The sequence below is a fragment of the Phyllobates terribilis genome, unplaced genomic scaffold (assembly GCF_046119375.1).
Source record: "Phyllobates terribilis strain yellow unplaced genomic scaffold, ASM4611937v1 Scaffold_4__5_contigs__length_816908805, whole genome shotgun sequence".
NCBI classification, from domain to species: domain Eukaryota; kingdom Metazoa; phylum Chordata; class Amphibia; order Anura; family Dendrobatidae; genus Phyllobates; species Phyllobates terribilis.
This window is the reverse complement of record NW_027362764.1, coordinates 33,762,806-33,884,701: the sequence shown is the minus strand read 5'-3', so window position 1 is coordinate 33,884,701 and position 121,896 is coordinate 33,762,806. Positions and strand designations below refer to the sequence as shown.

Genomic DNA, 121,896 nt, shown 5'->3' with positions numbered 1-121,896 from the left:
GGAGTGCACAGGATGATCAGTGGGGGGTGTGTTGGGGTGCACAGGATGATCAGTGGGGGGGGTGTTGGGGTACAGAAGCTGATCAGTGGGGTGTGTTGGGGTGCAGAAGCTGATCCGTGGGGTGTGTTGGGGTGCAGAAGCTGATCAGTGGGGTGTGTTGGGGTGCAGAAGCTGATCAGTGGGGTGTGTTGGGGTGCAGAGGCTGATCAGTGGGGTGTGTTGGGGTGCAGAAGCTGATCAGTGGGGTGTGTTGGGGTGCAGAGGCTGATCAGTGGGGTGTCTTGGGGTGCAGAGGCTGATGAGTGGGGTGTGTTGGGGTGCAGAAGCTGATCAGTGGGGTGTGTTGGGGTGCAGAAGCTGATCAGTGGGGTGTGTTGGGGTGCAGAAGCTGATCCGTGGGGTGTGTTGGGGTGCAGAAGCTGATCAGTGGGGTGTGTTGGGGTGCAGAAGCTGATCAGTGGGGTGTGTTGGGGTGCAGAGGCTGATCAGTGGGGTGTGTTGGGGTGCAGAGGCTGATCAGTGGGGTGTGTTGGGGTGCAGAAGCTGATCAGTGGGGTGTGTTGGGGTGCAGAAGCTGATCAGTGGGGTGTGTTGGGGTGCAGAGGCTGATCAGTGGGGTGTGTTGGGGTGCAGAAGCTGATCAGTGGGGTGTGTTGGGATGCAGAAGCTGATCAGTGGGGTGTGTTGGGGTGCAGAAGCTGATCAGTGGGGTGTTTTGGGGTGCAGAGGCTGATCAGTGGGTTGTGTTGGGGTGCAGAGGCTGATCAGTGGGGTGTGTTGGGGTGCAGAGGCTGATCAGTGGGGTGTGTTGGGGTGCAGAAGCTGATCAGTGGGGTGTGTTGGGGTGTAGAAGCTGATCAGTGGGGTGCGTTGGGGTGCAGAAGCTGATCAGTGGGGTGCGTTGGGGTGCAGAGGCTGATCAGTGGGGTGCGTTGGGGTGCAGAAGCTGATCAGTGGGGTGTGTTGGGGTGCAGAGGCTGATCAGTGGGGTGTGTTGGGGTGCAGAGGCTGATCAGTGGGGTGTGTTGGGGTGCAGAAGCTGATCAGTGGGGTGTGTTGGGGTGCAGAAGCTGATCAGTGGGGTGTGTTGGGGTGCAGAGGCTGATCAGTGGGGTGTGTTGGGGTGCAAAGGCTGATCAGTGGGGTGTGTTGGGGTGCAGAAGCTGATCAGTGGGGTGTGTTGGGGTGCAGAGGCTGATCAGTGGGGTGTGTTGGGGTGCAGAAGCTGATCAGTGGGGTGTGTTGGGGTGCAGAAGCTGATCAGTGGGGTGTGTTGGGGTGCAGAGGCTGATCAGTGGGGTGTGTTGGGGTGCAGAGGCTGATCAGTGGGGTGTGTTGGGGTGCAGAAGCTGATCAGTGGGGTGTGTTGGGGTGCAGAGGCTGATCAGTGGGGTGTGTTGGGGTGCAGAGGCTGATCAGTGGGGTGTGTTGGGGTGCAGAGGCTGATCAGTGGGGTGTGTTGGGGTGCAGAAGCTGATCAGTGGGGTGTGTTGGGGTGCAGAAGCTGATCAGTGGGGTGTGTTGGGGTGCAGATGCTGTGGGTATACACTGCAGACATGGTGTGTTACTTTGTTACATTTGCAGGATCTCCAGTGTTGCTGATGCTGATACAATGTACCTATATGAAGCCCCGCCCCCTGCACTTTCTGTAGCTCCTCCCACTGGATGTGCTTCCTTTGTATCAGCTGCAGGAAGATCTGAGGGTTCCCGGATGATCGGTTCCTCGCTGTACAGGGATCTAATGCTCGGGCCCCCGGGAGGACTGGAGGAAGGGCCCCACCACAGATCACCTGCATCCTGCCGGACGCCCTCTCTTACATTTTCTGCATCCAGCACCTCCCTGCTCTGTCCCTGGGTGAGTCACTCTCCTGCAGGCAGCCCCCTCCCCCTCTATTAACCCTTCCATCAGAGAGCACAGAAGGACCAGTATGCACAGTGCATGTATATATATATATATATATATATATATAGTAATGATGCATCTGTAATAATCTGATAATATCAATAATAATATGAAGATATAAAATGTATTGCATGGGAAAGATAAAAATATCAAACAACCGCAACTGATTATCTAATAGCATCTGAATACTTTTTATTTTTTTCTCTATGAAGATTTTATCTATTATCTATCATCTATTATCTATCTATTATCTATTATCTATCTATTATCTATCTACTATCTATTATCTATCATCTGTCTATTATCTATCTATCTATTATCTATCTATTATCTATCATCTATCTATTATCTATCATCTATCTATCATTTATCTATCTATCTATCTATCATCTATTATCTATCTATCATCTATCTATTATCTATCTATTATCTATGTATTATCTATCATCTATCTATTATCTATCATCTATCTAATATCTATGTATTATCTATCATCTATTTATTATCTATCTATCTATCTACAGTATCTATTATCTATCTATTATCTATCATCTATCTATTATCTATCTATCTTTCTATCTATTATCTATCTTTCTATCTATCTATCTATTATCTATCTATCATCTATCTATTATCTATCTATTATCTATCATCTATCTATCTATCATCTATCTATTATCTATCTATTATCTATCTTTCTATCTATCTATCATCTATCTATCATCTATCTATTATCTATCTATTATCTATCTATCTATTATCTATCTATTATCTATCTATTATCTATCATCTATCTATTATCTATCTATTATCTATCTATCTATCATATATCTATTATCTATCTATTATCTATCTTTCTATCTATCTATCATCTATCTATCATCTATCTATTATCTATCTATTATCTATCTATCTATTATCTATCTATTATCTATCTATTATCTATCATCTATCTATTATCTATCTATTATCTATCATCTATCATCTATCTATCTTTCTATCTAGTATCTATCTTTCTATCTATCTATCATCTATCTATCATCTATTATCTATCTATTATCTATCTATTATCTATCATCTATCTATTATCTCATCTATCTATCATCTATCTGTCTATTATCTATCTATTATCTATCTATCTATCATCTATCTATTATCTATCTATTATCTATCTATTATCTATCATCTATTCTGTCTATTATCTATAATCTATCTATCATCTATCTATCATCTATCTGTCTATTATCTATCTATTATCTATCTATCTTTCTATCTAGTATCTATCTTTCTATCTATCTATTATCTATAATCTATCATCTATTATCTGTCTATTATCTATTATCTATCTATCATCTATCTATCATCTATCTATCGTATCTCCAGGACACTTATTTGTGGGTTCTGCTTATCTGTTTTCCTTTACAGTAAGAATTGCGGGTGATATCAGGATTTGGCCCCGTCTCTTTGTGGCCCCTGTAGGTTACACCCGTGGTAAGAGCTGATCCCCGCAGCCTTTGTGTCTCTACATTATATCTATATTCTTATTTTTCAGGCGGGCGACCATCATGCAGATGTTATCTCAGAAGTACTCGTATCTCAGCAGGATCAGGGGAGCGCAGGCCTTCATCAGCATGGACCCCAACCTGTTACGTGAGTGTACGGGCGCAGCACCAGTTCCTGCATATATACATGGTAGTAGTGTGAGCAGATGTAGCAGAGCTTGTAAATATCCACAAACTCTAATGTTTGTCTTGCTGAGCACAATATATGAGTTGTGGTATTTCAGTAATATCATTCTGTAATCATTCTAAGTGCTGTATGCAAATGACTCAAGAAGTGTCTGCTGGGTGGTCCTTCATCTATGAAGTGTCTGCTGGGTGGTCCTTCATCTATGAAGTGTCTGCTGGGTGGTCCTTCATCTGTGAAGTGTCTGTCTGCTGGGTGGTCCTTCATCTATGAAGTGTCTGCTGGGTGGTCCTTCATCTGTGAAGTGTCTGTCTGCTGGGTGGTCCTTCATCTGTGAAGTGTCTGTCTGCTGGGTGGTCCTTCATCTGTGAAGTGTCTGTCTGCTGGGTGGTCCTTCATCTGTGAAGTGTCTGTCTGCTGGGTGGTCCTTCATCTGTGAAGTGTCTGTCTGCTGGGTGATCCTTCATCTGTGAAGTGTCTGCTGGGTGGTCCTTCATCTGTGAAGTGTTTGTCTGCTGGGTGGTCCTTCATCTGTGAAGTGTCTGTCTGCTGGGTGGTCCTTCATCTGTGAAGTGTCTGCCTGCTGGGTGGTCCTTCATCTGTGAAGTGTCTGCTGGGCGGTCCTTCATCTGTGAAGTGTCTGTCTGCTGGGTGGTCCTTCATCTGTGAAGTGTCTGCTGGGTGGTCCTTCATCTATGAAGTGTCTGCTGGGTGGTCCTTCATCTATGAAGTGTCTGCTGGGTGGTCCTTCATCTATGAAGTATCTGCTGGGCGGTCCTTCATCTGTGAAGTGTCTGCTGGGCGGTCCTTCATCTGTGAAGTGTCTGTCTGCTGGGCGGTCCTTCATCTATGAAGTGTCTGCTAGGTGGTCCTTCATCTATGAAGTGTCTGCTGGGTGGTCCTTCATCTGTGAAGTGTCTGTCTGCTGGGTGGTCCTTCATCTATGAAGTGTCTGCTGGGTGGTCCTTCATCTATGAAGTGTCTGTCTCCTGGGTGGTCCTTCATCTGTGAAGTGTCTGTCTGCTGGGTGGTCCTTCATCTGTGAAGTGTCTGTCTGCTGGGTGGTCCTTCATCTGTGAAGTGTCTGTCTGCTGGGTGGTCCTTCATCTGTGAAGTGTCTGTCTGCTGGGTGGTCCTTCATCTGTGAAGTGTCTGTCTGCTGGGTGGTCCTTCATCTGTGAAGTGTCTGCTGGGTGGTCCTTCATCTGTGAAGTGTCTGCTGGGTGGTCCTTCATCTGTGAAGTGTTTGTCTGCTGGGTGGTCCTTCATCTGTGAAGTGTCTGTCTGCTGGGTGGTCCTTCATCTGTGAAGTGTCTGTCTGCTGGGTGGTCCTTCATCTGTGAAGTGTCTGTCTGCTGGGTGATCCTTCATCTGTGAAGTGTCTGCTGGGTGGTCCTTCATCTGTGAAGTGTTTGTCTGCTGGGTGGTCCTTCATCTGTGAAGTGTCTGTCTGCTGGGCGGTCCTTCATCTGTGAAGTGTCTGCCTGCTGGGTGGTCCTTCATCTGTGAAGTGTCTGCTGGGCGGTCCTTCATCTGTGAAGTGTCTGTCTGCTGGGTGGTCCTTCATCTGTGAAGTGTCTGCTGGGCGGTCCTTCATCTATGAAGTGTCTGCTGGGTGGTCCTTCATCTATGAAGTGTCTGCTGGGTGGTCCTTCATCTATGAAGTATCTGCTGGGCGGTCCTTCATCTGTGAAGTGTCTGCTGGGCGGTCCTTCATCTGTGAAGTGTCTGTCTGCTGGGCGGTCCTTCATCTATGAAGTGTCTGCTGGGTGGTCCTTCATCTATGAAGTGTCTGCTGGGTGGTCCTTCATCTGTGAAGTGTCTGTCTGCTGGGTGGTCCTTCATCTATGAAGTGTCTGCTGGGTGGTCCTTCATCTATGAAGTGTCTGTCTCCTGGGTGGTCCTTCATCTGTGAAGTGTCTGTCTGCTGGGTGGTCCTTCATCTGTGAAGTGTCTGTCTGCTGGGTGGTCCTTCATCTGTGAAGTGTCTGTCTGCTGGGTGGTCCTTCATCTGTGAAGTGTCTGTCTGCTGGGTGGTCCTTCATCTGTGAAGTGTCTGTCTGCTGGGTGGTCCTTCATCTGTGAAGTGTCTGCTGGGTGGTCCTTCATCTGTGAAGTGTTTGTCTGCTGGGTGGTCCTTCATCTGTGAAGTGTCTGTCTGCTGGGCGGTCCTTCATCTGTGAAGTGTCTGTCTGCTGGGCGGTCCTTCATCTGTGAAGTGTCTGCCTGCTGGGTGGTCCTTCATCTGTGAAGTGTCTGCTGGGCGGTCCTTCATCTATGAAGTGTCTGCTGGGTGGTCCTTCATCTGTGAAGTGTCTGCTGGGCGGTCCTTCATCTGTGAAGTGTCTGTCTGCTGGGCGGTCCTTCATCTGTGAAGTGTCTGTCTGCTGGGCGGTCCTTCATCTGTGAAGTGTCTGTCTGCTGGGCGGTCCTTCATCTGTGAAGTGTCTGCTGGGCGGTCCTTCATCTGTGAAGTGTCTGCTGGGCGGTCCTTCATCTGTGAAGTGTCTGTCTGCCGGGTGGTCCTTCATCTGTGAAGTGTCTGTCTGCTGGGCGGTCCTTCATCTGTGAAGTGTCTGTCTGCTGGGCGGTCCTTCATCTGTGAAGTGTCTGCTGGGCGGTCCTTCATCTGTGAAGTGTCTGCCTGCTGGGTGGTCCTTCATCTGTGAAGTGTCTGTCTGCTGGGCGGTCCTTCATCTGTGAAGTGTCTGCTGGGTGGTCCTTCATCTGTGAAGTGTCTGCTGGGCGGTCCTTCATCTGTGAAGTGTCTGTCTGCTGGGTGGTCCTTCATCTGTGAAGTGTCTGCTGGGCGGTCCTTCATCTATGAAGTATCTGCTGGGCGGTCCTTCATCTGTGAAGTGTCTGCTGGGCGGTCCTTCATCTGTGAAGTGTCTGTCTGCTGGGCGGTCCTTCATCTGTGAAGTGTCTGCTGGGCGGTCCTTCATCTGTGAAGTGTCTGCTGGGCGGTCCTTCATCTGTGAAGTGTCTGCTGGGCGGTCCTTCATCTGTGAAGTGTCTGTCTGCCGGGTGGTCCTTCATCTGTGAAGTGTCTGTCTGCTGGGCGGTCCTTCATCTGTGAAGTGTCTGTCTGCTGGGCGGTCCTTCATCTGTGAAGTGTCTGCTGGGTGGTCCTTCATCTGTGAAGTGTCTGTCTGCTGGGTGGTCCTTCATCTGTGAAGTGTCTGTCTGCTGGGTGGTCCTTCATCTGTGAAGTGTCTGTCTGCTGGGTGGTCCTTCATCTGTGAAGTGTCTGCTGGGTGGTCCTTCATCTGTGAAGTGTTTGTCTGCTGGGTGGTCCTTCATCTGTGAAGTGTCTGTCTGCTGGGTGGTCCTTCATCTGTGAAGTGTCTATCTGCTGGGCGGTCCTTCATCTGTGAAGTGTGTGTCTGCTGGGCGGTCCTTCATCTGTGAAGTGTCTGCCTGCTGGGTGGTCCTTCATCTGTGAAGTGTCTGCTGGGCGGTCCTTCATCTGTGAAGTGTCTGCTGGGCGGTCCTTCATCTGTGAAGTGTCTGTCTGCTGGGTGGTCCTTCATCTGTGAAGTGTCTGCTGGGCGGTCCTTCATCTATGAAGTGTCTGCTGGGTGGTCCTTCATCTGTGAAGTGTCTGCTGGGCGGTCCTTCATCTGTGAAGTGTCTGTCTGCTGGGCGGTCCTTCATCTGTGAAGTGTCTGTCTGCTGGGCGGTCCTTCATCTGTGAAGTGTCTGTCTGCTGGGCGGTCCTTCATCTGTGAAGTGTCTGTCTGCTGGGCGGTCCTTCATCTGTGAAGTGTCTGCTGGGCGGTCCTTCATCTGTGAAGTGTCTGCTGGGCGGTCCTTCATCTGTGAAGTGTCTGTCTGCCGGGTGGTCCTTCATCTGTGAAGTGTCTGTCTGCTGGGCGGTCCTTCATCTGTGAAGTGTCTGTCTGCTGGGCGGTCCTTCATCTGTGAAGTGTCTGTCTGCTGGGCGGTCCTTCATCTGTGAAGTGTCTGTCCATCTGGCGGTCCTTCATTTGTGAAGTGTCTGTCCATCTGGCGGTCCTTCATCTGTGAAGTGTCTGTCTGCCGGGTGGTCCTTCATCTGTGAAGTGTCTGTCAGCTGGGCGATCCTTCATCTGTGAAGTGTCTGTCTGCTGGGTGGTCCTTCATCTGTGAAGTGTCTGTCCATCTGGCGGTCCTTCATCTGTGAAGTGTCTGTCTGCCGGGTGGTCCTTCATCTGTGAAGTGTCTGCCTGCTGGGTGGTCCTTCATCTGTGAAGTGTTTGTCTGCTGGGTGGTCCTTCATCTGTGAAGTGTCTGTCTGCTGGGTGGTCCTTCATCTGTGAAGTGTCTGCCTGCTGGGTGGTCCTTCATCTGTGAAGTGTTTGTCTGCTGGGTGGTCCTTCATCTGTGAAGTGTCTGTCTACTAGGCGGTCCTTCATCTGTGAAGTGTCTGTCTGCTGGGCGGTCCTTCATCTGTGAAGTGTCTGTCTGCTGGGCGGTCCTTCATCTGTGAAGTGTCTGTCTGCTGGGTGGTCCTTCATCTGTGAAGTGTCTGTCTGCCGGGTGGTCCTTCATCTGTGAAGTGTCTGTCTGCTGGGTGGTCCTTCATCTGTGAAGTGTCTGTCCATTTGGCGATCCTTCATCTGTGAAGTGTCTGTCTGCTGGGTGGTCCTTCATCTGTGAAGTGTCTGTCCATCTGGCGATCCTTCATCTGTGAAGTGTCTGTCCATCTGGCGGTCCTTCATCTGCGAAGTGTCTGTCCATCTGGCGGTCCTTCATCTGTGAAGTGTCTGTCAGCTGGGCGATCCTTCATCTGTGAAGTGTCTGTCAGCTGGGCGATCCTTCATCTGTGAAGTGTCTGTCTGCTGGGTGGTCCTTCATCTGTGAAGTGTCTGTCAGCTGGGCGGTCCTTCATCTGTGAAGTGTCTGTCTGCTGGGCGGTCCTTCATCTGTGAAGTGTCTGCCTGCTGGGTGGTCCTTCATCTGTGAAGTGTTTGTCTGCTGGGTGGTCCTTCATCTGTGAAGTGTCTGCCTGCTGGGTGGTCCTTCATCTGTGAAGTGTCTGCCTGCTGGGTGGTCCCTCATCTGTGAAGTGTTTGTCTGCTGGGTGGTCCTTCATCTGTGAAGTGTCTGTCTGCTGGGTGGTCCTTCATCTGTGAAGTGTCTGTCCATCTGGCGATCCTTCATCTGTGAAGTGTCTGTCTGCTGGGTGGTCCTTCATCTGTGAAGTGTCTGTCAGCTGGGCGATCCTTCATCTGTGAAGTGTCTGTCTGCTGGGTGGTCCTTCATCTGCGAAGTGTCTGTCCATCTGGCGGTCCTTCATCTGCGAAGTGTCTGTCCATCTGGCGGTCCTTCATCTGTGAAGTGTCTGTCAGCTGGGCGATCCTTCATCTGTGAAGTGTCTGTCAGCTGGGCGATCCTTCATCTGTGAAGTGTCTGTCAGCTGGGCGATCCTTCATCTGTGAAGTGTCTGTCAGCTGGGCGATCCTTCATCTGTGAAGTGTCTGTCAGCTGGGCGATCCTTCATCTGTGAAGTGTCTGTCTGCTGGGTGGTCCTTCATCTGTGAAGTGTCTGTCTGCTGGGTGGTCCTTCATCTGTGAAGTGTCTGTCTGCTGGGCGGTCCTTCATCTGTGAAGTGTCTGTCTGCTGGGCGGTCCTTCATCTGTGAAGTGTCTGCCTGCTGGGTGGTCCTTCATCTGTGAAGTGTCTGCCTGCTGGGTGGTCCTTCATCTGTGAAGTGTCTGTCTGCTGGGTGGTCCTTCATCTGTGAAGTGTCTGCCTGCTGGGTGGTCCTTCATCTGTGAAGTGTTTGTCTGCTGGGTGGTCCCTCATCTGTGAAGTGTTTGTCTGCTGGGTTGTCCTTCATCTGTGAAGTGTCTGTCTGCTGGGTGGTCCTTCATCTGTGAAGTGTCTGTCTGCTGGGTGCTCCTTCATCTGTGAAGTGTCTGTCCATCTGGCGGTCCTTCATCTGTGAATTGTCTGTCTGCCGGGTGGTCCTTCATCTGTGAAGTGTCTGCCTGCTGGGTGCTCCTTCATCTGTGAAGTGTTTGTCTGCTGGGTGGTCCTTCATCTGTGAAGTGTCTGCCTGCTGGGTGGTCCCTCATCTGTGAAGTGTCTGCCTGCTGGGTGGTCCCTCATCTGTGAAGTGTTTGTCTGCTGGGTGGTCCTTCATCTGTGAAGTGTCTGTCTGCTGGGTGGTCCTTCATCTGTGAAGTGTCTGTCTGCTGGGCGGTTCTTCATCTATGAAGTGTCTGCTGGGTGGTCCTTCATCTGTGAAGTGTCTGCTGGGTGGTCCTTCATCTGTGAAGTGTCTGTCTGCTGGGTGGTCCTTCATCTGTGAAGTGTCTGCTGGGTGGTCCTTCATCTGTGAAGTGTCTGTCTGCTGGGTGGTCCTTCATCTGTGAAGTGTCTGTCTGCTGGGCGGTTCTTCATCTATGAAGTGTCTGCTGGGTGGTCCTTCATCTGTGAAGTGTCTGCTGGGTGGTCCTTCATCTGTGAAGTGTCTGCTGGGTGGTCCTTCATCTGTGAAGTGTCTGTCTGCTGGGTGGTCCTTCATCTGTGAAGTGTCTGCTGGGTGGTCCTTCATCTGTGAAGTGTCTGTCTGCTGGGCGATCCTTCATCTGTGAAATGTCTTTCTGCTGGGTGGTCCTTCATCTGTGAAGTGTCTGTTTGCTGGGCGGTCCTTCATCTGTGAAGTGTCTGCTGGGTTGTCCTTCATCTGTGAAGTGTCTGTCCATCTGGCGGTCCTTCATCTGTGAAGTGTCTGTCTCCTGGGTGGTCCTTCATCTGTGAAGTGTCTGTCCATCTGGCGGTCCTTCATCTGTGAAGTGTCTGTCCATCTGGCGGTCCTTCATCTGTGAAGTGTCTGCCTGCTGGGTGGTCCCTCATCTGTGAAGTGTCTGCCTGCTGGGTGGTCCCTCATCTGTGAAGTGTCTGTCTGCTGGGCGGTCCTTCATCTGTGAAGTGTCTGCCTGCTGGGTGGTCCTTCATCTGTGAAGTGTCTGTCTGCTGGGCGGTCCTTCATCTGTGAAGTGTCTGCCTGCTGGGTGGTCCTTCATCTGTGAAGTGTCTGTCTGCTGGGCGATCCTTCATCTGTGAAGTGTCTGTCTGCTGGGTGGTCCTTCATCTGCGAAGTGTCTGTCCATCTGGCGGTCCTTCATCTGCGAAGTGTCTGTCCATCTGGCGGTCCTTCATCTGTGAAGTGTCTGTCAGCTGGGCGATCCTTCATCTGTGAAGTGTCTGTCAGCTGGGCGATCCTTCATCTGTGAAGTGTCTGTCTGCTGGGCGGTCCTTCATCTGTGAAGTGTCTGTCTGCTGGGCGGTCCTTCATCTGTGAAGTGTCTGCCTGCTGGGTGGTCCTTCATCTGTGAAGTGTCTGTCTGCTGGGTGGTCCTTCATCTGTGAAGTGTCTGCCTGCTGGGTGGTCCTTCATCTGTGAAGTGTTTGTCTGCTGGGTGGTCCTTCATCTGTGAAGTGTTTATCTGCTGGGTGGTCCCTCATCTGTGAAGTGTTTGTCTGCTGGGTTGTCCTTCATCTGTGAAGTGTCTGTCTGCTGGGTGGTCCTTCATCTGTGAAGTGTCTGTCTGCTGGGTGCTCCTTCATCTGTGAAGTGTCTGTCCATCTGGCGGTCCTTCATCTGTGAATTGTCTGTCTGCCGGGTGGTCCTTCATCTGTGAAGTGTCTGCCTGCTGGGTGCTCCTTCATCTGTGAAGTGTTTGTCTGCTGGGTGGTCCTTCATCTGTGAAGTGTCTGCCTGCTGGGTGGTCCCTCATCTGTGAAGTGTCTGCCTGCTGGGTGGTCCCTCATCTGTGAAGTGTTTGTCTGCTGGGTGGTCCTTCATCTGTGAAGTGTCTGTCTGCTGGGTGGTCCTTCATCTGTGAAGTATCTGTCTGCTGGGCGGTTCTTCATCTATGAAGTGTCTGCTGGGTGGTCCTTCATCTGTGAAGTGTCTGCTGGGTGGTCCTTCATCTGTGAAGTGTCTGTCTGCTGGGTGGTCCTTCATCTGTGAAGTGTCTGCTGGGTGGTCCTTCATCTGTGAAGTGTCTGTCTGCTGGGCGATCCTTCATCTGTGAAATGTCTTTCTGCTGGGCGGTCCTTCATCTGTGAAGTGTCTGTTTGCTGGGCGGTCCTTCATCTGTGAAGTGTCTGTTTGCTGGGCGGTCCTTCATCTGTGAAGTGTCTGTCTGCTGGGCGATCCTTCATCTGTGAAGTGTCTGCTGGGTTGTCCTTCATCTGTGAAGTGTCTGTCCATCTGGCGGTCCTTCATCTGTGAAGTGTCTGTCTCCTGGGTGGTCCTTCATCTGTGAAGTGTCTGTCCATCTGGCGGTCCTTCATCTGTGAAGTGTCTGTTTGCTGGGTGGTCCTTCATCTGTGAAGTGTCTGTCTGCTGGGCGATCCTTCATCTGTGAAGTGTCTGCTGGGTTGTCCTTCATCTGTGAAGTGTCTGTCCATCTGGCGGTCCTTCATCTGTGAAGTGTCTGTCTCCTGGGTGGTCCTTCATCTGTGAAGTGTCTGTCCATCTGGCGGTCCTTCATCTGTGAAGTGTCTGTCCATCTGGCGGTCCTTCATCTGTGAAGTGTCTGTCTGCTGGGTGATCCTTCATCTGTGAAGTGTCTGCTGGGTGGTCCTTCATCTGTGAAGTGTCTGCTGGTTGTCCTTCATCTGTGAAGTGTCTGTCTGCTGGGTGGTCCTTCATCTGTCAGGTGTCCTTTCTTAGCAGCAGTAACCTCTTGATAAACCATCTTATGTGGTTGAAAATCTCCTGCAGAAGACATGTCATACAGAAGACGTGAGATGTGAGCAGAGGGGGGGGCTGCTGACGTTATCACAGGACTCTTAATAGTTGAAGGACCGCCCTCCGGACACTTCACCATCCCCTTGCATGCAGCCGTGGAATGCATACAGGTTACTTTTCTACGCTCTGTTAGTGATGGCGCACAGACCTATGCTGCTGCATGCTGATATGATTTATGATAACAGTTTGGGAGGAGAAATGATGACACTGTCCCCTTAAATGACACAGTCAGCTCTGCTTCATCTGCCTCTGTGTCTATTAAAGATCACAATTCACTGTTCTCATATTGTAGGAATCCCAGAGGTCGTATTGGAGAGGATTGAGGTCAAGATAGAGGACGACCCCCCGATAAAAACAGCAGGTGACTGACTGACCTGTAATATAGAGGGACTGATCTGTAATATGGAGGGAGTGGGACTGATCTGTAATATAGAGGGAGAGGGACTGATCTGTAATATAGAGGGAGAGGGACTGACCTGTAATATAGAGGGAGAGGGACTGATCTGTAATATAGAGGGAGAGGGACTGACCTGTGATATAGAGGGACTGATCTGTAATATGGGGGGAGTGGGACTGACCTGTAATATAGAGGGACTGATCTGTAATAAAGAGAGAGAGGGATTGATCTGTAATATAGAGGGAGAGGGACTGATCTGTAATATAGAGGGACTGATCTGTAATAAAGAGGGAGAGGGATTGATCTGTAATATAGAGGGAGAGGGACTGACCTGTAATATAGAGGGACTGATCTGTAATAAAGAGGGAGAGGGATTGATCTGTAATATAGAGGGAGAGGGACTGACCTGTAATATAGAGGGAGAGGGACTGACCTGTAATATAGAGGGACTGATCTGTAATATGGAGGGAGTGGGACTGATCTGTAATATAGAGGGAGAGGGACTGATCTGTAATATAGAGGGAGAGGGACTGACCTGTAATATAGAGGGAGAGGGACTGATCTGTAATATAGAGGGAGAGGGACTGACCTGTGATATAGAGGGACTGATCTGTAATATGGGGGGAGTGGGACTGACCTGTAATATAGAGGGACTGATCTGTAATAAAGAGAGAGAGGGATTGATCTGTAATATAGAGGGAGAGGGACTGATCTGTAATATAGAGGGACTGATCTGTAATAAAGAGGGAGAGGGATTGATCTGTAATATAGAGGGAGAGGGACTGATCTGTAATATAGAGGGACTGATCTGTAATAAAGAGGGAGAGGGATTGATCTGTAATATAGAGGGAGAGGGACTGACCTGTAATATAGAGGGAGAGGGACTGATCTGTAATATAGAGGGACTGATCTGTAATAAAGAGGGAGAGGGATTGATCTGTAATATAGAGGGACTGATCTGTAATATAGAGGGAGAGGGACTGACCTGTAATATAGAGGGAGAGGGACTGACCTGTAATATAGAGGGACAGGGACTGACCTGTAATATAGAGGGACTGATCTGTAATATAGAGGGAGAGGGACTGACCTGTAATATAGAGGGAGAGGGACTGACCTGTAATATAGAGGTACTGATCTGTAATATGGAGGGAGTGGGACTGATCTGTAATATAGAGGGAGTGGGACTGATCTGTAATATAGAGGGAGAGGGACTGATCTGTAATATAGAGGGAGAGGGACTGATCTGTAATATAGAGGGAGAGGGACTGACCTGTGATATAGAGGGACTGATCTGTAATATGGAGGGAATGGGACTGATCTGTAATATGGGGGGAGTGGGACTGATCTGTAATATAGAGGGAGAGGGACTGACCTGTAATATAGAGGGACTGATCTGTAATAAAGAGGGAGAGGGATTGATCTGTAATATAGAGGGACTGATCTGTAATTTAGAGGGAGAGGGACTGATCTGTAATATAGAGGGACTGATCTGTAATAAAGAGGGAGAGGGATTGATCTGTAATATAGAGGGACTGATCTGTAATATAGAGGGAGAGGGACTGACCTGTAATATAGAGGGAGAGGGACTGACCTGTAATATAGAGGGAGAGGGACTGACCTGTAATATAGAGGGAGAGGGACTGATCTGTAATATAGAGGGAGAGGGACTGACCTGTAATATAGAGGGAGAGAGACTGACCTGTAATATAGAGGGAGAGGGACTGACCTGTAATATAGAGGGAGAGGGACTGATCTGTAATATAGAGGGAGAGGGACTGATCTGTAATATAGAGGGACTGACCTGTAATATAGATGGAGAGGGACTGACCTGTAATATAGAGGGAGAGGGACTGACCTGTAATATAGAGGGAGAGGGACTGACCTGTAATATAGAGGGAGAGGGACTGATCTGTAATATAGAGGGACTGACCTGTAATATAGAGGGAAAGGGACTGACCTGTAATATAGAGGGAGAGGGACTGACCTGTAATATAGAGGGAGAGGGACTGACCTGTGATATAGAGGGAGAGGGACTGATCTGTAATATAGAGGGACTGACCTGTAATATAGAGGGAGAGGGACTGATCTGTAATATAGAGGGAGAGGGACTGACCTGTGATATAGAGGGAGAGGGACTGATCTGTAATATAGAGGGAGAGGGACTGACCTGTAATATAGAGGGAGAGGGACTGACCTGTAATATAGAGGGAGAGGGACTGACCTGTAATATAGAGGGAGAGGGACTGATCTGTAATATAGAGGGACTGACCTGTAATATAGAGGGAGAGGGACTGATCTGTAATATAGAGGGACAGGGACTGACCTGTGATATAGAGGGAGAGGGACTGATCTGTAATATAGAGGGACTGACCTGTAATATAGAGAGAGAGGGACTGACCTGTGATATAGAGGGAGAGGGACTGACCGTTCTCTACTTTCTTCTTCCAGCAGGAAAGGAGGCGCCAATTTTAGGGGATCCTCAGGTTAAATCTGAGAAGGAGTGGAGGACGGAGAAGTGTGAACCCCCGGAGGAGAGCGCCGCTGCTCCCTGCTACAGCCCGGGTGAGTGTCCTCTTATCATTATGTGGATAGGAAATAAATGACTGTCGCCCCGATTGCCCACAATGGCTGCTGCTCCAGTATCAGGGCGTTACCAGTCACTTACATCAGGTTTCTTACAATACGTCTTCTTAAAGGGACCGGTACAAGCCTCTTGTGTTATTGCTGTAGCCTATGTTCAGCAGATGCCGGACCTTTATATCCGGGTATCTGGTGTAATTCTCGCCCTGTGCACGTCTATTACTGTCACTGATTGTGAACCGGTCACCGCAGCAATCATATTGCAAACGGTCATTGAAAGTTTAGCTGCAGCTTTATCTACCTGTGACAGCCTGGACTGATACATTGTAGTAAAGGAACAGAAACTTGGCCTGAAGGGTTGAAGCTCAGGGAGGATTGTTAGATTGTATCAAAGCCTCAGCTATTGGAAGTATTAGGTCTGTCCACAACTTGATATTTTTTCTAAAAAGGCAAAGGAGGCAAAATAGAGGAGAACTCTGGGGCCCAGATAGATCGGGCGCCCTTTGCAGCCTCTTGGCTTCCGGTTGTTCTGGCAGGGCCCCGTGCAGCGCTCCGGACCCATAAACCCCAATACTGCTTTCTTGTATTTGGTAAATAACTATGCTTGTGTTTCATGTTTGCAATCTTAGCGTTGCAGAGTGCTACTTTATTTGTTAGCTAATAACTATGCTTGTGTTCCTCTTCTCTCCTCCACTGTTCCTGTGCGATTCCTGTGTGCATTTGCCGTGGACTCAGCTGGCACGGAGGGTGGGGCCGGGTACCCGGGGGCAGAAGACAGTACAGAATATAATCGGGAGACGGCACCCGCCAGGCCCAGAGGTAACGGGGAGCCGGGGAGAGCGACCTCCAGATCCGGGTGTAACGGACTCTCCAGGCAGATTGGGAGGAGCCCTGGATGGCGGAAGAGGGGCGGCTGGCGCCAGTATGTGTTTAGGGACCGGCAGCAATTTGACCGAAAGATGAAGATAGACAGTGCGGCCTATGTGGAGGAGGAGCGGCAGCGGGGACAGCGGTTCAGTGAGGAAGAGAACCAGGTGCTGGTAGAAAGCGTGCTCAGCCACTACAAGGAGCTGTGCGGGTACTCCGCCCTGAAAGGCAGCGCCACCCGGAAGAGACGTCTCTGGCAGGAAGTGGTTAATCAGGTCAACAGCATCGGGGCCACTTACAGGACTATCGAGGTGTGCAAGAAGCGCTACGGGGACTGCAAGCGAGCTGTGAAAGTCAAGATGGCGGCTCTGGAGCATCAGGCCATGGGCGGGATCGGCCCCCCGGAGCAGATCAGGTTCAATCACTGGGAGGAAAAACTACGGCAGAAGATCGTCTCTGTGACCATGAATGCTGCACAGCGAGTACTGGACACGTGTAAGCCCTCCAGCCTGGAGGTCCCCGGTGAGTGCAGCTCTGGGGGGACTAAGGGCAGCATGGGATGTAGGAAATAAGGCACGGAGCAAATCGTATGGTGGGGGCTCAGCATGGGATATAGGGAATAAGGCACAGCACAAATCGTATGGTGGAGCGCAGCATGGGATATAGGAAATAAGGCACGGCACAAATCATATGGTGGGGGCGCAGCATGGGATATAGGAAATAAGGCACGGAGCAAATCGTATGGTGGGGGCGCAGCATGGGATATAGGGAATAAGGCACGGAGCAAATCGTATGGTGGGGGCGCAGCATGGGATGTAGGAAATAAGGCACGGAGCAAATCGTATGGTGGGGGCGCAGCATGGGATGTAGGAAATAAGGCACGGAGCAAATCGTATGGTGGGGGCGCAGCATGGGATATAGGGAATAAGGCACAGCACAAATCATATGGTGGGGGCGCAGCATGGGATATAGGAAATAAGGCACGGAGCAAATCGTATGGTGGGGGCGCAGCATTGGATATAGGGAATAAGGCACAGTACAAATCGTATGGTGGGGGCGCAGCATGGGATATAGGGAATAAGGCACAGCGCAAATCGTATGGTGGGGCGCAGCATGGGATATAGGAAATAAGGCACGGCACAAATCATATGGTGGGGGCGCAGCATGGGATATAGGGAATAAGGCACAGCACAAATCATATGGTGGGGCGCAGCATGGGATATAGGGAATAAGGCACAGCACAAATCGTATGGTGGAGCGCAGCATGGGATATAGGAAATAAGGCACGGCACAAATCATATGGTGGGGCGCAGCATGGGATATAGGGAATAAGGCACAGCACAAATCGTATGGTGGAGCGCAGCATGGGATATAGGAAATAAGGCACAGCACAAATCGTATGGTGGGGGCGCAGCATGGGATATAGGGAATAAGGCACAGCACAAATCATATGGTGGGGGCGCAGCATGGGATATAGGAAATAAGGCACGGAGCAAATCGTATGGTGGGGGCGCAGCATGGGATATAGGGAATAAGGCACAGTACAAATCGTATGGTGGGGGCGCAGCATGGGATATAGGGAATAAGGCACGGAGCAAATCGTATGGTGGGGGCGCAGCATGGGATATAGGGAATAAGGCACAGTACAAATCATATGGTGGGGGCGCAGCATGGGATATAGGGAATAAGGCACAGCGCAAATCGTATGGTGGGGGCGCAGCATGGGATATAGGGAATAAGGCACAGCGCAAATCGTATGGTGGGGAACAGCATGGGATATAGGGAATAAGGCACAGCACAAATCATATGGTGGGGGCGCAGCATGGGATATAGGGAATAAGGCACAGCACAAATCGTATGGTGGGGGCGCAGCATGGGATATAGGGAATAAGGCACAGCGCAAATCGTATGGTGGGGCGCAGCATGGGATATAGGGAATAAGGCACAGCACAAATCGTATGGTGGGGGCGCAGCATGGGATATAGGAAATAAGGCACAGCACAAATCATATGGTGGGGGCGCAGCATGGGATATAGGAAATAAGGCACAGCACAAATCATATGGTGGGGCGCAGCATGGGATATAGGGAATAAGGCACAGCGCAAATCGTATGGTGGGGGCTCAGCATGGGATATAGGGAATAAGGCACAGCACAAATCATATGGTGGGGGCGCAGCATGGGATATAGGGAATAAGGCACGGCACAAATCGTATGGTGGGGGCGCAGCATGGGATATAGGGAATAAGGCACGGCACAAATCGTATGGTGGGGGCGCAGCATGGGATATAGGAAATAAGGCACGGCACAAATCGTATGGTGGGGGCGCAGCATGGGATATAGGGAATAAGGCACAGCACAAATCATATGGTGGGGCGCAGCATGGGATATAGGGAATAAGGCACAGCACAAATCGTATGGTGGAGCGCAGCATGGGATATAGGAAATAAGGCACGGCACAAATCATATGGTGGGGCGCAGCATGGGATATAGGGAATAAGGCACAGCACAAATCGTATGGTGGAGCGCAGCATGGGATATAGGAAATAAGGCACAGCACAAATCGTATGGTGGGGGCGCAGCATGGGATATAGGGAATAAGGCACAGCACAAATCATATGGTGGGGGCGCAGCATGGGATATAGGAAATAAGGCACGGAGCAAATCGTATGGTGGGGGCGCAGCATGGGATATAGGGAATAAGGCACAGTACAAATCGTATGGTGGGGCGCAGCATGGGATATAGGGAATAAGGCACAGCGCAAATCGTATGGTGGGGAACAGCATGGGATATAGGGAATAAGGCACAGCACAAATCATATGGTGGGGGCGCAGCATGGGATATAGGGAATAAGGCACAGCACAAATCGTATGGTGGGGGCGCAGCATGGGATATAGGGAATAAGGCACAGCGCAAATCGTATGGTGGGGCGCAGCATGGGATATAGGGAATAAGGCACAGCACAAATCGTATGGTGGGGGCGCAGCATGGGATATAGGGAATAAGGCACAGCGCAAATCGTATGGTGGGGGCTCAGCATGGGATATAGGGAATAAGGCACAGCACAAATCATATGGTGGGGGCGCAGCATGGGATATAGGGAATAAGGCACAGCGCAAATCGTATGGTGGGGGCGCAGCATGGGATATAGGGAATAAGGCACGGCACAAATCGTATGGTGGGGGCGCAGCATGGGATATAGGGAATAAGGCACGGCACAAATCGTATGGTGGGGGCGCAGCATGGGATATAGGAAATAAGGCACAGCACAAATCGTATGGTGGGGCACAGCATGGGATATAGGAAATAAGGCACAGCACAAATCATATGGTGGGGGCGCAGCATGGGATATAGGGAATAAGGCACGGCACAAATCATATGGTGGGGCGCAGCATGGGATATAGGAAATAAGGCACAGCACAAATCATATGGTGGGGGCGCAGCATGGGATATAGGAAATAAGGCACAGCACAAATCATATGGTGGGGCACAGCATGGGATATAGGAAATAAGGCACAGCACAAATCATATGGTGGGGGCGCAGCATGGGATATAGGAAATAAGGCACGGCACAAATCATATGGTGGGGCGCAGCATGGGATATAGGAAATAAGGCACAGCACAAATCATATGGTGGGGGCGCAGCATGGGATATAGGAAATAAGGCACAGCACAAATCATATGGTGGGGCACAGCATGGGATATAGGAAATAAGGCACAGCACAAATCATATGGTGGGGGAGCAGCATGGGATATAGGAAATAAGGCACAGCACAAATCATATGGTGGGGGCGCAGCATGGGATATAGGGAATAAGGCACAGCACAAATCATATGGTGGGGGCGCAGCATGGGATATAGGAAATAAGGCACGGCACAAATCATATGGTGGGGCGCAGCATGGGATATAGGAAATAAGGCACAGCACAAATCATATGGTGGGGGCGCAGCATGGGATATAGGAAATAAGGCACGGCACAAATCATATGGTGGGGGCGCAGCATGGGATATAGGGAATAAGTCACAGCACAAATCGTATGGTGGCGGCGCAGCATGGGATATAGGGAATAAGGCACAGCACAAATCGTATGGTGGGGGCGCAGCATGGGATATAGGAAATAAGGCACAGCACAAATCGTATGGTGGGGGCTCAGCATGGGATATAGGGAATAAGGCACAGCACAAATCGTATGGTGGGGCGCAGCATGGGATATAGGGAATAAGGCAGAGCACAAATCATATGGTGGGGCGCAGCATGGGATATAGGGAATAAGGCACAGCACAAATCATATGGTGGGGCCGCAGCATGGGATATAGGGAATAAGGCACAGTACAAATCATATGGTGGGAGCGCAGCATGGGATATAGGGAATAAGGCACAGCACAAATCATATGGTGGGGGCGCAGCATGGGATATAGGGAATAAGGCACAGTACAAATCATATGGTGGGGGCGCAGCATGGGATATAGGGAATAAGGCACAGTACAAATCATATGGTGGGGGCGCAGCATGGGATATAGGGAATAAGGCACAGCACAAATCATATGGTGGGGCGCAGCATGGGATATAGGGAATAAGGCACAGCAAAAATCGTATGGTGGGGCGCAGCATGGGATATAGGGAATAAGGCAGAGCACAAATCATATGGTGGGGCGCAGCATGGGATATAGGAAATAAGGCACAGCACAAATCATATGGTGGGGGCGCAGCATGGGATATAGGGAATAAGGCACAGTACAAATCATATGGTGGTTGCGCAGCATGGGATATAGGGAATAAGGCACAGCACAAATCATATGGTGGGGGCGCAGCATGGGATATAGGGAATAAGGCACAGCACAAATCATATGGTGGGGGCGCAGCATGGGATATAGGAAATAAGGCACGGCACAAATCATATGGTGGGGCGCAGCATGGGATATAGGGAATAAGGCACAGCACAAATCGTATGGTGGAGCGCAGCATGGGATATAGGAAATAAGGCACAGCACAAATCGTATGGTGGGGGCGCAGCATGGGATATAGGGAATAAGGCACAGCACAAATCATATGGTGGGGGCGCAGCATGGGATATAGGAAATAAGGCACGGAGCAAATCGTATGGTGGGGGCGCAGCATGGGATATAGGGAATAAGGCACAGTACAAATCGTATGGTGGGGCGCAGCATGGGATATAGGGAATAAGGCACAGCGCAAATCGTATGGTGGGGAACAGCATGGGATATAGGGAATAAGGCACAGCACAAATCATATGGTGGGGGCGCAGCATGGGATATAGGGAATAAGGCACAGCACAAATCGTATGGTGGGGGCGCAGCATGGGATATAGGGAATAAGGCACAGCGCAAATCGTATGGTGGGGCGCAGCATGGGATATAGGGAATAAGGCACAGCACAAATCGTATGGTGGGGGCGCAGCATGGGATATAGGGAATAAGGCACAGCGCAAATCGTATGGTGGGGGCTCAGCATGGGATATAGGGAATAAGGCACAGCACAAATCATATGGTGGGGGCGCAGCATGGGATATAGGGAATAAGGCACGGCACAAATCGTATGGTGGGGGCGCAGCATGGGATATAGGGAATAAGGCACGGCACAAATCGTATGGTGGGGGCGCAGCATGGGATATAGGAAATAAGGCACGGCACAAATCGTATGGTGGGGGCGCAGCATGGGATATAGGGAATAAGGCACAGCACAAATCATATGGTGGGGCGCAGCATGGGATATAGGGAATAAGGCACAGCACAAATCGTATGGTGGAGCGCAGCATGGGATATAGGAAATAAGGCACGGCACAAATCATATGGTGGGGCGCAGCATGGGATATAGGGAATAAGGCACAGCACAAATCGTATGGTGGAGCGCAGCATGGGATATAGGAAATAAGGCACAGCACAAATCGTATGGTGGGGGCGCAGCATGGGATATAGGGAATAAGGCACAGCACAAATCATATGGTGGGGGCGCAGCATGGGATATAGGAAATAAGGCACGGAGCAAATCGTATGGTGGGGGCGCAGCATGGGATATAGGGAATAAGGCACAGTACAAATCGTATGGTGGGGCGCAGCATGGGATATAGGGAATAAGGCACAGCGCAAATCGTATGGTGGGGAACAGCATGGGATATAGGGAATAAGGCACAGCACAAATCATATGGTGGGGGCGCAGCATGGGATATAGGGAATAAGGCACAGCACAAATCGTATGGTGGGGGCGCAGCATGGGATATAGGGAATAAGGCACAGCGCAAATCGTATGGTGGGGCGCAGCATGGGATATAGGGAATAAGGCACAGCACAAATCGTATGGTGGGGGCGCAGCATGGGATATAGGGAATAAGGCACAGCGCAAATCGTATGGTGGGGGCTCAGCATGGGATATAGGGAATAAGGCACAGCACAAATCATATGGTGGGGGCGCAGCATGGGATATAGGAAATAAGGCACAGCACAAATCATATGGTGGGGGCGCAGCATGGGATATAGGAAATAAGGCACGGCACAAATCATATGGTGGGGCGCAGCATGGGATATAGGAAATAAGGCACAGCACAAATCATATGGTGGGGGCGCAGCATGGGATATAGGAAATAAGGCACAGCACAAATCATATGGTGGGGCACAGCATGGGATATAGGAAATAAGGCACAGCACAAATCATATGGTGGGGGAGCAGCATGGGATATAGGGAATAAGGCACAGCACAAATCATATGGTGGGGGCGCAGCATGGGATATAGGAAATAAGGCACGGCACAAATCATATGGTGGGGCGCAGCATGGGATATAGGAAATAAGGCACAGCACAAATCATATGGTGGGGGCGCAGCATGGGATATAGGAAATAAGGCACGGCACAAATCATATGGTGGGGGCGCAGCATGGGATATAGGGAATAAGTCACAGCACAAATCGTATGGTGGCGGCGCAGCATGGGATATAGGGAATAAGGCACAGCACAAATCGTATGGTGGGGGCGCAGCATGGGATATAGGAAATAAGGCACAGCACAAATCGTATGGTGGGGGCTCAGCATGGGATATAGAGAATAAGGCACAGCACAAATCGTATGGTGGGGCGCAGCATGGGATATAGGGAATAAGGCAGAGCACAAATCATATGGTGGGGCGCAGCATGGGATATAGGGAATAAGGCACAGCACAAATCATATGGTGGGGCCGCAGCATGGGATATAGGGAATAAGGCACAGTACAAATCATATGGTGGGAGCGCAGCATGGGATATAGGGAATAAGGCACAGTACAAATCATATGGTGGGGGCGCAGCATGGGATATAGGGAATAAGGCACAGCACAAATCATATGGTGGGGGCGCAGCATGGGATATAGGGAATAAGGCACAGTACAAATCATATGGTGGGGGCGCAGCATGGGATATAGGGAATAAGGCACAGTACAAATCATATGGTGGGGGCGCAGCATGGGATATAGGGAATAAGGCACAGCACAAATCATATGGTGGGGCGCAGCATGGGATATAGGGAATAAGGCACAGCAAAAATCGTATGGTGGGGGCGCAGCATGGGATATAGGGAATAAGGCAGAGCACAAATCATATGGTGGGGCGCAGCATGGGATATAGGAAATAAGGCACAGCACAAATCATATGGTGGGGGCGCAGCATGGGATATAGGGAATAAGGCACAGTACAAATCATATGGTGGGGGCGCAGCATGGGATATAGGGAATAAGGCACAGCACAAATCATATGGTGGGGCGCAGCATGGGATATAGGGAATAAGGCACAGCAAAAATCGTATGGTGGGGGCGCAGCATGGGATATAGGGAATAAGGCAGAGCACAAATCATATGGTGGGGCGCAGCATGGGATATAGGGAATAAGGCAGAGCACAAATCATATGGTGGGGCGCAGCATGGGATATAGGAAATAAGGCACAGCACAAATCATATGGTGGGGGCGCAGCATGGGATATAGGGAATAAGGCACAGTACAAATCATATGGTGGTTGCGCAGCATGGGATATAGGGAATAAGGCACAGCACAAATCATATGGTGGGGGCGCAGCATGGGATATAGGGAATAAGGCACAGCACAAATCATATGGTGGGGGCGCAGCATGGGATATAGGGAATAAGGCACAGTACAAATCATATGGTGGGGGCGCAGCATGGGATATAGGGAATAAGGCACAGTACAAATCATATGGTGGGGGCGCAGCATGGGATATAGGGAATAAGGCACAGTACAAATCATATGGTGGGGGCGCAGCATGGGATATAGGAAATAAGGCACGGCACAAATCATATGGTGGGGCACAGCATGGGATATAGGGAATAAGGCACAGCACAAATCATATGGTGGGGCACAGCATGGGATATAGGGAATAAGGCACAGTACAAATCATATGGTGGGGCGCAGCATGGGATATAGGGAATAAGGCACAGTACAAATCATATGGTGGGGCGCAGCATGGGATATAGGAAATAAGGCACGGCACAAATCATATGGTGGGGCACAGCATGGGATATAGGGAATAAGGCACAGTACAAATCATATGGTGGGGGCGCAGCATGGGATAAAGGGAATAAGGCACAGCACAAATCATATGGTGGGGGCGCAGCATGGGATATAGGGAATAAGGCACAGCACAAATCATATGGTGGGGCGCAGCATGGGATATAGGAAATAAGGCACGGCACAAATCATATGGTGGGGGCGCAGCATGGGATATAGGGAATAAGGCACAGCACAAATCATATGGTGGGGGCGCAGCATGGGATATAGGGAATAAGGCACAGCACAAATCATATGGTGGGGCGCAGCATGGGATATAGGGAATAAGGCACAGCACAAATCATATGGTGGGGGCGCAGCATTGGATATAGGGAATAAGGCACAGCACAAATCATATGGTGGGGCGCAGCATGGGATATAGGAAATAAGGCACGGCACAAATCATATGGTGGGGCACAGCATGGGATATAGGGAATAAGGCACGGCACAAATCGTATGGTGGGGCGCAGCATGGGATATAGGGAATAAGGCACAGCACAAATCGTATGGTGGGGCGCAGCATGGGATATAGGGAATAAGGCACGGCACAAATCATATGGTGGGGGCGCAGCATGGGATATAGGAAATAAGGCAAAGCACAAATCATATGGTGGGGGCGCAGCATGGGATATAGGAAATAAGGCACAGCACAAATCGTATGGTGGGGGCGCAGCATGGGATATAGGAAATAAGGCACAGCACAAATCGTATGGTGGCGGCGCAGCATGGGATATAGGGAATAAGGCACAGCACAAATCGTATGGTGGGGGCGCAGCATGGGATATAGGAAATAAGGCACAGCACAAATCGTATGGTGGCGGCGCAGCATGGGATATAGGGAATAAGGCACAGCACAAATCGTATGGTGGGGGCGCAGCATGGGATATAGGAAATAAGGCACAGCACAAATCGTATGGTGGCGGCGCAGCATGGGATATAGGAAATAAGGCACAGCACAAATCGTATGGTGGGGGCGCAGCATGGGATATAGGAAATAAGGCACGGCACAAATCATATGGTGGGGGCGCAGCATGGGATATAGGGAATAAGGCACAGCACAAATCATATGGTGGGGGCGCAGCATGGGATATAGGGAATAAGGCACAGCACAAATCATATGGTGGGGCGCAGCATGGGATATAGGGAATAAGGCACAGCACAAATCATATGGTGGGGGCGCAGCATGGGATATAGGGAATAAGGCACAGCACAAATCATATGGTGGGGCGCAGCATGGGATATAGGAAATAAGGCACGGCACAAATCATATGGTGGGGCACAGCATGGGATATAGGGAATAAGGCACAGCACAAATCATATGGTGGGGGCGCAGCATGGGATATAGGGAATAAGGCACAGCACAAATCATATGGTGGGGCGCAGCATGGGATATAGGGAATAAGGCACAGCACAAATCATATGGTGGGGCGCAGCATGGGATATAGGAAATAAGGCACGGCACAAATCATATGGTGGGGCACAGCATGGGATATAGGGAATAAGGCACGGCACAAATCGTATGGTGGGGCGCAGCATGGGATATAGGGAATAAGGCACAGCACAAATCGTATGGTGGGGCGCAGCATGGGATATAGGGAATAAGGCACGGCACAAATCATATGGTGGGGGCGCAGCATGGGATATAGGAAATAAGGCAAAGCACAAATCATATGGTGGGGGCGCAGCATGGGATATAGGAAATAAGGCACAGCACAAATCGTATGGTGGGGGCGCAGCATGGGATATAGGAAATAAGGCACAGCACAAATCGTATGGTGGCGGCGCAGCATGGGATATAGGGAATAAGGCACAGCACAAATCGTATGGTGGGGGCGCAGCATGGGATATAGGAAATAAGGCACAGCACAAATCGTATGGTGGCGGCGCAGCATGGGATATAGGAAATAAGGCACAGCACAAATCGTATGGTGGGGGCGCAGCATGGGATATAGGAAATAAGGCACAGCACAAATCGTATGGTGGGGGCGCAGCATGGGATATAGGGAATAAGGCACAGCACAAATCGTATGGTGGGGGCGCAGCATGGGATATAGGAAATAAGGCACAGCACAAATCGTATGGTGGGGGCGCAGCATGGGATATAGGAAATAAGGCACAGCACAAATCATATGGTGGGGGCGCAGCATGGGATATAGGGAATCAGGCACAGCACAAATCATATGGTGGGGGCGCAGCATGGGATATAGGGAATAAGGCACAGCACAAATCGTATGGTGGGGGCGCAGCATGGGATATAGGAAATAAGGCACAGCACAAATCATATGGTGGGGGCGCAGCATGGAATATAGGAAATAAGGCACAACACAAATCTTATGGTGGGGGCGCAGCATGGGATATAGGGAATAAGGCACAGCACAAATCATATGGTGGGGGCGCAGCATGGGATATGGGGAATAAGGCACGGCACAAATCATATGGTGGGGGCGCAGCATGGGATATAGGAAATAAGGCACAGCACAAATCGTATGGTGGGGGCGCAGCATGGGATATGGGGAATAAGGCACGGCACAAATCATATGGTGGGGGCGCAGCATGGGATATAGTAAATAAGGCACAGCACAAATCATATGGTGGGGGCGCAGCATGAGATATGGGGAATAAGGCACAGCACAAATCGTATGGTGGGGGCGCAGCATGGGATATGGGGAATAAGGCACGGCACAAATCATATGGTGGGGCGCAGCATGGGATATAGGAAATAAGGCACAGCACAAATCATATGGTGGGGGCGCAGCATGGGATATAGGAAATAAGGCACAGCACAAATCGTATGGTGGGGGCGCAGCATGGGATATAGGGAATAAGGCACAGCACAAATCATATGGTGGGGCGCAGCATGGGATATAGGAAATAAGGCACGGCACAAATCTTATGGTGGGGGCGCAGCATGGGATATAGGGAATAAGGCACAGCACAAATCGTATGGTGGGGGCGCAGCATGGGATATAGGAAATAAGGCACAGCACAAATCGTATGGTGGGGCGCAGCATGGGATATAGGGAATAAGGCACAGCACAAATCGTATGGTGGGGGCGCAGCATGGGATATAGGGAATAAGGCACAGTACAAATCATATGGTGGGGCGCAGCATGGGATATAGGAAATAAGGCACAGCACAAATCATATGGTGGGGGAGCAGCATGGGATATACAGTCATATGAAAAAGTTTGGGCACCCCTATTAATCTTAAGCTTAATGTTTTATAAAAATTGGTGTTTTTGCAACAGCTATTTCAGTTTGATATATGTAATAACTGTTGGACACAGTAATGTTTCTGCCTTGAAATGAGGTTTATTGTACTAACAGAAAATGTGCAATCTGCATTCAAACAAAATTTGAAAGGTGCATAAGTATGGGCACCCTTATCATTTTCTTGTTTTAAATACTCCTACCTACTTTTTACTGACGTACTAAAGCACTTTTTTTGGTTTTGTAACCTCATGGAGCTTTGAACTTTATAGCCAGGTGTACGCAATCATGAGAAAAGCTACTTAAAGTGGCCACTTGCAAGTTGTTCTCCTGTTTGAATCTCCTCTGAAGAGTGGCATCATGGGCTCCTCAAAACAACTGTCAAATGATCTGAAAACAAAGATTATTCAACATAGTTGTTCAGGGGAAGCATACAAAAAGCTGTCTCAGAGATTTAACCTGTCCGTTTCCACTGTGAGGAACATAGTAAGGAAATGGAAGAACACAGGGACAGTTCTTGTTAAGGCCAGAAGTGGCAGGCCAAGAAAAACATCAGAAAGGCAGAGAAGAAGAATGGTGAGATCAGTCAAGGACAATCCTCAGACCACCTCCAGAGAGCTGCAGCATCAACTTGCTGCAGATGGTGTCACTGTGCATCGGTCAACTATACAAGGCACTTTGCACAAGGAGAAGCTGTATGGGAGAGCGATGCGAAAGAAGCCATTTCTGCAAGCACGCCACAAACAGAGTTGGCTGAGGTATGCAAAAGCACATTTGGAGAAGCCAATTTCTTTTTGGAAGAAGGTCCTGTGGACTGATGAAATCAAGATTGAGTTATTTGGTCATACAAAAAGGCGTTATGCATGGTGGCAAAAAAACACAGCATTCCAAGAAAAACACTTGCTACCCACAGTAAAATTTGGTGGAGGTTCCATCATGCTTTGGGGCTGTGTGGTCAATGCTGGCACTGGGAATCTTGTTAAAGTTGAGGGACGCATGGATTCCACTCAGTATCAGCAGATTCTTGGCAATAGTGTTCAAGAATCAGTGATAAAGTTGAAGTTGCGCAGGGGATGGATCTTTCAGCAAGACAATGATCCAAAACACCGCTCCAAATCTACTCAGGCATTCATGCAGAGGAACAATTACAATGTTCTGGAATGGCCATCCCAGTCCCCAGACCTGAATATCAATGAACACCTGTGGGATCATTTGAAGAGGGCTGTCCATGCTCGGCGACCATCAAACTTAACTGAACTGCAATTGTTTTGTAAAGAGGAATGGTCAAAAATACCTTCATCCAGGATCCAGGAACTCATTAAAAGCTACAGGAAGCGACTAGAGGCTGTGGTTTTTGCAAAAGGAGGATCTACTAAATATTAATGTCACTTTTCTGGTGAGGTGCCCATACTTATGCACCTGTCAAATTTTGTTTGAATGCAGATTGCACATTTTCTGTTAGTACAATAAACCTCATTTCAAGGCAGAAACATTACTGTGTCCAACAGTTATTACATATATCAAACTGAAATAGCTGTGGCAAAAACACCAATTTTTATAGAACATTAAGCTTAAGATTAATAGGGGTGCCCAAACTTTTTCATATGACTGTAGGAAATAAGGCACAGCACAAATCGTATGGTGGGGACGCAGCATGGGATATAGGAAATAAGGCACAGCACAAATCATATGGTGGGGGCGCAGCATGGGATATAGGAAATAAGGCACAGCACAAATCATATGGTGGGGGCGCAGCATGGGATATAGGAAATAAGGCACGGCACAAATCGTATGGTGGGGGCGCAGCATGGGATATAGGGAATAAGGCACAGCACAAATCATATGGTGGGGGCGCAGCATGGGATATAGGAAATAAGGCACAGCACAAATCATATGGTGGGGGCGCAGCATGGGATATAGGAAATAAGGCACAGTACAAATCGTATGGTGCGGGCGCAACATGGGATATAGGAAATAAGGCACAGCATAAATCGTATGGTGGGGGCGCAGCATGGGATATAGGGAATAAGGCACAGCACAAATCATATGGTGGGGGCGCAGCATGGGATATAGGAAATAAGGCACGGCACAAATCGTATGGTGGGGGCGCAGCATGGGATATAGGAAATAAGGCACGGCACAAATCGTATGGTGGGGGCGCAGCATGGGATATAGGGAATAAGGCACGGCACAAATCATATGGTGGGGGCGCAGTATGGGATATAGGGAATAAGGCACAGCACAAATCGTATGGTGCGGGCGCAACATGGGATATAGGAAATAAGGCACGGCACAAATCATATGGTGGGGGCGCAGTATGGGATATAGGGAATAAGGCACAGCACAAATCGTATGGTGCGGGCGCAACATGGGATATAGGAAATAAGGCACAGCATAAATCGTATGGTGGGGGCGCAGCATGGGATATAGGGAATAAGGCACAGCACAAATCATATGGTGGGGGCGCAGCATGGGATATAGGAAATAAGGCACGGCACAAATCGTATGGTGGGGGCGCAGCATGGGATATAGGAAATAAGGCACGGCACAAATCGTATGGTGGGGGCGCAGCATGGGATATAGGGAATAAGGCACGGCACAAATCATATGGTGGGGGCGCAGCATGGGATATAGGAAATAAGGCACGGCACAAATCATATGGTGGGGGCGCAGTATGGGATATAGGGAATAAGGCACAGCACAAATCGTATGGTGCGGGCGCAACATGGGATATAGGAAATAAGGCACAGCATAAATCGTATGGTGGGGGCGCAGCATGGGATATAGGGAATAAGGCACAGCACAAATCATATGGTGGGGGCGCAGCATGGGATATAGGAAATAAGGCACGGCACAAATCGTATGGTGGGGGCGCAGCATGGGATATAGGAAATAAGGCACGGCACAAATCGTATGGTGGGGGCGCAGCATGGGATATAGGGAATAAGGCACGGCACAGATCGTATGGTGGGGACGCAGCATGGGATATAGGAAATAAGGCACGGCACAAATCGTATGGTGGGGGCGCAGCATGGGATATAGGAAATAAGGCACAGCACAAATCGTATGGTGGGGCGCAGCATGGCATATAGGAATTAAGGCACAGCACAAATCGTATGGTGGGGCGCAGCATGGGATATAGGGAATAAGACACGGCACAAATCGTATGGTGGGGCGCAGCATGGGATATAGGAAATAAGGCACAGCACAAATCATATGGTGGGGGCGCAGCTTGGGATATAGGGAATAAGGCACAGCACAAATCGTATGGTGGGGGCGCAGCATGGGATATAGGGAATAAGGCACAGCACAAATCATATGGTGGGGGCGCAGCATGGGATATAGGAAATAAGGCACAGCACAAATCATATGGTGGGGGCGCAGCATGGGATATAGGGAATAAGGCACAGCACAAATCGTATGGTGGGGGCGCAGCATGGGATATAGGGAATAAGGCACAGCACAAATCATATGGTGGGGGCGCAGCATGGGATATAGGAAATAAGGCACAGCACAAATCATATGGTGGGGGCGCAGCATGGGATATAGGGAATAAGGCACAGCACAAATCGTATGGTGGGGGCGCAGCATGGGATATAGGAATTAAGGCACAGCACAAATCGTATGGTGGGGGCGCAGCATGGGATATAGGGAATAAGGCACGGCACAAATCGTATGGTGGGGGCGCAGCATGGGATATAGGAAATAAGGCACAGCACAAATCATATGGTGGGGGCGCAGCATGGGATATAGGGAATAAGGCACGGCACAAATCGTATGGTGGGGGCGCAGCATGGGATATAGGAATTAAGGCACAGCACAAATCGTATGGTGGGGGCGCAGCATGGGATATAGGGAATAAGGCACGGCACAAATCGTATGGTGGGGGCGCAGCATGGGATATAGGAATTAAGGCACAGCACAAATCGTATGGTGGGGCGCAGCATGGGATATAGGGAATAAGGCAGAGCACAAATCATATGGTGGGGCGCAGCATGGGATATAGGGAATAAGGCACGGCACAAATCGTATGGTGGGGGCGCAGCATGGGATATAGGAAATAAGGCACAGCACAAATCGTATGGTGGGGCGCAGCATGGGATATAGGGAATAAGGCACAGCACAAATCGTATGGTGGGGCGCAGCATGGGATATAGGGAATAAGGCAGAGCACAAATCGTATGGTGGGGCGCAGCATGGGATATAGGGAATAAGGCACGGCACAAATCGTATGGTGGGGGCGCAGCATGGGATATAGGAAATAAGGCACAGCACAAATCGTATGGTGGGGGCGCAGCATGGGATATAGGGAATAAGGCAGAGCACAAATCATATGGTGGGGGCGCAGCATGGGATACAGGGAATAAGGCAGAGCACAAATCATATGGTGGGGGCGCAGCATGGGATACAGGGAATAAGGCAGAGCACAAATCTTATGGTGGGGCGCAGCATGGGATATAGGGAATAAGGCAGAGCACAAATCATATGGTGGGGGCGCAGCATGGGATACAGGGAATAAGGCAGAGCACAAATCTTATGGTGGGGCGCAGCATGGGATATAGGGAATAAGGCAGAGCACAAATCATATGGTGGGGGCGCAGCATGGGATACAGGGAATAAGACACAGCACAAATCATATGGTGGGGCGCAGCATGGGATATAGGGAATAAGGCACAGCACAAATCGTATGGTGGGGGCGCAGCATGGGATATAGGGAATAAGGCACAGCACAAATCATATGGTGGGGCGCAGCATGGGATATAGGGAATAAGGCACAGCACAAATCATATGGTGGGGGCGCAGCATGGGATGTAGGGAATAAGGCAGCGCACAAATCGTATGGTGGGGGCGCAGCATGGGATATAGGGAATAAGGCACAGCACAAATCGTATGGTGGGGGCGCAGCATGGGATGTAGGGAATAAGGCAGCGCACAAATCGTATGGTGGGGGCGCAGCATGGGATATAGGAAATAAGGCACGGCACAAATCATATGGTGGGGGCGCAGCATGGGATATAGGGAATAAGGCACAGCACAAATCGTATGGTGGGGCGCAGCATGGGATATAGGGAATAAGGCACAGCACAAATCGTATGGTGGGGACGCAGCATGGGATATAGGAAATAAGGCACAGCACAAATCGTATGGTGGGGGCGCAGCATGGGATATAGGGAATAAGGCACAGCACAAATCGTATGGTGGGGCGCAGCATGGGATATAGGGAATAAGGCAGAGCACAAATCGTATGGTGGAGCGCAGCATAGGATATAGGGAATAAGGCACGGCACAAATCATATGGTGGGGCGCAGCATGGGATATAGGGAATAAGGCACAGCACAAATCGTATGGTGGGGGCACAGCATGGGATATAGGGAATAAGGCAGAGCACAAATCATATGGTGGGGGCGCAGCATGGGATATAGGAAATAAGGCACGGCACAAATCGTATGGTGGGGGCGCAGCATGGGATATAGGGAATAAGGCACAGTACAAATCATATGGTGGGGACGCAGCATGGGATATAGGAAATAAGGCACGGCACAAATCATATGGTGGGGCGCAGCATGGGATATGGGGAATAAGGCACAGCACAAATCGTATGGTGGGGCGCAGCATGGGATATGGGGAATAAGGCACAGTACAAATCATATGGTGGGGGCGCAGCATGGGATATAGGGAATAAGGCACAGCACAAATCATATGGTGGGGCGCAGCATGGGATATAGGAAATAAGGCACGGCACAAATCATATGGTGGGGCACAGCATGGGATATAGGGAATAAGGCACAGTACAAATCATATGGTGGGGCGCAGCATGGGATATAGGAAATAAGGCACGGCACAAATCATATGGTGGGGCGCAGCATGGGATATAGGGAAAAAGGCACAGCACAAATCGTATGGTGGGGCGCAGCATGGGATATAGGGAATAAGGCACGGCACAAATCATATGGTGGGGGCGCAGCATGGGATATAGGGAATAAGGCACAGCACAAATCATATGGTGGGGGCGCAGCATGGGATATAGGAAATAAGGCAAAGCACAAATCATATGGTGGGGCGCAGCATGGGATATAGGGAATAAGGCACAGCACAAATCGTATGGTGCGGGCGCAGCATGGGATATAGGAAATAAGGCACAGCACAAATCATATGGTGGGGGCGCAGCATGGGGTATAGGGAATAAGGCACAGCACAAATCATATGGTGGGGGCGCAGCATGGGATATAGGGAATAAGGCACAGCACAAATCGTATGGTGGGGGCGCAGCATGGGATATGGGGAATAAGGCACGGCACAAATCATATGGTGGGGGCGCAGCATGGGATATAGGAAATAAGGCACAGCACAAATCGTATGGTGGGGGCGCAGCATGGGATATAGGAAATAAGGCACAGCACAAATCGTATGGTGGGGGCGCAGCATGGGATATGGGGAATAAGGCACGGCACAAATCATATGGTGGGGGCGCAGCATGGGATATAGGAAATAAGGCACAGCACAAATCGTATGGTGGGGGCGCAGCATGGGATATGGGGAATAAGGCACGGCACAAATCATATGGTGGGGGCGCAGCATGGGATATAGGAAATAAGGCACAGCACAAATCATATGGTGGGGGCGCAGCATGGGATATGGGGAATAAGGCACAGCACAAATCGTATGGTGGGGGCGCAGCATGGGATATGGGGAATAAGGCACGGCACAAATCATATGGTGGGGCGCAGCATGGGATATAGGAAATAAGGCACAGCACAAATCATATGGTGGGGGCGCAGCATGGGATATAGGAAATAAGGCACAGCACAAATCATATGGTGGGGGAGCAGCATGGGATATACAGTCATATGAAAAAGTTTGGGCACCCCTATTAATCTTAAGCTTAATGTTTTATAAAAATTGGTGTTTTTGCAACAGCTATTTCAGTTTGATATATGTAATAACTGTTGGACACAGTAATGTTTCTGCCTTGAAATGAGGTTTATTGTACTAACAGAAAATGTGCAATCTGCATTCAAACAAAATTTGAAAGGTGCATAAGTATGGGCACCCTTATCATTTTCTTGTTTTAAATACTCCTACCTACTTTTTACTGACGTACTAAAGCACTTTTTTTGGTTTTGTAACCTCATGGAGCTTTGAACTTTATAGCCAGGTGTATGCAATCATGAGAAAAGCTACTTAAAGTGGCCACTTGCAAGTTGTTCTCCTGTTTGAATCTCGTCTGAAGAGTGGCATCATGGGCTCCTCAAAACAACTGTCAAATGATCTGAAAACAAAGATTATTCAACATAGTTGTTCAGGGGAAGCATACAAAAAGCTGTCTCAGAGATTTAACCTGTCAGTTTCCACTGTGAGGAACATAGTAAGGAAATGGAAGAACACAGGGACAGTTCTTGTTAAGGCCAGAAGTGGCAGGCCAAGAAAAACATCAGAAAGGCAGAGAAGAAGAATGGTGAGATCAGTCAAGGACAATCCTCAGACCACCTCCAGAGAGCTGCAGCATCAACTTGCTGCAGATGGTGTCACTGTGCATCTGTCAACTATACAAGGCACTTTGCACAAGGAGAAGCTGTATGGGAGAGCGATGCGAAAGAAGCCATTTCTGCAAGCACGCCACAAACAGAGTTGGCTGAGGTATGCAAAAGCACATTTGGAGAAGCCAATTTCTTTTTGGAAGAAGGTCCTGTGGACTGATGAAATCAAGATTGAGTTATTTGGTCATACAAAAAGGCGTTATGCATGGTGGCAAAAAAACACAGCATTCCAAGAAAAACACTTGCTACCCACAGTAAAATTTGGTGGAGGTTCCATCATGCTTTGGGGCTGTGTGGTCAATGCTGGCACTGGGAATCTTGTTAAAGTTGAGGGACGCATGGATTCCACTCAGTATCAGCAGATTCTTGACAATAATGTTCAAGAATCAGTGATAAATATGAAGTTACAAAGTGGATGGATCTTTCAGCAAGACAATGATCCAAAACACCGCTCCAAATCTACTCAGGCATTCATGCAGAGGAACAACTACAATGTTCTGGAATGGCCATCCCAGTCCCCAGACCTGAATATCATTGAACATCTGTGGGATCATTTGAAGAGGGCTGTCCATGCTCGGCGACCATCAAACTTAACTGAACTGGAATTGTTTTGTAAAGAGGAATGGTCAAAAATACCTTCATCCAGGAACTCATTAAAAGCTACAGGAAGCGACTAGAGGCTGTTATTTTTGCAAAAGGAGGATCTACTAGCTATTAATGTCACTTTTCTGGTGAGGTGCCCATACTTATGCACCTGTCAAATTTTGTTTGAATGCAGATTGCACATTTTCTGTTAGTACAATAAACCTCATTTCAAGGCAGAAACATTACTGTGTCCAACAGTTATTACATATATCAAACTGAAATAGCTGTTGCAAAAACACCAATTTTTATAGAACATTAAGCTTAAGATTAATAGGGGTGCCCAAACTTTTTCATATGACTGTAGGAAATAAGGCACAGCACAAATCGTATGGTGGGGACGCAGCATGGGATATAGGAAATAAGGCACAGCACAAATCATATGGTGGGGGCGCAGCATGGGATATAGGAAATAAGGCACAGCACAAATCGTATGGTGGGGGCGCAGCATGGGATATACGGAATAAGGCACGGCACAAATCATATGGTGGGGCGCAGCATGGGATATAGGGAATAATGCCCAGCACAAATCATATGGTGGGGCGCAGCATGGGATATAGGGAATAAGGCACAGCACAAATCATATGGTGGGGGAGCAGCATGGGATATAGGGAATAAGGCACGGCACAAATCATATGGTGGGGGCGCAGCATGGGATATAGGGAATAAGGCACGGCACAAATCGTATGGTGGGGGCGCAGCATGGGATATAGGAAATAAGGCACGGCACAAATCATATGGTGGGGGCGCAGCATGGGATATAGGGAATAAGGCACGGCACAAATCGTATGGTGGGGGCGCAGCATGGGATATAGGAAATAAGGCACAGCACAAATCATATGGTGGGGGCGCAGCATGGGATATAGGGAATAAGGCACGGCACAAATCATATGGTGGGGCGCAGCATGGGATATAGGAAATAAGGCACGGCACAAATCATATGGTGGGGGCGCAGCATGGGATATAGGGAATAAGGCACAGCATAAATCGTATGGTGGGGGCGCAGCATGTGATATAGGAAATAAGGCACAGCACAAATCATATGGTGGGGGCGCAGCATGGGATATAGGGAATAAGGCACAGCACAAATCGTATGGTGCGGGCGCAGCATGGGATATAGGAAATAAGGCACAGCATAAATCGTATGGTGGGGGCGCAGCATGGGATATAGGAAATAAGGCACGGCACAAATCGTATGGTGGGGGCGCAGCATGGGATATAGGAAATAAGGCACGGCACAAATCGTATGGTGGGGGCGCAGCATGGGATATACGGAATAAGGCACAGCACAAATCGTATGGTGGGGGCGCAGCATGGGATATAGGAAATAAGGCACGGCACAAATCGTATGGTGGGGGCGCAGCATGGGATATAGGGAATAAGGCACGGCACAGATCGTATGGTGGGGACGCAGCATGGGATATAGGAAATAAGGCACGGCACAGATCGTATGGTGGGGACGCAGCATGGGATATAGGAAATAAGGCACGGCACAAATCGTATGGTGGGGCGCAGCATGGGATATAGGGAATAAGGCACAGCACAAATCGTATGGTGGGGGCGCAGCATGGGATATAGGAAATAAGGCACGGCACAAATCGTATGGTGGGGGCGCAGCATGGGATATAGGAAATAAGGCACGGCACAAATCGTATGGTGGGGCGCAGCATGGCATATAGGAATTAAGGCACAGCACAAATCGTATGGTGGGGGCGCAGCATGGGATATAGGAAATAAGGCACAGCACAAATCGTATGGTGGGGGCGCAGCATGGGATATAGGGAATAAGACACGGCACAAATCATATGGTGGGGGCGCAGCATGGGATATAGGAAATAAGGCACAGCACAAATCATATGGTGGGGGCGCAGCATGGGATATAGGGAATAAGGGACAGCACAAGTCGTATGGTGGGGGCGCAGCATGGGATATAGGGAATAAGGCACAGCACAAATCATATGGTGGGGGTGCAGCATGGGATATAGGAAATAAGGCACAGCACAAATCATATGGTGGGGGCGCAGCATGGGATATAGGGAATAAGGCACGGCACAAATCGTATGGTGGGGGCGCAGCATGGGATATAGGAATTAAGGCACAGCACAAATCATATGGTGGGGGCGCAGCATGGGATATAGGAAATAAGGCACAGCACAAATCGTATGGTGGGGGCGCAGCATGGGATATAGGGAATAAGGCACGGCACAAATCGTATGGTGGGGGCGCAGCATGGGATATAGGAATTAAGGCACAGCACAAATCGTATGGTGGGGGCGCAGCATGGGATATAGGGAATAAGGCACGGCACAAATCGTATGGTGGGGGCGCAGCATGGGATATAGGAATTAAGGCACAGCACAAATCGTATGGTGGGGCGCAGCATGGGATATAGGGAATAAGGCAGAGCACAAATCATATGGTGGGGCGCAGCATGGGATATAGGGAATAAGGCACGGCACAAATCGTATGGTGGGGGCGCAGCATGGGATATAGGAAATAAGGCACAGCACAAATCGTATGGTGGGGGCGCAGCATGGGATATAGGGAATAAGGCAGAGCACAAATCATATGGTGGGGCGCAGCATGGGATACAGGGAATAAGACACAGCACAAATCATATGGTGGGGCGCAGCATGGGATATAGGGAATAAGGCACAGCACAAATCGTATGGTGGGGGCGCAGCATGGGATATAGGGAATAAGGCACAGTACAAATTGTATGGTGGGGGTGCAGCATGGGATATAGGGAATAAGGCACAGCACAAATCGTATGGTGGGGCGCAGCATGGGATATAGGGAATAAGGCACAGCACAAATCATATGGTGGGGGCGCAGCATGGGATATAGGGAATAAGGCAGCGCACAAATCGTATGGTGGGGGCGCAGCATGGGATATAGGAAATAAGGCACGGCACAAATCATATGGTGGGGGCGCAGCATGGGATATAGGGAATAAGGCAGCGCACAAATCGTATGGTGGGGGCGCAGCATGGGATGTAGGGAATAAGGCACAGCACAAATCATATGGTGGGGGCGCAGCATGGGATATAGGGAATAAGGCAGCGCACAAATCGTATGGTGGGGGCGCAGCATGGGATGTAGGGAATAAGGCAGCGCACAAATCGTATGGTGGGGGCGCAGCATGGGATATAGGAAATAAGGCACGGCACAAATCATATGGTGGGGGCGCAGCATGGGATATAGGGAATAAGGCACAGCACAAATCGTATGGTGGGGGCGCAGCATGGGATATAGGGAATAAGGCACAGTACAAATCATATGGTGGGGGCGCAGCATGGGATATAGGGATTAAGGCACAGCACAAATCGTATGGTGGGGACGCAGCATGGGATATAGGAAATAAGGCACAGCACAAATCGTATGGTGGGGGCGCAGCATGGGATATAGGAAATAAGGCACAGCACAAATCGTATGGTGGGGGCGCAGCATGGGATATAGGGAATAAGGCACAGCACAAATCATATGGTGGGGGCGCAGCATGGGATATAGGAAATAAGGCACAGCACAAATCGTATGGTGGGGGCGCAGCATGGGATATAGGAAATAAGGCACAGCACAAATCGTATGGTGGGGGCGCAGCATGGGATATAGGGAATAAGGCACAGCACAAATCGTATGGTGGGGGCGCAGCATGGGATTTAGGAAATAAGGCACAGCACAAATCGTATGGTGGGGGCACAGCATGGGATATAGGGAATAAGGCACAGCACAAATCGTTTGGTGGGGGCGCAGCATGGGATATAGGAAATAAGGCACAGCACAAATCGTATGGTGGGAGCGCAGCATGGGATATAGGGAATAAGGCACGTCACAAATCATATGGTGGGGGCGCAGCATGGGATATAGGGAATAAGGCACGGCACAAATCATATGGTGGGGCTCAGCATGGGATATAGGGAATAAGGCACGGCACAAATCGTATGGTGGGGGCTTAGCATGGGATATAGGAAATAAGGCACGGCACAAATCGTATGGTGGGGTCTCAGCATGGGATATAGGGAATAAGGCACAGCACAAATCGTATGGTGGGGGCTCAGCATGGGATATAGGAAATAAGGCACGGCACAAATCTTATGGTGGGGGAGCAGCATGGGATATAGGGAATAAGGCACGGCACAAATCATATGGTGGGGGCGCAGCATGGGATATAGGAAATAAGGCACAGCACAAATCATATGGTGGGGGAGCAGCATGGGATATAGGAAATAAGGCACAGCACAAATCATATGGTGGGGACGCAGCATGGGATATAGGGAATAAGTCACAGCATAAATCATATGGAGGGGACGCAGCATGGGATATAGGAAATAAGGCACGGCACAAATCATATGGAGGGGACGCAGCATGGGATATAGGGAATAAGGCACAGCACAAATCGTATGGTGGGGGCGCAGCATGGGATATAGGGAATAAGTCACAGCATAAATCATATGGAGGGGACGCAGCATGGGATATAGGAAATAAGGCACGGCACAAATCATATGGTGGGGGCGCAGCATGGGATATAGGGAATAAGGCACAGCACAAATCGTATGGTGGGGGCGCAGCATGGGATATAGGGAATAAGTCACAGCATAAATCATATGGTGGGGCGCAGCATGGGATATAGGAAATAAGGCACAGCACAAATCATGGTGGGGGCGCAGCATGGGATATAGGGAATAAGGCACAGCACAAATCGTATGGTGGGGGCGCAGCATGGGATATAGGGAATAAGTCACAGCATAAATCATATGGTGGGGGCTCAGCATGGGATATAGGGAATAAGGCACAGCACAAATCGTATGGTGGGGGCTCAGCATGGGATATAGGGAATAAGGCACAGCACAAATCGTATGGTGGGGTCGCAGCATGGGATATAGGAAATAAGGCACAGCACAAATCATGGTGGGGGCGCAGCATGGGATATAGGGAATAAGGCACAGCACAAATCATATGGTGGGGGCGCAGCATGGGATATAGCGAGTAAGGCACAGCACAAATCGTATGGTGGGGGCGCAGCATGGGATATAGGGAATAAGGCACAGCACAAATCGTATGGTGGGGGCGCAGCATGGGATATAGGGAATAAGGCACAGCACAAATCGTATGGTGGGGTCGCAGCATGGGATATAGGAAATAAGGCACAGCACAAATCATGGTGGGGGCGCAGCATGGGATATAGGGAATAAGGCACAGCACAAATCGTATGGTGGGGGCTCAGCATGGGATATAGGGAATAAGGCACAGCACAAATCGTATGGTGGGGTCGCAGCATGGGATATAGGAAATAAGGCACAGCACAAATCATGGTGGGGGCGCAGCATGGGATATAGGGAATAAGGCACAGCACAAATCATATGGTGGGGGCGCAGCATGGGATATACGGAATAAGGCACAGCACAAATCATATGGTGGGGGCGCAGCATGGGATATAGGAAATAAGGTACAGCACAAATCATATGGTGGGGGCGCAGCATGGGATATACGGAATAAGGCACAGCACAAATCATATGGTGGGGGCGCAGCATGGGATATAGGAAATAAGGCACAGCACAAATCATATGGTGGGGGCGCAGCATGGGATATACGGAATAAGGCACAGCACAAATCATATGGTGGGGGCGCAGCATGGGATATACGGAATAAGGCACAGCACAAATCATATGGTGGGGGCGCAGCATGGGATATACGGAATAAGGCACGGCACAAATCATATGGTGGGGGCGCAGCATGGGATATACGGAATAAGGCACAGCACAAATCATATGGTGGGGGAGCAGCATGGGATATACGGAATAAGGCACAGCACAAATCATATGGTGGGGGAGCAGCATGGGATATAGGGAATAAGGCACAGTACAAATCATATGGTGGGGCGCAGCATGGGATATAGGGAATAAGGCACAGTACAAATCATATGGTGGGGGCGCAGCATGGGATATAGGAAATAAGGCACAGCACAAATCATATGGTGGGGGAGCAGCATGGGATATAGGGAATAAGGCACAGTACAAATCATATGGTGGGGCGCAGCATGGGATATAGGGAATAAGGCACAGTACAAATCATATGGTGGGGGCGCAGCATGGGATATAGGGAATAAGGCACAGTACAAATCATATGGTGGGGCGCAGCATGGGATATAGGGAATAAGGCACAGTACAAATCGTATGGTGGGGCGCAGCATGGGATATAGGGAATAAGGCACAGCACAAATCGTATGGTGGGAGCGCAGCATGGGATATACGGAATAAGGCACAGCACAAATCATATGGTGGGGGCGCAGCATGGGATATAGGGAATAAGGCACAGCACAAATCGTATGGTGGGGGCGCAGCATGGGATATAGGAAATAAGGCACAGCACAAATCATATGGTGTGGCGCAGCATGGGATATAGGAAATAAGGCACAGCACAAATCATATGGTGGGGCGCAGCATGGGATATAGGAAATAAGGCACAGCACAAATCGTATGGTGGGGGCGCAGCATGGGATATAGGAAATAAGGCACAGCACAAATCATATGGTGGGGCGCAGCATGGGATATAGGAAATAAGGCACAGCACAAATCATATGGTGGGGCGCAGCATGGGATATAGGAAATAAGGCACAGCACAAATCATATGGTGTGGCGCAGCATGGGATATAGGAAATAAGGCACAGCACAAATCATATGGTGGGGCGCAGCATGGGATATAGGAAATAAGGCACAGCACAAATCATATAGTGGGGGCGCAGCATGGGATATACGGAATAAGGCACAGCACAAATCATATGGTGGGGGCGTAGCATGGGATATAGGGAATAAGGCACAGCACAAATCGTATGGTGGGGGCGCAGCATGGGATATACGGAATAAGGCACAGCACAAATCATATGGTGGGGCGCAGCATGGGATATAGGGAATAAGGCACAGCACAAATCATATGGTGGGGGCGCAGCATGGGATATAGGAAATAAGGCACAGCACAAATCATATGGTGGGGGCGCAGCATGGGATATAGGAAATAAGGCACAGCACAAATCATATGGTGGGGGCGCAGCATGGGATATAGGAAATAAGGCACGGCACAAATCGTATGGTGGGGGCGCAGCATGGGATATAGGAAATAAGGCACGGCACAAATCGTATGGTGGGGGCGCAGCATGGGATATAGGAAATAAGGCACAGCACAAATCATATGGTGGGGCGCAGCATGGGATATAGGAAATAAGGCACAGCACAAATCGTATGGTGGGGGCGCAGCATGGGATATAGGAAATAAGGCACGGCACAAATCGTATGGTGGGGACGCAGCATGGGATATAGGAAATAAGGCACAGCACAAATCGTATGGTGGGGGCGCAGCATGGGATATAGGAAATAAGGCACAGCACAAATCATATGGTGGGGGCGCAGCATGGGATATAGGAAATAAGGCACAGCACAAATCATATGGTGGGGCGCAGCATGGGATATAGGAAATAAGGCACAGGACAAATCATATGGTGGGGGCGCAGCATGGGATATACGGAATAAGGCACAGCACAAATCATATGGTGGGGGCGCAGCATGGGATATACGGAATAAGGCACAGCACAAATCGTATGGTGGGGACGCAGCATGGGATATAGGAAATAAGGCACAGCACAAATCGTATGGTGGGGGTGCAGCATGGGATATAGGGAATAAGGCACAGCACAAATCGTATGGTGGGGACGCAGCATGGGATATAGGGAATAAGGCACAGCACAAATCGTATGGTGGGGGCGCAGCATGGGATATAGGGAATAAGGCACAGCACAAATCGTATGGTGGGGGCGCAGCATGGGATATAGGGAATAAGGCACAGCACAAATCGTATGGTGGGGGTGCAGCATGGTATATAGGAAATAAGGCACGGCACAAATTATATGGTGGGGGCGCAGCATGGGATATAGGAAATAAGGCACGGCACAAATCGTATGGTGGGGGCGCAGCATGGGATATAGGGAATAAGGCACAGCACAAATCATATGGTGGGGGCGCAGCATGGGATATAGGAAATAAGGCACGGCACAAATCTTATGGTGGGGGCGCAGCATGGGATATAGGAAATAAGGCACGGCACAAATCATATGGTGGCGGCGCAGCATGGGATATAGGAAATAAGGCACAGCACAAATCTTATGGTGGGGGCGCAGCATGGGATATAGGAAATAAGGCACAGCACAAATCATATGGTGGGGGCGCAGCATGGGATATAGGAAATAAGGCACGGCACAAATCATATGGTGGCGGCGCAGCATGGGATATAGGAAATAAGGCACAGCACAAATCTTATGGTGGTGCGCAGCATGGGATATAGGAAATAAGGCACGGCACAAATCATATGGTGGGGGCGCAGCATGGGATATAGGGAATAAGGCACGGCACAAATCATATGGTGGGGGCGCAGCATGGGATATAGGAAATAAGGCACAGCACAAATCGTATGGTGGGGCGCAGCATGGGATATAGGGAATAAGGCACGGCACAAATCATATGGTGGGAGCGCAGCATGGGATATAGGAAATAAGGCACAGCACAAATCGTATGGTGGGGCGCAGCATGGGATATAGGGAATAAGGCACGGCACAAATCATATGGTGGGGGCGCAGCATGGGATATAGGAAATAAGGCACAGCACAAATCATATGGTGGGGACGCAGCATGGGATATAGGAAATAAGGCACAGCACAAATCATATGGTGGGAGCGCAGCATGGGATATAGGAAATAAGGCACAGCACAAATCGTATGGTGGGGCGCAGCATGGGATATAGGGAATAAGGCACGGCACAAATCTTATGGTGGGGGCGCAGCATTGTTCTACACAGCAAATCATTGCAATGTGCTTCCACCAGAAGTTTCAGCAGACCCCTCCTTACCGCATTAGTCACAGCAGACCCCTCCTTCCCTCATTATTTACAGCAGGCCCTCCTTCCCCCAGTAGTCACAGCAGACCTCTCCTTCCCCCAATTGTCACAGCAGACCCCTCCTTCCCCCATTAGTCACAGCAGATCCCTCCTTCCCCCAGTAGTCACAGCAGACCTCTCCTTCCCTCATTATTTACAGCAGGCCCTCCTTCCCCCAGTTGTCACATCAGACCACTCCTTCCCCCAATTGTCACAGCAGACCCCTCCTTCCCCCATTAGTCACAGCAGATCCCTCCTTCCCCCAGTAGTCACAGCAGATCCCTCCTTCCCCCAGTAGTCACAGCAGATCCCTCCTTCCCCCAGTAGTCACAGCAGATCCCTCCTTCTCCAGTAGTCACAGCAGAACCCTCCTTCCTCCAGTAGTCTCATCAGGCTTTTCCTATCCTTCCCCCAGTAGCCATAGCAGATCCTTCCTTACCTTTCCTCAGTAGCCCCAGCAAGCCCTTCTTCCTTCCCACATTTCTTAAAGCAGACCCCCTTTATTTCCTCTTGTAATGATAACAGGCCCTCCCTTTCCTTCCCCAGCACTCTGAACATGCGGAATCTTTCTTCCTCCCAGTAGTCACAGCAAGCCTCCTTTTTTACCCCAGTAGATACCGCAGTTCATTTTTTTCCTTCCCAGTTTTCACACCAGACGTTTCACTTACTACTCCCTGTAATTACCTCAGTCCCTCCCTTTCTTTTTCCCTAGTAGTCACAGCTGAACCCTGTCCATTCCCTATTCATCACAACGGCAAGCATTTCTTCAGTTTTCATCTTATACTTAGCCAGTAATCAGTGTCAGTCTCCTCTTGTACCAGTGACTTACTCCCTTATTGCCCTACTTCCCCCAGTATCCAGTGCAGTACCTCCCTCTCCCCTACTACCCCATCAAGGTCCCATACTTCTAGTAGTCACAGCAGACCCCTCGTGCCCCAGTAGTCACATCATGCCTTACTCGTGTCACATTAGTCCCCCAGTAGTTATAGCAGTGCTCCTTTTCCCCATGATGCTCAGCAATGTCCCGATTCTTCATGTAGTCACATTAAAGACCGCCCAGTGATCACAGCGGTGCATCGTTCTGTCACAGTTGTCACAGCCGGGCGTCACCCTAAAACTAAGGATTTCATTTTTTCAGATTCCATTGCTCAGTCAACACCTCAGCAGTGTTCGTCCTGGGCCCCCATCATCGATACCTCAGGTGAGACCCCCATCATAACATCATATGTTTTTAACGGATTCCGGAGGTAAAGCAATGTACAAAAGTCTTAGGCAGGAGTGGAAAATGCATAGAAATGTTAATAATTTATTTTTATTAATTAACAAAATGCAAAGTGAATGAAGAAAAGAGAAATGTAAATCCCATCAGTATCTAGTGAGCGCCCGTCGCCTCCTTCATCAGTATCTGGTGACCGCCCGTCGCCTCCTTCATCAGTATCTGGTGACCGCCCGTCGCCTCCTTCATCAGTATCTGGTGACCGTCCATCGCCTCCTTTATCAGTATCTGGTGAGTGCCCGTCGCCTCCTTCATCAGTATCTGGTGACCGCCCGTCGCCTCCTTCATCAGTATCTGGTGACCGTCCGTCGCCTCCTTTATCAGTATCTGGTGAGCTCCCGTCGCCTCCTTCATCAGTATCTGGTGACCGCCCGTCGCCTCCTTCATCAGTATTTGGTGACCGCCCTTTGCCTCCATCATCAGTATCTGGTGACCACCCGTCGCCTCCATAATCAGTATCTGGTTACTGCCCGTCGCCTCCATCAGCAGTATCTGGTGACCACCCGTCGCCTCCATCATCAGTATCTGGTGACCGCCCGTCGCCTCCAACATCAGTATCTGGTGATCATCTGTCTCCTCCATTATCAGTATTTGGTGACCGCCCGTTGCCTCCATCATCAGTATCTGGTGACTGCCCGTCGCCTCCATCATCAGTATCTGGTGACCGTCCGTCTCCTCCATCATCAGTATCTGGTGACCCCCCATCGCCTCCTTCATCAGTATCTGGTGACCGCCCATCGCCTCCTTCATCAGTATCTGGTGACCGCCCGTCGCCTCCTTCATCAGTATCTGGTGACCGTCCATCGCCTCCTTTATCAGTATCTGGTGAGTGCCCGTCGCCTCCTTCATCAGTATCTGGTGACCGCCCGTCGCCTCCTTCATCAGTATCTGGTGACCGTCCGTCGCCTCCTTTATCAGTATCTGGTGAGCTCCCGTCGCCTCCTTCATCAGTATCTGGTGACCGCCCGTCGCCTCCTTCATCAGTATTTGGTGACCGCCCTTTGCCTCCATCATCAGTATCTGGTGACCACCCGTCGCCTCCATAATCAGTATCTGGTTACTGCCCGTCGCCTCCATCAGCAGTATCTGGTGACCACCCGTCGCCTCCATCATCAGTATCTGGTGACCGCCCGTCGCCTCCAACATCAGTATCTGGTGATCATCTGTCTCCTCCATTATCAGTATTTGGTGACCGCCCGTTGCCTCCATCATCAGTATCTGGTGACTGCCCGTCGCCTCCATCATCAGTATCTGGTGACCGTCCGTCTCCTCCATCATCAGTATCTGGTGACCCCCCATCGCCTCCTTCATCAGTATCTGGTGACCGCCCATCGCCTCCTTCATCAGTATCTGGTGACCGCCCGTCGCCTCCTTCATCAGTATCTGGTGACCGCCCGTCGCCTCCTTCATCAGTATCTGGTGACCGCCCGTCGCCTCCATCTTCAGTATCTGGTGACCGCCTGTCGCCTCCTTTATCAGTATCTGGTGACCGCCCGTCGCCTCCTTCATCAGTATTTGGTGACCGCCCGTTGCCTCCATCATCAGTATCTGGTGACCGCCCGTCGCCTCCATAATCAGTATCTGGTTACTGCCCGTCGCCTCCATAATCAGTATCTGGTTACTGCCCGTCGCCTCCATCAGCAGTATCTGGTGACCACCCGTCGCCTCCATCATCAGTTTCTGGTGACTGCCCGTCGCCTCCATCATCAGTATCTGGTGACCGCCCGTCGCCTCCATCATCAGTATGTGGTGACACCTCAGTCCAGAGAACCTGCTGCCATCTTCTGCACCCCAGTGTGTGTGTTTTCGTGCATAGTTGAGTCTCCTGGCCTTGTCTCCCTGTGGAAGGTCTGGAATTTTGGCTCCATTTCTTCCATGAAGACCACTTCTGGCCAGACTTCAGACAAGCTGAGTACCATTGGTTGCTGCCATTTCTGAGTTGATGGCACTGCTGGACATCTTCTAATTTCAAAGGTTAGTAACATGATGTGTCTTTCAGCAGCAGAAGGGAAGGAAGGTAGACACAGACATTACAAGTGGGTAGGCGGAGCCCCACAGGATAGTTCACCTCAGATTAGAAAAAGTAACGGCCGGCCCCTCCAGCTTAGGCTCCTCCTACTCCCATGTCCTTCAGTTTTTTAATTTGAGGTCGCAGAGGATAGTCGCTGCCTTTGCAGCTCCTCAGAAGAATTTTTTATTTTACTCCGGAGACCTGGACCCCCCGTGGTCTAGAGGTCTCAGGGGGTCTCGGCGCTGCTGGAACCCCAGACCCTCCCCTGGCAGATCTGCGTACCCCTTAAGGAGGTCCCCGCAGAACCCTGCCGGCCCCGGGGGATACAGGGCGCTCCCTGGCGGAGACAACACCGCGTCTCTGGGGTCCCTGCACACTCCGCCGTGGGGGGGAGCGAAGGGCCATGGATCCACACATCCGTGGGGGTCCCTGTGGCACTCAGCTGGGTAAGTGCTCTCTATGGAGTGCTTCAGCGGCTGCAGTGGCAGCCGCTGTTACTGTCAAGTGGTGACTGCCTGTTTTTTTGTCCTTGCAGACAACGGTGTATTGACGAGGGATTCCACCGCTGCATTCACTGTTAGCAGGAGCAGGGACGGAGGAGCGCGGGCTCCGTTAGTATGCAGGGGGGCGTGGCTTTGCGTCTCTTGGCTTCCTGCCATCATAGCTCAGGCAGGAAGCGCCCGGGAAAGCGCGCGCTGGGCTGTCTCCGCCCCTTCTGCTTCTCTTCCGGGTCCTGCTAGCTAACGGCGTCCATTACCACGTGCACCTCCTGCTCTCTGCTTCCCGCTTACACACAGATTCAGGAGGAGCAGTCACCGCGGCCAGCTGGTGAGTCGCTTCTGCCTTTTCAGGCAGAAGATTCCTTTTTTCCTCACTTTTGCAGCGCAGAGCACCTTATGCTGGCCTGTTAAGGCAGACAAGGTGGGCTATTTCCAGCGCTGCTGTTTCTGGCTGAGGACGCTCTGGGACTCACACCTCTGTCCTCTTAAGGCAGGGGTGTATTGCGTGGTCAGTGGCATTAACCCCTTCTGACGGGGTCTGGCCTCATCAGGGCAGTTAACCCTTTCTGGATGTACGCGCTTCTGGGATAGGAGGGTGCATCATCCTAGTCGGTTAGGTTAACTTTTGCTCTGCAGGCAGCTGGGGTAGCTTTCCTCTCTCTAAGGAAGAGCTTTAACCCTTAAGTGCTTGGAATTTTTTTTGCGTGGGAACAGGCTGTGATAGCGGATTCGCACTTCCTCGGTTACTGTACCCACTGTAAGACGCTCGCAACTGCGTGGGGGCATGTCGGATCAGGGACCAGGGGGCGCGGACCTCTCTCCCGGTCCGCTTCAGGATCGGTCACGCGTATCTGATACGTCGGGTTCTTCGACGGCGTCAGGTTCGACACTGGTCGGGGGTCTCAGTGATGTTAAAGTGGAGGCGCTCTCTCGCTGCATTGACAGTCTGTCTGACCTCCTGGGTCATTGGATATCAGCTAAGTCCCAACCGACGTTACGAGGCAAGAAGCGCCACAGGCCTGTGGTGTCGCTGTCTCCTCCGCGCAGCGCATCGGAGGCTTCGGAATCACCGACAGACTCTGCTGGGAAGATCTCCGATTCTGATGAAGAGGATCGACAGAGCCGCTCTGCTTCGCTTTCGGGCTGCGTGGATGCTTTGATTGGAGCCATGCGGGAAGCGTTACAGCTGTCTGAAGAGGTGACGAGGCCTAGCCAGTCGGCCCGGCTGTATCAGGAGTCGCATCGGGTCCGTTCGACACTGCCGGCGCATGAGGAACTTAACGAGGCGGTGGAGAAAGAACGCCTGTGTCCGGATAAACTCTTCCAGGGGATGCGGTTTTTTGATGCCCTGTATCCCTGCTCCACGGAGACGATCGCTAATTGGGTCCCCTCTCCTGAAGTGGACGTGCCATTGTCTCAGCTGAGCAAATCTTCTTTGCTTCCTGTTAAAGGGAAGGCGAGTTTACAGGAGCCGCTGGACAGAAGAACGGAGTTAGCGGCGAAGTCCATCTACGAGGCAGTGGGTCATGGATTCCGAGCGACCTTGGGGGGCCATGTGGGCTGGTGAGGCTTCTCTGCGGTGGTTGGATCAGCTGCGGACGGCATGGCAAGATGGGTCTCCGCTGTCTCAGGTGGAAAGGCTCTTCCAGCTGTTGGAAGAGGCGGCCTGATATGGCAGGGACGCAGTACTGGATACTACTTCGGTTCTGTCCAGGGCTCAATCCTCGGCCGTCACAGTCAGGAGAGCACTGTGGCTTAAACATTGGACTGGGGACGCAGTATCCAAACAAGGTCTGCTGAGTCTGGCGTACAAGGGCGGTCAGCTTTTTGGTCAGGACCTTACGGAGCTGATTGCTAAGGCCAAGGATGCTGCCTTGCTGCAGCGGAAAGCAGCGGCTTCTACGTCTGGCAGGTCAAGTGCCGGTGGTGATCGTCAGTCCTTTCGGCCTAGGGGACGGTTCGGTCAGCCCTCTTGGAGATCGGGTCGTCCCTCGTCTTCCGGTAAAAAGACCACCCAGAAATCCCGTGCTCCCTGGAAACAACATTTCCGTCAGGACAAACGGGAGGTTGACAAAAAGCCAGCTAAGGCGGACTGACGCCAAGAACCCTCTCGAGGGCTCTCGGGTGGGTGGTCGTCTACTACAATTCGGGTCGGTTTGGGCATCCCGCGTATCGGACGCCTGGGTGACGCGGGTTATGTCGGCAGGCTATTTCATAGAGTTCCATTCTCGACCCCCGGACAGGTTTCGTCAGTCACGCATTCCGTCCGAGCCCAAGTTGGCTGCCGCACTGCTGAGGGAGGTCGACTCTCTTCTGCAGCAGGGCGTGGTGGTTCCGGTTCCGCCGGAGGAACGGGGAAGGGGGTTTTACTCTAACCTTTTTGTGGTCCCAAAAAAGGAGGACAAGTTTCTCCCCATTCTGGACCTCAAGGAATTGAATTTTCATGTCCGGACCCGGAAATTCCGTATGGAGTCTCTTCGCTCTGTCGTGGCGGCCCTGTCGCAGTACGATTTCTTGGTGTCGATCGACATCCGCGACGCCTATTTGCATGTCCCTATCGGCAGGGCTCACCAGCGCTTCCTGTGTTTCGCCATAGGTCAGGCCCATTACCAGTTTGTGGCCCTACCTTTCGGGTTGGCCTCGGCACCCAGGGTTTTTACAAAGATTCTGGCGCCGCTCATGGCGCTCCTTCGAAGGCAAGGAGTTACGATTCTCCCCTACCTGGACGACTTCTTAATTGTGTCGTCCACAGCGGAGGAGGCGGTGACAGCTCGCGATGTCTCCCTTCAGCACCTGGAGGACTTCGGGTGGCTGGTCAATTGGAAGAAGTCGTCATTGGAGCTGTCGCAGTCAATCCTGTTCTTGGGGATGCATTTCGACACGGTACGGGCGGTGGTGTCCCTACCTCCGGACAAACAAGCGAACCTTCGTCACCATGTCCAGGCTATGAGGTCGGCGATGGCAATGTCCCTTCGGAAGTGTATGCGCCTTCTGGGTCTGATGGTGGCCGCAATGGAAGCGGTACCGTTTGCACAATTTCATTCCCGGGATCTCCAAGATCTTATTCTGACCCATTGGGATCGATCGCCGGCTTCGCTGGATCGCTGTATTTGTATCTCCCGCAGGGTGCGAGAGTCTCTTGGATGGTGGTTACGTCCGGAGGCTTTATCCCTGGGGAAATCCTTCCTCCTCCCACGGTGGTCGGTCATTACCACCGATGCCAGCCTGACTGGCTGGGGGGGGGGTTTGGAACCATCTCTGGGTTCAGGGGGTCTGGTCGTCAGAGGAGTCTTCTCTGCCGATCAACATCCTGGAGTTGAGAGAGATTTTTCTCTGCCTCCGACATTGGACGGTTCCTTTGAGCGGTCTGCCGGTCCGGATTCAGACGGACAATGCGACAGCGGTCGCCTATATCAACCATCAGGGCGGGACGAGGAGTTCCAGACTCATGATGGAGGTCTCTCGGATTCTGGTATGGGCCGAGTCCAGGGTTCCAGCCATCTCCGCGATTCACATCCCAGGAGTGCTGAATACCACGGCGGACTTCCTCAGTCGCGAGCAGGTGGATCCCGGAGAATGGAGTCTTCATCCGGAAGTTTTTGCACTGCTGTGCTCCCGTTGGGGGACCCCCCAGGTGGACTTGATGGCTTCCAGGCTGAACGCCAGGATTTCGACGTTCATGTCCAGGTACAGGGACCCGGAGGCTGTGGCGGTAGATGCTCTAGTGGCCCCGTGGGACCAGTTCGAGCTGATCTATGTCTTTCCGCCGGTATCCTTACTTCCCCTGGTGATCCGGCGGATCAAACTCAAACAAATTCCGGCGATTTTGGTGGCGCCGGATTGGCCGCGGAGGGCGTGGTATTCAACTCTGGTGTCTCTTCTGGCGGCGCCCCCGTTTCCACTGCCTCTTCGCCCGGACCTGTTAACCCAAGGGCCCATTCGTCATCCGGACCTGAAGTCGCTTTGTTTGACGGCGTGGCACTTGAGACCGAGATCTTGACCCGTCGTGGGTTTTCGGCCGAGGTCATTGCCACCTTGCGGGCGGCCAGAGGTCCAGCTACGACTAGGATTTATCACAGAACTTGGGAGGCCTTCTATTCATAGTGTTCTGGATAGTCAAGGAACCCGAGGGTTTTTTCCATTCCCAACCTCTTGGCTTTTCTGGAATGTGGTTTGGCCAAGGGTCTGGCGGTTGGTACCTTGCGGGGTCAGGTATCTGCACTATCCGTGCTTTTTCGTAAGGCTATTGCCTCGCGCAGGGATGTGCGTTAGTTTTTTCGTGGGGTTGCACATCAGTTTCCGCCTCGGAGGGCGTTTGTGGCTCCTTGGCGGCCCAATCTAGTCTTGGAGGCTCTTCAGCATGGGTCGTTTGAGCCTATGGATTCAGCTACGCCTTACTTGCTTTCTTGGAAGGTGGCCTTCCTGGTGACGGTCACCTCTTTGAGAAGAGTTTCTGAGCTGGCGGCACTGTCTTGCTCGCCCCCTTTTCTGGAGTTCCACCCGGATCGCGTGGTGCTTCGTACCCGTGGCGAGTTTCTGCCTAAAGTGGTGTCGCGTTTCCACGTCAATCAGGACATCGTGTTGCCCTCCCTCTGTCTGAATCCGAAAAGTCCAAAGGAGCGAGCCTTGCACTCGTTGGATTTGGTGCAGGCTTTGAAGTTCTATCTTACAATCACGCAAGGTTTTCGGAAGTCTTACTCTCTTTTTGTGATTCCTGATGGTCGTCGGCGTGGTCAGCGGGCTTCCAAGGCTACTATAGCTCGGTAGATACATTCGGCTATCCTGGAGGCGTACCGGCTCAAGGGCGAGCCTTGTCCGGTTAAGTTTCGAGCTCATTCCACGAGAGCTGTTGGTTCGTTGTGGGCTTTTCATCAGGGGGCCTCGGCAGCGCAGCTGTGCCGGGCGGCTACCTGGCACTCCGTTCACACTTTTACTAAATTTTATAAAGTGGACGTGAGTGCTTCCGCCGATGCGGCCTTGGGACGCAGGGTCCTGCAGGCGGCGGTGGTTTAGGTTATCTCTTTATCTAATTTTGTCGCTTGTTGCGCACTTGACTATGTTGTTGGGGTGTTGGCGATTCTGCCACTGTTTCCCACCCTTGAGTTCTAGACTGCTTTGGGACGTCCCACTAGTAATGGATCTGTGTCTCCCTTCCTTCCCTTCTGCTGCTGAAAGACGGATTTTGGTAAGACTTTACCTGTAAAATCCTTTTCAGCGAAGGAAGGAAGGGAGACACAGCACCCTCCCATGGCAGAAGTGCATTATTGTTTTCCAGATGCGGCGCGACTCCTCTCTGATGGCGGTCATCTGGGCGGGGGTCGGCGCGCTAGGGCTCTGTTCCAGCATTGCCAGCTCATCGCATTTGTCAGGTCCAGTGAGTAGTGCCTGGGACTGTGTGTTTTTTCTGTTATATGCATAACCTGTTCTCTCGCATTTCTGAATTTTTCGGAAGGGGTTGTGTTGTTCCGCTGGTGTTGTCTGCTCTTCCTTAGCTTGTGTACGGTCTGAAGGACATGGGAGTAGGAGGAGCCTAAGCTGGAGGGGCCGGTCGTCACTTTTTTCTAATCTGAGGTGAACTATCCTGTGGGGCTCCGCCTACCCACTAGTAATGGATCTGTGTCTCCCTTCCTTCCTTCGCTGAAAAGGATTTTACAGGTAAGGTCTTACCAAAATCCGTCTTTCGTCTGCTGTACTAAGTTTCCTTGGCCGACCACTGCATTTATGGTCCTCATTGTTGCCCATTTCTTGGTGCTTCTTCAAAAGAGCTTGAACAGCACATTATGAAACCTTCGTCTGCTGTGAAATCTTTGCCTGGGAGACACCTTGCAGATGCAGTATAACTACCTGGTCTCTAATTGCTGTGCTCAGTCTTGCCGTGGTGTATGACCTGTGACAAGAAACTGTCTTTCACAACCTCACCTTTGTAGGAGAGATTTCCTGTTCCTCACCCAATTTTAAGCCTCTTACATAGCTGTTTCAGTTAATGACTGTTTCTACCTACATATGAAAGTGATGATCATTATCCCCTGTTTGGGTATAACTGGTTACTCATACACCGGATTATAATCCTACAAAATCCCAGACTTTGTGCAGAAGAGTTTTTGCTGTTTGTTACGCTCGCGCCCGGACTGACTGCGTGAGCGTGATTAGTGATCCCACTGTACCATGAACCGAGGAGTGCCTGGAGGGGCGTAACTAAGTATCAACCCGATCCGACCAAGGTCGCACGGAGGCTTAGTCGACTACGTGAACCAGGGAGGAACCGAGCAGAGGGACCAGGTGCTACTCCAGGTCAGACCCCGGTCACAGCTGTTGACCCACACTGGGGAATGCAGGAACAGGCAGGTTAGCTGGTATGCAGACAGGTGGGTACTGGCAGGCGCGGCTGGTATGACGGCAGGTGGGTACTTAGCAGGCACGGCTGTTATGTAGGCAGATGGGTACTGGCAGGCGCAGCTGGTATGCTGACAGGCGGGTGCTGACAGGCACGGCTGGAATGCAGACAGGAAGATACTGGCAGGTATGAACGCAGGCTGGATAGGGAGCAGTACAGACTGGGATACAGGAACAGAGCCGCAGGTGCGGTGGACTAGCAGAGCAAAACCGCAGGAGCGGTGAACAAGCAGAGCGGAGCAAAACCGCAGGTGCGGTGAACATGCAGAGCGGAGCAAAACCGCAGGTGCGGTGAACAAGCAGAGCTGAGCAAAAACGCAGGTGCGGTGAACAAGCAGAGCAAAACCGCAGGTGCGGTGAGCAAGCAGAGCGGAGCAAAACCGCAGGTGCGGTGAGCAAGCAGAGCGGAGCAAAACCGCAGGTGCGGTGAATAAGCAGAGCGGAGCAAAACCGCAGGTGCGGTGAACAAGCAGAGCGGAGCAAAACCGCAGGTGCGGTGAGCAAGCAGAGCAGAGCAAAACCGCAGGTGCGGTGAACAAGCAAAGCAGAGCAAAACCGCAGATGCGAAGAACAAGCAGAGCGGAGCAGAACTGCAGGTGTGGTAAACAAGCGAAGCAGAGTGGAACCGCCGGAGCGGTGAACAAGCAGAGCAGAACAGAACCGCAGGTGCAGTAAACAAGCGGAACAGAGCGGAACCACCGGAGCGGTGAACAAGCAGAGCAGAACAGAGCAGAAGGTGAAGGCTGACTGGACAGGGCTCTGTTCACATGGAACAGACTGGAAAATACAGGAAGATGGTTAGAACACAGGAGGTAGATACGGAGGCAGGGAAAGGGGACAAGCAGAACCAGATACACACAAGGTACTTACAATGACGTAGCGAGTGTACACAAAACTCACAAACAGAAGTACAGAGACAACGAGTTGGAGTTAGGTGCAGGTTCAGACACTGAAGGCTAAGGGAAGGTACGGACATAGAAAGAAACAAGTAACGGGCTAGGACACTGTTCAGACAGGAACTGAACCGGGAACAAGATACAGGAACGAGCCTGGGAACTCAGCCCCCAGAGTGGCGGAAACAGACTAGACGTCAGAGATACAGGTAGCGGCCCTGGGTACTCGGCCCCCAGGGTGGCGGAAACAGACTAGAAGACACAGGTACAGGAAAACGCCCTGGGTACTCAGCCCCCAGGGTGGCGGACAGACTAGAGTCAGGACAGGACCTGGCACCTCAGTTGCAAAAGACAAACTGAGTGAAAGTGTTGCTCAGGCACCTCCTACTGGGTGGAGGGGGTTTAAGTATCCAGTGACTCACAGCAATAGGCTGGGGACGCATTATTACTGTGCACACAGTAGCTATAAGAAACAAGCAGAAAGCCGCGCCGACGCCCTAAGCAATCAGACAAGAGACATGGACACAGTAGGTACTGGAGCAAAGAGTGCAGCATGGACTGACAGGTAAGATTGCGGTCTTGCATGGTGGGAGGTGGTGCTCCATGCAAGCAGGGCCGCCAGGGATGTTACACTGTTCTGAATTCAAATGGTGGTCACCAGATACTGATGATGGAGGAGACGGGCGGTCACCAGATACTGATGATGGAGGCGATTGGAGGTCACCAGATACTGATGATGGAGGTGACGGGCGGTCACCAGATACTGATGATGGAGGCGGCGGGCGGTCACCAGATACTGATGATGGAGGTGACGGGTGGTCACCAGATACTGATGATGGAGGTGACGAGCGGTCAACAGATACTGATGATGGAGGTGATGGACGGTCACCAGATACTGATGATGGAGACAATAGGCGGTCACCAGATACTGATGATGGAGATGGCAGATACTGATGAGATTTACATTTATCTTTACTTCATTCATTTAGGATTTTTTTAACCGATAAAAATAAATTATTAACATTTCTAGGTATGAGAACATTCTTATTGAGCAGTATTTTTTACACCCCTTATAACCTATAATCTAATAAAAATGTAGGATGTGATTGATAAAAAATAATTACTTTATTAATCATAAAATACAAAGAAAACCCCAATGCAGAACAAAAAAATATAAAAACAAAAAGAGGAAAAGCAGAGAATGACACAACCATGAGTACATAGAGCTGTGTCCACTAGAAATAGTTATCACATACAAACTAGTAATAATAAAGGAACATTATAGGGTTACTAGATGGTGGCCCGATTCTAACGCATCGGGTATTCTAGAATATGTATGCGGCCGACCGGGCGCAATCAGCAGAACGTTGTTTAAATTTGGCGCCAAAATCGCTGATTGGTCGCGGCCGGCCACCGCGACCAATCAGCACAGCTGTGTTTAAATTTGCCGCCCATCTCGCTCATTGGTCGTGGCCGGCCACCGCGACCAATCAGCGGAGCTGCGTTTAAATTTGCCGCCCATCTCGCTCATTGGTCGCGGTGGCCGGCCGCGATTAATCAGCAGAGCGGCGTTTAAATTTGCCGGCCATCTCGCTGATTGGTCGCGGCCGGCCACGGCGACCAATCAGCAAAGCGTCGTTTAAATTTGCCGCCCATCTCGCTGATTGGTTGCGGTGGTCGGCCACTACCAATCAGCAGAGCGGCGGTTAAATTTGCCGCCCATCTCGCTGATTGGTCGCGGCCGGCCACCGCGACTAATCAGCGTCGTATTAGTGTGGGCCCGGGAGCGGCGCTGCTTGTGCGGCCCCTTATTAGCGAGGACCGGGGAGCGGCGCTGCCTGTGCGGCTCCTTCTGCTGCGAGAAGCCGGGAGATGAGCGACTGCTCGCAGCAGAAGCATCCCGACCGGCGGCGCCGCTCCCCGGTCCTCCGTTCACACTTGCTGTCGGGAGATCAGCGGGCCAAGCCGCTGATCTTCCGACTTTAGCCGCATGGAGGTCAGCGGCGCCGGTCGGGGTAGTTGTGCTGCTAGCGCCGCTCATCTCCCCGCTGCATCGCCGCTGAGCTCCGTCCCGCAAATGAGCCGCTAACGGCCGCCATCTTTTTTCAGAAATCCCGTGGCGCTGATTGGCCGCTGCCGAACCAATGAGCGACGCGGGATTTCAAGAACAGACAGACAGACAGACGGGATAAGACAATTATATAGTAGATAATAACATGTTGTTATTTTTATTGTTTACACATCTGTTTAAAACTTTTGAGCAGAATTGTATATACTTAAAGGATATGGACACCTTCAAGCAAAGACTGTTCTTTCTACTTAAATTAATGTATTTTGGGCTAAAAATATTTTCAGCATCTGGGTTTCATTAATTATTTTGCCTTCTGTAGCCTCTTTGTTGCACTGTCTATCACTGGCGGCCGAGTTAACTGATAATCCATTAGTGAGCTCAGGCTAATGAAAAGTTTGTAACTCTTTTATCTGCCTTTTCCCTGAGCTCCTCTCATCTGATTTATGACCACATCAAAGGAAAATTCAACTTTCATGTGGTCATAAAGCCGCACAGAGGCGCTCAGTGAAAGACAGACAAAGGAGTTACAAAGTCTCCTTCAGAATGATCTCACTGACTGATTTTCAGACGACTCATTCTGCAGCTAGCAAGTATTAAAAAAAAAAAATGCCCCTGAAGGTTTCCAGAAATTAAAGGGGTTTCAATGAGAACTGAATTCACCCACATTTTGATGGTGGAGAAAAAAGTCTTATTGCATTATTATTTTATTGCATAGCAATTGCCGAATTTCAAGTGCCCCCTGGGGATCTCCCCCATATAAGACTCTTCCCTCGTAATAATTCCTAGAGGATATAGAATGGTCCTTATTATGGGATCCAGATAAATCCAAGATTAATAAATAGTAATGAAATAATTGATTTAAAGGGACAGAGATGAGACGACCTCACACCCCCACAGGCAATGCAGTAAGCTGCAGCCACCGATCATAGCTGTACCTTGTACCTACACCCTTGGAGATCCATTTTAATAGGTTGGGATCCACTTGGGTCAATCACCAAATAATGGGGGTAATCTGCATTTTGGGGGGACATTGATTTAATCAAATGTTTTCCTCGTCCTCTGCAGCTCCTCAGATGACCCGAGCCCTGACGTGTGAGCTTGTCTCTGACTATGACGAGATGTCCTCCCCGGCGGACATCCACCTCATCGGTGAATGGTCGGAGGAAGAAGCCCCTTGTACCCCAGCTGCCCATGAGGGAATGAATGGTGCTGAGCTGCAGCCCGAGTACAAATTACCTGCCCCCCTGGACATCACAAGCGGCCCTGAGCCATCAGTCGCTGACCAGGAGTATCGGCAGCTGCAGGACGAGCGTGCCCGCAGCCTCCACCACCTGCGAGAGGCCAGCAACGCAGAACTGCACAAGCTACGGGAGAACGTGGTGGAAGGAAACGCCAGGATGGTGCAGCAGCTGGAGGGGCTGGCCTCGGAGGTGCGAGAGTTAAATTCCCACGTGCAGCAGATACACATGAACCAAACACATTTCAATCACATGTTCCAGAACTACATGAGCGACACCAAACAGTTCTACGGGGCCATCGTGCAAGCCATTAAAGCCCTGCAGCCGGCTCCGACTGTAAGTCCTATGGCGTCACCCGCATCGTCGCCCAACCACCCGGCAGCCCAATCCAACCCCAGCCAAATATTGGATACGGCCGCCATGTTTGATTCCACATCAATGTCCCCAGCAGGTTCTGCAGAAGTCGCTTCTGCATCATCCACCGCCTCCGAGTTCAACCCAAGCAACCAAAGACGGAGAGCGGCCGCGGCCGTCCGATCCCGGCCTCGGATAACACATTGATCTGATGGTTACGGCAGCTCCTTGGTCTCCGTCCCTGGGGTGCAGTTGACGGTATTTTACAAACCATGCGCTGACGGGCTGAAAAAGCAGAGCTGCAGTGTAAAGTTTGTGTGCTGGACAATGCAGCAATCTGATCATGTGATGAAAACCGTGGTGGATTTCAGACTACCTCAGACTCCAGCAGGCAACGCAGCCGAGCCGGAGCCAGAAATGTCCAAATGTAGCAGAGCTGAAAGGACGCAAGACGACGCAGCAGACTGTCGATACCCAAAGGCGGCGTCACATCGGCGTCTTTATTTTCACTGTCCTGAGATTGTAATAAATCTGTAAAGTGTCTCCTCGAGGAGTCAAAGGAAGATATCGGATGTCGGTGCTGATATTTGACTCCTTATTTCCCTTTTCCTTGGATGTTTCTTGGGGAAGTTACTTTAATTTTTCCTCCTTTATGATATGGCATAGAGTAACACTGGTGGGAGTACACGAGCTTTAATCCCCCCCCCTTATCCCAGTTAAAAAGTAGAGAAAGTAAATTTGATATCTAATAAGCCCTGGCAGTGATTGCATCCAGGGAAAAATCATAATGTTACAGGTCTCAATGATGACGCAAACCGCTGATATCAGCCAGTATAATATGTATAAAAACGATACAAGCTTGGTTTCGCTGTACTTGCGCTGATGCGGAGAATCGCCTTACTGGGTCATTTTTACTGCACAAAGAACCGGACTTGGAATTTTTATCGTATTTTTCTGTACATTATATGGTTAAATAAACGGTGCTATACAAACCTGCAACTCGTTAGAACTCATACAGCTATGGGGACAGGAAAATAGAAAAGTCATGGAAAACGAAACTGAAAAATTGCCTGGTCAAGAAGGGGTTAAACCCTAGAGTTCCCACCTGCATCCTCACAGTCCATACAATACATATATACATATACAGCCTATAGAGCCCCCACACAGTCCATACAATGCATATATACATATACAGCCTATAGAGCCCCCACACAGTCCATACAATGCATATATACATATACAGCCTATAGAGCCCCCACACAGTCCATACAATGCATATATACATATACAGCCTATAGAGCCCCCACACAGTCCATACAATGCATATATACATATACAGCCTATAGAGTCTCCACACAGTCCATACAATGCATATATACATATACAGCCTATAGAGCCCCCACATGGTCCATACAATACATATATACGTATACAGCCTATAGAGCCCCCACACGGTCCATACAATGCATATATACATAGCCTATAGAGCCCCCACACAGTCCATACAATACATATACAGCCTATAGAGCCTCCTCATGCTCCATACAATGCATATATACATATACAGCCTATAGAGCCCCCACACGGTCCATACAATACATATACAGCCTATAGAGCCTCCTCATGGTCCATACAATGCATATATACATATACAGCCTATAGAGCCTCCACACGGTCCATACAATGCATATATACGTATACAGCCTATAGAGCCTCCACATGGTCCATACAATGCATATATACATATACAGCCTATAGAGTCTCCACACAATCCATACAATACATATATAGATATACAGCCTATAGAGCCTCCACATGGTCCATACAATGCATATATACATATACAGCCTATAGAGTCTCCACATGGTCCATACAATGCATATATACATATACAGCCTATAGAGCCCCCCACACAGTCCATACAATGCATATATAAATATATATATATATATATATATACAGCCTATAGAGCCCCCACACAGTCCATACAATGCATATACATATACAGACTATAGAGCCTCCACACAGTCAATACAATGCATATATGCATATACAGCCTATAGAGCCCCCACACAGTCCATACAATGCATATATACATATACAGCCTATAGAGTCTCCGCACAGTCCATACAATGCATATATACATATACAGCCTATAGAGCCCCCACACAGTCCATACAATGCATATATACATATACAACCTATAGAGCCCCCACACGGTCCATACAATGCATATAAACATATAGATCCAACACACAGTCCATACAATGCATATATACATATACAGCCTATAGAGCCCCCACAGGGTCCATACAATGCATATATACATATACAGCCTATAGAGTTTCCACACAGTCCATACAATCCATATATACATATACAGCCTATAGAGCCCCCACACGGTCCATACAATGCTTATATACATATACATCCTATAGAGCCCCCACACGGTCCATACAATGCATATATGCATATACAGCCTATAGAGCCCCCACATGGTCCATACAATGCATATATACATATACAGGCTATAGAGCCCCCACATGGTACATACAATGCATATATACATATACAGCCTATAGAGCCCTCACATGGTACATACAATGCATATATACATATACAGCCTATAGAGCCTCCACATGGTCCATGCAATGCATATATACATATACAGCCTATAGAGCCCCCCCACGGTCCATACAATGCATATATACATATATAGCCTATAGAGTCTCCACACGGTCCATACAATGCGGTCCATGCAATGCATATATACATATACAGCCTATAGAGCCTCCACATGGTCCATACAATGCATATATACATATACAGCCTATAGAGCCCCCACACAGTCCATACAATGCATATATACATATACAGCCTATAGAGCCTCCACACAGTCCATACAATGCATATATACATATAGAGCCTCCACACAGTCCATACAATGCATATATACATATACAGCCTATAGAGTCTCCACATGGTCCATACAATGCATATATACATATGCAGCCTATAGAGCCTCCACATCCACACGGTCCATACAATGCATATACAGCCTATAGAGCCCCAACATGGTACATACAATGCATATATACATATACAGCCTATAGAGCCCCCACATGGTCCATACAATGCATATATACATATGCAGCCTATAGAGCCTCCACATGGTCCATACAATACATATATACATATACAGCCTATAGAGCCCCCACACGGTCCATACAATGCATATATACATATGCAGCCTATAGAGCCCCCACACGGTCCATACAATGCATATACAGCCTATAGAGCCCCCACATGGTACATACAATGCATATATACATATACAGCCTATAGAGCCTCCACATGGTCCCTACAATGCATATATACATATACAGCCTATAGAGCCCCCACACGGTCCATACAATGCATATATACATATACAGCTTATAGAGCCTCCATACAGTCTATACAATACATATATACATATACAGCCTATAGAGCCCCCACACGGTCCATACAATTCATATATACATATACAGCCTATAGAGTCCCACACGGTCCATACAATGCATATATACATATACAGCCTATAGAGCCTCCACACAGTCCATACAATGCATATATACATATACAGCCTATAGAGTCTCCACACAGTCCACACAATGCATATATACATATACAGCCTATAGAGTCTCCACATGGTACATGCAATGCATATATACATATACATCCTATAGAGCCTCCACATGGTCCATACAATGCATATATACATATGCAGCCTATAGAGCCCCCACACGGTCCATACAATGCATATATACGTATACAGCCTATAGAGCCCCCACACAGTCCATACAATGCATATATACATATACAGCCTATAGAGTCTCCACACAGTCCATACAATGCATATATACATATACAGCCTATAGAGCCTAAACATGGTACATGCAATGCATATAAATATATACAGCCTATAGAGCCCCCACACGGTCCATACAATGCATATACAGCCTATAGAGCCCCCACATGGTCCATGCAATGAATATGTACATAAACAGCCTATAGAGCCCCCACACAGTCCATACAATGCATATATACATATACAGCCTATAGAGCCCCCACACAGTCCATACAATGCATATATACATAAAAAGCCTATAGAGCCTCCACACGGTCCATACAATGCATATATACATATACAGCCTATAGAGCCTCCACATGGTACATACAATGCATATATACATATACAGTCTATAGAGCCCCCACACGGTCCATACAATGCATATACAGCCTATAGAGCCCCCACATGGTCCATACAATGCATATATACATATACAGCCTATAGAGCCTCCACATGGTCCATACAATGCATATATACATATACAGCCTATAGAGCCCCCACACGGTCCATACAATGCATATATACATATACAGCCTATAGAGCCCCCACACGGTCCATACAATGCATATATACATATACAGCCTATAGAGCCCCCACACGGTCCATACAATGCATATATACATATACAGCCTATAGAGCCCCCACACAGTCCATACAATGCATATATACATATACAGCCTATAGAGCCCCCACACAGTCCATGAAATGCATATATACATTACAGCCTGTAGAGCCCCCACACAGTCCATACAATGCATATATACATATATAGCTTATAGAGCCTCCTCACGGTTCATACAATACATATACAGTCTATAGAGCCCCCACACGGTCCATACAATACATATATACATATACAGCCTATAGAGCCCCACACGGTCCATACAATGCATATATACATATACAGCCTATAGAGCCCCCACACGGTCCATACAATGCATATGTACGTTTACAGCCTATAGAGCCCCCACACAGTCCATATAATGCATATATACAGCCTATAGAGCCCCCACACAGTCCATACAATGCATATATACATATACAGCCTATAGAGCCTCCACACAGTCCATACAATGCATATATACATATACAGCCTATAGAGCCTCGACATGGTCCTTACAATACATATATACATATACAGCCTATAGAGCCCCACACGGTCCATACAATGCATATATACATATACAGCCTATAGAGCCCCCACACAGTCCATACAATGCATATATACATATACAGCCTATAGAGTCTCCACACAGTCCATACAATGCATATATACATATACAGCCTATAGAGCCCCCACACAGTCCATACAATGCATATATACATATACAGCCTATAGAGTCTCCACACAGTCCATACAATACATATATACATATACAGCCTATAGAGCCCCCACACAGTCCATACAATGCATATATACATATACAGCCTATAGAGTCTCCACACGGTCCATACAATACATATATACATATACAGCCTATAGAGCCCCCACACGGTCCATACAATACATATATACATATACAGCCTATAGAGCCTCCACACAGTCTATACAATACATATATACATATACAGCCTATAGAGCCCCCACACGGTCCATACAATATATATATATATACAGCCTATAGAGCCCCCAAACAATCCATACAATGCATATATACATATACAGCCTATAGACTCTCCACACAGTCCACACAATGCATATATACATATACAGCCTATAGAGCCCCCACACGGTCCATACAATGCATATATACATATACAGCCTATAGAGCCCCCACACAGTCCATACAATGCATATATACATATACAGCCTATACAGCCCCGACACTGTCCATACAATGCATATATATATATACAGCCCCCACACGGTCCATACAATGCATATATACATATACAGCCTATAGAGCCCCCACATGGTCCATACAATGCATATATACATATACAGCCTATCGAGCCCCCACATGGCCCATACAATGCATATATACATATACAGCCTATAGAGCCCCCACAAGGTCCATACAATGCATATATACATATACGGCCTATACAGCCCCCACATGGTCCATACAATGCATATATACATATACAGCCTATAGAGCCCCGACACAGTCCATACAATGCATATATACATATACAGCCTATAGAGTCTCCACACGGTCCATACAATGCATATGTACATATACAGCCTATAGAGCCCCCACACAGTCCATACAATGCATACATACATATACAGCCTATAGAGCCTCCACACAGTCTATACAATGCATATATACATATACAGCCTATAGAGTCTCCACACAGTCCATACAATGCATATATACATAGACAGCCTATAGAGCCCCCACACAGTCCGTACAATGCATATATACATATACAGCCTATAGAGCCTCCACACAGTCCATACAATGCATATATACATATAGAGCCCCCACACAGTCCATACATTGCATATATACATATACAGCCTATAGAGCCCCCACACAGTCCATACATTGCATATATACATATACAGCCTATAGAGCCCCCCACACAGTCCATATAATGCATATATATATATATATATATATATATATATATATACAGCCTATAGAGCCCCCACACAGTCCATACAATGCATATATACATATACAGCCTATAGAGCCCCCACACGGTCCATACAATACATATACAGCCTATAGAGCCTCCTCATGGTCCATACAATGCATATATACATATACAGCCTATAGAGCCTCCACACGGTCCATACAATGCATATATACGTATACAGCCTATAGAGCCTCCACACGGTCCATGCAATGCATATATACATATACAGCCTATAGAGCCTCCACACGGTCCATACAATGCATATATACGTATACAGCCTATAGAGCCTCCACATGGTCCATACAATGCATACAGTGCCTACAAGTAGTATTCAACCCCCTGCAGATTTAGCTGGTTGACACATGCGGAATTAACTTGGCATTGTGACATTTGTACTGTAGATCAGCCTGGAAGTGGGAAATGCACTGCAGCAAATTTTTTTTTTTTTTTTTTTTTTTTTTTTTTAAACGTTAAAAGTTAATTCAGAGTGTCATTTATTATTCAACCCCTCAAACCACAAGAATTCTGTTTGGTCCCCCTAAAGTATTAAGAAGTAGTTCAGGCACCAAGAATAATGAGCTTCACATGTGTGGATTAAAGATCTCTTTTGCCAGCCTTTTCTGACTATTTAAGACCCTCCCCAAACTTGTGAACAGCACTCAGACATGGTCAACATGGGAAAGACAAAGGAGCATTCCAAGGCCATCAGAGACAAGATCGTGGAGGGTCACAAGGCTGGCAAGGGGTACAAAACCCTTTCCAAGGAGTTGGGCCTACCTGTCTCCACTGTTGGGAGCATCATCCGTAAGTGGAAGGCTTATGGAACTACTGTTAGCCTTCCACGGCCAGGACAGCCTTTGAAAGTGTCCTCCCGTGCCGAGGCCAGGCTTGTCCGAAGAGTCAAGGCTAACCCAAGGACAACAAGGAAGGAGCTCCGGGAAGATCTCATGGCAGTGGGGACATTGGTTTCAGTCAATACCATAAGTAACGTACTCCACCGCAATGGTCTCCGTTCCAGACGAGCCCGTAAGGTACCTTTACTTTCAAAGCGTCATGTCAAGGCTCGTCTACAGTTTTGCTCATGATCACTTGGAGGACTCTGAGACAGACTGGTTCAAGGTTCTATGGTCTGGTGAGACCAAGATCGAGATGTTTGGTGCCAACCACACACGTGACGTTTGGAGACTGGATGGCACTGCATACGACCCCAAGAATACCATCCCTACAGTCAAGCATGGTGGTGGCAGCATCATGCTGTGGGGCTGTTTCTCTGCCAAGGGGCCTGGCCATCTGGTCCGCATCCATGGGAAGATGGATAGCACGGCCTACCTGAAGATTTTAGCCAAGAACCTCCGCTCCTCCATCAAGGATCTTAAGATGGGTCGTAATTTCATCTTCCAACAAGACAACGACCCAAAGCACACAGCCAAGAAAACCAAGGCCTGGTTCAAGAGGGAAAAAGTCAAGGTGTTGGAGTGGCCTAGTCAGTCTCCTGACCTTAACCCAATTGAAAACTTGTGGAAGGAGCTCAAGAATAAAGTCCACATGAGACACCCAAAGAACCTAGATAACTTGGAGAAGATCTGCATGGAGGAGTGGGCCAAGATAACTCCACAGACCTGTGCCGGCCTGATCAGGTCTTATAAAAGACGATTATTAGCTGTAATTGCAAACAAGGGTTATTCCACAAAATATTAAACATAGGGGTTGAATAATAATTGACCCACACTTTTATGTTTAAAATTTAATAAAATTCAACTGAGCAACATAACTTTTTGGTTTGTAAGATTTATGCTTCTGTTCATAAAACCTACTCTCGTTTGCAGTTTGAAGGCTCTAACTTATTTGCATCTTATCAAACCAGCTAAATCTGCAGGGGGTTGAATACTACTTGTAGGCACTGTATATACATATGCAGCCTATAGAGTCTCCACACAGTCCATACAATACATATATACATATACAGCCTATAGAGTCTCCACACAGTCCATACAATACATATATAGATATACAGCCTATAGAGCCTCCACATGGTCCATACAATGCATATATACATATACAGCCTATAGAGCCTCCACACAGTCCATACAATGCATATATACATATACAGCCTATAGAGTCTCCACACAGTCCATACAATACATATATAGATATACAGCCTATAGAGCCTCCACATGGTCCATACAATGCATATATACATATACAGCCTATAGAGCCTCCACACAGTCCATACAATGCATATATACATATACAGCCTATAGAGTCTCCACACAGTCCATACAATACATATATAGATATACAGCCTATAGAGCCTCCACACGGTCCATACAATGCATATATACATATACAGCCTATAGAGCCTCCACACAGTCCATACAATGCATATATACATATACAGCCTATAGAGTCTCCACACAGTCCATACAATACATATATAGATATACAGCCTATAGAGTCTCCACATGGTCCATACAATGCATATATACATATACAGCCTATAGAGCCCCCCACACAGTCCATACAATGCATATATATATATATATATATATATATATATATATATACATATACAGCCTATAGAGCCCCCACACAGTCCATACAATGCATATACATATACAGACTATAGAGCCTCCACACAGTCAATACAATGCATATATGCATATACAGCCTATAGAGCCCCCACACAGTCCATACAATGCATATATACATATACAGCCTATAGAGCCTCCACACGGTCCATACAATGCACATATACATATACAGCCTATAGAGCCCCCACACAGTCCATACAATGCATATATACATATACAGCCTATAGAGCCCCCACACGGTCCAAACAATGTATATATACATATACAGCCTATAGAGCCTCCACACAGTCCATACAATGCATATACATATACAGCCTATAGAGCCCCCACACGGTCCATACAATGTATATATACATATACAGCCTATAGAGCCCCCACACAGTCCATACAATGCATATACATATACAGACTATAGAGCCTCCACACAGTCAATACAATGCATATATGCATATACAGCCTATAGAGCCCCCACACAGTCCATACAATGCATATATACATATACAGCCTATAGAGCCTCCACACGGTCCATACAATGCATATATACATATACAGCCTATAGAGCCCCCACACAGTCCATACAATGCATATATACATATACAGCCTATAGAGCCCCCACACAGTCCATACAATGCATATATACATATACAGCCTATAGAGTCTCCGCACAGTCCATACAATGCATACATACATATACAGCCTATAGAGCCCCCACACAGTCCATACAATGCATATATACATATACAGCCTATAGAGCCCCCACATGGTCCATACAATGCATATATACATATAGATCCAACACACAGTCCATACAATGCATATATACATATACAGCCTATAGAGCCCCCACATGGTCCATACAATGCATATATACATATACGGCCTATACAGCCCCCACATGGTTCATACAATGCATATATACATATACAGCCTATAGAGCCCCCACAGGGTCCATACAATGCATATATACATATACAGCCTATAGAGTTTCCACACAGTCCATACAATCCATATATACATATACAGCCTATAGAGCCCCCACACGGTCCATACAATGCATATATACATATACATCCTATAGAGCCCCCACACGGTCCATACAATGCATATATGCATATACAGCCTATAGAGCCCCCACATGGTCCATACAATGCATATACAGCCTATAGAGCCCTCACACGGTCCATACAATGCATATATACATATACAGGCTATAGAGCCCCCACATGGTACATACAATGCATATATACATATACAGCCTATAGAGCCCTCACATGGTACATACAATGCATATATACATATACAGCCTATAGAGCCTCCACATGGTCCATGCAATGCATATATACATATACAGCCTATAGAGCCCCCCCACGGTCCATACAATGCATATATACATATATAGCCTATAGAGTCTCCACACGGTCCATACAATGCGGTCCATGCAATGCATATATACATATACAGCCTATAGAGCCTCCACATGGTCCATACAATGCATATATACATATACAGCCTATAGAGCCCCCACACAGTCCATACAATGCATATATACATATACAGCCTATAGAGCCTCCACACAGTCCATACAATGCATATATACATATACAGCCTATAGAGCCTCCACACAGTCCATACAATGCATATATACATATACAGCCTATAGAGTCTCCACACGGTCCATACAATGCATATATACATATGCAGCATATAGAGCCCCCACACGGTCCATACAATGCATATATAGATATGCAGCCTATAGAGCCCCCACACGGTCCATACAATGCATATAAAGTCTATAGAGCCCCCACATGGTACATACAATGCATATATACATATACAGCCTATAGAGCCTCCACATGGTCCATACAATGCATATATACATATACAGCCTATAGAGTCCCCACACGGTCCATACAATGAATATATACATATACAGCTTATAGAGCCTCCATACAGTCTATACAATACATATATACATATACAGCCTATAGAGCCCCCACACGGTCCATACAATTCATATATACATATACAGCCTATAGAGCCCCACACGGTCCATACAATGCATATATACATATACAGCCTATAGAGCCTCCACACAGTCCATACAATGCATATATACATATACAGCCTATAGAGTCTCCACACAGTCCACACAATGCATATATACATATACAGGCTATAGAGTCTCCACATGGTACATGCAATGCATATACATATACATCCTATAGAGCCTCCACATGGTCCATACAATGCATATATACATATACAGCCTATAGAGCCCCCACAGGGTCCATACAATGCATATATACGTATACAGCCTATAGAGCCCCCACACAGTCCATACAATGCATATATACATATACAGCCTATAGAGCCCCCACACGGTCCATACAATGCATATATACATATACAGCCTATAGAGCCTCCATACAGTCTATACAATACATATATACATATACAGCCTATAGAGGCCCACACGGTCCATACAATGCATATATACATATACAGCCTATAGAGCCCCCACACAGTCCATACAATGCATATATACATATGCAGCCTATAGAGTCTCCACACAGTCCATACAATGCATTTATACATATACAGCCTATAGAGTCTCCACATGGTACATGCAATGCATATATACATATACAGCCTATAGAGCCCCCACACGGTCCATACAATGCATATACACATATACAGCCTATAGAGTCTCCACATTGTACATGCAATGCATATATACATATACAGCCTATAGAGCCCCCACACGGTCCATACAATGCATATATACGTATACAGCCAATAGAGCCCCCACACAGTCCATACAATGCATATATACATATGCAGCCTATAGAGTCTCCACACAGTCCATACAATGCATATATACATATACAGCCTATAGAGTCTCCACACAGTCCATACAATGCATATATACATATACAGCCTATAGAGCCTCCACATGGTACATACAATGCATATATACATATACAGTCTATAGAGCCCCCACACGGTCCATACAATGCATATACAGCCTATAGAGCCCCCACATGGTCCATACAATGCATATATACATATACAGCCTATAGAGCCTCCCACACAGTCCATACAATGCATATATACATATACAGCCTATAGAGTCTCCACACGGTCCATACACTGCGGTCCATACAATGCATATATACATATACAGCCTATAGAGCCTCCACATGGTCCATACAATGCATATATACATATACAGCCTATAGAGCCTCCACACAGTCCATACAATGCATATATACATATACAGCCTTTAGAGCCTCCACACGGTCCATACAATGCATATATACATATACAGCCTATAGAGCCTCCACACAGTCCATACAATGCATATATGCATATACAGCCTATAGAGCCCCCACACAGTGCATACAATGCATATACACATATACAGCCTATAGAGTCTCCACACGGTCCATACAATGCATATATACAAATACAGCCTATAGAGCCTCCACATGGTCCATACAATGCATATATACATATGCAGCCTATAGAGCCCCCACACGGTCCATACAATGCATATATAGATATGCAGCCTATAGAGCCCCCACATGGTCCATACAATGCATATACAGCCTATAGAGCCCCCACATGGTACATACAATGCATATATACATATACAGCCTATAGAGCCTCCACATGGTCCATACAATGCATATATACATATACAGCCTATAGAGCCTCCATACAGTCTATACAATAAATATATACATATACAGCCTATAGAGCCCCCACACGGTCCATACAATGCATATATAGATATGCAGCCTATAGAGCCCCCACATGGTCCATACAATGCATATACAGCCTATAGAGCCCCCACATGGTACATACAATGCATATATACATATACAGCCTATAGAGCCCCCACACGGTCCATACAATGCATATATACATATACAGCCTATAGAGCCTCCATACAGTCTATACAATAAATATATACATATGCAGCCTATAGAGCCCCCACACGGTCCATACAATACATATATACATATACAGCCTATAGAGCCCCACACGGTCCATACAATGCATATATACATATACAGCCTATAGAGCCCCCACACAGTCCATACAATGCATATATACATATACAGCCTATAGAGCCTACACACAGTCCACACAATGCATTTATACATATACAGCTTATAGAGTCTCCACATGGTACATGCAATGCATATATACATATACAGCCTATAGAGCCCCCACACGGTCCATACAATGCATATATACATATACAGCCTATAGAGCCCCCACACGGTCCATACAATGCATATATACATATACAGCCTATAGAGCCCCCACACAGTCCATACAATGCATATATACATATACAGCCTATAGAGCCCCCACACAGTCCATACAATGCATATATACATATACAGCCTGTAGAGCCCCCACACAGTCCATACAATGCATATATACATATACAGCTTATAGAGCCTCCTCACGGTCCATACAATACCTATACAGTCTATAGAGCCCCCACACGGTCCATACAATACATATATACATATACAGCCTATAGAGCCCCACACGGTCCATACAATGCATATATACATATACAGCTTATAAGGCCCCCACACAGTCCATACAATACATATATACATATACAGCCTATAGAGCCCCACACGGTCCATACAATGCATATATACATATACAGCCTATAGAGCGTCCACACAGTCCATACAATGCATATATACATATACAGCCTATAGAGTCTCCACACAGTCCATACAATGAATATATACATATACAGCCTATAGAGCCTCCACACGGTACATGCAATGCATATATACATATACATCCTATAGAGCCTCCACATGGTCCATACAATGCATATATACATATACAGACTATAGAGCCCCCACACAGTCCATACAATGCATATATACATATACAGCCTATAGAGCCCCCACATGGTCCATACAATGCATATATACATATACAGCCTAAAGAGCCCCCACATGGTCCATACAATGTATATATGCATATACAGCCTATAGAGCCCCCACACAGTCCATACAATGCATATATACATATACAGCCTATAGAGTCTCCACACAGTCCATACAATGCATATATACATATACAGCCTATAGAGCCTCCATATGGTACATGCAATGCATATAAACATATACAGCCTATAGAGCCCCCACACGGTCCATACAATGCATTTACAGCCTATAGAGCCCCCACATGGTCCATACAACGCATATATACATAAACAGCCTATAGAGCCCCCACACAGTCCATACAATGCATATATACATATGCAGCCTATAGAGCCCCCACACAGTCCATACAATGCATATATACATAAAAAGCCATAGAGCCTCCACACGGTCCATACAATGCATATATACATATACAGCCTATAGAGCCTCCACATGGTACATACAATGCATGTAAACATAAACAGCCTATAGAGCCTCCACATGGTACATACAATGCATATATACATATACAGTCTATAGAGCCCCCACACGGTCTATACAATGCATATACAGCCTATAGAGCCCCCACATGGTCCATACAATGCATATATACATATACAGCCTATAGAGCCTCCACATGGTCCATACAATGCATATATACATATACAGCCTATAGAGCCCCCACACGGTCCATACAATGCATATATACATATACAGCCTATAGAGCCCCCACACGGTCCATACAATGCATATATACATATACAGCCTATAGAGCCCCCACACAGTCCATACAATGCATATATACATATACAGCCTATAGAGCCCCCACACAGTCCATACAATGCATATATACATATACAGCCTGTAGAGCCCCCACACAGTCCATACAATGCATATATACATATACAGCTTATAGAGCCTCCTCACGGTCCATACAATACCTATACAGTCTATAGAGCCCCCACACGGTCCATACAATACATATATACATATACAGCCTATAGAGCCCCACACGGTCCATACAATGCATATATACATATACAGCTTATAAGGCCCCCACACAGTCCATACAATACATATATACATATACAGCCTATAGAGCCCCACACGGTCCATACAATGCATATATACATATACAGCCTATAGAGCGTCCACACAGTCCATACAATGCATATATACATATACAGCCTATAGAGTCTCCACACAGTCCATACAATGAATATATACATATACAGCCTATAGAGCCTCCACACGGTACATGCAATGCATATATACATATACATCCTATAGAGCCTCCACATGGTCCATACAATGCATATATACATATACAGACTATAGAGCCCCCACACAGTCCATACAATGCATATATACATATACAGCCTATAGAGCCCCCACATGGTACATACAATGCATATATACATATACAGCCTAAAGAGCCCCCACATGGTCCATACAATGTATATATGCATATACAGCCTATAGAGCCCCCACATGGTCCATACAATACATATATACATATACAGCCTATAGAGCCCATACACGGTCCATACAATGCATATATACATATACAGCCTATAGAGCCTCCACACAGTCCATACAATGCATATATACATATACAGCCTATAGAGTCTCCACATGGTCCATACAATACATATATACATATACTGCCTATAGAGCCTCCACACGGTCCATACAATGCATATATAAGTATACAGCCTATAGCGCCCCCACACGGTCCACACAATGCATATATACATATACAGCCTATAGAGCCCCCACACAGTCCATGCAATGCATATGTACATATACAGCCTATAGAGCCCCACACGGTCCATACAATGCATATATACATATACAGCCTATAGAGCCCCAACACAGTCCATACAATGCATATATACATATACAGCCTATAGAGCCCCCACACGGTCCATACAATGCATATATACATATACAGCCTATAGAGCCCCCACACAGTCCATACAATGCATATACAGCCTATAGCGCCCCCACATGGTCCATACAATGCATATGTACATAAACAGCCTATAGAGCCCCCACACAGTCCATACAATGCATATATACATATACAGCCTATAGAGCCCCCACACAGTCCATACAATGCATATATACATAAAAAGCCTATAGAGCCTCCACACGGTCCATACAATGCATATATACATATACAGCCTATAGAGCCCCACACGGTCCATACAATGCATATATACATATACAGCCTATAGAGCCCCCACACAGTCCACACAATTCATTTATACATATACAGCCTATAGAGCCCCCACACAGTCCATACAATGCATATATACGTATACAGCCTATAGAGCCCCCACACAGTCCATACAATGCATATATACATATACAGCCTATAGAGTCTCCACACAGTCCATACAATGCATATATACATATACAGCCTATAGAGCCTCCATATGGTACATGCAATGCATATAAACATATACAGCCTATAGAGCCCCCACACGGTCCATACAATGCATTTACAGCCTATAGAGCCCCCACATGGTCCATACAACGCATATATACATAAACAGCCTATAGAGCCCCCACACAGTCCATACAATGCATATATACATATGCAGCCTATAGAGCCCCCACACAGTCCATACAATGCATATATACATAAAAAGCCATAGAGCCTCCACACGGTCCATACAATGCATATATACATATACAGCCTATAGAGCCTCCACATGGTACATACAATGCATGTAAACATAAACAGCCTATAGAGCCTCCACATGGTACATACAATGCATATATACATATACAGTCTATAGAGCCCCCACACGGTCTATACAATGCATATACAGCCTATAGAGCCCCCACATGGTCCATACAATGCATATATACATATACAGCCTATAGAGCCTCCACATGGTCCATACAATGCATATATACATATACAGCCTATAGAGCCCCCACACGGTCCATACAATGCATATATACATATACAGCCTATAGAGCCCCCACACGGTCCATACAATGCATATATACATATACAGCCTATAGAGCCCCCACACAGTCCATACAATGCATATATACATATACAGCCTATAGAGCCCCCACACAGTCCATACAATGCATATATACATATACAGCCTGTAGAGCCCCCACACAGTCCATACAATGCATATATACATATACAGCTTATAGAGCCTCCTCACGGTCCATACAATGCATATATAGATATACAGCTTATAAGGCCCCCACACAGTCCATACAATACATATATACATATACAGCCTATAGAGCCCCACACGGTCCATACAATGCATATATACATATACAGCCTATAGAGCGTCCACACAGTCCATACAATGCATATATACATATACAGCCTATAGAGTCTCCACACAGTCCATACAATGAATATATACATATACAGCCTATAGAGCCTCCACACGGTACATGCAATGCATATATACATATACATCCTATAGAGCCTCCACATGGTCCATACAATGCATATATACATATACAGACTATAGAGCCCCCACACAGTCCATACAATGCATATATACATATACAGCCTATAGAGCCCCCACATGGTCCATACAATGCATATATACATATACAGCCTAAAGAGCCCCCACATGGTCCATACAATGTATATATGCATATACAGCCTATAGAGCCCCCACACGGTCTATACAATGCATATACAGCCTATAGAGCCCCCACATGGTCCATACAATGCATATGTACATAAACAGCCTATAGAGCCCCCACACAGTCCATACAATGCATATATACATATACAGCCTATAGAGCCCCCACACAGTCCATACAATGCATATATACATAAAAAGCCTATAGAGCCTCCACACGGTCCATACAATGCATATATACATATACAGCCTATAGAGTCTCCACATGGTCCATACAATACATATATACATATACTGCCTATAGAGCCTCCACACGGTCCATACAATGCATATATAAGTATACAGCCTATAGCGCCCCCACACGGTCCACACAATGCATATATACATATACAGCCTATAGAGCCCCCACACAGTCCATGCAATGCATATATACATATACAGCCTATAGAGCCCCACACGGTCCATACAATGCATATATACATATACAGCCTATAGAGCCCCAACACAGTCCATACAATGCATATATACATATACAGCCTATAGAGCCCCCACACGGTCCATACAATGCATATATACATATACAGCCTATAGAGCCCCCACACAGTCCATACAATGCATATACAGCCTATAGAGCCCCCACATGGTCCATACAATGCATATGTACATAAACAGCCTATAGAGCCCCCACACAGTCCATACAATGCATATATACATATACAGCCTATAGAGCCCCCACACAGTCCATACAATGCATATATACATAAAAAGCCTATAGAGCCTCCACACGGTCCATACAATGCATATATACATATACAGCCTATAGAGCCTCCACATGGTACATACAATGCATATATACATATACAGTCTATAGAGCCCCCACACGGTCCATACAATGCATATACAGCCTATAGAGCCCCCACATGGTCCATACAATGCATATATACATATACAGCCTATAGAGCCTCCACATGGTCCATACAATGCATATATACATATACAGCCTATAGAGCCCCCACACGGTCCATACAATGCATATATACATATACAGCCTATAGAGCCCCCACACGGTCCATACAATGCATATATACATATACAGCCTATAGAGCGCCCACACGGTCCATACAATGCATATATACATATACAGCCTATAGAGCCGCCACACAGTCCATACAATGCATATATACATATACAGCCTATAGAGCCCCCACACAGTCCATACAATGCATATATACATATACAGCCTGTAGAGCCCCCACACAGTCCATACAATGCATATATACATATATAGCTTATAGAGCCTCCTCACGGTTCATACAATACATATACAGTCTATAGAGCCCCCACAAGGTCCATACAATACATATATACATATACAGCCTATAGAGTCTCCACACAGTCCATACAATGCATATATACATATACAGCCTATAGAGCCCCCACACAGTCCATACAATGCATATATACATATACAGCCTATAGAGTCTCCACACAGTCCATACAATGCATATATACATATACAGCCTATAGAGCCCCCACACGGTCCATACAATACATATATACATATACAGCCTATAGAGCCTCCACACAGTCTATACAATACATATATACATATACAGCCTATAGAGCCCCCACACAGTCCATACAATGCATATATACATATACAGCCTATAGACTCTCCACACAGTCGACACAATGCATATATACATATACAGCCTATAGAGCCTCCACATGGTACATGCAATGCATATATACATATACAGCCTATAGAGCCCCCACACGGTCCATACAATGCATATATACATATACAGCCTATAGAGCCCCCACACAGTCCATACAATGCATATATACATATACAGCCTATACAGTCCCGACACTGTCCATACAATGTATATATACATATACAGCCCCCACACGGTCCATACAATGCATATATACATATACAGCCTATAGAGCCCCCACATGGTCCATACAATGCATATATACATATACAGCCTATAGAGCCCCCACATAGTACTTGCAATGCATATACACATATACAGCCTATAGAGCCCCCACAAGGTCCTTACAATGCATATATACATATACGGCCTATACAGCCCCCACATGGTCCATACAATGCATATATACATATACAGCCTATAGAGCCCCCACAGGGTCCATACAATGCATATATACATATACAGCCTATAGAGTTTCCACACAGTCCATACAATCCATATATACATATACAGCCTATAGAGCCCCCACACGGTCCATACAATGCATATATACATATACAGCCTATAGAGCCCCCACATGGTCCATACAATGCATATACAGCGTATAGAGCCCCCACACGATCCATACAATGCATATATACATATACAGCCTACAGAGCCCCCACATGGTACATACAATGCATATACAACCTATAGAGCCCCCACACGGTCCATTCAATGCATATATACATATACAGCCTATAGAGCCCCCACATGGTACATACAATGCATATATACATATACAGCCTATAGAGCCTCCACATGGTCTATGCAATGCATATATACATATACAGCCTAAAGAGCTCCCCCACGGTCCATACAATGCATATATACATATAAAGCCTATAGAGCCTCCCACACAGTCCATACAATGCATATATACATATACAGCCTATAGAGTCTCCACACGGTCCATACAATGCGGTCCATACAATGCATATATACATATACAGCCGATAGAGCCTCCACATGGTCCATACAATGCATATATACCTATACAGCCTATAGAGCCTCCACACAGTCCATACAATGCATATATACATATACAGCCTATAGAGTCTCCACACGGTCCATACAATGCATATATACATATACAGTCTATAGAGCCTCCACACTCTCCATACAATGCATATATACATATACAGCCTTTAGAGCCCCCACACGGTCCATACAATGCATATATACATATACATCCTATAGAGCCCCCACACAGTCCATACAATGCATATATACATATACAGCCTATAGAGCCTCCACATGGTCCATACAATGCATATATACATATGCAGCCTATAGAGCCTCCACACAGTCCATACAAAGCATATATACATATACATCCTATAGAGCCTCTACATGGTCCATACAATGCATATATACATATACATCCTATAGAGCCTCCACACAGTCCATACAAAGCATATATACATATACAGCCTATAGAGCCTCCACATGGTCCATACAATGCATATATACATATGCAGCCTATAGAGCCCCCACACGGTCCATACAATGCATATATACATATACATCCTATAGAGCCTCTACATGGTCCATACAATGCATATATACATATACATCCTATAGAGCCTCTACATGGTCCATACAATGCATATATACATATAAAGCCTTTAGAGCCTCCACACGTTCCATACAATGCATATATACATATACAGCATATAGAGCCCCCACACAGTCCATACAATGCATATACACATATACAGCCTATAGAGTCTCCACACGGTTCATACAATGCATATATACATATACAGCCTATAGAGCCTCCACATGGTCCATACAATGCATATATACATATGCAGCCTATAGAGCCCCCACACGGTCCATACAATGCATATATAGATATGCAGCCTATAGAGCCCCCACACGGTCCATACAATGCATATACAGCCTATAGAGCCCCCACATGGTACATACAATGCATATATACATATACAGCCTATAGAGCCTCCACATGGTCCATACAATGCATATATACATATACAGCCTATAGAGCCCCCACACGGTCCATACAATGCATATATACATATACAGCCTATAGAGCCTCCATACAGTCTATACAATACATATATACATATACAGCCTATAGAGCCCCCACACGGTCCATACAATACATATATACATATACAGCCTATAGAGCCCCACACGGTCCATACAATGCATATATACATATACAGCCTATAGAGCCCCCACACAGTCCATACAATGCATATATACATATGCAGCCTATAGAGTCTCCACACAGTCCACACAATGCATTTATACATATACAGCCTATAGTGTCTCCACATGGTACATGCAATGCATATATACATATACAGCCTATAGAGCCCCCACACGGTCCATACAATGCATATATACGTATACAGCCTATAGAGCCCCCACACAGTCCATACAATGCATATATACATATACAGCCTATAGAGTCTCCACACAGTCCATACAATGCATATATACATATACAGCCTATAGAGCCTCCACATGGTACATACAATGCATATATACATATACAGTCTATAGAGCCCCCACACGGTCCATACAATGCATATACAGCCTATAGAGCCCCCACATGGTCCATACAATGCATATATACATATACAGCCTATAGAGCCTCCACATGGTCCATACAATGCATATATACATATACAGCCTATAGAGCCTCCCACACAGTCCATACAATGCATATATACATATACAGCCTATAGAGTCTCCACACGGTCCATACAATGCGGTCCATACAATGCATATATACATATAAAGCCTATAGAGCCTCCACATGGTCCATACAATGCATATATACATATACAGCCTATAGAGCCTCCACACGGTCCATACAATGCATATATACATATACAGCCTATAGAGCCTCCACACAGTCCATACAATGCATATATACATATACAGCCTATAGAGTCTCCACACGGTCCATACAATGCATATATACATATACAGCCTATAGAGCCCCCACACAGTCCATACAATGCATATATACATATACAGCCTTTAGAGCCTCCACACGGTCCATACAATGCATATATACATATACAGCCTATAGAGCCTCCACACAGTCCATACAATGCATATATGCATATACAGCCTATAGAGCCCCCACACAGTGCATACAATGCATATATACAAATACAGCCTATAGAGCCTCCACATGGTCCATACAATGCATATATACATATGCAGCCTATAGAGCCCCCACACGGTCCATACAATGCATATATAGATATGCAGCCTATAGAGCGCCCACACAGTCCATACAATGCATATACAGCCTATAGAGCCCCCACATGGTACATACAATGCATATATACATATACAGCCTATAGAGCCTCCACATGGTCCATACAATGCATATATACATATACAGCCTATAGAGCCCCCACACGGTCCATACAATGCATATATACATATACAGCCTATAGAGCCTCCATACAGTCTTTACAATACATATATACATATGCAGCCTATAGAGCCCCCACACGGTCCATACAATACATATATACATATACTGCCTATAGAGCCCCACACGGTCCATACAATGCATATATACATATACAGCCTATAGAGCCCCCACACAGTCCATACAATGCATATATACATATGCAGCCTATAGAGTCTACACACAGTCCACACAATGCATATATACATATACAGCCTATAGAGTCTACACACAGTCCATACAATGCATATATACATATGCAGCCTATAGAGTCTACACACAGTCCACACAATGCATATATACATATACAGCTTATAGAGTCTCCACATGGTACATGCAATGCATATATACATATACAGCCTATAGAGCCCCCACACGGTCCATACAATGCATATATACGTATACAGCCTATAGAGCCCACACACAGTCCATACAATGCATATATACATATACAGCCTATAGAGTCTCCACACAGTCCATACAATGCATATATACATATACAGCCTATAGAGCCCCCACACGGTCCATACAATGCATATAAACATATACAGTCTATAGAGCCCCCACACGGTCCATACAATGCATATACAGCCTATAGAGCCCCACATGGTCCATACAACGCATATATACATAAACAGCCTATAGAGCCCCCACACAGTCCATACAATGCATATATACATATACAGCCTATAGAGCTCCCACACAGTCCATACAATGCATATATACATAAAAAGCCATAGAGCCTCCACACAGTCCATACAATGCATATATACATATACAGCCTATATATCTCCCCCACGGTCCATACAATGCATATATACATATACAGCCTATAGAGCCTCCCACACAGTCCATACAATGCATATATACATATACAGCCTATAGAGTCTCCACACGGTCCATACAATGCGGTCCATACAATGCATATATACATATACAGCCGATAGAGCCTCCACATGGTCCATACAATGCATATATACATATACAGCCTATAGAGCCTCCACACAGTCCATACAATGCATATATACATATACAGCCTTTAGAGCCTCCACTCGGTCCATACAATGCATATATACATATACAGCCTATAGAGCCTCCACACAGTCCATACAATGCATATATACATATACAGCCTATAGAGTCTCCACACAGTCCATACAATGCATATATACATATACAGTCTATAGAGCCTCCACACTCTCCATACAATGCATATATACATATACAGCCTATAGAGCCTCCACATGGTCCATACAATGCATATAAATTTATGCAGCCTATAGAGCCTCCACACAGTCCATACAAAGCATATATACATATACAGCCTATAGAGCCCCCACACGGTCCATACAATGCATATATACATATACATCCTATAGAGCCTCCACATGGTCCATACAATGCATATATACATGTACAGCCTATAGAGCCTCCACACGGTCCATACAATGCATATATACATATACAGCCTTTAGAGCCTCCACACGGTCCATACAATGCATATATACATATACAGCCTATAGAGCCCCCACACAGTCCATACAATGCATATATACATAAAAAGCCATAGAGCCTCCACACGGTCCATACAATGCATATATACATATACAGCCTATAGAGCCTCCACATGGTACATACAATGCATGTATACATATACAGTCTATAGAGCCCCCACACGGTCTATACAATGCATATACAGCCTATAGAGCCCCCACATGGTCCATACAATGCATATATACATATACAGCCTATAGAGCCTCCACATGGTCCATACAATGCATATATACATATACAGCCTATAGAGCCCCCACACGGTCCATACAATGCATATATACATATACAGCCTATAGAGCCCCCACACGGTCCATACAATGCATATATACATATACAGCCTACAGAGCCTCCACATGGTACATACAATGCATATATACATATACAGTCTATAGAGCCCCCACACGGTCTATACAATGCATATACAGCCTATAGAGCCCCCACATGGTCCATACAATGCATATATACATATACAGCCTATAGAGCCTCCACATGGTCCATACAATGCATATATACATATACAGCCTATAGAGCCCCCACACGGTCCATACAATGCATATGTAGCGCTGGCGTCCCTGCCCTCTGCTAGGCAGGGACGCTGCTCCCCTCACCGCTCTGCTCCGTGCCCGGCGTCCTCTCCCCGCTCTGCTGTCAGCGCGCGCTCCTGCCCGGCGTCCTCTCCCCGCTCTGCTGTCAGCGCGCGCTCCGTCCCGGCGTCCTCCTCCTGCTCTGCTCTCGGCGCGCGCTCCTTCCCGGCCCCTGTGCTTAGGGCGCGCGCGCGCGCGCTCCCCTCCTCTTAAAGGGGCCGCGCGCGCCGCCCTAAAGAGTCCCCGGCCAATGGCCGGAGGACTTCATCATATAAAAGGCACCTCCTCCAAAATGGAGGTGCCCGAGCAATGTTGTTTGCACCTGTGTCTCACCTGTGCTTCAGCCCTCAGGTCCCGTTGCCAGTTACCTGCCAGTTACCTGCCAGTTTCCTGTCAGTTTCCTGCTAGTTACCTGCCTGATTCCTGCCTGAATACTTGTTACCTGCCTGCCTGCCTGAGGTCCGACGGTCTGCCTTACAACTCCGGTCAGTCTGTCTAAGGACCAACTTGTCCGCTCACCTGGGAGCGCACATCAGCTACCTGCCTGCTTGCCTGAGGTCCGACGGTCTGCCTTACAACTCCGGTCAGTCTGTCTATGGACCAGCTTGCCCGCTCACCTGGGAGCGCTTCTCCGCTACCTGCCTGCCTGCCAGCCCGGAGGCTCCGTTGTCACGTGCTGTGACCACCAGCTATCTCAGAGACTCTTGCCCGCTCACCTGGGAGCGCATCTCCGTTACCTGCCTGCTTGCCAGCCCGGAGGTCCCGTTGTCACGTGCGGTGACCACCAGCTATTCCAGAGACTCTTGCCCGCTCACCTGGGAGCGCTTCTCCGTTACCTGCCTGCCTGCCAGTCCTGAGGCTCCGCCGTCACGTGCCGTGACCACCTGCTATTCCAGAGACTCTCGCTTGCTCACCTGGGAGCACCCATCTACCATCTGCCTGCTAGCCTACCCGGAGGCTCTGCCATCACAGGTCGTACCTACCCCTTACCCAGAGACTGCCCTGATCACTTGCCGTATCTCCCTGTCGGTTCACCCAGAGACTGCCCTGATCACTTGCCGTATCTCCCAGTCCGTTCATCCAGAGACTGCCACCCGCTCCCTTACAAGGGCCGCCCCCTTGTATAGTAGCTCAGAGGTTCCGCCTCCCGGACCCGTTACAGCATATATACATATACAGCCTATAGAGCCCCCACACGGTCCATACAATGCATATATACATATACAGCCTATAGAGCCCCCACACAGTCCATACAATGCATATATACATATACAGCCTATAGAGCCCCCACACAGTCCATACAATGCATATATACATATACAGCCTGTAGAGCCCCCACACAGTCCATACAATGCATATATACATATACAGCTTATAGAGCCTCCTCACGGTCCATACAATACCTATACAGTCTATAGAGCCCCCACACGGTCCATACAATACATATATACATATACAGCCTATAGAGCCCCACACGGTCCATACAATGCATATATACATATACAGCCTATAGAGCGTCCACACAGTCCATACAATGCATATATACATATACAGCCTAGAGACTCCACACAGTCCATACAATGAATATATACATATACAGCCTATAGAGCCTCCACATGGTACATGCAATGCATATATACATATACATCCTATAGAGCCTCCACATGGTCCATACAATGCATATATACATATACAGACTATAGAGCCCCCACACGGTCCATACAATGCATATATACATATACAGCCTATAGAGCCCCCACATGGTCCATGCAATGCATATATACATATACAGCCTAAAGAGCCCCCACATGGTGCATACAATGTATATATGCATATACAGCCTATAGAGCCCTCACATGGTCCATACAATACATATATACATATACAGCCTATAGAGCCCATACACGGTCCATACAATGCATATATACACATACAGCCTATAGAGCCACCACACAGTCCATACAATGCTTATATACATATACAGCCTATAGAGTCTCCACATGGTCCATACAATACATATATACATATACTGCCTATAGAGCCTCCACACGGTCCATACAATGCATATATAAGTATACAGCCTATAGCGCCCCCACACGGTCCACACAATGCATATATACATATACAGCCTATAGAGCCCCCACACAGTCCATACAATGCATATATACATATACAGCCTATAGAGCCCCACACGGTCCATACAATGCATATATACATATACAGCCTATAGAGCCCCAACACAGTCCATACAATGCATATATACTTATACAGCCTATAGAGCCCCCACACGGTCCATGCAATGCATATATACATATACAGCCTATAGAGCTCCCACACAGTCCATACAATGCATATATACATATACAGCCTATAGAGTCTCCACATGGTCCATACAATGCATATACACATATACAGTCTATAGAGCCTCCACACGGTCCATACAATACATATATACATATACAGCCTATAGAGCCCCCACACGGTCCATACAATGCATATATATATATATATACAGCCTATAGAGCCCCCACACAGTCCACACAATGCATATATACATATACAGCCTATAGAGCCCCCACATGGTACATACAATGCATATACAGTCTATAGAGTCTCCACACAGTCCATACAATACATATATATACAGCGTATATACATACACATATACATATACATATACAGCGTATAGAGCCCCCACACGGTCCATACAATGCATATATACATATACAGCCTATAGAGCCTCCACACGGTCCTTACAATGCATATATACATATACAGCCTATAGAGCCCCCACACGGTCCATACAATGCATATATACATATACAGCCTATAGAGCCTCCACACGGTCCTTACAATACATATATACATATACAGCCTATAGAGCCTCCACACGGTCCATACAATGCATATATAAGTATACAGCCTAGAGAGCCCCCACACGGTCCATACAATGCATATATACATATACAGCCTATAGAGCCCCCACACAGTTCATACAATGCATATATACATATACAGCCTATAGAGCCCCACACGGTCCATACAATGCATATATACATATACAGCCTATAGAGCCCCCACACAGTCCATACAATGCATATATACATATACAGCCTATAGAGCCCCCACACGGTCCATACAATGCATATATACATATACAGCCTATAGAGCCCCCACACAGTCCATACAATGCATATATACATATACAGCCTATAGAGTCTCCACATGGTCCATACAATGCATATATACATATACAGCCTATAGAGTCTCCACATGGTCCATACAATGCATATATACATATACAGCCTATAGAGTCTCCACATGGTCCATACAATGCATATACACATATACAGTCTATAGAGCCTCCACACGGTCCATACAATACATATATACATATACAGCCTATAGAGCCCCCACAGGGTCCATACAATACATATATACATATACAGCCTATAGAGCCCCCACACAGTCCATACAATGCATATATATATATATATATATATATATATACAGCCTATAGAGCCCCCACAGGGTCCATACAATACATATATACATAAACAGTCTATAGAGCCCCCACACGATCCATACAATACATATATATATACATTTATATATATATATATATATACAGCCTATAGAGCCCCCACAGGGTCCATACAATACATATATACATATACAGCCTACAGAGCCCCCACACAGTCCATACAATGCATATATACATATACTGCCTATAGAGCCCCCACACAGTTCATACAATGCATATATACATATACAGCCTATAGAGCCCCCACACAGTCCATACAATGCATATATACATATACAGCCTATAGTGCCCCCACACAGTCCATACAATGCATATATACATATACAGCCTATAGAGTCTCCACACAGTCCATACAATGCATATATACATATACAGCCTATAGAGCCTCCACACAGTCCATACAATACATATATACATATACAGCCTATAGAGCCTCCACACAGTTCATACAATGCATATATACATATACATCCTATAGAGCCCTCACACAGTCCATACAATGCTTATATACATATACAGCCTATAGAGCCCCCACACGGTCCATACAATATATATACAGCCTATAGAGCCCCCACACGGTCCATACAATACATATGCAGCCTATAGAGTCTCAACACAGTCCATACAATGCATATATACATATACAGCCTATAGAGCCTCCACACAGTCCATACAATGCATATATATATATACATATACAGCCTATAGAGCCCCCACACAGTCCATACAATGCATATATATATATACAGCCTATAGAGTCTCCACACAGTCCATACAATGCATATATACATATACAGCTTATAGAGCCCCCACACAGTCCATACAATGCATATATACATATACAGCCTATAGAGTCCCCACACAGTTCATACAATGCATATATATGTATACAGCCTATAGAGCCCCCACACAGTCCATACAATGCATATATACATATACAGCCCATACAGTCTCCACACAGTCCATACAATGCATATATACATATACAGCCTATAGAGTCTCCACACAGTCCATACAATGCATATATACATATACAGCCTATAGAGCCCCCACACAGTCCGTACAATGCATATATACATATACAGCCTATAGAGCCTCCACACAGTCCATACAATGCATATATACATATAGAGCCTATAGAGCCCCCACACAGTCCATTCATTGCATATATACATATACAGCCTAAAGAGCCCACACACAGTCCATACATTGCATATATACATATACAGCCTATAGAGCCCCCCACACAGTCCATACAATGCATATATATATATATATATATATATATATACAGCCTATAGAGCCCCCACACAGTCCAAACAATGAATATACATATACACACTATAGAGCCTCCACACAGTCAATACAATGCATATATGCATATACAGCCTATAGAGCCCCCACACAGTCCATACAATGCATATATACATAAACAGCCTATAGAGCCTCCACACGGTCCATACAATGCATATATACATATACAGCCTATAGAGCCCCCACACAGTCCATACAATGCATATACACATATACAGCCTACAGAGCCCCCACACAGTCCATACAATGCATATATACATATACAGCCTATAGAGTCTCCACACAGTCCATACAATGCATATATACATATACAGCCTATAGAGCCCCCACATGGTCCGTACAATACATATATACGTATACAGCCTATAGAGCCCCCACACAGTCCATACAATGCATATATACATATACAGCCTATAGAGCCCCCACACAGTCCATACAATACATATACAGCCTATAGAGCCTCCTCATGGTCCATACAATGCATATATACATATACAGCCTATAGAGCCCCCACACGGTCCATACAATACATATACAGCCTATAGAGCCTCCTCGTGGTCCATACAATGCATATATACATATACAGCCTATAGAGCCTCCACACGGTCCATACAATGCATATATACGTATACAGCCTATAGAACCTCCACATGGTCCATACAATGCATATATACATATACAGCCTATAGAGTCTCCACACAGTCCATACAATACATATATACATATACAGCCTATAGAGCCTCCACACAGTCCAAACAATGCATATATACATATACAGCCTATAGAGTCTCCACAAAGTCCATACAATACAAATATACATATACAGCCTATAGAGCCTCCACATGGTCCATACAATGCATATATACATATACAGCCTATAGAGTCTCCACATGGTCCATACAATGCATATATACATATACAGCCTATAGAGCCCCCCACACAGTCCATACAATGCATATATATATATACAGCCTATAGAGCCCCCACACAGTCCATACAATGCATATATGCATATACAGCCTATAGAGCCCCCACACAGTCCATACAATGCATATATGCATATACAGCCTATAGAGCCCCCACACAGTCCATACAATGCATATATACATATACAGCCTATAGAGCCTCCACACAGTCCATACAATGCATATATACATATACAGCCTATAGAGCCTCCACACGGTCCATACAATGCATATATACATATACAGCCTATAGAGCCCCCACACAGTCCATACAATGCATATATACATATACAGCCTATAGAGCCTCCACACAGTCCATACAATGCATATATACATATACAGCCTATAGAGCCTCCACACGGTCCATACAATGCATATATACATATACAGCCTATGGAGCCTCCACACTGTCCATAGAATGCATATATACATATACAGCCTATAGAGCCCCCACACAGTCCATACAATGCATATATACATATACAGCCTATAGAGCCCCCACACAGTCCATACAATGCATATATACATATACAGCCTATAGAGTCTCCGCACAGTCCATACAATCCATATATACATATACAGCCTATAGAGCCCCCACACGGTCCATACAATGCATATATACATATAGATCCAACACACAGTCCATACAATGAATATATACATATACAGCCTATAGAGCCCCCACATGGTCCATACAATGCATATATACATATACGGCCTATACAGCCCCCACATGGTCCATGCAATGCATATATACATATAGATCCAACACACAGTCCATACAATGAATATATACATATACAGCCTATAGAGCCCCCACATGGTCCATACAATGTATATATACATATACAGCCTATAGAGCCCCCACACAGTCCATACAATGCATATATACATATACAGCCTATAGAGCCCCCACACGGTCCATACAATGCATATATACATATAGATCCAACACACAGTCCATACAATGAATATATACATATACAGCCTATAGAGCCCCCACATGGTCCATACAATGCATATATACATATACGGCCTATACAGCCCCCACATGGTCCATGCAATGCATATATACATATACAGCCTATAGAGCCCCCACAGGGTCCATACAATGCATATATACATATACAGCCTATAGAGTTTCCACACAGTTCATACAATCCATATATACATATACAGCCTATAGAGCCCCCACACGGTCCATACAATGCATATATACATATACATCCTATAGAGCCCCCACACGGTCCATACAATGCATATATGGATATACAGCCTATAGAGCCTCCACATTGGTCCATACAATGCATATACAGCCTATAGAGCCCCCACACGGTCCATACAATGCATATATACATATACAGGCTATAGAGCCCCCACATGGTACATACAATGCATATATACATATACAGCCTATAGAGCCCTCACATGGTACATACAATGCATATATACATATACAGCCTATAGAGCCTCCACATGGTCCATACAATGCATATATACATATATAGCCTATAGAGTCTCCACACGGTCCATACAATGCGGTCCATGCAATGTATATATACATATACAGCCTATAGAGCCTCCACATGGTCCATACAATGCATATATACATATACAGCCTATAGAGCCCCCACACAGTCCATACAATGCATATATACATATACAGCCTATAGAGCCTCCACACAGTCCATACAATGCATATATACATATACAGCCTATAGAGCCTCCACACAGTCCATACAATGCATATATACATATACAGCCTATAGAGTCTCCACACGGTCCATACAATGCATATATACATATGCAGCCTATAGAGCCCCCACACGGTCCATACAATGCATATATAGATATGCAGCCTATAGAGCCCCCACACGGTCCATACAATGTATATACAGCCTATAGAGCCCCCACATGGTACATACAATGCATATATACATATACAGCCTATAGAGCCCCCACACAGTCCATACAATGCATATATACATATACAGCCTATAGACCCCCCACACAGTCCATACAATGCATATATACATATACAGCCTATAGAGTCTCCACACAGTCCACACAATATATATATACATATACAGCCTATAGAGCCCCCACACGGTCCATACAATGCATGTATACATATACAGCCTATAGAGCCCCCACACAGTCCATACAATGCATATATACATATACAGCCTATAGAGCCTCCACACAGTCCATACAATGCATATATAAATATACAGCCTATAGAGCCTCCACATGGTCCTTACAATACATATATACATATACAGCCTATAGAGCCCCACACGGTCCATACAATGCATATATACATATACAGCCTATAGAGCCCCCACACAGTCCATACAATGCATATATACATATACAGCCTATAGAGTGTCCACACAGTCCATACAATGCATATATACATATACAGCCTATAGAGTCTCCACACAGTCCATACAATGCATATATACATATACAGCCTATAGAGTCTCCACACAGTCCATACAATGCATATATACATATACAGCCTATAGAGCCCCCACACGGTCCATACAATACATATATACATATACAGCCTATAGAGCCTCCACACAGTCTATACAATACATATATACATATACAGCCTATAGAGCCCCCACACGGTCCATACAATACCTATATACATATACAGCCTATAGAGCCCCACACGGTCCATACAATGCATATATATATATATACAGCCTATAGAGCCCCCACACAGTCCATACAATGCATATATACATATACAGCCTATAGACTCTCCACACAGTCCACACAATGCATATATACATATACAGCCTATAGAGTCTCCACATGGTATATGCAATGCATATATACATATACAGCCAATAGAGCCCCCACACGGTCCATACAATGCATATATACATATACAGCCTATAGAGCCCCCACACAGTCCATACAATGCATATATACATATACAGCCTATAGAGTCTCCACACAGTCCATACAATGCATATATACATATACAGCCTATAGAGCCCGCACACGGTCCATACAATACATATATACATATACAGCCTATAGAGCCTCCACACAGTCTATACAATACATATATACATATACAGCCTATAGAGCCCCCACACGGTCCATACAATACATATATACATATACAGCCTATAGAGCCCCACACGGTCCATACAATGCATATATATATATATATATATATATATATACAGCCTATAGAGCCCCCACACAGTCCATACAATGCATATATACATATACAGCCTATAGACTCTCCACACAGTCTACACAATGCATATATACATATACAGCCTATAGAGTCTCCACATGGTACATGCAATGCATATATACATATACAGCCAATAGAGCCCCCACACAGTCCATACAATGCATATATACATATACAGCCTATAGACTCTCCACACAGTCCACACAATGCATATATACATATACAGCCTATAGAGTCTCCACATGGTACATGCAATGCATATATACATATAGAGCCTATAGAGCCCCCACACAGTCCATACAATGCATATATACATATACAGCCTATAGACCCCCCACACAGTCCATACAATGCATATATACATATACAGCCTATAGAGTCTCCACACAGTCCACACAATGCATATATACATATACAGCCTATAGAGCCCCCACACGGTCCATACAATGCATATATACATATACAGCCTATAGAGCCCCCACACAGTCCATACAATGCATATATACATATACAGCCTATAGAGCCTCCACACAGTCCATACAATGCATATATAAACATACAGCCTATAGAGCCTCCACATGGTCCTTACAATACATATATACATATACAGCCTATAGAGCCCCACACGGTCCATACAATGCATATATACATATACAGCCTATAGAGCCCCCACACAGTCCATACAATGCATATATACATATACAGCCTATAGAGTGTCCACACAGTCCATACAATGCATATATACATATACAGCCTATAGAGTCTCCACACAGTCCATACAATGCATATATACATATACAGCCTATAGAGTCTCCACACAGTCCATACAATGCATATATACATATACAGCCTATAGAGCCCCCACACGGTCCATACAATACATATATACATATACAGCCTATAGAGCCTCCACACAGTCTATACAATACATATATACATATACAGCCTATAGAGCCCCCACACGGTCCATACAATACATATATACATATACAGCCTATAGAGCCCCACACGGTCCATACAATGCATATATATATATATACAGCCTATAGAGCCCCCACACAGTCCATACAATGCATATATACATATACAGCCTATAGACTCTCCACACAGTCCACACAATGCATATATACATATACAGCCTATAGAGTCTCCACATGGTATATGCAATGCATATATACATATACAGCCAATAGAGCCCCCACACGGTCCATACAATGCATATATACATATACAGCCTATAGAGCCCCCACACAGTAAATACAATGCATATATACATATACAGCCTATAGAGTCTCCACACAGTCCATACAATGCATATATACATATACAGCCTATAGAGCCCCCACACGGTCCATACAATACATATATACATATACAGCCTATAGAGCCTCCACACAGTCTATACAATACATATATACATATACAGCCTATAGAGCCCCCACACGGTCCATACAATACATATATACATATACAGCCTATAGATCCCCACACGGTCCATACAATGCATATATATATATATATATATATATATATATATATACAGCCTATAGAGCCCCCACACAGTCCATACAATGCATATATACATATACAGCCTATAGACTCTCCACACAGTCCACACAATGCATATATACATATACAGCCTATAGAGTCTCCACATGGTACATGCAATGCATATATACATATACAGCCAATAGAGCCCCCACACGGTCCATACAATGCATATATACATATACAGCCTATAGAGCCCTCACACAGTCCATACAATGTATATATACATATACAGCCTACACAGCCCCGACACTGTCCATACAATGCATATATACATATACAGCCTATAGAGCCCCCACACAGTCCATACAATGCATATATACATATACAGCCTATAGAGTCTCCACACAGTCCATACAATGCATTTATACATATACAGCCTATAGAGCCCCCACACGGTCCATACAATACATATATACATATACAGCCTATAGAGCCTCCACACAGTCTATACAATACATATATACATATACAGCCTATAGAGCCCCCACACGGTCCATACAATACATATATACATATACAGCCTATAGAGCCCCACACGGTCCATACAATGCATATATATATATATACAGCCTATAGAGCCCCCACACAGTCCATACAATGCATATATACATATACAGCCTATAGACTCTCCACACAGTCCACACAATGCATATATACATATACAGCCTATAGAGTCTCCACATGGTACATGCAATGCATATATACATATACAGCCAATAGAGCCCCCACACGGTCCATACAATGCATATATACATATACAGCCTATAGAGCCCCCACACAGTCCATACAATGCATATATACATATACAGCCTATAGAGCCCCCACACAGTCCATACAATGCATATATACATATACAGCCTATAGAGCCCCCACACAGTCCATACAATGCATATATACATATACAGCCTATAGAGTCTCCACACAGTCCACACAATGCATATATACATATACAGCCTATAGAGCCCCCACACAGTCCATACAATGTATATATACATATACAGCCTATAGAGCCCCCACACAGTCCATACAATGCATATATACATATACAGCCTATAGAGTCTCCACACAGTCCATACAATGCATATATACATATACAGCCTATAGAGCCTCCACATGGTCCTTACAATACATATATACATATACAGCCTATAGAGCCCCACACGGTCCATACAATGCATATATACATATACAGCCTATAGAGCCCCCACACAGTCCATACAATGCATATATACATATACAGCCTATAGAGTGTCCACACAGTCCATACAATGCATATATACATATACAGCCTATAGAGCCCCCACACAGTCCATACAATGCATATATACATATACAGCCTATAGAGTCTCCACACAGTCCATACAATGCATATATACATATACAGCCTATAGAGCCCCCACACGGTCCATACAATACATATATACATATACAGCCTATAGAGCCTCCACACAGTCTATACAATACATATATACATATACAGCCTATAGAGCCCCCACACGGTCCATACAATACATATATACATATACAGCCTATAGAGCCCCACACGGTCCATACAATGCATATATATATATATATATATATATATATATATATATATATACAGCCTATAGAGCCCCCACACAGTCCATACAATGCATATATACATATACAGCCTATAGACTCTCCACACAGTCCACACAATGCATATATACATATACAGCCTATAGAGTCTCCACATGGTACATGCAATGCATATATACATATACAGCCAATAGAGCCCCCACACGGTCCATACAATGCATATATACATATACAGCCTATAGAGCCCCCACACAGTCCATACAATGCATATATACATATACAGCCTATACAGCCCCGACACTGTCCATACAATGCATATATACATATACAGCCCCCACACGGTCCATACAATGCATATATACATATACAGCCTATAGAGCCCCCACATGGTCCATACAATGCATATATACATATACAGCCTATAGAGCCCCCACATGGTCCATACAATGCATATATACATATACAACCTATAGAGCCCCCACATGGCCCATACAATGCATATATACATATACATCCTATAGAGCCCCCAAAAGGTCCATACAATGCATATATACATATACGGCCTATACAGCCCCCACATGGTCCATACAATGCATATATACATATACAGCCTATAGAGCCCCCACAGGGTCCATACAATGCATAAATACATATACAGCCTATAGAGTTTCCACACAGTCCATACAATCCATATATACATATACAGCCTATAGAGCCCCCACATGGTCCATACAATGCATATATACATCCTATAGAGCCCCCACATGGTCCATACAATGCATATATACATATACAGCCTATAGAGCCCCCACATGGTCCATACAATGCATATACAGCCTATAGAGCCCCCACACGATCCATACAATGCATATATACATATACAGCCTATAGAGCCCCCACATGGTACATACAATGCATATACAACCTATAGAGCCCCCACACGGTCCATACAATGCATATATATGACGCGCCCCTGGGCCTGTGTCGCGCTGCGTTGCGCACGCGGGAGCTCACCCGGAGCCGGATCTCTTGAGGGCCGTAGTCTCGTGGCGGTGATCCGGTCCGTGCCCAGGGAGTCAGACTAAGTGGCGCTGTAATAGCAGTGATGTTAGATGACTACGCCACCCGTTGAATGCAGCTTTAGGGCTGCTGCTGCAGGGCAGACCGCTGAGGCCGGTGGTAGGATTGTGCAGCGTGGTAGTATAACCCCCAACGGGAGGGGTATGGCCTCAGGGCAGCCGACGTGGATGATGAGGGTAGCAGGAACCACTCGGAGACGGTACGGTGTAGTTCAGGGTCTTTACTGGTAACAAAGATAGACCCTCCCGGAGTACTGGCTAGCGATTGGGGCCTGGTCAGTCCTTGAGCAGATGGGATCTCCCCTGGCCAGGCGGAGTTGTAGGCCTCCCAAACTATCGATACTCTTCTGGCTACCTTGCTAGAGGCGAGTATAAGTAGCCCATGTCCCTGAGTGTACCGTGTGGTGCTCACCCGTATGGCCGGTGACTCGGGGCCTTCGGGCTTCTGGGCCAGAGGACCTGCAATCCCCTGCCGGTCGGTTTCTGCTGCTGGGTAGGAGTTAGTCCCCACAGCCTCGGACTCCGGGTCCGGTGATATCTTCTCAGTCAGGGCGAGCTCTGCAGCTGCCAGCCCCTGACTCCTTGTAACACTGCTCCCAAGGAGCTCCTGATGTGCATTTCCTATAGCTGCTTCTCTGTCTCTACTCTTCAACAACCTAACCCTGCCTCAGCCCTAAGTTTATATAGGGGAAGTTCTTCCCCTCCCAGGACTGGGCAGGAGGTGTGGCATGCATTGGATTCCTGACCAAGAGACCTCCCACCTGCTCTCAGACATAATATTGCATTACTGTGGAAACCAGACCCCTGGGGTGCCACATTCCCCCCTAGTGAAATTTAGTACTCCGGGACTAAACATATTTTTGTAACATAACAAGGTATAACAATCACAATAAGAAAAACACATAAAGATGGTTACGGAGTGTCCGCAACCGGGTGCAGTCTTTGAAGAAAACAAGGTGTCCATTTCACCAAAACAGGGAGACGTAACCAGGTAGGGGTCTGTCCTGCCCCGAGTCCTTAACAGTCTTTTAGTCCATCCTGGGTTACGCTCCAACTATACACAAAGGATTCCCGGTAAATCCACCAAAGACTCCTATAAATAACTAGAAACACAAAATTACACACAAGCAACTATAAACAGGTAAACATTAGAAAATAGCTTAAACATTTAGATCCTCCAACGTGCGGGTAACTGGCCTCTAGTGGCCCTAGTGGACCTACGGAGCTGACTGTCTGGCCCTGAACTACAGGGTGTAGGAGCTGTCAAGGGTAAACTGGGCAGCTGTCTACCGGCTCTTTGTCTCACTAGGGGTACGGCAGGCTCACTATAAGCAGAGGGTTGATCCTCCTGTTCTGCTTGTGTGGAGTCTTCTGCCTCCTGGACCGGCTGTTCTTCCAGCTCTACCTGTTGCTCCGTAGGTGCTTGGGATGCTGGTTGGAGGAAGGTGAGTACGGGTACCACAACTGCACCATTGACTTGAGTCCAAGACCGAGGGAAGTCTCCGAGCACAGTACTAACCATATCTTCCCTTTCCTCTACGGGTCGATGGTCTTCTTGTTCCTCTTCAGGGTTCCGTAGCTGTTCAGGACACTTCTTCAGGTGATCCCGGGATACAATGGCTGTGGTCTCCCCTCCGTCTTTACTAATGGTACAGACCTTCGGGTTGTCGTGGCTTGAGGGCAGTACGGTGTACGGGTCCTTCTCCCACTGGTCGTCCAACTTGTTGAGCCGTCTTTTCCTCTTCAAGACCTGCTCTCCGGGTACCAGGGGAACAGCGGGAGCATACTGGTTGTAAGTTTTCTCTTGTCTTTCCCTAGCTTGACAGAGACTTCGCTCCACGCTCTCCTGTACCTTCCGGTACTGCTTCTGCCTCTCTGTGTCCCAGTCTGCTTCTGGTGAAGTGTCCTCGGGTGTCAGGACTCCCATTTCCAGGTCAACAGGTAACTTACCAGGTCTCGCCCTCATTAGGTAAGCCGGGGTACAGTTGGTGGAACCTACCGGGATGTGGTTGTATAGGTCCACCAGATCGGGCAGCTTCTCAGGCCACAGACTGCGTTCTTCCAGGGGCAACGTTTTCAGAAGATCCATTACCACCTGGTTCATTTTCTCACAAAGTCCATTAGTTTGCGGATGATAGGGTGTCGTCCTTATCTTCCGGCAGCCATACAGATTGCAGAATTCCTGGAAGACCTCCGCTTCAAAGGCAGGTCCCTGGTCCGTCAGCACTTGGTCCGGGTACCCGTGCGGACGGCAGAAGTGCTGCTGGAAGGCTCTAGCTGCTGTTTGAGCCGTTAAGTCCCTGACGGGGACGACAACCAAGAACCGAGAGTAATGATCCACGATGGTTAACGCGTAGACGTAGCCACTTCTGCTTGGGGTCAGTTTTACATGATCCAAGGCTACCAGTTCCAACGGCTGCCGGGTGACGATGGACTGCAGGGGAGTCTTCTGGCTGGCACGGTCCTTCCTTCTTAGGTTGCACGGGCCACAGTCTCTGCACCACCTCTCGATTGTTCTCCTCATGCCTACCCAGTGGAACCGCCCGCGCAGCAGGAACTCCAGCTTCTTCCATCCGAAGTGCCCAGCCCCGTCGTGGTATGCCTCCATCACCATGGCTGCGTCTCTTCGTGGCACCACTACTTGCCAGATTAGTTCATGCGTCCGGGAGTTAACCATTCGGCGGCACAACTTCCCCTTATAAAGGAACAGTCGACTCTTCTCAGCCCACAGTTGCTTGGCTTCCTCCGGAGCGTCTGGGTCAAGGCGAGCCTCTGGCCGAGTCAGCATCTCCTTTACCACCCGGACGGCAGGGTCACTGTCTTGCGTTTCCGCCCAGTTGTAGTGAGGCAAGGGGTTAAACGTAGCGGCTTGCTTACTCCCTACCCGGTGGGAACACTGGATAGTCCCATGACGGTGGAACGCGGGGAGTTCGACCTCTTCCAGTCCCTCTGGATCTTCTCCTACGTCCGGTAGATTTGGCATCCTGGACAGGGCGTCCGCGTTGGTATTGGAGCGTCCTGCCCGGTATTTGATTGTGAACTCGTAGTTGGACAGACGGGCCATCCATCTCTGCTCTAGGGCACCGAGTCTTGCTGTGTCCAGGTGTGTCAACGGGTTGTTATCCGTGTACACGATGAACCGGGAAGAAGCGAGGTAGTGCTTAAAGCGTTCGGTGACTGCCCACACCACTGCCAGGAACTCTAGCTTAAATGAGCTGTAATTCTCAGGGTTTCTCTCGGTGGGTCGCAGTTTTCGGCTGGCATAAGCGATTACTCGTTCTTTCCCCTGCTGGACCTGGGACAGCACAGCTCCTAGCCCGATGTTACTTGCGTCGGTGTAGAGGATAAAGGGCTGGCTGTAATCCGGGTACGCCAGGATTTCATCCCCCGTGAGGGCCATCTTCAGCTGGCGGAAGGACTCTTCTTCTAACTTCTCCCATCTGAAGGGCGGCTTCTGGCTCTTGGCCTTCCGGGACTGGCCTATCAGGAGGTCCTGCATAGGAGCTGCCTTTTTGGTGAAGTCGGGGATGAATCTGCGGTAATAGCCTACCAACCCAAGGAACTGCCGCACTTCCTTTACACTGGAGGGACTTGGCCATTCCTTAATTGCGGTGATCTTATCAGGGTCGGGAGCCACTCCGTCAGCGCTCACCACGTGTCCCAGGTACTGCACCTTTGGCTTCAGGAGGTGACACTTAGAGGGTTTCACCTTCAGGCCGTAACTTGCCAGGGCTTCGAACACTTCCGCCAGATGTTTCAGGTGGTCCTCATAAGTCTTGGAATATACGATGACATCGTCCAGGTACAACAAGACCGTCTCGAAGTTTTTGTGTCCCAGACAGCACTCCATTAATCGTTGGAAGGTTCCTGGTGCGTTACAAAGTCCAAACGGCATACAGGTAAACTCGCTAAGTCCCATCGGTGTGGTGAATGCGGTCTTCTCCCGGTCCGCCTCTGCTACAGGAACCTGCCAGTACCCGCTAGTGAGATCCAAGGTAGAGAAGAAGTTAGCACATCTTAAAGCAGCCAAAGACTCCTCTATCCTTGGTAAGGGGTACGCATCCTTGTGTGTGATACGGTTGATTTTCCGGTAATCTACACACATCCTCATGGTGTTGTCTTTCTTTTTGACTAAGACTAGTGGAGCTGCCCAGGGGCTACAGCTATCCCTGATCACCCCAGCCTCCTTCATGTCTCTAAGCATCCCCTTGGCGTGTTGGTAGTGTGCAGGGGGTACGGGTCGATACCTCTCTTTTATGGGAGGATGGTCTCCCGTGGGGATGTGGTGTTCTACCCCCTTGACTCGCCCGAAGTCTAACGGGTGTTTACTAAACACTCTCTCGTACTCTTGAACCACCCGATAGACTCCCTGTTTCTGGTGTGAGGGAGTGGAGTCAGTACCCAAATGTAGTTGCTGACACCAGTCCTCCATTGTTTTCTTAGAGCCGTTACCTTCCTCCGGGTGAGATGGAGGCAAGGGTTCCACAGATTGTATAGCATTTTGGTTAATGGTATATAATTTGGCTAGCGTGGCATACCGGGGCAGGTACACTTCCCTCTTCCCGATATTGATTATGCGAACGGGCACCCTCCCATGGCGTACATTAACCACCCCCCGTGCTGTCAAGATGGTGGGCCTACTGTCTGAGTAAACTGGTTCTACCATTGCCTGGTAATCTCTACCTCTCAGACCAATAGCTGCCCGGCACCAAATCATCATTTCACTTTTTGGGGGCATGGCAATAGGGAAAGGGTCACACATTCTCACGCTACCAATCTCACCGCCGGAGAGTTCCACCTGTTGCCGTCGCATCAGTGCCCGGATCTCTTTTTGGAGCACTCGCTGCTCGCCGGAGCTGGCGTTCTTGGCAACCTGCTGTAAAAGGAAAATCACCTCTGCAAGACAATTTTCAATTACATTAGTTCCTCGAGTTATCTTTGGGTGACTCTCGTGTTTGTCAATGTCTACAATGATCAGTCCCTGTGCTGCCAGTTCAACTCTACCAATTTTAATGGTCACCTCTTTAAATCCGATCTGTGGCACGGGCTGACCATTGCTGGCGATGATACTCAAGTCGTCGTCAGGGTAGCGGGTAATATCCGAGTCATTCCAGTACTGCTTGAAGAGCACGTACGGGATGGTGGTGACCTGTGACCCGGTGTCCAGTAGGGCACTCATAGGAATGCCATCCAGTACCACAGGCAAGACTGGACGTCCTCCCACATATTTGTCGCGCCAGTTCGATGGGCCTGATGATCTTTTTCCTGGGGGTTGGCCCTCTACCCCCAGGTTGTGCCAGTTTAAAGGACAGTACCTTGCCATATGTCCGGGTTGATTGCAGCGGCGGCAGATGGGTCGTCCGTCCTCGTCGTATCGGTCACTGGGTCTTCCTCTGGCCGGTGGGGTCCTCCTTGGTCGACGCCACGGGATGTCCTCCGGTCCGGATGCCAGCTGGATCTTCCCTGGAGTGGAAACCTGTAAAGACTGCACAGTTCGGGTTAGCGCAGCAACGCTTTTAGCTAGCTCTTGGACCTGATGGTGCAGGTCTGGAGCCGGGTCATTGTTCAAAGCCTGCGCATCAGCCCCCACAGGCCCTGCCGACAAGGGTGCCGCCTCCTGGTGGTAAGTGGTAGTGGGGCGTCTGTGGGTCACAACGCCACCCGGTGCCGGTTCTCGGAGCACCCGGATGGCTCTGTCCTTGAACTGTGCAAATCCCAGATGAGGGTCCTGTAAGGCCATTGCCCGCAACTGGGTTCGGTGGGCATTGCAATATAAACCCTCTATAAATTGTTCAGTCAACAGCCTGTCCTCGTCTCCCACTCCGTCAGGGTCGGTCTGCTTAACGGCTCTCAGGGCCTCTTGTAGGTTCAGGGCATAGTCCCTTATACTCTCATGTGCCCGCTGTTTGCACCCGTAGAATCTGAGCTTGATCTCGGCTGAGGTGCGGGTATCAAAGGTGTCCCTCAGCCGGGTTAGTATCCCTGCGACAGTCCTCCCCCCAGGTGGCCAGGACTTTACCTCCCTTCGGGCTGCCCCGGTTAATTGGGCCACCAGGATGATCACTTTTTGCTCTTCTGTGAGGGGGTACACCTGGAAGAGGCTATCCAGCTTTTCTCTAAAGTCCTGCAGGGTATGTGACTCCCCTGAGTACTGGGGTAGCCAGGCTGCCCCCGGGATATAGGGCATGGTGAAAGGCATGACCGCAACAGCGGTGGCGCTGGCGGGGGTTGGAGCGGTGAAGCTCTCCTCCGTATCCGACATCCTTCTCCCCCCTAGTGGACCGTGGCCTACCTTGCGATGATCCTCTTCCGTAGGCCGCGGCTCCGCAGTGGATCGTCAGGGTTGAGGACCTTCCGTCGCGCTCCTGTGACGTCGGCGTCTGCTGGGCTCCTTCCAGGACCTTACGCAACGTCCGGACGTGAGGCGGGGCTTCAGTTCTCGCGGGCTTTTCGGAGTCCACGCCCCTCTTCTTCCCGCGCGGCGTCCTCAAGATGGCGTCCAATGGCGGGAAAACTCCACAGATGGCGGGAAGAAGGCTGAAAATGGCGCCGGATGGCGGGAATCTTCACGGATGGCGGGAAGAAGGCTGAAAATGGCGCCGGATGGCGGGAATCTTCACCACAGGTGAGTTTGAAAGTCTCTTGTTCAGGCACGCAGTACCCGGTGGTTGCGGGCACGTTATCCTGCCGACTACGCCAAATGTTGACGCGCCCCTGGGCCTGTGTCGCGCTGCGTTGCGCACGCGGGAGCTCACCCGGAGCCGGATCTCTTGAGGGCCGTAGTCTCGTGGCGGTGATCCGGTCCGTGCCCAGGGAGTCAGACTAAGTGGCGCTGTAACAGCAGTGATGTTAGATGGCTACGCCACCCGTTGAATGCAGCTTTAGGGCTGCTGCTGCAGGGCAGACCGCTGAGGCCGGTGGTAGGATTGTGCAGCGTGGTAGTATAACCCCCAACGGGAGGGGTATGGCCTCAGGGCAGCCGACGTGGATGATGAGGGTAGCAGGAACCACTCGGAGACGGTACGGTGTAGTTCAGGGTCTTTACTGGTAACAAAGATAGACCCTCCCGGAGTACTGGCTAGCGATTGGGGCCTGGTCAGTCCTTGAGCAGATGGGATCTCCCCTGGCCAGGCGGAGTTGTAGGCCTCCCAAACTAACTGTACTCTTCTGGCTACCTTGCTAGAGGCGAGTATAAGTAGCCCATGTCCCTGAGTGTACCGTGTGGTGCTCACCCGTATGGCCGGTGACTCGGGGCCTTCGGGCTTCTGGGCCAGAGGACCTGCAATCCCCTGCCGGTCGGTTTCTGCTGCTGGATAGGAGTTAGTCCCCACAGCCTCGGACTCCGGGTCCGGTGATATCTTCTCAGTCAGGGCGAGCTCTGCAGCTGCCAGCCCCTGACTCCTTGTAACACTGCTCCCAAGGAGCTCCTGATGTGCTTTTCCTATAGCTGCTTCTCTGTCTCTACTCTTCAACAACCTAACCCTGCCTCAGCCCTAAGTTTATATAGGGGAAGTTCTTTCCCTCCCAGGACTGGGCAGGAGGTGTGGCATGCATTGGATTCCTGACCAAGAGACCTCCCACCTGCTCTCAGACATAATATTGCATTACTGTGGAAACCAGACCCCTGGGGTGCCACATATACATATACAGCCTATAGAGCCCCCACATGGTACATACAATGCATATATACATATACAGCCTATAGAGCCTCCACATGGTCTATGCAATGCATATATACATATACAGCCTATAGAGCCCCCCCACGGTCCATACAATGCATATATACATATACAGCCTATAGAGCCTCCCACACAGTCCATACAATGCATATATACATATACAGCCTATAGAGTCTCCACACGGTCCATACAATGCGGTCCATACAATGCATATATACATATACAGCCTATAGAGCCTCCACATGGTCCATACAATGCATATATACATATACAGCCTTTAGAGCCTCCACACGGTCCATACAATGCATATATACATATACAGCCTTTAGAGCCTCCACACGGTCCATACAATGCATATATACATATACAGCCTATAGAGCCTCCACACAGTCCATACAATGCATATATACATATACAGCCTATAGAGTCTCCACACAGTCCATACATTGCATATATACATATACAGTCTATAGAGCCTCCACACTCTCCATACAATGCATATATACATATACAGCCTATAGAGCCTCCACACAGTCCATACAATGCATATATACATATACAGCCTATAGAGCCTCCACATGGTCCATACAATGCATATATACATATGCAGCCTATAGAGCCTCCACACAGTCCATACAATGCATATATACATATACAGCTTATAGAGCCCCCACACGGTCCATACAATGCATATATACATATACATCCTATAGAGCCTCCACATGGTCCATACAATGCATATATACATACACAGCCTATAGAGCCTCCACATGGTCCATACAATGCATATATACATATACAGCCTTTAGAGTCTCCACACGGTCCATACAATGCATATATACATATACAGCCTATAGAGCCCCCACACAGTCCATACAATACATATACACATATACAGCCTATAGAGTCTCCACATGGTCCATACAATGCATATATACATATACAGCCTATAGAGCCTCCACATGGTCCATACAATGCATATATACATATGCAGCCTATAGAGCCCCCACACGGTCCATACAATGCACATATAGATATGCAGCCTATAGAGCCCCCACACGGTCCATACAATGCATATACAGCCTATAGAGCCCCCACATGGTACATACAATGCATATATACATATACAGCCTATAGAGCCTCCACATGGTCCATACAATGCATATATACATATACAGCCTATAGAGCCCCCACACGGTCCATACAATGCATATATACATATACAGCCTATAGAGCCCCACACGGTCCACACAATGCATGTATACATATACAGCCTATAGAGCCCCCACACAGTTCATACAATGCATATATACATATGCAGCCTATAGAGCCCCCCCACGGTCCATACAATGCATATATACATATACAGCCTATAGAGCCTCCACACAATGCATTTATACATATACAGCCTATAGAGCCTCCACATGGTAAATGCAATGCATATAAACATATACAGCCTATAGAGCCCCCACACGGTCCATACAATGCATATACAGCCTATAGAGCCCCCACATGGTCCATACAATGCATATATACATAAAAATCCTATAGAGCCCCCACACAGTCCATACAATGCATATATACATATACAGCCTATAGAGCCCCCACACAGTCCATACAATGCATATATACATAAAAAGCTTATAGAGCCTCCACACGGTCCATACAATGCATATATACATATACAGCCTATAGAGCCTCCACATGGTACATACAATGCATGTATACATATACAGCCTATAGAGCCTCCACATGGTACATACAATGCATATATACATATACAGTCTATAGAGCCCCCACAAGGTCCATACAATGCATATACAGCCTATAGAGCCCCCACATGGTCCATACAATGCATATATACATATACAGCCTATAGAGTCTCCACACGGTCCATAGAATGCGGTCCATACAATGCATATATACATATACAGCCTATAGAGCCTCCACATGGTGCATACAATGCATATATACATATACAGCCTTTAGAGCCTCCACACGGTCCATACAATGCATATATACATATACAGCCTATAGAGCCTCCACACAGTCCATACAATGCATATACACATATACAGCCTATAGAGTCTCCACACGGTCCATACAATGCATATATACATATACAGGCTATAGAGCCTCCACATGGTCCATACAATGCATATATACATATGCAGCCTATAGAGCCCCCACACGGTCCATACAATGCATATATAGATATGCAGCCTATAGAACCCCCACACGGTCCATAAAATGCATATACAGCCTATAGAGCCCCCACATGGTACATACAATGCATATATACATATACAGCCTATAGAGCCTCCACATGGTCCATACAATGCATATATACATATACAGCCTATAGAGCCCCCACACGGTCCATACAATGCATATATATATATACAGCCTATAGAGTCTCCACACGGTCCATACAATGCGGTCCATACAATGCATATATACATATACAGCCTATAGAGCCTCCACATGGTCCATACAATGCATATATACATATACAGCCTATAGAGCCTCCACACAGTCCATACAATGCATATATACATATACAGCCTTTAGAGCCTCCACACGGTCCATACAATGCATATATACATATACAGCCTATAGAGCCTCCACACAGTACATACAATGCATATATACATATACAGCCTATAGAGCCCCCACACAGTACATACAATGCATATACACATATACAGCCTATAGAGTCTCCACACGGTCCATACAATGCATATATACATATACAGCCTATAGAGACTCCACATGGTCCATACAATGCATATATACATATGCAGCCTATAGAGCCCCCACACGGTCCATACAATGCATATATAGATATGCAGCCTATAGAACCCCCACACGGTCCATACAATGCATATACAGCCTATAGAGCCCGCACATGGTACATACAATGCATATATACATATACAGCCTATAGAGCCTCCACATGGTCCATACAATGCATATATACATATACAGCCTATAGAGCCCCCACACGGTCCATACAATGCATATATACATATACAGCCTATAGAGCCTCCATACAGTCTATACAATACATATATACATATACAGCCTATAGAGCCCCCACACGGTCCATACAATACATATATACATATACAGCCTATAGAGCCCCACACGGTCCATACAATGCATATATACATATACAGCCTATAGAGCCCCCATACAGTCCATACAATGCATATATACATATGCAGCCTATAGAGTCTCCACACAGTCCACACAATGCATATATACATATACAGCCTATAGAGCCTCCACATGGTACATGCAATGCATATAAACATATACAGCCTATAGAGCCCCCACACGGTCCATACAATGCATATACAGCCTATAGAGCCCCCACATGGTCCATACAATGCATATATACATAAACAGCCTATAGAGCCCCCACACAGTCCATACAATGCATACATACATATACAGCCTATAGAGCCCCCACACAGTCCATACAATGCATATATACATAAAAAGCCTATAGAGCCTCCACACGGTCCATACAATGCATATATACATATACAGCCTATAGAGCCTCCACATGGTACATACAATGCATGTATACATATACAGCCTATAGAGCCTCCACATGGTACATACAATGCATATATACATATACAGTCTATAGAGCCCCCACACGGTTCATACAATGCATATACAGCCTATAGAGCCCCCACATGGTCCATACAATGCATATATACATATACAGCCTATAGAGCCTCCACACAGTCCATACAATGCATATATACATATACAGCCTTTAGAGCCTCCACACGGTCCATACAATGCATATATACATATACAGCCTATAGAGCCTCCACACAGTCCATACAATGCATATATACATATACAGCCTGTAGAGTCTCCACACGGTCCATACAATGCATATATACATGTACAGCCTATAGAGCCCCCACACAGTCCATACAATGCATATATACATATACAGCCTATAGAGCCCCCACATGGTACATACAATGCATATATACATATGCAGCCTATAGAGCCCCCACACGGTCCATACAATGCATATATAGATATGCAGCCTATAGAACCCCCACACGGTCCATACAATGCATATACAGCCTATAGAGCCCCCACATGGTACATACAATGCATATATACATATACAGCCTATAGAGCCTCCATATGGTCCATACAATGCATATATACATATACAGCCTATAGAGCCCCCGCACGGTCCATACAATGCATATATACATATACAGCCTATAGAGCCTCCATACAGTCTATACAATGCATATATACATATACAGCCTATAGAGCCCCCACACAGTCCATACAATGCATATATACATATGCAGCCTATAGAGTCTCCACACAGTCCACACAATGCATTTATACATTATAAAGTCTCCACATGGTACATGCAATGCATATATACATATACAGCCTATAGAGCCCCCACACGGTCCATACAATGCATATATACGTATACAGCCTATAGAGCACCCACACAGTCCATACAATGCATATATACATATACAGCCTATAGAGTCTCCACACAGTCCATACAATGCGTATATACATATACAGCCTATAGAGCCTCCACATGGTACATGCAATGCATATAAACATATACAGCCTATAGAGCCCCCACACGGTCCATACAATGCATATACAGCCTATAGAGCCCCCACATGGTCCATACAACGCATATATAAATAAACAGCCTATAGAGCCCCCACACAGTCCATACAATGCATATATACATATACAGCCTATAGAGCCCCCACACAGTCCATACAATGCATATATACATAAAAAGCCATAGAGCCTCCACATGGTACATACAATGCATGTATACATATACAGCCTATAGAGCCCCCACACAGTCCATACAATGCATATATACATATACAACCTATAGAGCATCCACATTGTACATACAATGCATGTATACATATACAGCCTATAGAGCCTCCACATGGTACATATAATGCATATATACATATACAGTCTACAGAGCCCCCACACGGTCCATACAATGCATATACAGCCTATAGAGCCCCCACATGGTCCATACAATGCATATATGCATATACAGCCTATAGAGCGCCCACACGGTCCATACAATGCATATATACATATACAGCCTATAGAGCCCCCACACGGTCCATACAATGCATATATACATATACAGCCTATAGAGCCCCCACATGGTCCATACAATGCATGTATACATATACAGCCTATAGAGCCCCCACACAGTCCATACAATGCATAAATACATATACAGCCTATAGAGCCCCCACACAGTCCATACAATGCATATATACATATACAGCCTGTAGAGCCCCCACACAGTCCATACAATGCATATATACATATACAGCTTATAGAGCCTCCTCACGGTCCATACAATACCTATACAGTCTATAGAGCCCCCACACTGTCCATACAATACATATATACATATACAGCCTATAGAGCCCCACACGGTCCATACAATGCATATATACATATACAGCTTATAGAGCCCCCACACAGTCCATACAATGCATATATACATATACAGCCTATAGAGTCTCCACACAGTCCACACAATGCATATATACATATACAGCCTATAGAGCCCCCACACGGTCCATACAATGCATATATACATTTACAGCCTATAGAGCCCCCACACAGTCCATACAATGCATATATACATATACAGCCTATAGAGCCCCCACACAGTCCATACAATGCATATATACATATACAGCCTATAGAGCCTAGACACACAGCCCATACAATGCATATATACATATACAGCCTATAGAGCCTCCACATGGTCCATACAATGCATATATACATATACAGCCTATAGAGCCCCCACACGGTCCATACAATGCATATTTACATTTACAGCCTATAGAGCCTCCACATGGTCCATACAATGCATATATACATATACAGCCTATAGAGCCCCCACACAGTCCATACAATGCATATATACATATACAGCCTATAGAGCCCCCACACAGTCCATACAATGCATATATACATATACAGCCTATAGAGTCTCCACTCACTCCATACAATGCATATATACATATACAGCCTATAGAGCCCCCACACGGTCCATACAATACATATATACATATACAGCCTATAGAGCCTCCACACAGTCTATACAATACATATATACATATACAGCCTATAGAGCCCCCACACGGTCCATACAATACATATATACATATACAGCCTATAGAGCCCCACACGGTCCATACAATGCATATATATATATATAAATATATATATATACAGCCTATAGGGCCCCCACACAGTCCATACAATGCATATATACATATACAGCATATAGACTCTCCACACAGTCCACACAATGCATATATACATATACAGCCTATAGAGCCCCCACACAGTCCATACAATGCATATATACATATACAGCCTATAGAGTCTCCACACAGTCCATACAATGCATATATACATATACAGCCTATAGAGCCTCCACACGGTACATGCAACGCATATATACATATACATCCTATAGAGCCTCCACATGGTCCATACAATGCATATATACATATACAGCCTATAGAGCCCCCACACGGTCCATACAATGCATATATACATATACAGCCTATAGAGCCCCCACATGGTCCATACAATGCATATATACATATACAGCCTAAAGAGCCCCCACATATTCCATACAATGCATATATACATATATAGCCTATAGAGCCCCCACTTGGTACATACAATGCATATTCAGTCTATAGAGTCTCCACACAGTCCATACAATACATATATACATATACAGCGTATAGAGCCCCCACACGGTCCATACAATGCATATATACATATACAGCCTATAGAGCCTCCACACGGTCCTTACAGTGCATATATACATATACAGCCTATAGAGACCCAAAAAGTCCATACAATGCATATATACGTATACAGCCTATAGAGTCTCCACATGGTCCATACAATACATATATACATATACAGCCTATAGAGCCTCCACACGGTCCATACAATGCATATATAAGTATACAGCCTATAGAGCCCCCACACGGTCCATAAAATGCATATATACATATACAGCCTATAGAGCCCCCACACAGTCCATACAATGCATATATACATATACAGCCTATAGAGCCCCACACGGTCCATACAATGCATATATACATATACAGCCTATAGAGCCCCCACACAGTCCATACAATGCATATATACATATACAGCCTATAGAGCCCCCACACGGTCCATACAATGCTTATATACATATACAGCCTAAAGAGCCCCCACATGGTCCATACAATGTATATATGCATATACAGCCTATAGAGCCCCCACATGGTCCATACAATACATATATACATATACAGCCTATAGAGCCCCCACATGGTCCATGCAATACAAATATACATATACAGCCTATAGAGCCCATACACGGTCCATACAATGCATATATACATATACAGCCTATAGAGCCCCCACACAGTCCATACAATGCATATATACATATACAGCCTATAGAGCCCCACACGGTCCATACAATGCATATATACATATACAGCCTATAGAGCCCCCACACAGTCCATACAATGCATATATACATATACAGCCTATAGAGCCTCCACACAGTCCATACAATGCATATATACATATACAGCCTATAGAGACTCCACATGGTCCATACAATGCATATATACATATACAGCCTATAGAGCCCCCACACAGTCCATACAATGCATATATACATATACAGCCTATAGAGACTCCACATGGTCCATACAATGCATATACACATATACAGTCTATAGAGCCTCCACACGGTCCATACAATACATATATACATATACAGCCTATAGAGCCCCCACAGGGTCCATACAATGCATATATACATATACAGCCTATAGAGCCCCCAAACGGTCCATACAATGCATATATATATATATATATATATATATACAGCCTATAGAGCCCCCACAGGGTCCATACAATACATATATACATATACAGCCTATAGAGCCCCCACACGGTCCATACAATGCATATATATATATATATATATATACAGCCTATAGAGCCCCCACACAGTCCACACAATGCATATATACATATACAGCCTATAGAGCCCCCACATGGTACATACAATGCATATACAGTCTATAGAGTCTCCACACAGTCCATACAATACATATATACATATACAGCCTATAGAGCCTCCACACGGTCCATACAATGCATATATACATATACAGCCTATAGAGCCTCCACACGGTCCTTACAATGCATATATACATATACAGCCTATAGAGCCCCCACACGGTACATACAATGCATATATACGTATACAGCCTATAGAGTCTCCACATGGTCCATACAATACATATATACATATACAGCCTATAGAGCCTCCACACGGTCCATACAATGCATATATAAGTCTACAGCCTATAGAGCCCCCACACGGTCCATAAAATGCATATATACATATACAGCCTATAGAGCCCCCACACAGTCCATACAATGCATATATACATATACAGCCTATAGAGCCCCACACGGTCCATACAATGCATATATACATATACAGCCTATAGAGCCCCCACACAGTCCATACAATGCATATATACATATACAGCCTATAGAGCCCCCACACGGTCCATACAATGCTTATATACATATACAGCCTATAGAGCCCCCACACAGTCCATACAATGCATATATACATATACAGCCTATAGAGTCTCCACATGGTCCATACAATGCATATATACATATACAGCCTATAGAGTCTCCACATGGTCCATACAATGCATATATACATATACAGCCTATAGAGTCTCCACATGGTCCATACAATGCATATACACATATACAGCCTATAGAGCCCCCACACGGTCCATACAATACATATATACATATACAGCCTATAGAGCCCCCACAGGGTCCATACAATACATATATACATATACAGCCTATAGAGCCCCCACACGGTCCATACAATGCATATATATATATATATATATATATATATATACAGCCTATAGAGCCCCCACAGGGTCCATACAATACATATATACATATACAGCCTATAGAGCCCCCACACGGTCCATACAATGCAGATATATATATATATATACAGCCTATAGAGCCCCCACACAGTCCACACAATGCATATATACATATACAGCCTATAGAGCCCCCACATGGTACATACAATGCATATACAGTCTATAGAGTCTCCACACAGTCCATATAATACATATATACATATACAGCGTATAGAGCCCCCACACGGTCCATACAATGCATATATACATATACAGCCTATAGAGCCCCCACACGGTCCATACAATGCATATATACATATACAGCCTATAGAGCCTCCACACGGTCCATACAATGCATATATACATATACAGCCTATAGAGCCCCCACACGGTCCATACAATGCATATATACATATACAGCCTATAGAGCCTCCACATGGTCCATACAATGTATTTATACATATACAGCCTATAGAGCCCCCACATGGTCCATACAATGCATATATATATATACAGCCTATAGAGTCTCCACACAGTCCATACAATGCATACATACATATACTGCCTATAGTGCCCCCACACAGTCCATACAATCCATATATACATATATACAGCCTATAGAGTCTCCACACAGTCCATACAATGCATATATACATATACAGCCTATAGTGCCCCCACACAGTCCATACAATGCATATATACATATACAGCCTATAGAGCCGCCACACAGTCTATACAATGCATATATACATATACCACCTATAGAGCCCCCACACGGTCCATACAATGCATATACTGTCTATAGAGCCTCCACACGGTCCATACAATACATATATACATATACAGCCTATAGAGCCCCCACAGGGTCCTTACAGTATATATATATATACATATACAGCCTATAGAGCCCCCACATGATCCATACAATACATATATACATATACAGCCTATAGAGCCCCCACATGGTACATACAATTCATATACAGTCTATAGAGTCTCCACACAGTCTATACAATACATATATACATATACAGCCTATAGAGCCCCCACACGGTCCATACAATGCATATATACATATACAGCCTATAGAGCCCCCACATGGTCCATACAATACATATATACATATACAGTCCATAGATCCCCCATATGGTCCTTACAATGCATATATACATATACAGCCTATAGAGCCTCCACACAGTCCATACAATGCATATATACATATACAGCCTATAGAGCCCCCTCACGGTCCATACAATGCATATATACATATACAGCCTATAGATCCCCCACATGGTCCATACAATGCATATATACATATACAGCCTATAGAGCCCCCACACAGTACATACAATGCATATACACATATACAGCCTATAGAGCCCCCACACAGTTCATACAATGCATATATACATATACAGCCTATAGAGCCCCCTCACGGTCCATATAATGCATATATACATATACAGCCTATAGAGCCCCCACACAGTCCATACAATGCATATATACATATACAGCCTATAGAGCCCCCACACAGTCCATACAATGCATATATACATATACAGCCTATAGAGCCTCCACATGGTCCATACAATGCATATATACATATACAGCCTATAAAGCCCCCACACAGTCCATACAATGCATATACACATATACAGCCTATAGAGCCCCCACACAGTTCATACAATGCATATATACATATACAGCCTATAGAGCCCCCTCACGGTCCATATAATGCATATATACATATACAGCCTATAAAGCCCCCACACAGTCCATACAATGCATATACACATATACAGCCTATAGAGCCCCCTCACGGTCCATATAATGCATATATACATATACAGCCTATAGAGCCCCCACACAGTCCATACAATGCATATATACATATACAGCCTATAGAGCCCCCACACAGTCCATACTATGCATATATACATATACAGCCTATAGAGCCCCCTCACGGTCCATATAATGCATATATACATATACAGCCTATAGATTCTCCACACAGTCCATACAATGCATATATACATATACAGCCTATAGTGCCCCCACACAGTCCATACAATGCATATATACATATACAGCCTATAGAGCCCCCTCACGGTCCATATAATGCATATATACATATACAGCCTCTAGAGCACAAATACCACATAGTGCCCGATCAGGACCCCACAGCCTTCATAAAGCATTCGCCCTGTAGATACAACATTATTATAGCGCTGTACGGCCTCATGTGCACAGAGGATCCATATAGGATGGATCATTCTAAACTCCTATACAGCGTACGCCTCCAGCGATTCCCCGCCGTTCCTCTCCTAGCAGTTTTTTTTTACACACGTTGCTTGGCAATTTTACAACCTAAAAATGAAGGGGAGACCCTGGGAAATTTATTTTAACATAATCTAATTAATTTTGCTATAGGGTTTTATTGCAAATTGTGGAGCTTTTTTCTTCTCCATCCTTTGTGTGTCACTGTACATAGCAGAGTGCAGGATGAGTTTCCAGCTAATCTTTCATGTTGTACTGGACACACTATGTAATAGAAGCTTTTTTTTTGTTTTTAATTTTGCGTCTTCATTGTGTGTTTATTAGCAACCAATGAGTTAACTTTTTTTAAAGTCTAAGTGGGTGTTAGAGTTTTAAGCAGGGGGCGTGCACTTCTTCTCCCTGTATGATGCTGACCAATCATAAGCAGGCAGCAACACTCAGGGGAAAGGAAAACTACAGTCACCCCTCCTTACAGTACACTGTGAGCAGCAGCTGTTAGCAGATCCTGGCACTTTGATTGACAGCTCGCTCTGCACACATGCTCTGCAGCACAAGCTGTCAATCAAATTGCCAGGATCTGCGAACAGCTGCTGCTCACAGTGTACTGTAAGGAGGGGTGACTGTAGCAGAGAATCCCCGACACTGAGACGCCCCAGATTCTTCTCTGTCTGCAGAGGATACAGATCACTGAACCAGCACCACAGAGACACGGCCGAGGTGAAGAGGCCGAGCCCGACCGCTACTGAGCAAGACACAGAAGTACAAGGTGTTCAGAGACACAGCCGAGGTGAGGTGGCCGAGCCCGACCACTACTGAGCAAGACACAGAAGTACAAGGTGTTCAGAGACATGGCCGAGGTGAGGAGGCTGAGCCCGACCACCACTGAGCAAGACACAGAAGTACAGGGTGTTCAGTGCTCAGAGACACAGCCGAGGTGAGGAGGCCGAGCCCGACCACCACTGAGCAAGACACAGAAGTACAGGGTGTTCAGTGCTCAGAGACACAGCCGAGGTGAGGAGGCCGAGCCCGACCACCACTGAGCAAGACACAGAAGTACAAGGTGTTCAGTGCTCAGACACACGGCCGAGGTGAGGAGGCTGAGCCCGACCACCACTGAGCAAGACACAGAAGTACAAGGTGTTCAGTGCTGAGAGACACAGCCGAGGTGAGGAGGCCGAGCCCGACCACCACTGAGCAAGACACAGAAGTACAAGGTGTTCAGTGCTCAGACACACGGCCGAGGTGAGGAGGCTGAGCCCGACCACCACTGCGCAAGACACAGAAGTACAAGGTGTTCAGTGCTGAGAGACACAGCTGAGGTGAGGAGGCTGAGCCCGACCAACACTGAGCAAGACACAGAAGTACAAGGTGTTCAGTGCTGAGAGACACAGCCGAGGTGAGGAGGCCGAGCCCGACCACCACTGAGCAAGACACAGAAGTACAAGGTGTTCAGTGCTCAGACACACGGCCGAGGTGAGAAGGCTGAGCCCGACCACCACTGCGCAAGACACAGAAGTACAAGGTGTTCAGTGCTCAGACACACGGCCGAGGTGAGGAGGCCGAGCCCGACCACTACTGCGCAAGACACAGAAGTACAAGGTGCTCAGTGCTCAGAGACACGGCCGAGGTGAGGAGGCCGAGCCCGACCACCACTGAGCAAGACACAGAAGTACAAGGTGTTCAGGGCTCAGAGACATGGCTGAGGTTAGGAGGCCGAGCCCGACCACTACTGCGCAAGACACAGAAGTACAAGGTGTTCAGTGCTGAGAGACACAGCTGAGGTGAGGAGGCTGAGCTCGACCACTACTGCGCAAGACACAGAAGTACAAGGTGTTCAGTGCTGAGAGACACAGCTGAGGTGAGGAGGCTGAGCCCATCCACCACTGAGCAAGACACAGAAGTACAAGGTGTTCAGTGCTCAGACACACGGCCGAGGTGAGGAGGCCGAGCCCGACCACTACTGCGCAAGACACAGAAGTACAAGGTGTTCAGTGCTCAGACACACGGCCGAGGTGAGGAGGCCGAGCCCGACCACTACTGCGCAAGACACAGAAGTACAAGGTGCTCAGTGCTCAGAGACACGGCTGAGGTGAGGAGGCCGAGCCTGACCACCACTGAGCAAGACACAGAAGTACAAGGTGTTCAGGGCTCAGAGACATGGCCGAGGTGAGGAGGCTGAGCTCGACCACTACTGCTCAAGACATAGAAGTACAAGGTGTTCAGGGCTCAGAGACATGGCCGAGGTGAGGAGGCCGAGCCCGACCACCGCTGTGCAAGACACAGAAGTTCAAGGTGTTCAGGGCTCAGAGACACAGCCGAGGTGAGGAGGCCGAGCCCGACCACCACTGAGCAAGACACAGAAGTACAAGGTGTACAGGGCTCAGAGACACGGCTGAGGTGAGGAGGCCGAGCCCGACCACCACTGAGCTAGACACAGAAGTACAAGATGCTCAGTGTTCAGAGACACGGCCCGAGGTGAGGAGGCCAAGCCCGACCACCACTAAGCAAGACACAGAAGTACAAGGTGTTCAGTGCTGAGAGACACAGCCGAGGTGAGGAGGCCGAGCCCGACCACCACTGAGCAAGACACAGAAGTACAAGGTGTTCAGTGCTCAGACACACGGCCGAGGTGAGAAGGCTGAGCCCGACCACCACTGCGCAAGACACAGAAGTACAAGGTGTTCAGTGCTCAGACACACGGCCGAGGTGAGGAGGCCGAGCCCGACCACTACTGCGCAAGACACAGAAGTACAAGGTGTTCAGTGCTCAGACACACGGCCGAGGTGAGGAGGCCGAGCCCGACCACTACTGCGCAAGACACAGAAGTACAAGGTGCTCAGTGCTCAGAGACACGGCTGAGGTGAGGAGGCCGAGCCTGACCACCACTGAGCAAGACACAGAAGTACAAGGTGTTCAGGGCTCAGAGACATGGCTGAGGTTAGGAGGCCGAGCCCGACCACTACTGCGCAAGACACAGAAGTACAAGGTGTTCAGTGCTGAGAGACACAGCTGAGGTGAGGAGGCTGAGCTCGACCACTACTGCGCAAGACACAGAAGTACAAGGTGTTCAGTGCTGAGAGACACGGCCGAGGTGAGGAGGCTGAGCCCAACCACCACTGAGCAAGACACAGAAGTACAAGGTGTTCAGTGCTGAGAGACACAGCTGAGGTGAGGAGGCCGAGCCCATCCACCACTGAGCAAGACACAGAAGTACAAGGTGTTCAGTGCTGAGAGACACAGCTGAGGTGAGGAGGCCGAGCCCGACCACCACTGAGCAAGACACAGAAGTACAAGGTGTTCAGTGCTGAGAGACACGGCTGAGGTGAGGAGGCTGAGCCCGACCACCACTGAGCAAGACACAGAAGTACAAGGTGTTCAGGGCTCAGAGACATGGCCGAGGTGAGGAGGCTGAGCTCGACCACTACTGCTCAAGACATAGAAGTACAAGGTGTTCAGGGCTCAGAGACATGGCCGAGGTGAGGAGGCCGAGCCCGACCACCGCTGTGCAAGACACAGAAGTTCAAGGTGTTCAGGGCTCAGAGACACAGCCGAGGTGAGGAGGCCGAGCCCGACCACCACTGAGCAAGACACAGAAGTACAAGGTGTACAGGGGTCAGAGACACGGCTGAGGTGAGGAGGCCGAGCCCGACCACCACTGAGCTAGACACAGAAGTACAAGATGCTCAGTGTTCAGAGACACGGCCCGAGGTGAGGAGGCCAAGCCCGACCACCACTAAGCAAGACACAGAAGTACAAGGTGTTCAGAGACATGGCCGAGGTGAGGAGGCTGAGCCCGACCACCACTGAGCAAGACACAGAAGTACAGGGTGTTCAGTGCTCAGAGACACGGCTGAAGTGAGGAGGCCGAGCCCGACCACCACTGAGCAAGACACAGTAGTGCAAGGTGTTCAGAGACATGGCCGAGGTGAGGAGGCTGAGCCCGACCACCAATGAGCAAGACACAGAAGTACAAGGTGTTCAGAGACACGGCTGAGGTGAGGAGGCTGAGCCCGACCACCACTGACCAAGACACAGAAGTACAAGGTGTTCAGTGCTCAGAGACACAGCCGAGGTGAGGAAGCTGAGCCCGACCACCACTGAGCAAGACACAGAAGTACAAGGTGTTCAGAGACACGGCTGAGGTGAGGAGGCTGAGCCCGACCACCACTGACCAAGACACAGAAGTACAAGGTGTTCAGTGCTCAGAGACACAGCCGAGGTGAGGAAGCTGAGCCCGACCACCACTGAGCAAGACACAGAAGTACAAGGTGTTCAGTGCTCAGAGACACGGCTGAGGTGAGGAGGTCGAGCCCGACCACCACTGAGCAAGACACAGAAGTACAAGGTGCTCAGCGCTCAGAGACACGGCCGAGGTGAGGAGGCCGAGCCCGACCACCACAGAGCAAGACACAGAAGTACCAGGTGTTCAATGCTGAGAGACACGGCCGAGGTGAGGAGGCTGAGCCCGACCACCACTTAGCAGGACACAGAAGTACAAGGTGTTCAATGCTCAGAGACACCGCCAAGGTGAGGAGGCTGAGCCCGACCACCACTGAGCAAGACACAGAAGTACAAGGTGCTCAGTGCTCAGAGACACGGCCGAGGTGAGGAGGCCGAGCCTGACCACCACTGAGCAAGACACAGAAGTACAAGGTGTTCAGTGCTGAGAGACACGGCCGAGGTGAGGAGGCTGAGCCCGACCACCACTGAGCAAGACACAGAAGTACAAGGTGTTCAGTGCTCAGAGACACCGCCAAGGTGAGGAGGCTGCGCCCGACCACCACTGACCAAGACTAAGAAGTACAAGGTGTTCAGCGTTCAGAGAT

General features: G+C 47.4%; 1 protein-coding gene across 2 annotated transcripts; it reads left to right on the top strand.

Annotated features, from left to right (window-relative positions):
- Positions 1-1,497: 1,497 nt before the first annotated feature.
- LOC141264851 (uncharacterized) lies at positions 1,498-60,745 on the top strand. 2 transcript variants are annotated; one of them, XM_073677223.1, is made up of 7 exons: positions 1,498-1,855; positions 3,456-3,553; positions 12,635-12,703; positions 15,191-15,301; positions 16,055-16,708; positions 46,175-46,237; positions 59,246-60,745. In XM_073677223.1, exons 2-7 carry the CDS (start codon positions 3,469-3,471, stop codon positions 59,977-59,979), a joined length of 1,716 nt encoding a protein of 571 aa, XP_073533324.1. In that variant the 5' UTR covers positions 1,498-1,855; positions 3,456-3,468; the 3' UTR covers positions 59,980-60,745. The 2 variants fall into 2 exon arrangements, with proteins under 2 accessions (XP_073533324.1, XP_073533323.1); XM_073677222.1 differs by having other exon boundaries at positions 1,500-1,855; positions 15,188-15,301; positions 59,246-60,742.
- The last annotated feature ends 61,151 nt before the right edge of the window (positions 60,746-121,896 follow it).

Coding starts and splice junctions, on each gene's coding strand:
- LOC141264851 (XM_073677222.1), top strand. CDS start 3,469: ATGCAGATGTTATCTCAGAAGTACTCGTATCTCAGCAGGATCAGGGGA. Junction 12,704..15,187: donor CCCCCCGATAAAAACAGCAG/GTGACTGACTGA, acceptor TTCTTCTTCCAG/CAGGAAAGGAGGCGCCAATT. Junction 16,709..46,174: donor CTCCAGCCTGGAGGTCCCCG/GTGAGTGCAGCT, acceptor TCATTTTTTCAG/ATTCCATTGCTCAGTCAACA.